Genomic DNA, 144,179 nt, shown 5'->3' on the forward strand with positions numbered 1-144,179 from the left:
AGCCTTTAAAATAGTGTAATATTATCCTAAGCATTTTTTCGTAAAATAAAAAATAATTAGGTTATATTAACCAGCTCATAATTGTTATAGACTACCCTGTATTTACTTATAGATAACGTTAATGTTATAGTTAGATTATATGTAAATGTGAAATGTACAACAGATTTTCATTTCCGTTAAAGTATATAAATATAAAATAATTGCAAATATATATATATAAAAGGTATCAACGTTACTTAGGTTTATTTGCGAGGAAGAAAAAACGAATGGAAAAGTAAAAGGATAGGTCACATACCAAAGACGACCGTACATGCTATGCCTTTATAGTTAAGTACCTACGTTAACTCTTGCGACCCCGTTGTGGTTATTTCCAAGTAAATAATTAAGTGAGTGTCAATATGTTCGTGATTCACATTTTCAAAAAGTAGCAATTTAAGATTCTTATGTCATAAGTTTACTAAGTGGAGAAGTGAATAAAATTATAAAGGTCGAATAACACGTACTCGTTTTTTTTTACTAAATGATTAGGATTTAATATCACTATTACCACTATTACCACTATTACAACTATTATCAATTATCATTATTACTATTTACACATTATTTTACAATAATTAAACAATTATTTATTCAATTTTAATTATTTATACTTAAACAACCTAAATGTTTACCGTTATAATTTCGTATTAATATTCTATTTCAAACTGCTGCTTTATTTTCCTTTCACAGCACTTATCACAGCAGGATTTGTAGGGCAATTGTTACGACTCTCCAATAAGGTAAAAGACCTAACCATGAAACATATGTCCCCTCAGATGAGACATTCCAATAGATAGAAAATATTTTGACTACGCATTTATTTAAATTAAATATAAGTATCACTTTTTTTTAATTGTAACACCTAACAAATAAATACAACAATTTTACTACTTTAATAATCACTGTGACTTTTAAGAAAAAATTAATTATTATTCGTTCACTTGAAATGCATAGAAATTCCTTTCATTACGTTGAATACACAAATTGCTTGCAAATTTTGCAATTTTGTTTATTATTATCTACACAACGAATTTTTCTGATAACTTTTTATATTTATATGATAGTTTATTAGTTGATAAATAAAATTATATTATCTATTTATGAAATTAATAGTTAAATTATCGAATTTGGAATTTTCCTTCTTATTTAAAATCCACAATCACTTGGTTGCCAACCCAATATTAATAGCGTCTTAATAGTACGTACAGTAAATTTTGAATTGACCGTGCTTATGAGACAAAAAAGATCTATTCCGTAATTAACGGTCTACTTTTATTATTATTGTACGGCTTTATGAGACACGCGAATTATTAATTAGTTTAAACAATAAAATATAATGTAAAATACTTTAGAAAGTATGTAATCGTTTGAAAACAACTTTTTATATTCTTTTTTGAACTTCAAAAGTTAATATTTGCAATTTATTTAATTTTAATGTAGGTATACGTATGGTTATATTAATCTTACCTATATTATGGTCATAGCCATTGTCGCCTCTAGTCATTTAGGGAATATTTAAGAGTGTCAATAGACGCCCCACATCTCTCTTTGAACCGTTGCTAAGCACGCCATGCTATGCCCGCTAACAAAACCGCATTTGCTATTCTCTTCCGCTGGAGAGTACACGCCCCCAGGAGAACAGATATTATACGACAAGAAAAAAATATACAGGGTGATTTATTAACTCTTGCCACCAAGATAGCTCTGAAAGTATGATAATAGCAGAAAAGTTTATAGAACAAAAGTTGCATGAAAAATTCGGGAATATAATATGACGTCAGTTTTTTTTTTGCTAGGTTTAGTCGCTTCAGAGATTTAAGAGTCAAGTTTGGTTTTTTAAATGGAATGATATGTTCCGGCACTTATTTTCTGATAGCGGCTGTCATGGTGAATCCAACAATGTGCAACATTAAGGTATTTGAAGATCAACAAAGGTCAAGTTTGGCGAACCAGCCAGCCCAGCCACGATACAGCTCCTCCGCGTCGTGCTTGCGACAGGGTTACGTCATCCTTCAGGTATCCGACAAAGGACGGAACAGTCAGACGGAATAGTCAGGTTTAATGAGTACGTCATATTTAATAAATATTTTCTGTATTTAATGTTACACATCGTTGGATTCGCCACGACAACCGTTATCAGAAAATAAGTACCAAAACATAGCATTCCATTTAAAAAAACAAATTTGACTCTTAAATCTTAGAAGCGACTAAACCTAGCAAAAAAACTGACGTCATATTATACTTCTGACTTTTTCTTGCAACTTTTGTTGTATAAACTTTCCTGCTACTTTCACCTTTTCGGAGCTATCTTGGTGACAAGAGTTAGTAAATCACCCTGTATATAAGCGAGGTATAAGTGTATCCCTTATACTTCCACGTACGAGAGAGAGAGAGAGAGAGAGGTGCATCACCGCGAAAGCAGCAAACCGATGAGAAAGAGAATAAGCGAAGTGTTTAAACTCTCTTGACACTCTACAGACGAGCCAGAGGCGAGATTCATTATTGTATCTATATAGAAGCGAAGCGAGCGAGAGGTGAAGAACCACGTGTCCGAATCTTTGGTTGGACGCTGTTCAGTATTATATCCAATTTATCAATGAGGATTTATATGCCGCGAAGCTTTTCCCTGACGAGCTAATAAAAATATTATATATTTTCTATTGGCTCAATAACGTGTTTTATTTCATATTTTAAATCAACCTTTCTTTTTCCTGATCATTAGCTTATCACAATCACTAGAGACCTCCATTGTTGGGAAAATCTGCGCACAATACAATCAGTGATAGAGGAATATAATTTACTTTATTAGCGTTCGGAAAAAAATTATAATTATTAAATCTGCCGAAAACTAATGCATACCTCACATGTTTAAAAAATTCATTAAAGTGAGATGTTATTAATAACATTTGTTATTCAAGAAAATAATCTTTGTTTGTTCATTATTTTAGGTTCTATTTATTTAAAATTCAAAATAAATTAATGCGAAAGTAAAGAAAGTAGTTTTATTGATATTTTAAATGAAATCTATTCAAAAAAAATATCTGTCATTTCGCTCGACCACCTTTTGTCATCTTTTAACTAAAGTGATAACTCTTGTTACTGTAGTCCATGATTTCATAACTTTTTTGTGATTGATCGACCCAACGTGTATCTTTGACATCAAAATTTCCAGATTGAAAACACTTGAACCAACTTCATCTCACGCATATCCTAAAAAAACTTCAAAATGTCCCGACTTTCTTACTCATTGTAATTTATTTTTAAGATGCAATAACTTTTGATTGAAAAAATAAATACACAACTTTTGTTTTAATTACTCTTCGATATGGCAATTGTTAAACTACATAAATATTGCCAGATTCGATTAAATATTATCAGAGGTATGCGATTTTAAAACTACCTACCGGGAAAATAAGAAAAAAAATTTTGTTAAATTTAATATTTATAATATATGTAAAAATAATTTTGAAAAAAAAAACCAATTTGTATAATTAAAAACATAAATCGAACAAATGTATTTATATAAACCGACCCGAACTTTAAGGACAACCCAATAAAATATACAAATTGCAATACATTAATGAAAGACTATCACATAATGAGACGTTAACAGTAAATATAAAGTGTAATTTTACCGCTTGCAGTACCAGGTAACGTAACACGAGATAAAGCGGAGAACTTTGAAAACAAAAGTACAAAGAGATAGAAGAGAGAAAAGAGTAGTAGGTTTATATTTGCTTTAATGGAACATTCTAAAACTACAAAAGAGTTTATCATAACTTTTTTATCAAAACACAGTAGATCTTCGCTTATTTTACATTATTTAATTATTTAAATATATCGCAAAATTGAGCTACTTTGAACAATTTTTCGAAGACTGCTAAGGCTTAACAATTTTACAAGTATTAAAAATATAAAAAAACAAAAACTTTGTGTGTCCTTCAAATGCCCGATAGAAGCGAAACTTGTATTTATCGTGTTAAAAATAATCAATTGATCCATATATAAATATGTACCTATTGCGAGAAAATGAAACTAAGAAATAAAACGAGAGAAAAAAGATAGAGAAATTTAATAATTTAAAAATTTTATTGTCAATTTCTCGAAAAAGTATTTATAAAATTATTATTGATTCTATTTTCACCTCTTCTATTTAAAAAAAAAAATTATACGAGTAGCTTATAGTAACTAAAATACAGTATATTATATTTTTTATAATTATAGTATATTTTATATAGTTATTATATTTTTGCATTTAATTATAATAATTATTATTTCAATATAAGTTATTCTATTAATTTATCAACTATAGGAAAATAAAAATTATTAAAATATGAAATATTTTACATTATTCAATAAAAAAATGTCTTGAATAACCTCCGAATTCCATCTTATTAATGTTAACTTTTGGATATCAGGTTTTAAAGCTCTTACCGACGTCAAAAACGGCGCATAAGAGATCTTTACATTAACTTTGTTATCTTTCTGGCCAGTTTTTTCGGATATCAGATGAAAAATATGTTATCTCTTAGAGCTCTAAGATAACTTTGTACTCAGCAGGTTATACTGTATACTTTTTAAAATCTAATTATCAGAGGTTTTTAACTTAATGGATAATTAGTTCCAAGATAAATACATCCGATATGTTTTTATACAAATTTTTTGTACACGATTTAATTTAACACGCATATTAACAGTTTACTTTGAAAGTGGTGTAAGTCCATTTAAAAAAAAAAAAAGATCACGTAATTTATATTTAATTTAGCATAAACTTTTGTTTATAACTAGTTGGTGCTTAATTCCTTTAAAAATGCCAATGCTTTGTCCAAGTTAAAATTGGCCTGTAAAAGAATTACGTAGAAAGAAATTTATATATGTAAATTACATATTGAGATAAATTAGTAGAAACACTGCCAGACTTGACATAATTAACTTATATTTCTTAATTGACAGAAATGTAAACCTTTAATTTTCTTAATAAACAGAAAATGGACTTGCATCATTCAAAATAAACGGTCTATATAAATTATCCGACAGGAATGTTAATAATAGTAACATAAGATTTCTATGCTCTACATAATCAAATATCAATACTAACGCTATAAAAATTATGTAAAATAAAAAATCTCCATAATAAGTTAATCGTAATTAAATGTTAACATTTTCTATTTGATTAAATAAAAGAATTATTCGCAGAAAATTAATTTAGACAAAAGTTGTCTCGTTATATTTGCAAACTAGAAAATAATTAAGAGGTAGTTTTATCGGGTTAGGATAGAAAACGGAGTATCGATTCGTGTCTGTTAATACTAGGATACGCTTAGAGAATTAAAATTTTAACGGTTAATCATGTTATCAACTTAAGTGCAAGTTTAATCGCGTAAAGAAAAAATTAGCTCGGCAAATGTATCTAAAATAATTTTTTACTTTTGTTTTTTTTACAAAGTTTGCATTAGGCTGTTATCTGAGAAGAAGTTAAACTTCTCGTAGAAATTAAAATTTCATTTTTAATAATATTAAAAGAAATAAATCATCTGTTTTTTACTTTTTTGTATTTGTAAGATTTATTATAACATATCTTATATATATAAATATATAAGATATAATATATAGTGTTACGACCCTGTTTTGAGCCGTCCCTGGAAAAAGGACGTGAAGGCCGTTTCCAGGCAACGAATTGTTGATCGGGAGATCTTGACAGGAGCTCGGAAAGCACGGACGTGTTTGTATTACGGGAAACTGTAGAAAGGGCCTTAACGGTTGTAAGAGTCCGCGCTGTTGAATAAAGTTTTTTGTTATTTTACGTAATCTGTGTTTTGGGCGGGAGCGTTACAATATATTGCAATATGTAGAAAATATGCTGTTTCAATTATGTGTTTTTATGTTGCATAAGCTTTTTTTTTATTAGTGGTATAAGTTTAATTGAATAGTATATTAGTTTGAATCAGGAATGCACAACTTCTTTCATATTGTTAATAACAAAGTAGACACACTAAATATTACGAATTCATCATAAAAAAGTTTCACTTTAAAATCTTAATGCAACAAATTTTTAATTTTTAATTTTTTCCCCCGAAGTAATATAAGTTATAGAACCTTATTTTCATTAGTCGTTTTTTATTATCGAATAATAAAATTAAATATGCTTGTATTTTATAAATATTATTCAATTCATAAAAACATTTAGCAATATTTTTAATTCAATTCAAACTAAAACTCTAAAGTATCTCAAAATCGAATAATGGTTTTATACCATTAAAAAAAAAAACAATTCATACCCAAAACTTTTTATGTTTATTTATCTTACATTTTTAAAGATATTTTTTATTTGCAGATGTGTACCGATTGAGAATCCTCTTTGTTAAACAGGTTATGATAGTTCTGACGATATTATATACTATATAGAGAGGAGAGGAAAAGTTGCTACATAGACGACAAAATTGAAAATGAGAGGAAGCTTTTGCTCGTTCTCGATCAAAGTGATGAAGACCCGAGCTCGTGTTCGATCAAGTTTATGAACATTTAATCGAGAAAGGTGAACCGAATTTCAAGTTGAAAAAGTTATAGAGAGAGATAAAAAGAAAGAGTTTTAATCGAATTTAGAATTAATTTCAAGATCGTCCATTGGTAAGAATTTCATTCATGTTAATTTAATAATTTTACTTTTCTAAAAAAAAAAAGGAATCTTTTTTTATACGTAAATAATTTTAAAATCATTAAATTAAAAGAATTTTTCTAGAATTTGAATAACTCCGTATAGTACGGCATTTTTATAGAATCGTTTCGTTTTAGTAGAGTTTGAGAATTGGAGAGAACTCTCATAAAACAGGGTATCCTAGAACATGGTTTCACTTTAACGTGGTTTGAGAATAGACGAATCCCCAAACAATACCGTACGTCATGTGAGTACAGAGAAACAGGGTCGTCAAAATAACACAAATTTATTTAAATAAAAACATAACAAAAGTATGTATGTAGGTTTAATGAATATATATAGTAGGACCTTGATTAACCAGCGTGATCAAAGGACAAACGACACGGATAAATAATAAAAGTTCAATGAATAATCAAAATTAGGGTTGAATTATTTTAAATAGGATTCTTGTATGCAAAAAAGACTTTTTTACTATGACTTTTTTATAGTATATATGTACTCAATTATGAAAGTGGTCTAAGTTAAAATTAAAAAGAAAAAAAAAGGGGGGGGGTTTATCAGTTATTTCACACCACATTATTTTAAATCAAATTAATTCAATGTAATTTTCACTATATTGTCAAAAATGAACCATTAGATAATAGTTGTTATATTTACATTATATGGAATTCATTTAGTGTCCAAATGTAATCTTTTAAATATCTCGAAGAAAGAGATTTATGACATAAACTAGTTTAATAATTATGGTCAAAATATGTATATGTGTATATATTTTATTTACCCAACAAACTAGCTATAGAAACGTATGCTACTCGCATCAGAAAAAGATTAAAAAGGAAATGTCCAATGTACATAAAAATTGAAAAACAGTAAATGAATAAAATAAAAAAAATAAATTTATATTTTATATATATATGGATATGTTTCATATGTATATATTATTATTATATTAATAATATTATAAAAATATTATAATATTCTATTAATAATATTATAGTAATAAAATTATTTATATTTATATGTATATAATATTATGTAGGATGAAAGAGACCGTTTCTCGGAAATGCATTTGTTTGTTTAGGTACGGGATACCGCTTGAAAGAAAGAGTCGGTCGTCTGAAGTTTTGTCGCACCGAACCTTTCGAATATTCCCTATCGAAAGTATAGAAATAGTCTGGATGTTTAATATTCGGAAATAGTCGGGAAGTTTCAAGAAAGATAGAAGAAAAATATAAAAGAGAAGTAATTTGTAGTTTTTCAGTTCACAATCAGATTGAATCAACGTTAGCTAATAGTGTGTAACATTATACTCCGTGTAATCTAAATAAAACCACCTTTCATTTATTATTCACTACCACTTTTACTATACGTATAGATTTATAAATAATATCTATATTATGCATATGAATTTATTACAAAATAATATTTATATTTTCTTATTTTTATTAGAATATTGTTATCTGTTTGCATTTTTATTGTTTTATTAATTTACCACTTAAAAATGCATTTTTACGCAAACATTTTATTTATACTAATCTTATTTATAATTTAATATAATTGTTTTTTATACTTAATCTTGTTTTGTTACAACTTCCAACAAATAATTACGGAATTCTCTTATAATGAGTGTAATTTAAAGATAGAAGTACAGTTGTTGAGTTTGTTGAAATAAATAAAACACATGTATTTATTATCAGAGATATCCTAAATTTAGGGAAATCAGTTTTTTTTATAAAGTTGTATTTATGCAAATATACCCAATAGAGAAATTAACGGGGATAAGACAAGAGATAACCATGATCTTGATTAAAAAGACGTCGGATAAACGCAAACTTGTTAATCAAGTTCTATTATATATGTATGTATAAGCATAAACATTTTTCTTCTTAGATTTGTGCTATAGTAGTGAAAAATACTTAATCGTTCATCAACTTACTAATTAGCTTACAAAAATTGCTTTAATAAAGATGTTCCTTTTAATTATAAGAATAAAATAAAATTGTTATTTAATTTTAGAAAACCAACTAACTGCCTTTTTGTATTACTTATTCGTATTATTATATAACATAGTATTTTTAGTAACTTTGTAACGGTTTTATCCGAGGTTTTCTTGTAATATATGTTAAAATTTCTTCATGTTATCATGGCGTGTTGTTATCTTACATAGCCAACTAATTATATTAATGCTCGTACTTGACATACATCCATTTATTTTTTATGCGATGAAAAGGACTTTGTTTCGGAATTATCAAGAAATTTTCAAGAGAATGGTTACGTAAAATACGCCTGGATCTCGTGCTTTTGCAGTTATCCTTACACACCCCAAGGAGATATCACGGACTTGCAATTCTATTCTCAAAAGTATGATACATATAATGTCCTCGATAGAGATATTCCATTCCTTATTGAGAATATTTTCCGATAATGTTTGAAATACTCAAAATCAAATAAATATTATAAAGAAAGAAAAACCAAATGAATAAATCCTTTTCGCTAATAAAAACAATTTTTATAAAGTTAATAAATAACGAAGACAATTGAATCAATAGGGACACTAGCGAAAATGACGTATATTTCTGTTTAAAATCTATAATTCGAGTTTTACCGATAACTAAAATTATTTAGAAAATATCCTACACATTTACTCAAACAATTGGGAATATTTTATTAAAAATTGTTATGAAATTTATACCGCTTATTACACAACAACGTTCTATTCGAACGGAAAACGAAATTTACTTTATAAAAATGATATATTATCGTGAAATTGCAAAAAAGCTGTTTATTAGAAATACAGAAAGATAACGTGGGAGAGAAAATTACATGGATGGTCAGTTAATGCAATACGAGCTTGAAAATCAAAAGCTACGTACTACCAAGGTTTTTTATACTTAGCTTTTGTTGAGGATGCCATATACACCCAACTTGCTTTTAATTTTTGTGAAAGTCATTGTTAGTTGTGAAATTAAACATATATGACAATGAACGTTTCCTGCGTTAAAAAATGGAGAAAATCGTTAATACAAGATAGATTCGAGTATATAGCGGCATAGTTTTATTTGATCATTTTTTATTTCTATATACGAGCTCTGCTCGGAAAGAAAATAAGAATTATATAATATCACACTTCTTCGTATTTATAGGGATAAATAACCGATCAAGGTCAAGTTGGAATCTCGTTGTCAGATATGTAAAAAAAAAAAAAAATTTAATTAATATTGAGCTTCGCCTGCCTTCGGCAGGCTCGCTCAGTATTACAATTATAACTCAAGCTTCGTTCTCAGGATCACTCTGTAGATGTTCAGAGCAACAATGAACATTATCAACAATATGATTAAAATTGAAATAGACTTTATCTAGATGTAATAAAAAAATATAGAATTATTAGTATTTATTTATTTATTATTTTATAAAATTGTTAACATAACTATTTAATTATTAAGACAAAATTGAATTTGCAAAAACATTTTTATCGGCGATGATTGGTCGATTATAAAATCTTTCAAAAGTCTTTGAATTTTCCGACCAACCAGCTAAATTTTTAATAATTTTTAAATCTACCCCTTTTTTAAGGGCAGAAGAGGTAGACGCATGTCTTAAACTATGGGAAGAAAAATTATTACCAATACAACCTTGTAAGAAAGCTCGAATCCACCTACTCACAGTGTCTTTTGAAGCATTCTTATAAGGTTTAACAGTTGTTAGAAATAAATTATCTGGATTTTTAACCAGTAAAGAAGTTTTTTCTAAATAAAAATCTAAAGTTGATACAACACATAAATTTAAATTATTATGGTATTTTGGTAATAATAATAAAGGTTGTAAAGCACCTTGCTTAGAAGTTTTAATTTTATCCGGGATTTCAATTTCAAAATTATCATTATTTTTAATAATATTAGACCTTTTGATAAAAGCAATTGTTTGTACTCGGTGTGCAGTGACTAAAGCTAGTAAAACAGCTAATTTAGTTGTAAGTTGAGGTAGATCAAGCTCATTTAAAGGGCTTAAAGCTTCCAATTCTTTTAATATTGGATCTAAACTATAGATTCGGTCATAACGAGGTTTAGCAGGCTTAAAATTATATGTACCTTTCAAAAGACGGGAAACCAAAGGGTTTTTCCCTATATTAATATCGCAGACAAGTGACAGGGCAGAGCGAGCAGTGTTGAGAGTACTGTAATTAGCACCCTCATTAAATTTATGTGTTAAGAAACAAATAACATCATTTTCTTGAGGATGAAAAGCATTAATATCTTTTGAGGAACAATAAGAAACCCAATCCTTAATTGGTTTGGAATATTGTCGTAGAGTAGAGCTTGCAATTGAATTAATAAGTAATTCAATAGCGTCATCATTCACACCTCGTTGCTTGAAAGCTTGCCGGATAATCGCGCAGCCATTAGAGACATTTTTTGAGCCAGAGGATGTTGAATCTTCCTACAAGGAGATCGAAGAAGATTAACATCTGGATGGAAAATAATTGGCTCTGAGTCTAATAATGATAGCCATAAAGGATACCATGGCTGACCACACCAATTGGGAACAACCAAAATTCCACAAGCCTGGTCCGTTTGAATTTTCTTTAAAGTTTTTAAAATTAAAGAAAAAGGAGGGAAAGCATAAAAGTAGTACTCGTTCCAGTCAACAGTAAAAGCGTCAATACAGAAAGCTAATGAATCTCGGTGCCAGGAGCAGTATTTCTCACATTTATTATTGGAATTGGAAGCAAAGAGATCAATTTCTGGTTGGTTGAATTTGTAAACAATGTTTTGAAAGGCAAAGGGAGATAATTCCCATTCTGTATCTATATTACGATACGTGAAGCCTCGTCTGCCTCATTATCCTTGGAAGGAATATATGAAGCAAAAAGCCAGAGATTTCTTTGCTCACACCATTCCCAAATTTCGTAAGTAAGATCATTTAAGTATTCGTATTTTGTTCCACCCATTTTATTTATATATGCTATTGCAGTAGAATTATCAACGCGTAATAAAATTTCACAATCAAATAAATTAGATGCAAAAGTTTTTAAACCATTAAAAACAGCTAAAAGCTCTAAATAATTGATGTAAAAGATTTTTCATCATTATTCCAGTGTCCAAATACTACTTGACCATCGCAAGTAGCTCCCCATCCAGTGGATGACGCATCAGAAAATATAGTTGTTGAAAATTTAGAACTTCTGATCGGATTATTTGAAATAAAAATATTATTTAACCACCAATTAAATTCAGGGGTTAAAGAAGAAGAGATTTTCATGACACAATCATAATTGTCGTTAGCTTTCAATAATTCGAGGTAACGTTGACGTTCGAATTTTTTAGAGTGAAGCCAACCGTAATTAATTGCTGGACAAGCTGCAGTTATATTACCCACTAATTGTGAAAATTCCCTGATTGAACAATAAGTAATATTTTTAAATTTTAAAAATAAATCGTGAAGATTATTTCTTTTTTCCTTAGTTAATTCAATAGTCATTTGCTGTGAATTGAAAATGAAGCCAAGGAATTTACAAGATGTTGAGGGATCAAGATTACTCTTTTTTAAATTTAATATAAAACCTAAAGATTCTAAAAATTCTCGTGAAACCTTTATGTTTTGCGAACAGAGATATCTTGAAGTCCCAACAAGCCACCAGTCGTCTAAATAAACAACAGATAACCAACCTAAAAGACGTAAGTGACTAATTACAGGCTTCATAATTTTCGTAAATACCCATGGAGCAGTACTTAAGCCAAAGGGTAAACAAATAAATTCATAGAGATGACCTTGCCAATAAATCTTAAAAATTTCCAAAAATCTTTATGGATTGGAATCATTAGATAAGCATCTTGTAAATCAAAACTAGCCATAAAACATCCTTTTGAAATAAGTTTAAGTACAGTACGAAAATCTTCCATTTTAAAATGGATTGTCTCTATAAATTTATTTAAATTTTTTAAATTAAGAATAAATCTCATTTTACCATTTTTTTGGGGAACGAGGAAGATACTAGACAAAAATTGTCCATCTTCCTCAACACACTCTTGTACAGCTCCTATGGATAAGAGATCATCAATAGCTTTCTGCATTTTAATATTGTCATCGTCAGAAAAATTATCATTCATAGGTATAAAAGACTGTGTCGGAATAGAAGTAAAAGGGATTTTATAACCTGATATTGACTCCAAAATAAATGGATCAGTGGTTATATTAGACCAGGCGTGTAAAAAATTTTTTAAACGACCGGCGATGACACTCACTTCTACTTCGTGGTCGATGGCGGATTCGGTTGAGCTGAATGAGACTGAGTCTGAGACCGAGCTCGTGAGCGGGTCGAAACTTGGTTCGTCTTGTTGGAAGCTGGTGCCGCAAGTTGGAAACGGTGGAAGCCCGCCTGACTGTGGTTCCCGCGTGTCGCAGACGGGCCTTTCCAATTTAAAAGATTTTTTGACGCAGGAAAACTTTTCTTTGGAGTTTTAATTGATAAACCAGTTTTTTCAACAGCAACAGAATTCTTGATGCGTTTACCAAGATCCTTACCAAAAAGGAAATCATCGGTGATTGAATCTTCGAGTACAGGTTCCGCTTTCCATCAACGCAAGGATAAATCTGCGAGCGTCTTGACTTGCCAATTTGATAAAAGGATTCACACAACAAACTGCTGGAATCACAAAGAATCTGTAGCAAATCATTTTTATCAATGGGATCTATGTCATCATTGATTATCCTGGAAATAGCTTGTCCCAAGCCAACGAGACTACGACCGCATATGATAAATATTTATCTCGAGTTTTAGCCGTCTTGTGTAAGAGTGGGGTTAATTCAGGGTTAAGGATGGGAGGTGACAAGGAAAAATTTCCTTTGTTAGGATATTTTTCAATCAAGGAAGTTTTGACATCCTTTTCTAAGCCTGATGAAACAATATTATTCCAGCAAGCAGCCAGTTCGGAATGGATTTTGTAAGTCTTATCTTTCGAAAGACGTTTCTCCTTACCGAGCATCTTGAGTATGGAATTACTGAGGATGGGATCTTCAGAACCCTGCGTCTCAACAGACTCGTCTGACGCCTTAGAAACGGTTGGTGGGACGTTTTTAGTATCAGGATCAGAGAGATCAGACTGCTCTTGGTCGTCATCAATAGAGTCTGTAAGAGCAAAAAGAGCTAGGTTAAGAAAAGCGACCAGTAAATGATAAATTTACTGATGCAAAAGTGAAAGGAAGGATTACAAAATCCAACATCATTTAAATTTTAATTCTTAACCCAGTCAAAAAAGGTACAACAAAATCAATGAAGATTTGTTGCCCAAAAAATGTGTTAAAAAAAATAAATAATTACCCTCAGAAGAAGAGTCATTGCCAGAAAGGTCATTTGACTTTTTTGAATCTATTTCAATATAAATTAATGCTTGATATTTTTTAACTTCTTCTGAAGTTCAATAATAAAAGTGAATAAATCTTTGAAATTTGAAGATTTTTACCATTTCTACAAAATAACGAGGAAATATACTTGTTGAAAAATCCAAAATATTTGCAAACTTCTGTATATATTGTGTATTAACCTCTTCAAAGATAAATTTTCAACTTTAACTATTAACAAAAATTGTTTATTTTTCTTCATTTTATTTATTAAATAATAATTATAGAATTACAGTGAAACCTCTTTTTGTGCGGTGGATAGGGACCGCATAAAAGAAATCGTACAAAAAAATATTCGGTAATTTTATAAATACTTACATATTATAAACAACTTTGTACGATATATGTATATACATATAAAATATAAAAATGTAAAGTTCAAATTTTTTAATTTTCAAAATAACTCAAAATGAAAAAGAAGCAAATGCTTTAGCAAATAAAATAAATATAAATTAAATGTTCACGTACAGTGAATATTCCAAAGCAAGGTATATTTACGGAAATAATATTTAAAATACTATTTTAAATAGTAAATTCTAAATTCTCTTTAATTGAAATAAAATAATTGAAGTAACAAATGAAATTTCAGTAAATGAAATTTTATTTTAATAATCTAAAACATGAAATCAAATTTCTTTTCTTGGAGTTTTAAGTAAGTATTATATTTTTAACATAATAATTAATAAAGTAAACTATTACAAAATAAACATGCAAAAATTATTTCAAAAATGATTTTTTCTATTACAAATTCGTTCGATGATCAATAACTCGAGTTAATATAAACGTCTATCAGTGGACTTTGAATTGAATACGATCAATTTCGATTAAGTAGGTCTTTATTACTCTCCCTTTTTAACCGGTTTAAGGGATCAGTTCTCTCTAGAAACATTTATTATATCCCTTCATTTCTCCGCATTGTTACACAATTAAATTAGATAAATAAATAAACGTTGGCAACAAAATTAATAATTCAATAAAAAAAAAAAGTCATTTGATTAAAACTTAAATAATATAACAGCAATTAATAACCTGTATTACATACTTTTCTAAAAGTTCGCCACAGCAAATTGATTAAAAACAAAAATAAAAATCTTACTTCCATCTAATTGCAGTGGTTTTTTCCCTTGAGAAATGACCCCCCGCCCCCATCGAAGATGTATCTATTTCTTTCTTCTTCATGATCGACATCTATATAATGTGTCGTTTGCCGTCTACTTTTGCGGACCCTGTCTTGACTATTAAGTTCGACGATGTTCGAGAAATAATATTATCAAGGAGAAAACACAGAAAGGCGAACGCAACTTTATTGGATCTTAACGAAGAAAAAAAGGTAAAAGAAGAAAAGGGAACACCGCCTATAAAAGCAACCTTATATAAAACTTTCTTGATGAAAGAAAAAAAGTTAAAAAAAAAAAAATAACCTTAAAAGCACTTGCTATTTACGCCACTGCGTTTCTACGTACAGTTGCCCCCCCCCCACATCTAATTCGATTGTGGCTAGTATTTCCGTTAGCCATATGAATTAACTTTCTTTATCTTCCTACCCCCCTCCTACTTAATCTAACTCATCAACACTTTAGGAATTACAAGGGAAGCAAGATATAACTACCTTATATGAAAATGTAGATATTGAATTGAAACAAACATTCGTGTCGTCTTTTCGAAGAACAAAAATATTTTTCTTTTTAAACCGAAAATAAAAATTAAAAGAAAAGAAACAATCGTTTATCAAGAATGAGGAAGTAGTAATCTTCTACTTGAAAATAAATAATACAGATTTTAATATATATTTAACATATATTTTGGTTTTTCTATTATAACATTAAACAGACGTCCTATTTATTAATTAGGACAATGAACGAAATAATAAAAATTATTATAAATTTATATTATAAAATAAAACATAAAATCTCTCTCAAGTTTTTCCACCTAGTACGACTTATACATTTATCTTGTTTTTTCGATTTGACAAAATAAAAAAAAAAAACCGTTTTCTTGTTATTTCAAATGCAGAAAAAAGGATGATCACATTGCAGTTGTTTTATATTAATAACAGGACTTCTACTAATTAATTGTTGAAATGTAATATACGTTTTTCCAGTTGTCTTCACTTGAACAAAAATATTAAAGGAAAACGAAAAAATAAACGCTTTTATGTTTTTTAAATTAGATAAAATTGGACGAGTATACGATACAACTCAATAATTAAATAATCTAACGTATGGGAATTAATTTAATAGTGCAACGGCAGTATCATATAATAATATTACTGTAAAAAAGTGTGTAATGAATGACGCACGCGTATTCCTGCAAATTCTTCTTTACAAACAATGTAGAAAGTGCAATGTACTCTTTATCTTTCCACAACTAAATACTGGAACTATCGACAATGAATATATTTTTATTTCTACTAAATCAGCTGAAATGTATGAATATTGATAAAATTTCTTGTACTAAAATAAATATTTATTCAAAATTTGTAAAAAAAAAAATACTAGATATAAAACGTATTTACATTATAAAAATAAATTAGTAATAGATATCCGTTTCACTGGAAGCAATATTTTTGATTGGTGTACACCCATCGCTTTATTTACGCGGATTAACCCTTTCGCATTGATTTCTCTACGCTTATCAAAATCACATTAATAGTATTTTCTTACATGAAATAAGACATTGTAAGCAATACTAGTATAAATTTTTAAAACATTACCCTCTTACTTTTGAACCCGTTACCACTGTAACGAGTTCCAAAAATCGATTTTTTTTTTACATTTTTCGCAAGAAAAACATTTTAAAAATATTATCTAAAATTTTCAGACCCAAATTTTAAATATTTTTAAAGTTATAGCCAAAAGAAAAGAACGCGCCGTAGTGTGTATGAAAGTGTTCGAAAAACTTTGAACGCGTTCTTCTTGAAACCACGTTTTCGGAATTTCTGTGAAGCACTGATTTTTAAAACTATTCAACTGATTTGACTAAAAATTCAACCCGTTATTTTCGACACAAATAGCTAAATGCGTAAGATGTTAAACATTAAATTTATTAATAATAAATTAACTTTTTTAAACAATTTATCAAAAGAAAAATTCGATCTTGAAAACCTTTTTTTTACAAGTCCGTTTTTTTTTTTATATGCATATTATAGGTTAATTCATTAGAATGAAGCCTAAAAACAATAATTTGTTTTATTATTTTAATTCACATGACTACGGAAGGCTATGTGCTTCTCCGAAAAAACTTACCTTTTTTTCGAGGACTCAACTTAGATAAAATTATTAACAAATTAATATAAAATTAATTAAAAAAAGTTTTTTTGTACACTTCAAGATACCAATAAAAACGAGAATTTCAAAACAATGGGATTTCATTTTTATATTTACAAAATTCATGGAAAGTTCAGTTTTAATCAAATTTAAATTTACTGTTGAATTTCAAAACAATTCTTCATTTTTGGTTGTTTATATTTAGGAATTTTTTTAATTATTTGAATTATTTATTTTAAAGTTTAAAATATATCATAATTTATTAATTTAAAACTTTTATTAACTCCGCCTGCATGATCGAGATCAGCGATCATGTTGCCGGTCCTAAGCCCGGGAAAAGGAGGAAGGTTGTTGGATCAGGCTAGCTCCCTACCCAACGTAAAAAATAAAAGTTTGCTCACAGAAACGAAATATTGCCTCGGAATAGGACGGATTCACAGATGACGAACCAAGCAAGAAAAAGGACAAAGAATTGGAAGAAATAATGCGTCTGGCTACCTGGAACATCAAGTCATTTAATAATAAAGATCAAGAAACCCTGAAAGAACTGAAAGATAATAACATCGATATATGCGCCTTACAAGAAACCAAAAAGAAAGGCAAAGGACAAATGCAATACGACGACTACTTAGTGATCTATAGTGGTGTAGAAAAACAAATCAGGGCAAAGAAGGGGTAGCCATCGCAGTATCCAAGAAATATAAAAACAACATACAAGAGTGTGATTACATATCTTCACGAATATTAGTGGTAAAAATAAAACAGATGACCAAAAATTAAATATAGTGTCAATTTATGCACCCGAAGATAACAAACCAAAAGAAGAAAGAGAAGCCTTCTACGAACAGCTACAAAATACAGTCGGATCATTACCAAATAACCAACAAATAATAATCCTTGGAGATTTTAACGCCCGCATTGGAAATGAAATAATACCTGGAATTAAACAAAGGTTCAACGAAAATGTGTTAAATGATAATGGAGAACTAATGACACAGCTATGCACATTTAACGAGCTAAGGATTAATAATACATTCTATAACCACAAAGATCAATACAAACTCACATACAGTAACACCAGAGGCTTCAGGTCCACAATTGATTACATTGTTACCAATAGATACGTCCAACCACACCAAATACTAGATATCAGGACGTTAAATTCCGCGAATGTAGGAAGCGATAATAGCCTGTTACTAGCAAAAATAAGAATGAAGTTTAAACCCCAAAGCAACCTTGCTCAAGAACCAAAAATAAACATCGAGTCACTATGGAACTTATCAACTAAACAACTATACGAGAACAGGTTGAAAGAAAAAATCGAAAAAAACCCAATAAAAGAAGAAGATAATATAAACACAGCCTGGAAGAAACTAAGAACCAACATTTTAGAAGCTGCATATGAAGCCCTGGGAACACGAACTGTAAAAAACCGGGCTAGAATGATCAAAACTCCTTGGTTCCGCCCAGAGATTAAGGAAATATGCAAAAAAAAGAAAATAGCATACCTTAACTATAGGACATTACGAACACCTGAATCATACGAAATGTATAGACGAATCCGGAATCAAACAGCGACATTAGTAAGGCAAACAAATTATTGGGAGATTTTTTCGAAAAGAATGGAGAGTGACTTCTATGGACTCCAAAAACAAATCTGGCGATTTATTAGAAATCAAAGAAAGGAGGTCAACGAAATGATCGAAACAAATCAGATCACAAAGAAAATTGGATTAACTATCTAAAAGAGCTCTATAAATCAGAAGAACCTCAAGCGGAACTAAATACGCCAGAAATAATAACTAAAAGCGACATACAAATTGAGTCCAGTGATGTAGAAACAGCTATTCGAAAACTAAAGAATAGGAAGAGCTCAGGGCAAGATGGCATCCCAAACGAGTTACTAAAATATGGTGGCCAACGTCTCACAAACAATTAACATTCCTAATCCAAAAAATACTATGCCAACACAAAATACCTGACGAATGGCGAACTAGCACAACTATAGTTATGCTTAAAAAAGGAGACAAAAAACTACCTACAAATTACAGGGGAATAAATCTTTTAAACACTTCATTAAAACTAACAACAAAGGTTATAACGAATAAAATTAACAGCTTAATGAATCTAGAAGACGAACAACAGGGATTCAGATCAGGCAGATCAGGCACAGACGTGGTTTTCATCATAAGACAGATAACAGAAAAATCAATTGATTACAACAGATCAGCATATGTGTGTTTCATTGATCTGGAAAAGGCATTCGACCAATGCAGTTAAAGGGTGTTATACACCTCCTCTATAACCGCCAAATTCCGAATAATCTTATCAAGACCATAGAGGACATCTATAGAAACAAAAAGATCCAAGCAAAGATAAATGGCGCCTTGACTGAACCGATTGATGCAGGTCGTGTATCCGACAAAGGGATTCCCTAAGCCCCCTTCTTTTTAACATATTATGGACGAAATAATAAGAAATGTAAGACTACTAAAAGGATACAAAATGGGCAACGAAGAAATAACCATCCTATGCTACGCTGATGACGCTGTATTAGTGGCCGAAAATGAGAATGATCTACAACGTCTACTACACCGATTTAACTGCATAGCCAAATCATTCAACATGAAAATATCGGCCCAGAAAACTAAATGCATGACAACATCAAAGACACCGTTAAGGTGCAAACTGGAAATTGAAGGGAAGGTTATTCAGCAGGAAATGAGATTTAAGTACCTAGGAATAGAAATCTCAGGGTATGGTGATGTTGAAGCAGAGGTAAGAGAACAGACAATGAAGGCATCCAGAATAGCGGGTTGTTTGAATGACACAATATGGCGAAACAAATACATGGACATAGAGACCAAAGCAAGAATCTACAAGGCAATGGTAAGACCTATTATGTCACATACCGCAGAAACTCGACTAGACACGGCGAAAACGAAACAGTTACTAGAGACAACCGAAATGAGAGTTCTTCGCAGAATAGTTGGAAAAACACTACTGGACCGAGAGAGAAGTGAAGATATAAGAACATGCAAAGTAGAGAACATTAACGAATGGATACTAAAAAAAGAAAAAGAATGGAACGAACACATTAACAGAATGGACAACGGAAGAATTGTCAGAATTGCACGGGATAAGTCACCGGTTGGCCGCAGAAGCACGGGGCGCTTAAGAAAACGATGGTGCGACAATTTAACAGTGCAATAGGCAGAAAAACGTCGTTACGAAACAGGCAATTTGCCTAAACTAAAGAATGAAGAAGAAGAAGAAGAATAACACATCCAGATGACAGTCTTGTAAAAATGCTTTTAAAGTTGGTCTAAATTCTGTAACTGTGCTATCTGGGTAACGCTATATGGACCGTCGCCGAGGTTAATTAATTTCCGCCTAATGTATAGTAGGTATGAGAGATTGACTGAACGAAATTTGGATTTTGGTAAATTACGTGCAGTATGCTGGCCACTGGATCTTGGATTATTGCGTTTCTATGTAACAATAATTTTCCAATTATTTTCTATTGAATTATTATCAGACAAGACAGACGTGTAATAAAACACGTAATAGAAATACATAACATATCATACGATTAAAACACGTGCGATCAAAAGAAAATTTGTCTAGCACATTAATTTAACATTTTAATAAGATAATAAAAACTGTTTATTTTATCTTGAACAATAAAAACTAATCGAAACGCTTATATAATAATACAAAATAAAATCATTTCAATCTGACCTTTAACCGAAACACTTCTTGCTTCTCATTTTATGTATCTTGTTTGACTAGTAATTATTTATTCGCATAATACAAAGACAAACAGAGGGAAAGGAAAAAACTAAGATTTCTTTAAGAAAAAACTATGTTTATAACATCAATTAACTTCTCTAATTAACTTAATTTTCTAATGTAAAAAACTACGTAGATGATACATTCCGAGTATGCAAACTAGTATCGATACGCACGGAATAAATGAATTGATAAAATACAGCTTTTTGTCTAATTTTTTCCATACGTGTTTAACCTGACATCCTTGACGCGTGGACAAAGTATGATCTCGATCTTGCTTAAATAGGTTCCCCGTGTGATGATTCTTTTTAGTTTCTGTTAAATCACGAAAGATACAAGAAGTCGCTGCGGAAGTTAAGCTTAATATCATTTCTTGGCTTACAAGAGAGGGCCCAGTTGTATTTTAAAACTATTTTTGCTCGTTTTATAATTTTGTATTTGTTTAACTAAACATGTGGTATATAAATAAAGTTAGTGTTTCAACAGCAATAATAATAATGTTATTCTATGGTCTTAAATATATAATAAATAGATTTCGTGAGTATAACATGGTAAAAAAATTTTCGGGACCTAAAGCTTACCCTTTCATTGGAAACCTGAATATATTTCTTGGTGATTTAAAAGGTACATTTTTATTCTATTTTTATAATGTTTATATTTATGTGATCTCTATTGAATGAATTTGTCTTACAATTAGAAATAACTCATAAAGGAATAAAATTATCTGAAAACTATTCTTCGCCGTGGCTATTGTGGTTAGGCCCTCAATCAGTCCTAATCTTCGATGATCCTGAAAGTATTGAGGTAAGATTTATCAAATTTACTGCACTTCGTTGTAAACGGTTTGCCCGAATTAGATTTTCTCTTATTTCGGCTGTTTTACATCAATTTTTTGCTTTTTTTTAGTTTCTATCAAAAAGTTCTAACGGTTATGAAAAAAGTTCTGCATATGTCTTTATAAAATATTCTTTGGGTAATGGATTGTTTACTGCACCAGGTAAACTATAAGTTCACACGTGCTATATATATATAAGGATCTCTCTTTGTCTCTTTTTTAATTAATAAATATATAGAAAAAAGACCATATAAAAAATTAAAGTAAGAAATATTTTCTTATTCAAAGCATCCTTATGGAAGATTCATCGAAATATCTTACATCCAGTATTCAAAGAAAAAATGGTTTTAACTTATATGGACTCAATAGTAAAAAATTCAAACAGACTAAATAACATTTTAGAAACTACTAACGGAAAAAACATAGATTTCATGCATTACGTACATCTTTGTACGTTAGACATCATATATGGTGAGATTTGGATATTCTGAAAAGTTCAAATATATGTATGGAAATATTAAAATTTTATAAAAATTATTTTTCTTTTACTGACAGATAGCCTATTGGAAAGTGATTTAAATTTGCAGAGCAATCCGGATTGTAAACTTGATAAATATATGTCGAAGTAATAATTAGTAAAATATTTTTTTATTTCTATTGTAATCTATTATTATTGCATATTTGTCTTCTTGTTGTGAATTTTATTTTTATTTAGAACGATGGACATAACTATACAAAGAGCACTGAAATTCTGGTTACATCCAAATATTATATTTAACAATTCATCTAAGGGAAAACGTCTACAAGAATATTTTCCCACATTAATAAAATAACGAGCGAGGTATAAATAAAACGATTATTCACACTTTTAATTATCTCAATTTTCCTCAATATATATTTTTCTAAAAAAATTAATATTTCATTCATGTATAAAACTTTCATTCCTCAAGATTATAAAGAAAAAGAAGGAGTCAATGCACAAGGATAACTTTACCCAGGAAGGAAAAGGTCCATGTTCAAGTAAAAATAACCATTTGAAAAATTATTCTTTTAATAATGTATTTATAGAAGAATGCTTTTTATAATAATTATAAATAATATATAATTATACTCTTCTCTAATTAAAGGAAAAGATACCAGTTCATTTCTAGACGTCATATTTAAATCGCTTTACGAGTCCGGAGAATATTCGGAGGCAGATATTCGTGATGAAATAAATACAATGGTTTTTGCAGTAAGATGAATTTATTTCAGATTAGATGAGATTTCTTTTAATCCATTAAAACTAGAAATCAATTTGTATTATTTTTTAGGGAAGCGATACTGCCGCTAATACACTTTCATTTTTATTTTTAATGCTGGCCACGTTTCCAGACATTCAAGTACGCACAGATTGTACTTAAGCAGTATCTTATTTGTCATTATCTTTCAAAAATCAATTATATTTTCATACAAAACTTGTATCATGTATACGGCTTTTTCAATTCCAGAATCAAGTATACGAAGAGTTGTACGATTTGTACGGCTCAAGCGATCCAAATGAGGTTCCTATTACAATGGAAGATACTAAGAAAATGAAATATCTTGATCGAGTCATCAAGGAAACATTACGTCTGTTTCCTGCAGCTCCATTTATTGCACGGAAACTATATAGGGACACAAGAGGTATATTTACATATAATAAAATATTTTTTAGTATATATTTTTGTCCATTGACATTAGTGTCTTATATAGTAATAATATGTATTTATTTATTTTATCAAGTGAATGACAATGTGATAATACCAAAAAATTGTCACGTAGTTATTTCAATATTTTCACTGCACCGAAAATATAAATATTGGACTGATCCGTTAAGATTTAACCCGGATCGGTTCTTGCCGGGAAATTATAACGAGAAATGTTTTCGTCCGTTCAGCTTTGGGAGAAGAGGATGTATAGGTAAAGGCATATTTTTACCCATACTTGAATTAGTACTCTAAATAATTGATCAATAAAGTATTTGTTATTTTAATATTTCTTTTTTAGGTCAAAAATTTGGCATGACGCAAATGCGGGTAATAGCTGCCACTTTATTGAGAAAATTTCTTGTTCGAATAGACAACCCAGTTTCCGTTGAAAATATTGACCTAAAATTCAGAATAACTTTGCAACCAGCTGAAACTATATTCTTGAGATTTAACAAGCGATAATATTTATAATTTTTGTTGATATTATTTTCCTAATAAAATAATTAACTGTAATAATTAACTGTACAAATAAAAAATAATTTTTAGAAACTATACTTTTCCAGTTTTCATTTAGGATATCGGTATTCGTATTTTAACAACAGAGGATTCAATATCACAAATAGACTGAAAAATAAACACATTAAACTATTAATTAAGTATTTTACAAAATAACTCGAAAGACACTCAAGTTGCTTTTATCCATAAGTTCGGTATATTGAGGATATTTGATTTTATTCATAGAAGTCGAATTATCATATAGTAATTCTTAAATTTAATATAAATTTATTAGTTTTTAGTGAGAAGAGTGAATCTTTTCTCTACATCTTCGCGTTCGATTCTCACTGTCAATAAATACACTGCTCGAAGAATTAATTGTGTCTGTATTGCATTAATTGCAAAAAAAAATTATCGAGTAAGGAAAAATTAGAAACTCTTCCTAAACGCGATGGTACTTTAGACGAATTATCTAAAAAATAATAATTCAATTTACTCAAAAATAACTTTCTTTAATGTAATAAATTTCTGTATGAAATATAATTTAACATATTCTTATCGAAATTTCACATTGTATGATCTGAAGACACGCAATCTTCGTCATTCATCAGATTCGACTTTACATCGTTAATATTGTCAATTTTTGGAAAATTTTCTGATACTCCAGAAATGTCAACTGCACTATCTTCTAAGCCTTCTAATTCTTATATGCTAAATGTATCAGCACTATCAACTACTAATTCGTATGCCAAATAAGCTATTTATTGAAATCGCTGTTTATATAGCCAATCGAATAAGTCTAATTTAAATTGTTAATTATGATTTAGTTCTGCAATTTAAATGCGTTTACTATTCATTATGCTACGTTGTCAATGCATTATTGTATAAAAGAAATCTTTCCTAGGGCTTTCGATGACCTGTGATTTAAAATTGTTTTTATATAAGAAAAATATTTCCGTATGAACGATACGTTAAACGATTCTAGATAGTTAATTCTTTTAAATTCAAGAAAATGTAATACTTGCTGTAATAGAACATTTTTTCAAGATCCTATAAATATGTTGAATAGTAATATACTTCCATATAATATAGTTTTGTTTGAAATACTTTTCGAACATTCTTAATGCAGCATCAAAGTATTTAAATATTAGGGAAAATTAACAATTTATAGCATTAAAAAACATTCAACTACAAGTAATATTTTATTTTACATTTTATTTAATATTCTTTTTAAAGCATTATACGAATCATTAATCTCATAACATAGCAATACTTGAGATAATGTTTCTAATTGTTAGTATTGCACGCATAAGAAACTTTCACAGGAATTAATTTAGGTGGTAAGAAGAATGTAGAATTAATAATATCCAGGAAACGTATATATATACAAAATTTTTTTAGAGGAAGAATAACAATTAGTTAATGGAAAACTCAAAAAATGAACAAGAAAAAACTATTTCAAGACAAGTAATCTTTGTAACTCAAGAGATTTTGATTAAAAGTGTTCTTGATTTAACCGCACAGTTTATTTTTTTTTAAATCTACAAAACTATAATAAAACCAATCTGGACATATGGATTACCGCTATGGGGTATAGCAGCGAAAAGTCACATTGCCAATCTCGAAACTCAACAATCCATAGCCGCGCACAATCGTGAATTCTCCATGGTACGTCCGTAACGAAAAGATAGGAAAGGACCAAAATATTAACACGATAGAAGAAGAAATAACCAAGGCAACCTGCAGATATAAAAGAAGAATTGATACGCACATAAACTCGCTAGCCAAAGATAACTACAACCAATATATCTCTAGAAGGCTCAAAAGAATACACCCAGGAGCATGAGTAAAAAATGAAACCTCATCGAAATAAATGACAATAGCGATGCTATCTCATTAGAGAAACTGTCCACGTGCTGTCTTTTTCACTTATATAACAATTTACCAAATTTCTACGGACAATATGTAAAGATGTATGGAGTTAATGAATAAAAAAAAAAGCTGGTTTGTGGACTTATGTACGCACGTAAGAAGATATGTTTCTTTGGCGTAAAAAAACATTTTTTTCGCAGCCTATACGCCTTACAACATTCCGCGTTTGTTTGTGATGGATACTTTCTTCTAGATACATTTTCGTAACGATAGTAATAGGCATTACACTTCTCTGCATTAGTTTCAAAAATCTCGAAAACTGAAACAGAAATTTGAATGTATATTGACACTGGTCAAAAAGCTACAAGGGATTATTATTTAATAAGAATTATTGTAGAACCAATTTATAAATAGCCAAGATGCCCACATTCTTTCTTTTATTCTTTTGATAGAATATAAATGCATATGATTTCTTCCCAGTGTGAATAAAAAGAAGATGTTCTCTTCCAAAATCTTTAATAATTTCAATGCCGTTGGCTTCTTCTTATTGTTATTGAAAATAATGCTCTCTCTCTCTTTCAGTAAAATGATTGATAAATTATGCGGAGAGAATAAGTTTTGTAATTCTTTGAATAAATATTTTTCAAGAGAATTATAATATTTGTATCTTTTAGAAGCAAGATTATTATTTTTACCTTTTGACAGATTCATGTATTGCCTATTCCTTGTAACTGTGGTTGAATTTTATTCACATGATAATTCACATGAAATCTCTACGAAGGAGACATTAGTTAAAAGAAATTTTTATATTGGTAATCCATTGGAAAATAAAATTTATATGCACAGGTTTATGCTGAGATGGAGTCTTCTTATTGGGTGTGTTACAGTCTTTGATTGGAACAAAATATGTAGAGCTGCATATTTAGCTAAAACAATTTAAGAAAGTAGTTTATGTATGAAATATAAACATAAAAATAGAAACAGATACCCATAAATTGAATTAAAAATTAATATAATACATATTTTTACTCGGTAAAGTATTTTACCTGAACTTTAAGCTATTCTACTTACTATTGTTTGTTATAATATCAGGATGAAGAGAACAATTTTAATTGATCGGTATTCTTACATTTAAATCAGAAATTATCATCATATGGTTAAGGCATAAAAATTTTGAGAAAAGAACTTTTACAATTTTGTTTATTCTTATAACCGTTGATATATTCTTTTTAAATCTTACTACTTTATAATAAGTGGCGCCGCGCCTAAGGTAAAAGTAGAGTAGCGTTTTCGTTTCTCACGTCCATTAGTTAGTGTTCGATCTTTTTTAGGGGAAGTTTTAATATTTGTTTAACTTTTTCCTATCTATAAGTTATAAAATTTTTTTTCATATTTCTTAATTTCTAATATAATAACAAAAAGAGAATTAAAATTATTACAAAAAATTAGATATAATAAAATTCCTTATCATTTTGCGCAAATAAAATAAAGGAAGGTGTATTTTTAACAGGTATATAAAAATATATAAAATTTTAATGTCCCTAATAACTCATGTCTTTTGCTTTTTTTAGGGTGCTAGTAGTTATTATCAATGTAGCTATAATAAAACTTTTGGTAACAAAGGAAGCAAACTTGATCTGTTAGAAGGCATGATATTAATATTATATATACATGAACTTGTTAATAATTAGAGTATATATATTTGTTGTTTGTTACTGTTGAAATTTTATATATTTTTATATACTTGTTAAAAAATTTATTGTTTCTAATTTTTTTGTAATAATTTTAATTCTCTTTCTGTATATATAATTAAAATTAAGAAATAAGAAAAAAAAATTTTTAAACTTATAGATAGAAAAAACTTATACAAAAAAGAACTTACCCCAAAAAAGATCGAATAATAACTACTAATAACCCGAGAAGCGAGAACACTATTACTTACGCTAATGCGCCACTTATTAGAGTGGTTAGATTTAAAATAATATAACACGGATATAAGAAAAAGAAAAACTTTACAAGCTCTTTTCTCAAAATTGGCTGGTCGATAGATAAAAATATTTACCACGATAACACCTTAAAAGTATACTACTAATATACCAAAGTTCGTTAGAATCCGTAATCAAATGTACTTTTACAAATCTAAAATACGTTAATACGTTATAATACGTTTTTATTATAGTATTAGAAGCCTATATTTTATACGGCAGACATGCTCTACGGTAATAACATTCCGGCAAACAACGAAACCTTGCCTACAGCCCGTGCATACGTATGTATATGAGTACTATACTATGTAGATACTAAAGAGATCTTTTTTATTTCTCTATTCTCAATGATACAGTATTATTGTATTCCCTCGAACAAATCGTCTTTTTTTTGCAGTTCATTTCGGTAACGGTTTTTCGTCGAATATTTTTAGAGTATTTTGGAACGTTGGTATAGAGTACGTAATATCGTATATATAGTGAGCGTAATTAAATTTATAATTTTGGGAGCTTTTATTTAATTTTCTTTTTTTTCCTTTTTTTTATCTAATAATAATAAATTTTTTTTTTAAATTCGATTGGTTCAATTTACAAATTTGAATTTAATTTTAAACACGTCAAGTTCCATGTCACCGGTCACCGGTGACTGACACAATTATTTTATTTAATACTAACATAAGTAACGCGCGCGTGGCCAGACGGGTATTTCCTTAAGAATTCGCGTAGCGCTCGACGTGTTGAAGAAATCAATTGAGTGGAAGATGAAAATCCATCGTATGATGGAAATGATTCCGAAGATGACATCGATGGATAGAACAACATCAAATTTGTTATAGATATGAAAACATATTATTTTTTAATTGCGTAAAAAACTATTACTTTCTTTTATCAAATTCCTATTTCGTTTTAAACGGATAAAAAATACAAATACAAATTTGAATTATATTATTTTTATCGTCATTATACTTTAGTCTTATTATTGTTTGTAGATAAGGTTTCGTTGACTGCAGCAATGTTATTTTAATTAACACTAGATTGCCTAAGCAAGTCATTTTGACTGCTTTTGAATTTCAATTAAAAAAATAATTATTTAAATAATGACACAGCTTCTTATAATTTTGTGACTTTTTCTACAACATATAAATGGGTTAATTAATCATTGTTGTTTCCCCCCCCTCCTTCACTTCCGGTATATATATATGTAGGATTCGTGAAAAAATTGGGCCGTTGGACAGATTGGACCGGGACTCGAACCCGGATCTTCCGCTTTCCGGGCGACTGCTCTTTAACCAATTGAGCTATCCCGGGGCCCACCGTCCAATCTCCTCACGAACGCCTACTTAAGTGTTTGGCTTGGAGGTGCTCGCATCCCATATATGTGTGTTATATCTATATTGCCGAAAAGCAGTCATTTTGACTGCATGGAAAAGACCAGTTCGTAACTGGTTCATAACTAACAAGGGGACCTTACACTTAGTCCAAAACGGATTTTAACGAGCTTTGGTATATTAGTAGTATACTTTGAGGTTGTTATCGTGGTAAAGTATTTTGTCCTAACGCTCAACCATGTTTGAGAAAAAAGCTTTTGAAGTTTTGGTTTTTGTTGTATACATGTTTATATTATCTTAGATTCGACTGTTTTTCAAATGGCGCGCTAGCGTATTTAGGAGCGTTCTCGCTTCTCGTGTCGCTAGTTAGCGTTCGATCCTTCATGGGGGAAGTTTTTTTAATAATTTTTTTCTATCTGTTGTCAAATTATTTTTTCATATTTTTAATTTTTAAATATATACAGGAATGAAAAATTATTTATTATAAAATAATTAGAAATAATAAATTTTTTACATCTTGCAAAAATTATAAAGGAAAATTTATCCTTGAATTACAGTTAATATTTTATTTTTTAACAGGTATATAAAAATAGATAAATCTTCAATATACTAACAAATAACAATCGTATAAATTCTAATCATTAACAATTTCATGTATAATTTTTTTATATCTATGTGTTTTAACATTTATTGTACATTTATTATTATTTATTAAACGCAGGTTCCAGAGTGATAGTTCTCGTAAAACCATTCAAAACAATAAATTTTTCACATCTCGCGCAATTAATAAAACATGACTTGTTACATGAACAACGATTTTTTTAAAAGATTTGATGAAAAACAAACCTGATTAACGTTTAAAAATATTTCTCTTTTATTTGGTTTTAATAATTTCAAAGCGTACCATACATATCGAATCATTTTATGAAAAATTTTTGATGACAATTGATGATGGACTATTGATTGTATCTTGATATAATCTTCACAAGAGATAAATCTTCATTTATCTATTTTCATATACCTGTTAAAAAATAAAATGTTAATTGTAATTTAAGAATTAAATTTTCCTTTATTATTATCGCAAGATGTGAAAAAATTTATTATTTCTAATTTTTTTGTAATAAATAATTTTTTCTTTCCTGTATATATTTAAAAATTAAAAAATATGAAAAAATAATTTGGAAACAGATAGAAAAAAATTATTAAAAGAAAATTCCTCCATGAGGGATCGAACACTAACTACCTGCACGAAAAGCAAGAACGCTACTAGATACGCTAACGCGCTACTTGAAAGATGGTCGAATTTAAAATAATATAAACATGTATACAACAAAAACCAAAACTTCAAAAGCTTTTTTCTCAAAAATGGTTGAGCGTTCGGACAAAGTACTTTACCACGATAACAACCTCAAAGTATACTACTAATATACCAAAGCTCGTTAAAATCCGTGTCGGACTAAGTGTAAGGTCCCCTTGTAAGTATACCAATCAGTTATAAATCGTTCTCTTTATCCTGGTATTATAACAGACAATAGTAAGTAGAATAGCAATATTCTATTCAGTTAAAATACTTTACCGAGTAACATATATGTATTATATTGTTTTTTAATTTAATTTATATGCTCTTCTTCTCTTTTTATATTTTTTATATTTCATACATTAACTACTTTCTTAATTAGATTTAGCTAAGTATGCGGCTTTACATTTTTTATTCCAATCAAAGACCATAACACACCCAAAAAAAAAGACTCCATTTCAGCATCGGATCTATACATATAATTTTCATTTTTCAATGGGTTAACGATATAAAGATTTCTTTTAACTAATGTTTCCTTCATAGAGAGTCTATGTGAATTATTATGCGAATAAAATGCAGCCGCAGTTACAAGGAATAATCAATACCAGAATCTGTTAAAAGGTAAACATTATATAATTCTCTTAAAAAATAATTATTTATGGCATTATTAAACTTATTCTTTCTTCATAGGTTTTCAATTATTTTACTGGAAGAAAAAGTATATAACTTTCAACAACGATGAGAAGAAGCTGACAACACTGCATTCATGATAGATTTTGGAAGATACCGCCTTCTTTTTACGTATACTGAGAGAAAATCATATCTATTAATATTCTATCAAAGGAAGTGAAGAAAGAATGCATCTTAGTTATTATAAATTTGAAAAACTAATAGCAATTACTGTGGAAGTCCAAGAACAAAAGTAAGAAAATAAAAGAGAACATGCTTGTAGCGTACGTGATCTTAAGCGCGTCGATCATGAAATTCGTTGCTACCTGCGATGGTGCGAAGTGGGGATTTCAAACGAAAAAGTAGTTTAAGGTGAGATACGCAAGAAAGAAAAGACAACGAATAGGTATTTCTAGAATAAGACGAAGATGCTTCTAAATCTACAGAGCATTTCTAGTATAAGTAAAGATGTTTTTCTGATAGATAAAGCTACAAGAAATGTTGTCCACTGTTGTTATGGTATGAAGGAATGAGAGAGTATGTGTACATGCATGTGTACGTTTGTTTAGCGTAGATGAAAAAATAAGTGATGTAAGACAAAAGCGAATATAAATATATAGGAGAAAGCGTGTATGTGTGTGTATGCGTAAGCAGCTAAATACAGAAAAGGCAATGTAGTCCAGTCAACGCGGGCCATATCCTTTAAATCTCAGGAAAGAAGGTGGAAACTTGATATAAGGGTAAATAGACGACGCTGAATCGAATGGTACTAATTTTTTTAAAGTGGAAAGTGCCGTTTTTGAGAAAAAGGGTAAAAAAGGGTAAAATATAGCCTTATCTTAGAATCTAGGCATTTAATCGAAAAAAGTTTCAAACAAAAGTTGTAGAGAATTTAAATATACATAAAAAATGTTCTATGAGTTATCTTCGTATTTTCAAAAATAAGCGAATAAAATTGGATTGAAGATGGGAAAAAAATTGTAAGAGTGGGAGAAAGCAAGCTTATCCCTCCGTCGCGTTTTACACGCGAGCGAGCTAGTATGCGTGCGAGCGTCCGTGTGCACTAATACACAAACGAAGGATCTTCGGCAATCTTCGGGACTCTCGGTCTTGAATGCAAGTGAGAGTGAGAGAAGAAACCGATATTTCCCTTTTCTATTTGTTTAGGCGATAACGAGTATTATTGTCCTTGGCCATCGATTGTTGAGCGTTCTGATATTTCTCTTTTTATATTTTTTTTCGGTAGCAAGAATTTTACGTCTTGGCCATCGAGCGTCAAGCGTTTTGTATACGAGTGCGAGTGAGAAAGAAAACCGATATTTCTCTCTTTCTATTTTTTCTTTCGGTAGCGAGAATTTTTCGTTTTGGCCATCGTGCGTCGAGCGTTCTATATATCTATATATATCGGCGTATAAGCGCGGCACTTTTAAATCGTATCTTGATGCTTATGGCACGCCGTTAAAAATAATTCCCCCACGAAGGATCGAACGTTAAATACCCAGCGCGAGAAGCGAAGACGTTACTACTTACGCTAACGCACCAATTGATAATAGCTCAATTTATTTCGTACAATTCTTAAGACTTCGAAGATGAATCAGAATGCATTACTGTTTTCTTATAACATAATAAAAATGAATTAAAATTATGTATAGACAAAAAATAAATTCCACGTTTTTAAATATCCTTTCATATATATCTTGAATTAATTTTATGTGTGGTTATAAAATTCTTCTTTTTCAAATATGTATTTAATTTGATAAACTAATAAATTTTTACGAGACAAAAAGTCAGTAATTTAAAATTTTATAAAATACATAATTTAATAGGAAAAATATTTAAATTTTAAATTTCGTCTTAAAGAGAATACGTATTCAATTTGATATACAAATAAATTTTTGTGAGGCAAGAATTTATATCAATTATTTATTCTAATTAATTTTATGGCGAGACACAAAATTAATTCATTATTTTTACTCTCAACTAAATAATAATAGTTTCTGTTAAAATGAATTATTTTTTTTTTACTCAAGGTTCATTATTTTTGACAATAAATAAAGAAACGGCGTGCCATAAGCATCAAGATACGATTTAAAAGTGCCGCGCTTATACGCCGATATATAGATATATAGAACGCTCGACGCACGATGGCCAAAACGAAAAATTCTCGCTACCGAAAGAAAAAATAGAAAGAGAGAAATATCGGTTTTCTTTCTCACTCGCACTCGTATACAAAACGCTTGACGCTCGATGGCCAAGACGTAAAATTCTTGCTACCGAAAGAAAAAATATAAAAAGAGAAATATCAGAACGCTCAACAATCGATGGCCAAGGACAATAATACTCGTTATCGCCTAAACAAATAGAAAAGGGAAATATCGGTTTCTTCTCTCACTCTCACTTGCATTCAAGACCGAGAGTCCCGAAGATTGCCGAAGATCCTTCGTTTGTGTATTAGTGCACACGGACGCTCGCACGCATACTAGCTCGCTCGCGTGTAAAACGCGACGGAGGGATAAGCTTGCTTTCTCCCACTCTTACAATTTTTTTCCCATCTTCAATCCAATTTTATTCGCTTATTTTTGAAAATACGAAGATATCTCATAGAACATTTTTTATGTATATTTTAATTCTCTACAACTTTTGTTTGAAACTTTTTTCGATTAAATGCCTAGATTCTAAGATAAGGCTATATTTTACCCTTTTTTACCCTTTTTCTCAAAAACGGCACTTTCCACTTTAAAAAAATTAGCACCATTCGATTCAGCGTCGTCTATTTACCCTTATATCAAGTTTCCACCTCCTTTCCTGAGATTTGAAGGAGATGGCCCGCGTTGACTGGACTAATGGATTTCAGTTAGTCGAGTAAAAGAGGCGTCAGAGTAAAGAGTAGTGTCAGAGTAAAGATAAGTGTCAGAGTAAAAAGAGTACAAAAAAGAGTTTAAGTTAAGATCATTTGGTAATTAATAAAATTTGATTTTTTGGTTAAAGAAATTAAAATCAATTGACACCAGGCCTTTATTTCCCACATAAATTGGGATAAAGAAAGGAAAAAGAAATAGTTAACGTGCAATCTCTTCACGAATACCTATTTAAGTATTTGGCATGGAAGCGCTCGCATCCCACAATACAATATATTAAAAAAATCTATACTTGTGCATAATATATCTCCAAGCGTCATACCAGGTATTGAGAGACATTATTGTTTATTAACTTGCAAGAAAATATTGTAAACTTGTATCAACTAATGTCTTCTTTGTAGAGATTCCATTTAAATTTTTATGCGAATAAAATTCAGCTGCAGTTATAAAGAATAAGCAAGACATGAATCTTTTAAAAGGTAAAATAAAAATTTTGCTTCTGAAAAAGAAACAAATATTATAATTTTCTTGAAAAATATTTATTTATAGCAATAATAAACTTATTCTTTCTTCATAGGTTTTCAATTATTTTACTGGAAGAGAGAGCATATAACTTTCCACAACGATAAGAAGAAGCTGACAACACTGCAATCATGAAAGATTTTGGAAGACAGTCTTCTTTTTACCACACTGCAAATAAACCATGTGCATTTATTTTCTATCAAAAAAATTGAAGAAGGAATGCATCCTAGTTATTACAAATTTAAAAAATAAATAGGAATTGTATTATATTGGAAGATTCTTTAATTTGCAGAGGTTTCATGTGAATTATTATGCGTATAGAATGCATCTACGGTGACAAAAAATAATTTAAACAAGAATCTATTAATAGGTAAAAATAGAAATATTGTTTAAAAAAAAAAAGAGAAACAAATATTATATTAATGTTAAAAATAATTTATATAAAACATTGTAAAATATATTTTTATTGCATTAACTTTCATTCTTTTTACAGGAAGAGATTGCGCAATCTTTATTTTATTACCGACGAGTGAGGTGAGTATACCCACATCTTGGCGAATGCAGCTCATACCAATGGAGAACGTTGTTAGGCGTATAGGCTGTGAAAAAAAATGATTGCACAAGCATGTCAATTGTCTGTGAATTAAATTTTATGTACTCCATCAACTTCGAATTTACTAATGACTTCTGCACCATCGCCTCAGCCTGTGATTACTGGTACAAAAATTTGTATGAATTTAGCAGATAGCAATTATCATCAATTTGATACTTTCCATTATCAAAGTCTGCATGCTCACTCCAGTGATCTTATTGATTCAATTATACAAAAATCTCAAATTTTAATGTTGAGTGAAACTTGGTTATATGATAATGAGTCTATTAGTATACCAAATTTAAAATGTATAATTCAATACAAATGATCAAATGTTAAAGCTGGAGAATTTGCTATCTGTCAAAATGCGAATGAAACAACTAAAATTGTGACCATGACTATCGACATGACTGTGAGGCAGTCCGACTTTGTTAGTTCAGCTATTCATCAGTGGGTGAATTTTGTATAGCAGAGTGTAAAATAGAAGATGGTTACAGAATTGAATTTTATTTCTCTTTCATTCCTTCTCTGTAGTGATCACAAATTTAGGTTGAAAATGGAAAAATTAGATAACAAGTTGTGCAATTTTTTATGCCCAACCATACGATGATAATTTTTTATTTAAATCTAAGAATACTGATGAATTACAAACGTTCTCTTTATCTTAATATTATAACAGACAATAGTAAGTAGAATAGCAATATTCTATTCAGTTAAAATACTTTACCGAGTAACATATATGTATTATATTGTTTTTTAATACAATTTATGGTGCTCTTATACTTATTTCTATATTTTTTATATTTCATATATAAACTATATTCCCAAATAGTTTTATCTAAGTGTGTGGCTCTACATTTTTTGTTCCAATCAAAGACTGTAACACATCCAAGAAAAAGATTCCATTCCAACATCGGATCTATGCATATAAATTTCATTTTCCAATGGTTAACGATATAAAGAAATCTTTTAACTAATGTCTCCTTCATAGAGATCGTATGCTAATTATTATGCAAATAAAATCCAACCACAGTTTCAAGGAATAAGCAAGACATGAATCTGTTAAAAGGTAAAAATAATAACCTTGCTTCTACAAAAAATGAATATTATAATTCTCTTAAAAATTCTCTTCAAAAATATATATTCAAAGCATTAGAAAACTTATTATTCTCTCTGCATAGATAATCAACCATTTTACTGGAAGGGAGAACGCATTATTTTCAACAATGATAAGAAGAAGCCGACGATACAAAAATCATGAAAGATTTGGGAAGACACCGTCTTCTTTTTATTCACTCTGGGAAGAAACCATGTGCATTAATATTCCATCAAAAGAATTGAAAAATGAATGCATTTTAGTTATTTATAAATTATTTTCTACAATAATTCTTATTAAACTATAATCTCTTGCATCTTTTTGACCAGTATCAGTATACATTTAAATTCTTGTTTCAGTTTTGGAGATTTCTAAAACTAATGCAGAGAAGTGTAATGCCTATTACTATCGTTATAAAAATGTATCTAAAAAAGCGTACTCATCACAAACAAACATGGAACGTTGTAAGGCGTATAGGTTGCGAAAGAAAATGTTTTGTTACGTAAAAGAAGTATAATTTCTTACATGCATACATAAGTACACACACCTAGATTTTTAAAAGAATTATAATATTCATTTTTTGTAAAAGCAAGATTATTATTTTTACCTTTTAACAGATTCATGTCTCGCTTATTCCTTGTAACTGTGGTTGTATTCTATTTGCATAATAATTAACATGCGATCTCTACGAAGGAGACATTAGTTAAAAGATTTCTTTATATCGTTAACCATTGGAAAATGAAATTTATATGCATAGATCCGATGTTGGAATGAAATCTTTTTCTTGGATGTGTTACAGTCCTTGATTGGAACAAAAATGTAGAGACGCACACTTAGATAAAACTGTTTGGGAATATAGTTTATGTATAAAATATAAAAATATAGAAAGAGAAGCAGAGCACTATAAATTGAATTAAAAGTAATATAATACATATATTTTAGTCGGTAAAGTATTTTAACTACTATTTTATTTTATATTTTTACTATTCTACTTACTATTGGCTGTTATAATATCAGGATAAAGAGAACAATTATAATTCATCAGTATTCTTAGATTTACCTTTTCTAGATTTAGAGAAGTTACATGTCAGGGAAAAGTTACTATTTGCCATGGTGGCAAGTTTGGTTTAGGCATATCCTGGTCAAGGATAAGAGAAAGGGTAATTAAATATTTCAAATGTTCTGGCTGATCTATACAGAAATAAAGCTCATCCTATGTATTAAATAATATCACAAATATTATTATTCTTCTACTTATTATTCTTTAATGATTTGCATTGAATATTTTGGAAGGCAAATCTATAAATATAATATATATATGTGAAGGATAGGAAATAAAGAAAAGAAACTTTCTCTTTCCGGCATTCGTTTGTTTGGGCGATACCACGTGAGAAATGCGTTTCATGTTTCGTCGCATTAGCCCAGTCAACGCGGGCCAAAACCTGACCTTGTAGCTGGCATCTTCAAAATTTGACCTAAGGGTAAGTTGACGACGCTGAATCGAATGGTGCTAATTATAATAAGATCAGCAACCGTAATCTTGGGGAAAAAGGTAAAAAAGGGTAAAATATAGCCTATCTTAGAATCTAGGCATTTAATCGAAAAAAGTTTCAAACAAAAGTTGTAGAGAATTGAAAAATACTAAAAAAATGTACTGATGTTATCTTCGTATTTTCAAAAATAGCGCATAAAATTGGATTGAAGATGGGAAAAAAATTGTAAGAGTGGGAGAAAGCAAGCTTATCCCTCCGTCGCGTTTTACACGCGAGCGAGCTAGTATGCGTGCGAGCGTCCGTGTGCACTAATACACAAACGAAGGACTTCGGCAATCTTCGGACTCTCGGTCTTGAATGCAAGTGAGAGTGAGAGAAGAAACCAATACTTCTCTCTTTTTATTTATCATGCGATAACGAGTTTATTGTCCTTGGGAGCGTTCTAATATTTCTCTTTTTATATTTTTTCTTTCGGTAGCAAGAATTTTACGCTTGGGCATCGAGCGTCGTGCGTTTTGTATACGAGTGCGAGTGAGAAAGAAAACCGATATTTCTCTCTTTCTATTTTTTCTTTCGGTAGCGAGAATTTTTCGTTTTGGCCATCGTGCGTCGAGCGTTCTATATATCTATATATATCGGCGTATAAGCGCGGCACTTTTAAATCGAATCTTGATGCTTATGGCACGCCATTTCTTTATTTATTGTCAAAAATAATGAACCTTGAGTAAAAAAAAAATAATTCATTTTAACAGAAACTATTATTTAGTTGAGAGTAAAAATAATGAATTAATTTTGTGTCTCGCCATAAAATTAATTAGAATAATTAATTGATATAAATTCGTTGCCTCACAAAAATTTATTTGTATATTTTTGTAAAATCTAATGAAAATAGTAGTGTAAATAGTAAAAAATGTTTGTATTTCTGAAATTGTAAAGAAATTAAATAGGTTTATTTTTCGCGGTGTCCTAGGTGATTTCTTATTAAAATGAAAATTATGTTTTACTGAAGGATGATTCGAACATTTAACGAAAATAAGAAGAGACAGTGTTTTTATAAAACACAAAATCTAATTTTTTATTTAAATTGCTTTGAAAGGGTATTCGATTTCTTCATAGTCTTCCTGCTCATTTTCATCATATTGATCGAAATCTGAATCCTCGAGGTCCAGTCCTTCGACAATATCGAGGAATTCATTTCTTGCCATATCTTCGACATCCTTGTCTCTTTCTTCTACTCGAATCTCAGCTGAATTCTCGACTGTGCTAGTGGAAAAGTTGGAGCAGGATTGTCCTCCACAATATTTACAAAATTGGGTGCAAAGTAGCCCACTTTTTCGGCAGCTGCACCGCAAAGATTTGCAGTCTCCCGTGCACGCACATTGTACCTAGACATATACATGTAGTAAACATTTAAGGAAAATGATTAAGAATTTGCATGCGCATAGAATGTATATGATTTTTTGTATAGTTCATTTCAAATTCGCGAAACATTAATCGAACGGTAAAGACTTTAAAAATTCGTGAATTTTTGGAATAATCATTGAGTCGTGCAAATTTTTGCAAAATTCCAAATATTTTACTAATTGTTGTTTTCTTCTTCGATTCAAGTTTAACAAAAGTAACGTTGGCCTTCAATTTACAAGATAAACGCTATATGGTTCACATTTTACAAAATTATGGGATTATTAATTTTCTAGAATTAACTCATTCGACTTGTTTCACCATTAAATTATTTAATCTATTCAAATTTTTTTTTGAGAACCTACCATTTCAACAAATTTTCAGGCGCTGAACCCTTGGTATTCATGACTGGAATCATGATTGTAGCAGTTCGCTTCCAGCCCCAATCCCGTGCGTCTAGTTTATTTCCCAACCAAGATTGGATTTGGTAAAACGTTCGTTTCACGTGTTCCCGCAGAACGGGTTGCGTTGGAGGTAATGCCGCCAATCTAATATCCACGTTGGTGTGCACGGCCAGCGATGACAAAGTCCATATTTCTGATATAAGTTTGGCCTTGTATAACATACGGCTTAAATAATTTATATAATTCTGATTTCGATGTCTTCCTCATGAGACCAAACTCGTCGAATAACGATAACGGATACGGTGAAAGCTCAAACTCAAAAGCTTTCCGTGTTTGTATCTCGTCACCATTAAAAAGAATAGATATCCGCTTAAATAGTATACAAGAGTCCACCATATACGTATCGTTGTTTACGTGAGTCTTAACTTGAGCAGCCGTCAGATTTCTCACTTTGCTCGTTACCGCAGACAATGATACTTTTGAAACACTCTTTCCCACTATGGATTCCATACTTTTGTTCCCTTTCTCGAATGCTAGATGACAATCTGTAGTAACCATGCCGACAATCCCTGTCGACAAGGAATATAACAGAGTTCGAGGTTGAAAAGGACGGTGTTCCTCGAACCAAAATATAAATTTTTTAGTGTCATCATCATCTCGTTTCATTCGATGGTTGGCGAGATCTTTGTGTTGTTCGCTTGTAGATGATACGACGCCGCAATAATCTTCTAAGCACTCAATAATTGAGAACGACGATGGCATCACAGATAAAAATCTCGCGATAACACTAGGTGTAACACCTCTCCCATGTTTCAGTTCTGTACCGAAGAACCTGTTTAATGTTTGCTCAATCGCCATGTCCGTCCACACACCGCACCAAGCTTTGTCAGACCTTCGCACCGTAAAATATCCTTCCGTTGTGAACCTTCGGTATTCATCGTCGGTCATTGTCAGCTCTAAGTTGACCATATCTTGAAGATATATTTGAACGCTTTTAGCGTATTTGAAATGGCCTGCAGCATGGAAAATTGGCAACATTTTACGAATACTTTGAAGGTGTAATTGCCAGTTGCCTGAGCGTTCGGCCTCCATAAACTGCAACGCAATTACGACACACTCAAAGTATTGCACCCACAGTTGTGCTGTTGGTCCTCGATTTTTTAAAATTCCTAATTGTGCAGTCAAGTCCGCTGTCATCGAAATAATGGAAGGTTTCGATTGACAATCGCCGATAGTCGGAGGTTCTGTACCCCAACTTTGTAGAAAAGCTTTAATATTTTCGTCGTATTGTTGACATATTTCACCTTCGATTTCACGGCAGATCATTACTCCCAGAGCGGTAAATGTCAAGATATGAGCACGCATCGCACGAGCATAAGCATGCCCCGTCAACATCTTTTTCACTGATGCTGGAGCGTATGTTACTGCCCAGATGTCTTCAAGACCGCTGCCATTCATAATGTGACCGATCGAGCCCAAGTAGGACATGAGCAAATGGAAACCACCCAAGCGAACCACAACGTCTTTCAGCGTATCCTGTGATGCACCAACAATCGCACGAGCTTTATAGTACAATGGTTGGTCGAATGTTACGAAACACGTTTTTTGATTAATTTGACGAGCCTCAACTAGAGCGGTGCGTAAAGCTGTGTTGATAGTGCTCATATTGGAAGGAGGCTGATTGATGAAAGGCAGACAAACAACCTTGGAAACATTATAAGTGTTATCCGCCGTTAAAACCTCCATAAAACCTCTCCAACTCGGTACATTTTCTATGTTGCAGTGTTTTGCCCATAGATATGTCGAGTATGCGGCTGGCAATACGGGCGAATCTGTGGAAAAGAGTTTCTTTGTGTCAGCGTACTGGATATTTTCCAATCCGTTTGAATTTCCTGTCCATGGTATGGTTCTCACTACGGTCTGTGAAGCTATCGTTGCTGCTGATATTTTTGTGGCTCTTGTCAATTTTTTCGTCCGACCTTCATAGCTTATTTTCTCCTCCGGCGTGTAGATAGCTATTCCACCTAAGCAGTGGTACGTATTGTAACCATCCAACGTTCCAACGTTGTGATCGGTATTATCAAAGACATGCTGCACACAAACTTCGTCTTCACGTTCGAATTTCGGTGGATCCATGATGATCGATGCCTCGTATTGTTGCAGTTGATAATATGACACGCAGTAGCCTAATTTATTAAGGATATCAATAATCAACTTTGATCCGCATTTGCGATGGATGTAAATTCCGAGTGCCAGCTGCAGATGCGATATGAAACCGGAACGTCGGATGAGAGCTACAATAGAATGGGCTACTGCACTTCGTTGCACGAAAGATCGGTCTTCATCGTCGTCGAGATTTTCCATCGAATTCGGTGCAATAAGTTGATCAATAAGTACACGAAGAAGTGGAGGAATGTCTCGTTGAACTGAATTAAGAAATTTTCCAGCTGGCTGATAAGAATCGTTGTCATAATTGTGATTTTCGATATTTTTTCGGACGATCCGCGCTGCAACGTTTATAATTGTTTCTTGCTGCTTGATATTGAGGGAATCCGGATCACGATACCAGTCTCCACATAACTTGGTAGCACTGAAGCATTTATAGAAGATCAATGTTTCACGGCTTTGCTGATGATGGATATAGATATCTTCTCCGAAACATTTCTTCAATTTTTATACAAAACTTTTTTTGTAAAACATCTGCTGCCCTTGAGATACAGTAATTCAGTCGCTGTGAATTTTCCTATTTTCGAATCTTTTATGTGCTGCACAATGAGTTGAAAATTAGAGTCTATTTCTTCTGCTCTTGAAATATGATCCGACGTGTTGGTTGGGATTACCAAAAACAGCTTGTAACATTTTCTGTGATATCGTGCGCCCACAGCAACTATAGAATCGACATCTTTCAATCGTTTTTGCAAAGCGATGCTCCTGTCATCGTCTCGCTGTTCGGCTATATTGAGTAACCTTTCCTTCATATAGTCGTTCTGTATCACGGAGACTGGCTTGTGCAATTTATCCAAGGACTGTGCGCATATTAAGCACAAGTCACGGAAATTGAATTCATTTTCTGTGGGAGCCGATTCAGAAAGCCTCGCTGACGACGTACTAGGTGTTTCAGCAGAAGATTTCGATGAAGCTTTCAATTTTGCTGCTCTTGCGGCCGCACTTTTGATTGTTGCTATTAAGTACCGTTTGCGGCACGATACATGCAAGAGAACCGGAGTGTGACTGCTCCAAACTTCCCATTTTCCATCGCCAAGTTCTTTGCTTTTTGCAATTAATGTCCTCAGACCCTTTTCTCCAACGGTCACAACTTTCGACGTAGCACACTCCAGTGCTTCATCGCATATGTTGCATACCTTGTTCGCATCCATGAATAGTTCACTAGTCAACAATTTATTTTATTATTTAAGTCTTGACGACTATGATACAATTATTTTAATACTTGATTTGGGCTGTATAAATGTGTTCGATTAAAGGTCGGGGTGAATGACAGTTTTGTGCGAAGTATTACTAAATATGGATCATATATTTTACAAAACACAAGAAAATAGAACAAAATACAAAGTAAAAACTACCTTGATATATATAGTCGCACTTAAGACTTACACTTACTGACTTCTAAATAATAAGTCCTGTACAACTTCTAAATAATAATCCCTGCACAACTTCTAAATAATAATCCGTGTACAACTTGTAATAATAATTCTTGAATAATAATCATGAATCCGGTCCGGTGCCCGTTTCTTATACCCCGCATATCGGGGGGGAGGAAGGACTCTCCTTTTCCTACAGGGCGTTTCTCATCAAATCACCGATTCCCTATTGGTCATCTCTATTTTCCCCTTTTAACGCCTGTAACGTCTTAGCGAGAGAGTATCTTTCAAAGCTATCGGGATTTTTCCCGTTTAAAATTAAATTTGTTTAGCTAAGGGGGGAACGACCATGAGACCCCTTCTTTTGAGGAGACCGAATATCTTAGAATTTTATTTTATTATATTATTTTATGATATTTATTATCGGTTTTTCCTTTAGATTATATTACTTATTTATTTAGATTCTTTCCTTTAGAATTCTTATACAAATAGTTTCTATCTCGGCTGTAGGCTGCTCGGTTCGTCGTAATGTGACAAAATGTTCGAAAGAGAATATTTTAATGTTTAATGTTTACTGTTCGAATGCTAAAAGACCACAAACTGTGCTTAGTGTAGGACTATATGAGAAAGTTGTTGTTATGAATTTAAAGAACGCGACGTCTCGAACAATGTCGTGTGAGTATAAACAAACGTAGATAAGGAGAGGGAAAAGCGGTTAATTTTTCAAAGAAGAAACAAAGAGACGTTAGGGCATTACAGGTAAATAGAGACACAAAGGAAGTTCGAAAAGTGTGATTCGAAAAGTTCGTTGAAAATAAAGAATGTACTGCTACACATAGAGTATTTGTATTCCCTGCCCTGTATCCTTTTTATAACAGTATTATTATTACCAGTACTATTATAATTGTATATGAAAAAAATATCTGAATATTAAACTTACCTCAATATATATTTTTCAAAAAAACACGTTCGAAGTGTGTAGAAACAGCATACAAAACTTACACAGCACTAGACTTTTGCAAACCAAGAAAGGGAACAAAAGTATGGAATCCATAGTGGGAAAGAGTGTTTCAAAAGTATCATTGTCTGCGGTAACGAGCAAAGTGAGAAATCTGACGGCTGCTCAAGTTAAGACTCACGTAAACAACGATACGTATATGGTGGACTCTTGTATACTATTTAAGCGGATATCTATTCTTTTTAATGGTGACGAGATACAAACACGGAAAGCTTTTGAGTTTGAGCTTTCACCGTATCCGTTATCGTTATTCGACGAGTTTGGTCTCATGAGGAAGACATCGAAATCAGAATTATATAAATTATTTAAGCCGTATGTTATACAAGGCCAAACTTATATCAGAAATATGGACTTTGTCATCGATGGCGGATTCCTCCTACACAACATGTTGTGGCCGCATGGAGCATTGTTTAAAGTTATTTGCGAATCGTACCACTCCCACATAATTAATAATTACGGAAAAAATCCTTCAATCGTTTTTGATGGATACACCGACGAGTATACTGGAATAAAATCATATGAGAGATATCGCCGACGTCAGCGAAATGTAGCACCGGATATAGAGTTCAACGAGACCACACTCATATCTTTGAGCCAAAAAAGATTTCTGTCAAATGTGAAAAACAAAATGAAATTGGTGCAAATGGTATCAGAATATTTACGTAATCACGGTATAAACGTGAAAGTGGCACAAGAAGATGCGGACGCGCTTATAACAAGGACAGCGATAGAGCTAAGGCAAAATACTGGCCGCGAAGTGGCTGTTGTCGGTAATGACACCGACCTGCTAGTTTTATTGATCGGATTATCCGATACCAGTCCTCTGTATTTTTACAAGAAATCGCCAGGTGGTAAAAAAGATACTTTGTATTATACGGAAAACCACGCACATTTGAAGCCTTATATTTTATTTGCCCACGCATTCGCTGGATGTGACACGATGAGTGCCATGTACGGCAAAGGAAAAAAGAGCATCGTCTCCATTCTGCAAAAGAATAAGCATCTGCAGACCGCTGTAAAAATATTCTATAATGCTGAGAGTACAATAGAGAGTCTGTGTGAATGTGCAGAACAAATAATTGCACATTTATACAACTTCGAAAATCCGAATCAGTCGCTCAGTGATGCTCGATACAAAAAATTTGCATCGCTGGCCGTGCACACCAACGTGGATATTAGATTGGCGGCATTACCTCCAACGCAACCCGTTCTGCGAGAACACGTGAAACGAACGTTTTACCAAATCCAATCTTGGTTAGGAAATAAACTAGACGCACGGGATTGGGGCTGGAAGCGAACTGCTACAATCATGATTCCAGTCATGAATACCAAGGGTTCAGCGCCTGAAAATTTGTTGAAAATGGTAGGTTCTCAAAAAAAAATTTGAATAGATTAAATAATTTAATGGTGAAACAAGTCGAATGAGTTAATTCTAGAAAATTAATAATCCCATAATTTTGTAAAATGTGAACCATATAGCGTTTATCTTGTAAATTGAAGGCCAACGTTACTTTTGTTAAACTTGAATCGAAGAAGAAAACAACAATTAGTAAAATATTTGGAATTTTGCAAAAATTTGCACGACTCAATGATTATTCCAAAAATTCACGAATTTTTAAAGTCTTTACCGTTCGATTAATGTTTCGCGAATTTGAAATGAACTATACAAAAAATCATATACATTCTATGCGCATGCAAATTCTTAATCATTTTCCTTAAATGTTTACTACATGTATATGTCTAGGTACAATGTGCGTGCACGGGAGACTGCAAATCTTTGCGGTGCAGCTGCCGAAAAAGTGGGCTACTTTGCACCCAATTTTGTAAATATTGTGGAGGACAATCCTGCTCCAACTTTTCCACTAGCACAGTCGAGAATTCAGCTGAGATTCGAGTAGAAGAAAGAGACAAGGATGTCGAAGATATGGCAAGAAATGAATTCCTCGATATTGTCGAAGGACTGGACCTCGAGGATTCAGATTTCGATCAATATGATGAAAATGAGCAGGAAGACTATGAAGAAATCGAATACCCTTTCAAAGCAATTTAAATAAAAAATTAGATTTTGTGTTTTATAAAAACACTGTCTCTTCTTATTTTCGTTAAATGTTCGAATCATCCTTCAGTAAAACATAATTTTCATTTGAATAAGAAATCACCTAGGACACCGCGAAAAATAAACCTATTTAATTTCTTTACAATTTCAGAAATACAAACATTTTTACTATTTACACTACTATTTTCATTAGATTTTACAAAAATATACAAATAAATTTTTGTGAGGCAACGAATTTATATCAATTAATTATTCTAATTAATTTTATGGCGAGACACAAAATTAATTCATTATTTTTACTCTCAACTAAATAATAATAGTTTCTGTTAAAATGAATTATTTTTTTTTTACTCAAGGTTCATTATTTTTGACAATAAATAAAGAAATGGCGTGCCATAAGCATCAAGATTCGATTTAAAAGTGCCGCGCTTATACGCCGATATATATAGATATATAGAACGCTCGACGCACGATGGCCAAAACGAAAAATTCTCGCTACCGAAAGAAAAAATAGAAAGAGAGAAATATCGGTTTTCTTTCTCACTCGCACTCGTATACAAAACGCACGACGCTCGATGCCCAAGACGTAAAATTCTTGCTACCGAAAGAAAAAATATAAAAAGAGAAATATTAGAACGCTCCCAAGGACAATGAACTCGTTATCGCATGATAAATAAAAAGAGAGAAGTATTGGTTTCTTCTCTCACTCTCACTTGCATTCAAGACCGAGAGTCCCGAAGATTGCCGAAGGTCCTTCGTTTGTGTATTAGTGCACACGGACGCTCGCACGCATACTAGCTCGCTCGCGTGTAAAACGCGACGGAGGGATAAGCTTGCTTTCTCCCACTCTTACAATTTTTTTCCCATCTTCAATCCAATTTTATGCGCTTATTTTTGAAAATACGAAGATAACTCATAGAACATTTTTTTAGTATTTTTCAATTCTCTACAACTTTTGTTTGAAACTTTTTCCGATTAAATGCCTAGATTCTAAGATATGGCTATATTTTACCCTTTTTTACCCTTTTTCCCCAAGATTACGGTTGCTGATCTTATTATAATTAGCACCATTCGATTCAGCGTCGTCAACTTACCCTTAGGTCAAATTTTGAAGATGCCAGCTACAAGGTCAGGTTTTGGCCCGCGTTGACTGGGCTACATGGAAACCACTCGATGTTTCTCGTGGATAAATAGATGAATATTCGAGAGGGACCGAGGGGTTTCTAGAGCGATAAGAGGAATATAAAAGAGGAGCGTTTCGGTTCGAACCGAGTTCAGTGTAAGTTCAGCTACGGTATAATCAAGTTTTAGTGTTATATTAATAAATTGTTACTTCTGATCGCACTCCTCACTATTTTTTATAATTTAAACATCCTACATATGTAAGCTTTGTATACATGTGCCGGTGTATTGAGTGATTAGCTGTTTGGATGTGGCGCTATACATCGGATAAACAAAAACATTAGAGAGATAGGAAAGGAGAGACAGTTGGTTTTTAAATCTAGCAGGAGTGACAGTTGGTGTTTAAATCTTGCAGGAGTGAATGTCTTTAAATCTGACAAGAGCGTTTTAGAAGTTTAGTAGAAAAATCTTGTAAATTAAATTTAATTAAAAACGTATTAAGATTAGCATCAATTAATAGAGAAACGGGAGCATGAACTTTTAATTGTTGATTCTCTTAGTTTAGGTCACTTGATCACGTGTAAATATTGTAAAATTATTAATCTAATTTATTATGTTTCAATAAATTACTCTTATTTTTAGACGAATCTAATTGTGGTTCTTACTCTCAACAAATTAAGGATTACAAACATATTATATATATATGTATAAACAAATTTTGTGTGTGTGTTGTATTTAACTATGCCAACAATAAAAACAAAATTTCTGGTAGAAAATAGTTAATTCTGTCTCAAGATGTATATGCTTAAGGTAGCAATAGCAAATCTAAAACTACTTTCATATTTTTGATTAATAAATGCAACTGAAACTTGAAATATTTTTTTATTATTTTAATATGTTAAAAAATATTCTAAACATTTTTTGTAGATTCTTTTTTATTTCCCTACATTATGAAATTATTATAAAAATACCATGTGTTACACACTAAAATGAAATACTTCAATATTAGTAGTTATGTTTTGCTTTACTTATAGTCCAAGAGCCCGTGAGTGCCAGACCTTCGGATTTTCATAAAAGCTGAAAATTTTTCTATGTGTGTCCTAATACAGGTAAAAATGATCCCCACCCATGAAGCTGAGGCAGCGGTGGCTTTGGCAGGTAACAGGTAACAAAGGTGTATAAAATTCCATCTCAAATTTATCATAAAATAAAACTGAATTTTTTTATATTTGATTCATAATAATATCAAAACTCGCGTTGCTCATTGCCAGACAGTTAGTATGGTTGCAACCCTCTGCCGGACACCCTTAAACTATTATAATTTATAATTATACTTACGTTATATTATAAAATCTCAATTTTATATATAATTTTTTGGGGGCCTATTAATCTATGTTTACATAATAGCCGGACAGTTTCGACGGTTCTATCATCTTGCTAGACGCATTCAAAGTGAGCAGTAGTTCGGGGAGCAAGGAACGTATACAGTAACTAGTGCGAGTGAGACAAGCGCTTGGTCTATTGCGGCCCTTCACTGCGCATCAGCTGTTGTTTATTGTAACTATCTGGTGAACGGCTATGCTCATAATAAATGTATTATTTTTCTGTGCAATTTATAAAATAAATGTGATCAGTTGTAATAAAGTGCTATCATGAGTGACGAAAAAATAGTTTGCTTTGTTTGCAGGAAAAGTGATGAACATATAATATTATTTTCTGAAGAAACTTTAAAAAAATGCCAGACTATTCTTAAATTACGAAAAATACATAAGCTAAAATACAAAGACATTATTTTACCTAGTGAATACACCGAAAGTGGTTATCACAGAGTATGTTACAAGGTATTTACAGGTCTTATGAAAAAATATTTCACCTCTCAACCATTAAGTGCTGAAAAACAAAAAGGAAAAAAACAAAGGAGTTGTGTAATTACAAGCAACTCATCTTCAACCTTGTCGTCGATACGAGATTTGAGTTCCGAACTACCTGATCCACAATCTTCGTCAACAGAATCTTCATCTCAACTAATTTTACTATCCCAGTCCACAGAAACACAACCTTCGACATCTGAAAATGAATCTGATTTACAGCTTGTACCCTCAGAATCTCCCACGACATCTCAGCCAGCTCCAATTTGTGAATCAATAGGTCTACAATCTGCAACTCTTCAAGATATTTCTGACGTTTTTGAACCAGAAGTTAGTGATAATAATTTTGTAACTCAAGATGTTAATATTTCGACTAATAATATTGCTGGTAAAAATGATAACGAAGTTGTTTGTATATTTTGTAATAAAAAGAAGAAAAAAGTGCGATCGAGAATGCTTCTGCTTCATGCAGCTGATGTTCAGCAATTTAAAGATAGTGTCAAACCTAATATTGAAAGTCATGAAGAGTTTACAGATTTTTCTAATAAATTGGATAATTTTTCTGGCTCAAAAATCTATTATCATACTGAATGCCGAGTTGATTTTAATAATAAGTTATCTTCACTAAAAGCAACGCCTAGCAAAACGGAGTGGCATTATCACCGGGAGTATCATCAAACAGTTTTTAATGAAATTAGTACAATCATTAAAGAAGACGTGATTAAAAAAGGGCGGTGTTTTTTATTATTGTATTTACATGAATCATATATCGATTTATTAGAAAAAATTTTTCAAGAAAATTCTATTCAAATGACAGCTACTTTCACAGCACACCATCTTGAAGAAAAAATGTTAAAAGTATTCTCTAAGGATATAAAATTCTTTACTGTTCGTAATAAAAAATACTAGCTCCAAAATATCTAGAAGCCATCGATGATTCAGTACTAGATAATTTACAACAAGAAAACATTTTACAAAAATCTGCATTGATTCTGAGAAAAATAATACTCCAAATAGAAAAAAAAAAATCAACAAAAAATATAACATCACAGCATTTAACACTAATCATACCAAGACTTAATGTATACCTATCTCTACCATAGCGGGTCAAATGACCCGACTTTATGTTTCATGCTTGAATGTATGAAATATGGATGTTAGGAAGGAAATAAAAACATAAATTAAATTTATTATAATTAATTAAAGTAGTATGTTGAGCATTTCTATTACAAAAGCAAAAAATAAAAATTTTTAATTCATAGTTCATCGCATTTTTTACATATAAGTCTGGCCATTGTACATTTTCCGCAAACATATTTTTTACATTTAGAGCAAATTTTGTTGGTTTTATTTTCTTTACAGTATCCTATTTGACATCTCATACGTTTATAAGCATCTGTAGTAGACTTAGGCAACGATCCTTTCGTATTTGTTCCTTGTTTTGGTTGTTCACGGGCTTCTCGAAAATCGGCGCCAAGTTCTTCTGCTAGCTTGAGTAAAAAATCTTGTCTCGAGATATTTTCTCCTTGTCGTATGCTTTACAGGATAACCAAAAAAACTTTATTAAAAACTCAAAAGTATAAATAAAATAAAAATATTTATTAATAGCTGTGAGAATTTCTCTCATCACTTCAGTCAAGTCGTTGATAAAAAAAAACGCTATTCGGATGGCTTCGTTATACTTCGGTTATTTCCGTAGTTTTTAGTCGCCATCTTTGAAATTAGATATATATGTGTATAAATACTTCGTGTTTTTTATGCTGCTGTTGTTGTTATTGTTTTAATATTTTAAAAATATAAAAATGTGATAATTAATTATAATTGTAATTAATTTTAAGTGACACAATCTTCTTTAAGCATTAAATAAGTAAGTAAATTTAAAAATTTATTTTTTTCACATGAATTAATTGATTACTTTGACATGTAAACATATGTAACCTACAAACGTGTGTTGATGATTTTTTTATAAATAATAAGGATGTTTAAATATTTTAATGTACAAAAAATATCAAAAAATGTAATTATAGCACTTTAGAAATATAATTTATTGTTTTTTTCGCTTTTCATAAAAATCAAATCAAAATTTTTTTTATCTTTTATTCTTACATTTATTAATATAATTTATGTATTAAATTAAAAAAATTTATTTTTTTCTTTTGACAGGTGCAAAGCTAAGAAACATGGGCCGATTCTCTTTTGATTCTGACGACGAACTGTCTGAAGAGGAAAATCTTTCTGATCTCGATATTATGTCTGATGGTGAGTCAGAACACAGTGAACATAATTCTGAAACAGAACAATCAGCAGCAGACTCCGATGATGACAGTGATACAGATACAGATACGAATAACAATAAGTCAGTAAAAAATAAAGCTGTCAATACCAAATATGTTCTCGGCAAGGATAAAAGTACTCGGTGGTTCAGTGATCCTCCTAATCCGAAGGTTCGGACTCAAAAACATAATATTGTCACTGGTTTGCCTGGACCTACAAAACTGACAAAAAATTCAAAAACACCAAAAGATTGTTGGAATTTATTTTTACCGGCTGAAACTATTGAACAAATTGTTGCTCATACCAACATTTTTTTGGAAAAACTACGCTCGTCGAAGAAAAATAAAACTGATATTCAACCAACGTCTTGTGTAGAAATTAATGCTATGATTGGATTGTTATATATGCTTGGTGTTCACAAAGATTCTCGTGTTAATTTGAAAGAGCTTTGGGCCACTTATGGGACGGCTCCTGATTGTTATCGTGCTGTAATGTCTATGTCTCGATTCTGCACTTTGTTATCAGTATTAAAATTTGATGATATCAATGACCGCGAGGAACGCAAAAAAGTGGACAATTTAGCACCAATTCGAGAATTTTCAGATAGTTTCATTGAGCGTTGCCAGCAGAATTATACTCCAGGTGAATACTTGACCATTGATGAGATGCTTCAAGCTTTCCGTGGTAGATGTAAATTTCGTCAATATATTGCGAATAAGCCTGCACGATATGGAATAAAAATTTATTCCATGGCTGACTCTAAACGATTCTACACGTACAACATGGAAATTTACTGTGGTAAACAGCTACCAGGTCCACATGTAAAATCTAACTCTGCGATTGATGTTGTCAAAAGACTAACTGCTCCGATACTTAATACAGGAAGAAATATCACATGTGATAACTATTTTACCTCCGTACCTCTCGCTAATTATTTGTTGAAAAACAAAACAACTATTGTTGGAACGATTCGACGCAACAAGCGTGAACTCCCACGAGAATTGTTAGAAATTAAGAATCGGAGTATATGTAGCAGTAAATTTGTATTTACTGACAATAGCATGGTAGTTTCGTACATACCAAAAAAATCAAAAAATGTTTTGATGTATTCCACATGCATAATTCAGCGAGCATTGACAATAGTACTGGAGAAAAAATGAAGCCAGAGATTATCACCTTTTATAATAAGACAAAAGCTGGCGTAGATGTTGTTGATCAGCTTCAAGGAGATTACAACGTTGCTCGTGACACGCGTCGATGACCAATGGTTGTATTTTACGCAATCTTGAACATTGCTGGGATAAACTCAAGAATTATTTACGAAGAAAATGTGGGGAAGAAAATTGTTCGAAGAGAATTTTTACGTCAACTGTTTTTTCAACTAGTGCAACCACAGTTAGTCCTTCGTAGTAAGTTGCCTAATTTGAAGTTAGAATTACGATCTGCTATTTTAAAAATTGGTAATATTAAACCAGAAAAACAAACGCATGTGTCTAGTCGTCGTTTGTGCTGTTATTGTCCACGCAGAGCTAATAGTTACACAACTAAAAGCTGCTCATCTTGCAATACACCACCACTGTGCAATCAACATACAGTGAGATATTGTACTGATTGTGATTTGAATCTGATTTCCAAGGATGACTTGTAATTTAGTTTTTAGGTAAAAATGCAATATTATATAAATCTGGTCACTTTTACCAAAAAATGATGCGTCATTACCAAAGAATATTGCTAAGTACTTAAAATGTAACAATGTTTAAAACATTGACCCTATTTTCTTACTTAAAATGTTGAAATTAAACTTTAATTAAAAGACAAAGTCTGATATTATTACGGTTATTAGTAGACAAATATAATTTAATTATAATTTATGAAGAAAAAATTTTATGTCAACTTAATTTCTATTTATGAAACGCAGTTTTCTTTAGAAAATTATTTGTTTGTTTATGTCATTAGAATTTTTTTTTAAAGTTGACTTAAACTTTGTTATTTAAGCTAAAGAACTATACGTAATTATGAAAATATATTACTTAGTGCTTAATTAAAATGTTACAATTCTCAAAACATTGTGATTTACTTATGACTAAAGTTTGTTTACTGATTGTTGATAACATTTAGCGTAATTTTAAACTAAGAAACGTTAATTATTATTTATTAAAAAAAAAATTTATGTCCAATGTTTTCAAAAAAATCATTACTAATCTGTTGAGAATATGTTTCTTTCAATTTGTGTTAATACAATAAATTAATTGCATAATAAAAAAATTTTGTGATTATTATTTATTTACCCAAAATGATCATTTTTATTTAGAAAAATAAAATACTCTAGTAAAATATAATAGAATTATATCACTTCGAATTAGTTCATCAAGTTTAAAATTTCGCTTTTTGCGCCTGCGCAAATTTGAAATTTCGGTCTTGGCGCTTGCGCAATAGCGTGAGATTTTCTCTCATCACAACAGTAATGACTGTCATACGAAAGACAACCGGTACGAAGGGTTAATCTATGTTTACATAATAGCCGGACAGTTTCGACGGTTCTATCATCTTGCTAGACGCATTCAAAGTGAGCAGTAGTTCGGGGAGCAAGGAACGTATACAGTAACTAGTGCGAGTGAGACAGAGCGCTTGGTCTATTGCGGCCCTTCACTGCGCATCAGCTGTTGTTTATTGTAACTATCTAGTGAACGGCTATGCTCATAATAAATGTATTATTTTTCTGTGCAATTTATAAAATAAATGTGATCAGTTGTAATAAAGTGCTATCATGAGTGACGAAAAAATAGTTTGCTTTGTTTGCAGGAAAAGTGATGAACATATAATATTATTTTCTGAAGAAACTTTAAAAAAATGCCAGACTATTCTTAAATTACGAAAAATACATAAGCTAAAATACAAAGACATTATTTTACCTAGTGAATACACCGAAAGTGGTTATCACAGAGTATGTTACAAGGTATTTACAGGTCTTATGAAAAAATATTTCACCTCTCAACCATTAAGTGCTGAAAAACAAAAAGGAAAAAAACAAAGGAGTTGTGTAATTACAAGCAACTCATCTTCAACCTTGTCGTCGATACGAGATTTGAGTTCCGAACTACCTGATCCACAATCTTCGTCAACAGAATCTTCATCTCAACTAATTTTACTATCCCAGTCCACAGAAACACAACCTTCGACATCTGAAAATGAATCTGATTTACAGTTTGTACCCTCAGAATCTCCCACGACATCTCAGCCAGCTCCAATTTGTGAATCAATAGGTCTACAATCTGCAACTCTTCAAGATATTTCTGACGTTTTTGAACCAGAAGTTAGTGATAATAATTTTGTAACTCAAGATGTTAATATTTCGACTAATAATATTGCTGGTAAAAATGATAACGAAGTTGTTTGTATATTTTGTAATAAAAAGAAGAAAAAAGTGCGATCGAGAATGCTTCTGCTTCATGCAGCTGATGTTCAGCAATTTAAAGATAGTGTCAAACCTAATATTGAAAGTCATGAAGAGTTTACAGATTTTTCTAATAAATTGGATAATTTTTCTGGCTCAAAAATCTATTATCATACTGAATGCCGAGTTGATTTTAATAATAAGTTATCTTCACTAAAAGCAACGCCTAGCAAAACGGAGTGGCATTATCACCGGGAGTATCATCAAACAGTTTTTAATGAAATTAGTACAATCATTAAAGAAGACGTGATTAAAAAAGGGCGGTGTTTTTTATTATTGTATTTACATGAATCATATATCGATTTATTAGAAAAAATTTTTCAAGAAAATTCTATTCAAATGACAGCTACTTTCACAGCACACCATCTTGAAGAAAAAATGTTAAAAGTATTCTCTAAGGATATAAAATTCTTTACTGTTCGTAATAAAAAAATACTAGCTCCAAAATATCTAGAAGCCATCGATGATTCAGTACTAGATAATTTACAACAAGAAAACATTTTACAAAAATCTGCATTGATTCTGAGAAAAATAATACTCCAAATAGAAAAAAAAAAATTATCAACAAAAAATATAACATCACAGCATTTAACACTAATCATACCAAGACTTAATGTATACCTATCTCTACCATAGCGGGTCAAATGACCCGACTTTATGTTTCATGCTTGAATGTATGAAATATGGATGTTAGGAAGGAAATAAAAACATAAATTAAATTTATTATAATTAATTAAAGTAGTATGTTGAGCATTTCTATTACAAAAGCAAAAAATAAAAATTTTTAATTCATAGTTCATCGCATTTTTTACATATAAGTCTGGCCATTGTACATTTTCCGCAAACATATTTTTTACATTTAGAGCAAATTTTGTTGGTTTTATTTTCTTTACAGTATCCTATTTGACATCTCATACGTTTATAAGCATCTGTAGTAGACTTAGGCAACGATCCTTTCGTATTTGTTCCTTGTTTTGGTTGTTCACGGGCTTCTCGAAAATCGGCGCCAAGTTCTTCTGCTAGCTTGAGTAAAAAATCTTGTCTCGAGATATTTTCTCCTTGTCGTATGCTTTACAGGATAACCAAAAAAACTTTATTAAAAACTCAAAAGTATAAATAAAATAAAAATATTTATTAATAGCTGTGAGAATTTCTCTCATCACTTCAGTCAAGTCGTTGATAAAAAAAAACGCTATTCGGATGGCTTCGTTATACTTCGGTTATTTCCGTAGTTTTTAGTCGCCATCTTTGAAATTAGATATATATGTGTATAAATACTTCGTGTTTTTTATGCTGCTGTTGTTGTTATTGTTTTAATATTTTAAAAATATAAAAATGTGATAATTAATTATAATTGTAATTAATTTAAGTGACACAATCTTCTTTAAGCATTAAATAAGTAAGTAAATTTAAAAATTTATTTTTTTCACATGAATTAATTGATTACTTTGACATGTAAACATATGTAACCTACAAACGTGTGTTGATGATTTTTTTATAAATAATAAGGATGTTTAAATATTTTAATGTACAAAAAATATCAAAAAATGTAATTATAGCACTTTAGAAATATAATTTATTGTTTTTTTCGCTTTTCATAAAAATCAAATCAAAATTTTTTTTATCTTTTATTCTTACATTTATTAATATAATTTATGTATTAAATTAAAAAAATTTATTTTTTTCTTTTGACAGGTGCAAAGCTAAGAAACATGGGCCGATTCTCTTTTGATTCTGACGACGAACTGTCTGAAGAGGAAAATCTTTCTGATCTCGATATTATGTCTGATGGTGAGTCAGAACACAGTGAACATAATTCTGAAACAGAACAATCAGCAGCAGACTCCGATGATGACAGTGATACAGATACAGATACGAATAACAATAAGTCAGTAAAAAATAAAGCTGTCAATACCAAATATGTTCTCGGCAAGGATAAAAGTACTCGGTGGTTCAGTGATCCTCCTAATCCGAAGGTTCGGACTCAAAAACATAATATTGTCACTGGTTTGCCTGGACCTACAAAACTGACAAAAAATTCAAAAACACCAAAAGATTGTTGGAATTTATTTTTACCGGCTGAAACTATTGAACAAATTGTTGCTCATACCAACATTTTTTTGGAAAAACTACGCTCGTCGAAGAAAAATAAAACTGATATTCAACCAACGTCTTGTGTAGAAATTAATGCTATGATTGGATTGTTATATATGCTTGGTGTTCACAAAGATTCTCGTGTTAATTTGAAAGAGCTTTGGGCCACTATGGGACGGCTCCTGATTGTTATCGTGCTGTAATGTCTATGTCTCGATTCTGCACTTTGTTATCAGTATTAAAATTTGATGATATCAATGACCGCGAGGAACGCAAAAAAGTGGACAATTTAGCACCAATTCGAGAATTTTCAGATAGTTTCATTGAGCGTTGCCAGCAGAATTATACTCCAGGTGAATACTTGACCATTGATGAGATGCTTCAAGCTTTCCGTGGTAGATGTAAATTTCGTCAATATATTGCGAATAAGCCTGCACGATATGGAATAAAAATTTATTCCATGGCTGACTCTAAACGATTCTACACGTACAACATGGAAATTTACTGTGGTAAACAGCTACCAGGTCCACATGTAAAATCTAACTCTGCGATTGATGTTGTCAAAAGACTAACTGCTCCGATACTTAATACAGGAAGAAATATCACATGTGATAACTATTTTACCTCCGTACCTCTCGCTAATTATTTGTTGAAAAACAAAACAACTATTGTTGGAACGATTCGACGCAACAAGCGTGAACTCCCACGAGAATTGTTAGAAATTAAGAATCGGAGTATATGTAGCAGTAAATTTGTATTTACTGACAATAGCATGGTAGTTTCGTACATACCAAAAAAATCAAAAAATGTTTTGATGTATTCCACATGCATAATTCAGCGAGCATTGACAATAGTACTGGAGAAAAAATGAAGCCAGAGATTATCACCTTTTATAATAAGACAAAAGCTGGCGTAGATGTTGTTGATCAGCTTCAAGGAGATTACAACGTTGCTCGTGACACGCGTCGATGACCAATGGTTGTATTTTACGCAATCTTGAACATTGCTGGGATAAACTCAAGAATTATTTACGAAGAAAATGTGGGGAAGAAAATTGTTCGAAGAGAATTTTTACGTCAACTGTTTTTTCAACTAGTGCAACCACAGTTAGTCCTTCGTAGTAAGTTGCCTAATTTGAAGTTAGAATTACGATCTGCTATTTTAAAAATTGGTAATATTAAACCAGAAAAACAAACGCATGTGTCTAGTCGTCGTTTGTGCTGTTATTGTCCACGCAGAGCTAATAGTTACACAACTAAAAGCTGCTCATCTTGCAATACACCACCACTGTGCAATCAACATACAGTGAGATATTGTACTGATTGTGATTTGAATCTGATTTCCAAGGATGACTTGTAATTTAGTTTTTAGGTAAAAATGCAATATTATATAAATCTGGTCACTTTTACCAAAAAATGATGCGTCATTACCAAAGAATATTGCTAAGTACTTAAAATGTAACAATGTTTAAAACATTGACCCTATTTTCTTACTTAAAATGTTGAAATTAAACTTTAATTAAAAGACAAAGTCTGATATTATTACGGTTATTAGTAGACAAATATAATTTAATTATAATTTATGAAGAAAAAATTTTATGTCAACTTAATTTCTATTTATGAAACGCAGTTTTCTTTAGAAAATTATTTGTTTGTTTATGTCATTAGAATTTTTTTTTAAAGTTGACTTAAACTTTGTTATTTAAGCTAAAGAACTATACGTAATTATGAAAATATATTACTTAGTGCTTAATTAAAATGTTACAATTCTCAAAACATTGTGATTTACTTATGACTAAAGTTTGTTTACTGATTGTTGATAACATTTAGCGTAATTTTAAACTAAGAAACGTTAATTATTATTTATTAAAAAAAAATTTATGTCCAATGTTTTCAAAAAAATCATTACTAATCTGTTGAGAATATGTTTCTTTCAATTTGTGTTAATACAATAAATTAATTGCATAATAAAAAAATTTTGTGATTATTATTTATTTACCCAAAATGATCATTTTTATTTAGAAAAATAAAATACTCTAGTAAAATATAATAGAATTATATCACTTCGAATTAGTTCATCAAGTTTAAAATTTCGCTTTTTGCGCCTGCGCAAATTTGAAATTTCGGTCTTGGCGCTTGCGCAATAGCGTGAGATTTTCTCTCATCACAACAGTAATGACTGTCATACGAAAGACAACTGGTACGAAGGGTTAATCTATGTTTACATAATAGCCGGACAGTTTCGACGGTTCTATCATCTTGCTAGACGCATTCAAAGTGAGCAGTAGTTCGGGGAGCAAGGAACGTATACAGTAACTAGTGCGAGTGAGACAGAGCGCTTGGTCTATTGCGGCCCTTCACTGCGCATCAGCTGTTGTTTATTGTAACTATCTGGTGAACGGCTATGCTCATAATAAATGTGTTATTTTTCTGTGCAATTTATAAAATAAATGTGATCAGTTGTAATAAAGTGCTATCATGAGTGACGAAAAAATAGTTTGCTTTGTTTGCAGGAAAAGTGATGAACATATAATATTATTTTCTGAAGAAACTTTAAAAAAATGCCAGACTATTCTTAAATTACGAAAAATACATAAGCTAAAATACAAAGACATTATTTTACCTAGTGAATACACCGAAAGTGGTTATCACAGAGTATGTTACAAGGTATTTACAGGTCTTATGAAAAAATATTTCACCTCTCAACCATTAAGTGCTGAAAAACAAAAAGGAAAAAAACAAAGGAGTTGTGTAATTACAAGCAACTCATCTTCAACCTTGTCGTCGATACGAGATTTGAGTTCCGAACTACCTGATCCACAATCTTCGTCAACAGAATCTTCATCTCAACTAATTTTACTATCCCAGTCCACAGAAACACAACCTTCGACATCTGAAAATGAATCTGATTTACAGCTTGTACCCTCAGAATCTCCCACGACATCTCAGCCAGCTCCAATTTGTGAATCAATAGGTCTACAATCTGCAACTCTTCAAGATATTTCTGACGTTTTTGAACCAGAAGTTAGTGATAATAATTTTGTAACTCAAGATGTTAATATTTCGACTAATAATATTGCTGGTAAAAATGATAACGAAGTTGTTTGTATATTTTGTAATAAAAAGAAGAAAAAAGTGCGATCGAGAATGCTTCTGCTTCATGCAGCTGATTTCAGCAATTTAAAGATAGTGTCAAACCTAATATTGAAAGTCATGAAGAGTTTACAGATTTTTCTAATAAATTGGATAATTTTTCTGGCTCAAAAATCTATTATCATACTGAATGCCGAGTTGATTTTAATAATAAGTTATCTTCACTAAAAGCAACGCCTAGCAAAACGGAGTGGCATTATCACCGGGAGTATCATCAAACAGTTTTTAATGAAATTAGTACAATCATTAAAGAAGACGTGATTAAAAAAGGGCGGTGTTTTTATTAGTGTATTTACATGAATCATATATCGATTTATTAGAAAAAATTTTTCAAGAAAATTCTATTCAAATGACAGCTACTTTACAGTACACCATCTTGAAGAAAAAATTTTAAAAGTAGTCTCTAAGATATAAAATTCTTTACTGTTCGTAATAAAAAAATACTAGCTCCAAAATATCTAGAAGCCATCGATGATTCAGTATGAATAATTTACAACAAGAAAACATTTTACAAAAATCTGCATTGATTCTGGGAAAAATAATACTCCAAATAGAAAAAAAAAATTATCAACAAAAAATATAACATCACAGCATTTAATATCCGGAGAAGTTTCAATACCAGAAGAATTATCAAACTTTTATTCTACCCTTCTTGGTGGATGTAACCAAAAACGAAAGACTGGCCAAAAATGTTCTCGTCTAGTTCGTTCTTATTGTCAAGATGTTATTTTCGGAGTTCATGATGGTCGAGTTAAAACGTCGAAGCATATCATGTTAGGTTTGACTCTAAAAAGCTTAACAAGCAGCAGAAAAATAATTGACATTATAAACAGATATGGACACTGTATTAGTTATCAAGGCGTTGAAGAATTAGAAACTGAAACTACATTTACATCAATGAAAAAGTCTAGCTTATGTCCAGAAACAATAAAAAAAAAACCAGAGCTTTTTACTGGTGTGGCATACGATAATTTTGATCGTTTTGTTGAAACTTTTAGTGGTAAGGATACTTTACACGACACAGTCGGAATAATATACCAAAATATCGATGCAGATACAGCTGACGAGCCTGAAATGTCCGAAGTTTCAAGTGAAAATACTTCGCCGAATAAAAAAAGAAGAAGAAGAACATTTGATGAAATAAATATAGATGAAATGCCATACCCTAAGAAACCCAAAATGACAAGTGAGTTACAATTATCAGTCGATGATATAGAATGTATAGACTCTCAAATAAACACGGAAATTGACAACATATGGATGATTAGTCACGCTTTAGAATTACCTGACGTACCTATGTGGGTTGGTTTCAATAGTCGGATTGATGATCAGGATAGTCCACAACAACATATATCTTACTTGACGCCGATAAATGCATCTCCAACCAGTACATCAATCGTATTAGAAACTATGAAACAAAGCCAAAAAATAGCTGAAGATTTACAGCAACCCTACATACAGGTAACCTACGATCTAGCTATAGCTAAAGTAGCGTTACAAATACAAGCTACAGAAAAACCAATATTTGATAATTTATTCATTCATTTAGGACCATTTCATATAATGATGGCTTACTTCAAAGCTATCGGTAAAGTAATTAGTGATTGTGGGTTGACTACTGTAATGGTTGAGAGTAATTTGCTGGCAAACGGTTCAGTTAATGGGTTTTTAGATGGAAAACACTTTAATCGCTGCAAAAGATTGCATCCTTTAGTAGCATTAGGACTAGAAATACTACATTTTAAATCATTTTTACAAAATGATAACATTACCTTAACTGAGGATATTATAGATGAAGTTAAAAGACCCCAAAATTGTAAAATTTCTTTGTTTGAAATTGAAAATGATGGCCTTAAAGAGCTGATAAATAACTACGGTATCTACAAACAACAAACCCTTAACGGGGAGCATGGTAAAACGTCACAATTTTATCTAATTTATATAAATCTTATACATCATTACTTGGACTTATCTCGAAGTATTCGTGCTGGAAATTTTCAACTCTTTAAATCAGTGTTACCTAAAATTACAAGCATTTTTTTTATATTGAATCAACAAAACTATGCTAGGTGGAGCGTCAAATATTATGATAATCTACTGCAAGTTGACAAAACTCATCCTGATTTGTATGAAGGATTCCTAAAAGGCTGTTTTGGAATTAAAAGAACTACCAAGCCATTTTCAAGACAACCTATTGACCTGGTTCTAGAGCAAACTATAAATGCAGAAGCTGCAAGAAGGCTGACAGGTGTTATACACTTCACTAACTCAATTTCGGCGCGACAACGGTGGGCTCGAAACCATGATGTGAGATCTACAATTATAAGTCAAGTTTATCTTGAACTTGGACTACAAAAACATCAAGATATTTCAGCAGATTTGAATCCCCATAATATCAGGAAAAACGCCAAACAATTACAACAATTTGTCGCAACTTTCGATCAATTTATCAATCCTTTCAGTTTAGAAGTTCCCAAAGACCAATTAGTAAATATTTCATCAGGAAAGTCCGCATCACTGCCAGTAGAAGAATTTCTATTAAATTTAGAAGCTAACAGCGATAGCCTCCGAAAAACATTCATTTCTGAATGCCAATCTGATATTACGCGATTTGAAAAAGCTATTAAAAAAACATCTATTAATAATTTTTCTAAAGATTATGAAAAAAAAAAAATTAAAGTCGGTGGAAAAATTCAAGAAGTTAAAATTCAAAGGGATTTATTTGGACGTATGCTGGGAATCTCAATGGATTACAGCATTGACATTTCAAAAATCTTATCCTACCCGATTACTTCAGTACCGTTGTCAATGTGTCATTTGGATGGGACCATTTGCAAGACCGATAAATCTGCTTTGATGAAATGTTTAGAGAAAGAGGCCGAGCATGAAGAGCCATCTCAAATTGATATTCTAATAATTGACGGTTTTTTTTTGTTACATACTATGAAAAATGTTCCTAGAAAATTTGGAGGCATTTCTAAAAAAATGTTGCAGATGGTAACTCAATTAAAAGCGTCAAGAATTGATGTCATTTTCGACCAGTATTTTACCCCATCGATAAAAGGATACGAACGTTCTCTGCGATTTGAATCTGCACAATTGGAGTATACTATTGCTGGGCCTGAACAAGTCCGTCCTAGTGACTTTGTCAAAGAATTAAAAAATTCTAATTTTAAAGAAGCTCTAGTTGATTTTTTTATTTTACACTGGGCTTCTGACGAAATGGCGCCGTTTATTGGCAATAAAATGATACATATAAATTTCAGAAAATGTCATTCGTTTACTGTTAATGAGGCCAACAAAGTGATGTCAAGTATAAATGAGGAATTGTCTTGCCCAGAGCATGAAGAAGCAGACACCAAAATAGTGTACCACGCGTGTAAAATTAACCATGAAGCAAACATTGTGATTCGAACTGTTGACACCGATGTTGTTGCTATAATGCTAAGTCATATGCATCGTCTTAATGATGGATCACATGTTTGGATGCTTACAGGAGCTGGAAATAATTTAAGATATGTAGACCTTACTCAAATACACGCCAAATTAGGAGAATCTATTTGCAGAAGCTTACCTGGACTACACGCTTTCACAGGATGTGATTACAATCCTGCATTTTACAGAAAAGCAAAATTGAAACCGTTTAAATTGTTAAAAAAATATGTAGAATTTCAACAAGCATTCATGAAGTTTGGTGACAGCAAAATCATCGAAAATAACAATGAACAAGTATTAATCTTCGATATAATTCAAAGTTTTATATGCTATCTATACAATATGAATGATATCAATGATGTTGATGCTGCTAGGCTACAAATGTTTATTAATTCGTATACAGTATCTGATGTGAACGAAGCTTTTAATCGAAAAAAGTTGCAAAATTTCGATGCTAGCTGTTTACCACCTTGCAAAAGTGAGCTATGGCAGCAATTTTTGCGAGCGAATTACATATGTAGCATATGGAACAACGCTCACTTACAAAAGCCAACAGCATATAAACCAGTAAATAATGGTTGGATACTGGAAAATGACCACTACTATTTTAAATGGTTTGAGGGAGATCAATTACCGAATTATGTCAGCGAATCTCTAAAAACAGTTCCAGGTATTTGATAATTATGTTAAATTATTATACATTAATTTTGGACTATTTGTAATTAAATTAACTTGGTTTTTTTACTATTGCAGAAAACAATGAAGAAGGCGATATTGAAGACGATCAATCCACAGAATGGAATAATAGTGACGAGGAGTATGGATGTATTGACGACGACGATGAAAATGATGAAAATGTTTAAAGATTTTATTAAAATAAATGTATTTTTCTGTAACTTTTTTATTTTAAAAAAATTTGCCTTTTGATATAATAAACAATAAAATTTGATTTACTTTAATTCATTGGCTTTACAATTTTGATAGAATTGAAAATATAAACTTCGTAAAAATGAAAAATAATATAAATAAAATTATTAGAGTCTCGATATGATTGAAGTTGTATTAGAACAATTTTACTGAGTACTGTTTTAAATATTTGTTATTCAAACTGTAAAAATTTATTTAATGAAATTTCTTGACTAAGAAAAAAATAAGCTGCACAATTTGAACTTGATAACAGTGGATGCGCAGTGAAGGGCCGCAATAGACCAAGCGCTCTGTCTCACTCGCACTAGTTACTGTATACGTTCCTTGCTCCCCGAACTACTGCTCACTTTGAATGCGTCTAGCAAGATGATACAACCGTCGAAACTGTCCGGCTATTATGTAAACATAGATTAATAGGCCCCCAAAAAATTATATATAAAATTGAGATTTTATAATATAACGTAAGTATAATTATAAATTATAATAGTTTAAGGGTGTCCGGCAGAGGGTTGCAACCATACTAACTGTCTGGCAATGAGCAACGCGAGTTTTGATATTATTATGAATCAAATATAAAAAAATTCAGTTTTATTTTATGATAAATTTGAGATGGAATTTTATACACCTTTGTTACCTGTTACCTGCCAAAGCCACCGCTGCCTCAGCTTCATGGGTGGGGATCATTTTTACCTGTATTAGGGACACACATAGAAAAATTTTCAGCTTTTATGAAATCCGAAGGTCTGGCACTCACGGGCTCTTGCTCTAAAACGTTCGTTTCACGTGTTCTCGCAGAACGGGTTGCGTTGGAGGTAATGCCGCCAATCTAATATCCACGTTGGTGTGCACGGCCAGCGATGACAAAGTCCATATTTCTGATATAAGTTTGGCCTTGTATAACATACGGCTTAAATAATTTATATAATTCTGATTTCGATGTCTTCCTCATGAGACCAAACTCGTCGAATAACGATAACGGATACGGTGAAAGCTCAAACTCAAAAGCTTTCCGTGTTTGTATCTCGTCACCATTAAAAAGAATAGATATCCGCTTAAATAGTATACAAGAGTCCACCATATACGTATCGTTGTTTACGTGAGTCTTAACTTGAGCAGCCGTCAGATTTCTCACTTTGCTCGTTACCGCAGACAATGATACTTTTGAAACACTCTTTCCCACTATGGATTCCATACTTTTGTTCCCTTTCTCGAATGCTAGATGACAATCTGTAGTAACCATGCCGACAATCCCTGTCGACAAGGAATATAACAGAGTTCGAGGTTGAAAAGGACGGTGTTCCTCGAACCAAAATATAAATTTTTTAGTGTCATCATCATCTCGTTTCATTCGATGGTTGGCGAGATCTTTGTGTTGTTCGCTTGTAGATGATACGACGCCGCAATAATCTTCTAAGCACTCAATAATTGAGAACGACGATGGCATCACAGATAAAAATCTCGCGATAACACTAGGTGTAACACCTCTCCCATGTTTCAGTTCTGTACCGAAGAACCTGTTTAATGTTTGCTCAATCGCCATGTCCGTCCACACACCGCACCAAGCTTTGTCAGACCTTCGCACCGTAAAATATCCTTCCGTTGTGAACCTTCGGTATTCATCGTCGGTCATTGTCAGCTCTAAGTTGACCATATCTTGAAGATATATTTGAACGCTTTTAGCGTATTTGAAATGGCCTGCAGCATGGAAAATTGGCAACATTTTACGAATACTTTGAAGGTGTAATTGCCAGTTGCCTGAGCGTTCGGCCTCCATAAACTGCAACGCAATTACGACACACTCAAAGTATTGCACCCACAGTTGTGCTGTTGGTCCTCGATTTTTTAAATTCCTAATTGTGCAGTCAAGTCCGCTGTCATCGAAATAATGGAAGGTTTCGATTGACAATCGCCGATAGTCGGAGGTTCTGTACCCCAACTTTGTAGAAAAGCTTTAATATTTTCGTCGTATTGTTGACATATTTCACCTTCGATTTCACGGCAGATCATTACTCCCAGAGCGGTAAATGTCAAGATATGAGCACGCATCGCACGAGCATAAGCATGCCCCGTCAACATCTTTTTCACTGATGCTGGAGCGTATGTTACTGCCCAGATGTCTTCAAGACCGCTGCCATTCATAATGTGACCGATCGAGCCCAAGTAGGACATGAGCAAATGGAAACCACCCAAGCGAACCACAACGTCTTTCAGCGTATCCTGTGATGCACCAACAATCGCACGAGCTTTATAGTACAATGGTTGGTCGAATGTTACGAAACACGTTTTTTGATTAATTTGACGAGCCTCAACTAGAGCGGTGCGTAAAGCTGTGTTGATAGTGCTCATATTGGAAGGAGGCTGATTGATGAAAGGCAGACAAACAACCTTGGAAACATTATAAGTGTTATCCGCCGTTAAAACCTCCATAAAACCTCTCTAACTCGGTACATTTTCTATGTTGCAGTGTTTTGCCCATAGATATGTCGAGTATGCGGCTGGCAATACGGGCGAATCTGTGGAAAAGAGTTTCTTTGTGTCAGCGTACTGGATATTTTCCAATCCGTTTGAATTTCCTGTCCATGGTATGGTTCTCACTACGGTCTGTGAAGCTATCGTTGCTGCTGATATTTTTGTGGCTCTTGTCAATTTTTTCGTCCGACCTTCATAGCTTATTTTCTCCTCCGGCGTGTAGATAGCTATTCCACCTAAGCAGTGGTACGTATTGTAACCATCCAACGTTCCAACGTTGTGATCGGTATTATCAAAGACATGCTGCACACAAACTTCGTCTTCACGTTCGAATTTCGGTGGATCCATGATGATCGATGCCTCGTATTGTTGCAGTTGATAATATGACACGCAGTAGCCTAATTTATTAAGGATATCAATAATCAACTTTGATCCGCATTTGCGATGGATGTAAATTCCGAGTGCCAGCTGCAGATGCGATATGAAACCGGAACGTCGGATGAGAGCTACAATAGAATGGGCTACTGCACTTCGTTGCACGAAAGATCGGTCTTCATCGTCGTCGAGATTTTCCATCGAATTCGGTGCAATAAGTTGATCAATAAGTACACGAAGAAGTGGAGGAATGTCTCGTTGAACTGAATTAAGAAATTTTCCAGCTGGCTGATAAGAATCGTTGTCATAATTGTGATTTTCGATATTTTTTCGGACGATCCGCGCTGCAACGTTTATAATTGTTTCTTGCTGCTTGATATTGAGGGAATCCGGATCACGATACCAGTCTCCACATAACTTGGTAGCACTGAAGCATTTATAGAAGATCAATGTTTCACGGCTTTGCTGATGATGGATATAGATATCTTCTCCGAAACATTTCTTCAATTTTTTATACAAAACTTTTTTTGTAAAACATCTGCTGCCCTTGAGATACAGTAATTCAGTCGCTGTGAATTTTCCTATTTTCGAATCTTTTATGTGCTGCACAATGAGTTGAAAATTAGAGTCTATTTCTTCTGCTCTTGAAATATGATCCGACGTGTTGGTTGGGATTACCAAAAACAGCTTGTAACATTTTCTGTGATATCGTGCGCCCACAGCAACTATAGAATCGACATCTTTCAATCGTTTTTGCAAAGCGATGCTCCTGTCATCGTCTCGCTGTTCGGCTATATTGAGTAACCTTTCCTTCATATAGTCGTTCTGTATCACGGAGACTGGCTTGTGCAATTTATCCAAGGACTGTGCGCATATTAAGCACAAGTCACGGAAATTGAATTCATTTTCTGTGGGAGCCGATTCAGAAAGCCTCGCTGACGACGTACTAGGTGTTTCAGCAGAAGATTTCGATGAAGCTTTCAATTTTGATTGTTGCTATTAAGTACCGTTTGCGGCACGATACATGCAAGAGAACCGGAGTGTGACTGCTCCAAACTTCCCATTTTCCATCGCCAAGTTCTTTGCTTTTTGCAATTAATGTCCTCAGACCCTTTTCTCCAACGGTCACAACTTTCGACGTAGCACACTCCAGTGCTTCATCGCATATGTTGCATACCTTGTTCGCATCCATGAATAGTTCACTAGTCAACAATTTATTTTATTATTTAAGTCTTGACGACTATGATACAAGCTTTGAGTTTGAGCTTTCACCGTATCCGTTATCGTTATTCGACGAGTTTGGTCTCATGAGGAAGACATCGAAATCAGAATTATATAAATTATTTAAGCCGTATGTTATACAAGGCCAAACTTATATCAGAAATATGGACTTTGTCATCGATGGCGGATTCCTCCTACACAACATGTGGCCGCATGGAGCATTGTTTAAAGTTATTTGCGAATCGTACCCCTCCCACATAATTAATAATTACGGAAAAAATCCTTCAATCGTTTTTGATGGATACACCGACGAGTATACTGGAATAAAATCATATGAGAGATATCGCCGACGTCAGCGAAATGTAGCACCGGATATAGAGTTCAACGAGACCACACTCATATCTTTGAGCCAAAAAAGATTTCTGTCAAATGTGAAAAACAAAATGAAATTGGTGCAAATGGTATCAGAATATTTACGTAATCACGGTATAAACGTGAAAGTGGCACAAGAAGATGCGGACGCGCTTATAACAAGGACAGCGATAGAGCTAAGGCAAAATACTGGCCGCGAAGTGGCTGTTGTCGGTAATGACACCGACCTGCTAGTTTTATTGATCGGATTATCCGATACCAGTCCTCTGTATTTTTACAAGAAATCGCCAGGTGGTAAAAAAGATACTTTGTATTATACGGAAAACCACGCACATTTGAAGCCTTATATTTTATTTGCCCACGCATTCGCTGGATGTGACACGACGAGTGCCATGTACGGCAAAGGAAAAGAGAGCATCGTCTCCATTCTGCAAAAGAATAAGCATCTGCAGACCGCTGTAAAAATATTCTATAATGCTGAGAGTACAATAGAGAGTCTGTGTGAATGTGCAGAACAAATAATTGCACATTTATACAACTTCGAAAATCCGAATCAGTCGCTCAGTGATGCTCGATACAAAAAATTTGCATCGCTGGCCGTGCACACCAACGTGGATATTAGATTGGCGGCATTACCTCCAACGCAACCCGTTCTGCGAGAACACGTGAAACGAGCGTTTTACCAAATCCAATCTTGGTTGGGAAATAAACTAGACGCACGGGATTGGGGCTGGAAGCGAACTGCTACAATCATGATTCCAGTCATGAATACCAAGGGTTCAGCGCCTGAAAATTTGTTGAAAATGGTAGGTTCTCAAAAAAAAATTTGAATAGATTAAATAATTTAATGGTGAAACAAGTCGAATGAGTTAATTCTAGAAAATTAATAATCCCATAATTTTGTAAAATGTGAACCATATAGCGTTTATCTTGTAAATTGAAGGCCAACGTTACTTTTGTTAAACTTGAATCGAAGAAGAAAACAACAATTAGTAAAATATTTGGAATTTTGCAAAAATTTGCACGACTCAATGATTATTCCAAAAATTCACGAATTTTTAAAGTCTTTACCGTTCGATTAATGTTTCGCGAATTTGAAATGAACTATACAAAAAATCATATACATTCTATGCGCATGCAAATTCTTAATCATTTTCCTTAAATGTTTACTACATGTATATGTCTAGGTACAATGTGCGTGCACGGGAGACTGCAAATCTTTGCGGTGCAGCTGCCGAAAAAGTGGGCTACTTTGCACCCAATTTTGTAAATATTGTGGAGGACAATCCTGCTCCAACTTTTCCACTAGCACAGTCGAGAATTCAGCTGAGATTCGAGTAGAAGAAAGAGACAAGGATGTCGAAGATATGGCAAGAAATGAATTCCTCGATATTGTCGAAGGACTGGACCTCGAGGATTCAGATTTCGATCAATATGATGAAAATGAGCAGGAAGACTATGAAGAAATCGAATACCCTTTCAAAGCAATTTAAATAAAAAATTAGATTTTGTGTTTTATAAAAACACTGTCTCTTCTTATTTTCGTTAAATGTTCGAATCATCCTTCAGTAAAACATAATTTTCATTTTAATAAGAAATCACCTAGGACACCGCGAAAAATAAACCTATTTAATTTCTTTACAATTTCAGAAATACAAACATTTTTTACTATTTACACTACTATTTTCATTAGATTTTACAAAAATATACAAATAAATTTTTGTGAGGCAACGAATTTATATCAATTAATTATTCTAATTAATTTTATGGCGAGACACAAAATTAATTCATTATTTTTACTCTCAACTAAATAATAATAGTTTCTGTTAAAATGAATTATTTTTTTTTTACTCAAGGTTCATTATTTTTGACAATAAATAAAGAAATGGCGTGCCATAAGCATCAAGATTCGATTTAAAAGTGCCGCGCTTATACGCCGATATATAGATATATAGAACGCTCGACGCACGATGGCCAAAACGAAAAATTCTCGCTACCGAAAGAAAAAATAGAAAGAGAGAAATTTCGGTTTTCTTTCTCACTCGCACTCGTATACAAAACGCACGACGCTCGATGCCCAAGACGTAAAATTCTTGCTACCGAAAGAAAAAATATAAAAAGAGAAATATTAGAACGCTCCCAAGGACAATAAACTCGTTATCGCATGATAAATAAAAAGAGAGAAGTATTGGTTTCTTCTCTCACTCTCACTTGCATTCAAGACCGAGAGTCCCGAAGATTGCCGAAGGTCCTTCGTTTGTGTATTAGTGCACACGGACGCTCGCACGCATACTAGCTCGCTCGCGTGTAAAACGCGACGGAGGGATAAGCTTGCTTTCTCCCACTCTTACAATTTTTTTCCCATCTTCAATCCAATTTTATGCGCTTATTTTTGAAAATACGAAGATAACTCATAGAACATTTTTTAGTATTTTTCAATTCTCTACAACTTTTGTTTAAAACTTTTTTCGATTAAATGCCTAGATTCTAAGATATGGCTATATTTTACCCTTTTTTACCCTTTTTCCCCAAGATTACGGTTGCTGATCTTATTATAATTAGCACCATTCGATTCAGCGTCGTCAACTTACCCTTAGGTCAAATTTTGAAGATGCCAGCTACAAGGTCAGGTTTTGGCCCGCGTTGACTGGGCTACATGGAAACCACTCGATGTTTCTCGTGGATAAATAGATGAATATTCGAGAGGGACCGAGGGGTTTCTAGAGCGATAAGAGGAATATAAAAGAGGAGCGTTTCGGTTCGAACCGAGTTCAGTGTAAGTTCAGCTACGGTATAATCAAGTTTTAGTGTTATATTTGTTGATGCGACCGATGCCTTAATCGGTACTCCAGTGGATAGTAGTGAATCGAAAAATGCCCTTACGAGTGATATCGAGATTCCTTATTAATGGGAAGGAGGATAGGAAAATAAAGAACACAATAACAACTTTATTTGAGCCCAATCAGTACTAAAAAGTACGCTTTATTTGGCTCGTCAGGGAAAAGCCTTTCGGCATAAAAACCCTGGTTGAAAACGATGAAGAAGAATCCACAAATCCGGATAATTCTGGCCAAGTGCAGGACGCCTTTGTCCCTTGTCGTTGGCCGAACTTAGATGATATGGTATTACGCAATACAAAGAATTCTCCTTGAAGTAGTTCTCGCAAGTCTCAGCTAGATGAATCTCGAGCGATGAATCCAGAGTGACAACCGGCGCAAAAACGCGCTGGCTTTTATACCAAAAGGCGATGCAATGCTGCACCAATCACCGAAAAGTCCGAGCGTAACGCGGCTGTCGATACATATGATTGGCGTGATAAATGTAGTGGGAGAACGCGAGCTAGAATAAAGAAAGAGCCCTTGCAGGCATCTTAGCGCTACCGTGGTTACCACTAAAAACAACGATATTGCTTTGTCGCACGCGTCTAACGCTTTGGCAGGGCCGTACGCGCCTAGGTGCTTCGCCCTACTCACTCGTTGCGTGGGATACGCAACATACTCCCCCCCTTGAACGGGCACCGTTCAAAATTTAAAAACCAAAATGCGCACACTTAAATACAAATTATAAACTATATATACATACTGTTAACCGCATATTACAATACATATTCAGTAATTAACGCGACTGAATTACAAAAAGAAAAAAAAATTTTTTTTTTTTTTTTTTTTATAAATCGCTTGGTAAAGGAGAAAGACGTTTGATACCGCGCTTTACAAGACCGTTGGCAGTTTTTACGCTCGCCACGCGTGCTATACCGTCGGCTCCTTTATGTACTTCCGCGATACGTCCTAATGACCATTTGAGTGGAGGGGAATTATCTTCTCGCAAGATGACTAGTGTACCCGGACTTATTTTGTCTGCTGTGCCTCTGTGCCATTTTTTACGGACCGTCTGCTCGTTCAAATATTCCTTATTCCATCGGTTCCAAAAATGATGTCTCATCTGCTGTACGTGCTGCCATTGGGACAGGCGCCCGGATGGTATATCCCTGTATTCGTCCTCTGGCAAACTCGTAAACGAATTTCCAATTAGAAAATGCCCAGGTGTAAGAGCGCGCAAATCATTCGGGTCATTAGACAGAGGCGTGATAGGACGCGAGTTAAGAATCGCCTCTATCTCGCGGACGTATTTAATAATGCCTCGTAAGATAGCAATGTCTCGCCTATAATTCGAACTAGATGATATTTAAATGATTTTACGGCCGCCTCCCATAGACCTCCAAAATGGGGGGAACGGGGTGGGATGAAATGCCACTTGATTCCTTCATTTACCAAACTTCGCGAGACGCGCGCTTCTAGTTCGTTCGCCGCACCTACGAAATTAGTCGCGTTGTCGGAATATATGTCCGAACATTTTCCACGGCGTGCCATAAATCTACGCAAAGCTGCTAAAAATGCTTCAGTCGTTAGATCTTTCACGAGTTCTAAATGAACGGCCTTGGTGCTAAAACAGACGAATACCGCCACATATATTTTCGCGCGACCACGGTTCCGGTGTTGCCTTTCCTTGATGAATAACGGACCGCAGAAATCTACGCCGGTGTGGATAAACGGACGATTCGGTAGAAGACGACTGGCAGTAGATCACTCATAGGATATTGCGGCGTAGCGGGTTTTAAACGTCGACTAGTAATGCATTTATATATTACGCGCTTAACGCTACTTCGCCCATTTATTGGCCAAAACGATTCGCGAAGTGCGTTTCAAAGTGGCTTGCGTACCACCGTGCCCTATTTGATGGTGCTTTTCGCGTATTATCGCGTTTGTAATTGTATGGTCTTTCGGCAATAATGCGGGATGCCTTTGCTCGTATGGCAAGTTGCTCCTTGCCAATCTACCTCCAACTCTTAATATTCCTAAATTGAAATGCATGCCTGCCCCTGCGGTTATACTTATTAACTCGTCGCGGACTTGCTTCGCTTCCCTAACCGTACGTGCTCCGGTTAACAAGTCGTCTACATAGAAATCTTCTTTAAGCGCGATGGCAGCTCTCGGGAATCTGTTAAATTCGTCGCTCGCGAGTTGATGTAACGTACGAGTTGCTAAAAACGACGCGGAGGCAGTTCCATAGGTTACTGTATTTAATCTATATGTTTTCACGGGATCACTTTCCTGTCGACGCCACAGTATAGTTTGATATTTGCGATCGCGCGGATCAATTATTATCTGCCGATACATCTTCGCGATGTCCGCGGTACTAGCAATAGCATGTGATCTAAATCTTACTAAAAGTGCAAATAGATCCTCCTGTATGGTTGGGCCAACCATTAATACGTTATTCAAAGATTTCCCGTTGCTGGTTTTTGCCGACGCGTCGAACACTACTCGCAATTTGGTCGTAATACTAGTATGCTTTAATACAGCATGATGCGGTAAATAGAATCTATCTTCGTGGGGTCCCCCTTCTATCCTTGTCATATGTCCTAGTTCTTCATATTCGGATAAGAATTTAATATATTCATCTCTAATTTTCGGTTTGCGCGATAATGATCGCTCTAATGCGTGAAATCTTCGTAACGCGCTCGTATACGAATCTCCTAACTGATTTTCTTCCTTAAAGGGCAATCTCACTATATATCTGCCAGTATCATCCCGTCGCGTGTTGCTTCTGTAATGTGCTTCGCACAAATTTTCCTCGTGCGACCTAATACTACTCTCAGCTACTTCCTCAATTTTCCAGAATTTTTCCAATTGTGAGTTCAAATCTACCGTGGCCGTGTGGCAATTAACGCTCTGCGGAGTGCGCGTATTTCCTGTGCTCATAACGAACCATCCTAGTACAGTTCCTTGTGCCATTAAATTTTCATTCAACCTAATGCTCTGACCTGCGCGCCATAGTGAAGCAAAAATCTCGACACCGAGAATCGCGTCGATATTCGCGGGCTCATAAAACTTGGGATCTGCCAATTGGATCCCTGCCGGTATAGTCAATTCTTCTTGCGGAATTCGTTGCGAAGGCAACCTATTCGTTACAGTGGGTAATAATAAGAATTGTAATTCTAACGCGTAATTTTCTGTTCGCGATTTCAACGTTGCTAATATTGCCTGTTTGACTCTAGTTTCCGTTTGGTTTACGCCAGAAATGGGTACATTCACGTCCCGTTTGGCTATTCGCAGAAGATTCGCGAACCGGATCGTTAAGAAATGTGCTTCGGAACCCGAATCCAGGAGCACACGACACTCGTGCGGCCTGCCGTCGCGATCCAGCAAATGCACCACTGCAGTTAGTAACAGCGCGGGTGCCTGCGAGTGATGGAGCTCTACATGTGCATTCTGCACCGCCGACGCCGTTCGAACGCAACAATTCGTGATGCCCGCCGCTGCACCTTCTGCAACGGCCTCTCTCACATGTAACAACTCATGATGCCTGCCGTTGCACTTACTGCAGCAGTCATTCTTAATACATGTGTCTACGCGGTGACCAGCTTGTAAACAATTACAACACAAATTGGCGTTAACCACGATTCTTCTGCGCTCCTCGGGCTCGGCTCTCAGTAGCTGCTCACACTCCGATGTGTTATGCCTCTCGCGACATATGCCACACGAGACAGTCGCGCTTGTGGAATACGCTTGAACTTGTCCTCGGTCGGAAATTCGCGGCCAATTTCGCGGAGAATTAAACCGCGGCTCGTTACGCATCAAATTCCTTGAGCGAAAATTTCTCTCGGGTCCTAACGGTGCGTTCCTTCTGCTATTGTTAATTCTTTTAGAATGTTCTGCCGGCTGGGAGTTTACTAGCGCATTTCCCCGATCGCGCAAAAATATCACAAATTCGTCTACCGTCGGTAAAGCATCTCGGGAATACCGTTGTTCCCATTGAAGCCGTGTTGCTGGATCCACTCGCGAAAGATGTGCGGCAATAGCAAATTGATCGACAAACACTTTTTTAGTCGCTACTAAAGCCCTATAATTTGCGCTTAGCGCATCGGACGCGGCAATTAAAGACGAGGGAAATTCACTGTCAATAGGGGGACCCTCTAAAATAGCTCGTACGTGCTTATTTATTAATATTAACGGATTGTCATAGCACTCGACTAAGGTCTTCCACGCAATCGGATAATTATCCGCGGTAATTTCCAAAACTCTTATTTTCTCCGCGGCCGGTCCCGATAAACATGATTTCAAATATGCAAATTTTTGTATATCGCGAATCGCGGGATTATCTCCTATCACCGATTGAAACGAGTCCGCGAAACTAGGCCATTCCTCATGCTTCCCGTCAAAACGAGGTAATTGTACCGCCGGTACTCTGTAAATGCTATCTACGGACGGATTGCTAACCGTAGTGCTAACTGGAGACAATAGATTCGTAGTAGGCGCATTTGTGTCTAAAGTGGCTACCGATTCAGCTCTATTAATGATCAATTCCGCCTCCGCCCTGGCGTCGATGACTGACTCGACATGATTGTGAATTTCGTCAACCAGCGTTCCCATCGTTTCACCGGAAGTCTTTTCTATCAACTCCTCTAATATTGCCACATTCTTATCAACTTTGGAAATTCTAAGCTTTAATTTCATTATATCGCGCGGGTTGGTATGATCTATCTCGCTCACCGCCTTTTGAAATTGCGCGAATTCTTTCTTTACATACTCGAATCTACGTATAACGCGCTCAACATCACCACGTGCACTACTCGAACGAGGCATTTTCACGACAAAAGGCAAAATTAAGAAGAGAAAAGAGGGGGAAAAATACAACTTCGAAGAATGATCAAGCAACAGAAATTACAAAACTCACGTGAATCCTCTGAATAAGGCGTCCCGTGCAGCGTACTCACGCACCGGAACAATAGAAGCTTCCGGCTTGTAGCGATGATGCAATACCTCCTTTGTTGCTCGATCGGAAGTCTTCCGTTGCCTCTTTCTCCTCCGTTGAAGAAGACTGTATGCACAATAGACGCCGGACGAAGAGTGGGGAGGAAGCTCCCTCGATCCGGCTCGAAGGACCAAAATGTTGATGCGACCGATGCCTTAATCGGTACTCCAGTGGATAGTAGTGAATCGAAAAATGCCCTTACGAGTGATATCGAGATTCCTTATTAATGGGAAGGAGGATAGGAAAATAAAGAACACAATACAACTTTATTTGAGCCCAATCAGTACTAAAAAGTACGCTTTATTTGGCTCGTCAGGGAAAAGCCTTTCGGCATAAAAACCCTGGTTGAAAACGATGAAGAAGAATCCACAAATCCGGATAATTCTGGCCAAGTGCAGGACGCCTTTGTCCCTTGTCGTTGGCCGAACTTAGATGATATGGTATTACGCAATACAAAGAATTCTCCTTGAAGTAGTTCTCGCAAGTCTCAGCTAGATGAATCTCGAGCGATGAATCCAGAGTGACAACCGGCGCAAAAACGCGCTGGCTTTTATACCAAAAGGCGATGCAATGCTGCACCAATCACCGAAAAGTCCGAGCGTAACGCGGCTGTCGATACATATGATTGGCGTGATAAATGTAGTGGGAGAACGCGAGCTAGAATAAAGAAAGAGCCCTTGCAGGCATCTTAGCGCTACCGTGGTTACCACTAAAAACAACGATATTGCTTTGTCGCACGCGTCTAACGCTTTGGCAGGGCCGTACGCGCCTAGGTGCTTCGCCCTACTCACTCGTTGCGTGGGATACGCAACAATATTAATAAATTGTTACTTCTGATCGCACTCCTCACTATTTTTTATAATTTAAACATCCTACATATGTAAGCTTTGTATACATGTGCCGGTGTATTGAGTGATTAGCTGTTTGGATGTGGCGCTATACATCGGATAAACAAAAACATTAGAGAGATAGGAAAGGAGAGACAGTTGGTTTTTAAATCTAGCAGGAGTGACAGTTGGTGTTTAAATCTTGCAGGAGTGACAGTCTTTAAATCTGACAAGAGCGTTTTAGAAGTTTAGTAGAAAAATCTTGTAAATTAAATTTAATTAAAAACGTATTAAGATTAGCATCAATTAATAGAGAAACGGGAGCATGAACTTTTAATTGTTGATTCTCTTAGTTTAGGTCACTTGATCACGTGTAAATATTGTAAAATTATTAATCTAATTTATTATGTTTCAATAAATTACTCTTATTTTTAGACGAATCTAATTGTGGTTCTTACTCTCAACAAATTAAGGATTACAAACATATTATATATATATATATATATATATATATATGTATAAACAAATTTTGTGTGTGTGTTGTATTTAACTATGCCAACAATAAAAACAAAATTTCTGGTAGAAAATAGTTAATTCTGTCTCAAAATGTATATGCTTAATTTATTAAACAATACATTAGCAATTAGATTAACAATAGCAAATCTAAAACTACTTTCATATTTTTGATTAATAAATGCAACTGAAACTTGAAATATTTTTTTATTATTTTAATATGTTAAAAAATATTCTAAACATTTTTTGTAGATTCTTTTTTATTTCCCTACATTATGAAATTATTATAAAAATACCATGTGTTACACACTAAAATGAAATACTTCAATATTAGTAGTTATGTTTTGCTTTACTTATAGTCCAAGAGCCCGTGAGTGCCAGACCTTCGGATTTTCATAAAAGCTGAAAATTTTTCTATGTGTGTCCCTAATACAGGTAAAAATGATCCCCACCCATGAAGCTGAGGCAGCGGTGGCTTTGGCAGGTAACAGGTAACAAAGGTGTATAAAATTCCATCTCAAATTTATCATAAAATAAAACTGAATTTTTTTATATTTGATTCATAATAATATCAAAACTCGCGTTGCTCATTGCCAGACAGTTAGTATGGTTGCAACCCTCTGCCGGACACCCTTAAACTATTATAATTTATAATTATACTTACGTTATATTATAAAATCTCAATTTTATATATAATTTTTTGGGGGCCTATTAATCTATGTTTACATAATAGCCGGACAGTTTCGACGGTTGTATCATCTTGCTAGACGCATTCAAAGTGAGCAGTAGTTCGGGGAGCAAGGAACGTATACAGTAACTAGTGCGAGTGAGACAGAGCGCTTGGTCTATTGCGGCCCTTCACTGCGCATCAGCTGTTGTTTATTGTAACTATCTGGTGAACGGCTATGCTCATAATAAATGTATTATTTTTCTGTGCAATTTATAAAATAAATGTGATCAGTTGTAATAAAGTGCTATCATGAGTGACGAAAAAATAGTTTGCTTTGTTTGCAGGAAAAGTGATGAACATATAATATTATTTTCTGAAGAAACTTTAAAAAAATGCCAGACTATTCTTAAATTACGAAAAATACATAAGCTAAAATACAAAGACATTATTTTACCTAGTGAATACACCGAAAGTGGTTATCACAGAGTATGTTACAAGGTATTTACAGGTCTTATGAAAAAATATTTCACCTCTCAACCATTAAGTGCTGAAAAACAAAAAGGAAAAAAACAAAGGAGTTGTGTAATTACAAGCAACTCATCTTCAACCTTGTCGTCGATACGAGATTTGAGTTCCGAACTACCTGATCCACAATCTTCGTCAACAGAATCTTCATCTCAACTAATTTTACTATCCCAGTCCACAGAAACACAACCTTCGACATCTGAAAATGAATCTGATTTACAGCTTGTACCCTCAGAATCTCCCACGACATCTCAGCCAGCTCCAATTTGTGAATCAATAGGTCTACAATCTGCAACTCTTCAAGATATTTCTGACGTTTTTGAACCAGAAGTTAGTGATAATAATTTTGTAACTCAAGATGTTAATATTTCGACTAATAATATTGCTGGTAAAAATGATAACGAAGTTGTTTGTATATTTTGTAATAAAAAGAAGAAAAAAGTGCGATCGAGAATGCTTCTGCTTCATGCAGCTGATGTTCAGCAATTTAAAGATAGTGTCAAACCTAATATTGAAAGTCATGAAGAGTTTACAGATTTTTCTAATAAATTGGATAATTTTTCTGGCTCAAAAATCTATTATCATACTGAATGCCGAGTTGATTTTAATAATAAGTTATCTTCACTAAAAGCAACGCCTAGCAAAACGGAGTGGCATTATCACCGGGAGTATCATCAAACAGTTTTTAATGAAATTAGTACAATCATTAAAGAAGACGTGATTAAAAAAGGGCGGTGTTTTTTATTAGTGTATTTACATGAATCATATATCGATTTATTAGAAAAAATTTTTCAAGAAAATTCTATTCAAATGACAGCTACTTTCACAGCACACCATCTTGAAGAAAAAATGTTAAAAGTATTCTCTAAGGATATAAAATTCTTTACTGTTCGTAATAAAAAAATACTAGCTCCAAAATATCTAGAAGCCATCGATGATTCAGTACTAGATAATTTACAACAAGAAAACATTTTACAAAAATCTGCATTGATTCTGAGAAAAATAATACTCCAAATAGAAAAAAAAAAATTATCAACAAAAAATATAACATCACAGCATTTAATATCCGGAGAAGTTTCAATACCAGAAGAATTATCAAACTTTTATTCTACCCTTCTTGGTGGATGTAACCAAAAACGAAAGACTGGCCAAAAATGTTCTCGTCTAGTTCGTTCTTATTGTCAAGATGTTATTTTCGGAGTTCATGATGGTCGAGTTAAAACGTCGAAGCATATCATGTTAGGTTTGACTCTAAAAAGCTTAACAAGCAGCAGAAAAATAATTGACATTATAAACAGATATGGACACTGTATTAGTTATCAAGGCGTTGAAGAATTAGAAACTGAAACTACATTTACATCAATGAAAAAGTCTAGCTTATGTCCAGAAACAATAAAAAAAAAACCAGAGCTTTTTACTGGTGTGGCATACGATAATTTTGATCGTTTTGTTGAAACTTTTAGTGGTAAGGATACTTTACACGACACAGTCGGAATAATATACCAAAATATCGATGCAGATACAGCTGACGAGCCTGAAATGTCCGAAGTTTCAAGTGAAAATACTTCGCCGAATAAAAAAAGAAGAAGAAGAACATTTGATGAAATAAATATAGATGAAATGCCATACCCTAAGAAACCCAAAATGACAAGTGAGTTACAATTATCAGTCGATGATATAGAATGTATAGACTCTCAAATAAACACGGAAATTGACAACATATGGATGATTAGTCACGCTTTAGAATTACCTGACGTACCTATGTGGGTTGGTTTCAACAGTCGGATTGATGATCAGGATAGTCCACAACAACATATATCTTACTTGCCGCCGATAAATGCATCTCCAACCAGTACATCAATCGTATTAGAAACTATGAAACAAAGCCAAAAAATAGCTGAAGATTTACAGCAACCCTACATACAGGTAACCTACGATCTAGCTATAGCTAAAGTAGCGTTACAAATACAAGCTACAGAAAAACCAACATTTGATAATTTATTCATTCATTTAGGACCATTTCATATAATGATGGCTTACTTCAAAGCTATCGGTAAAGTAATTAGTGATTGTGGGTTGACTACTGTAATGGTTGAGAGTAATTTGCTGGCAAACGGTTCAGTTAATGGGTTTTTAGATGGAAAACACTTTAATCGCTGCAAAAGATTGCATCCTTTAGTAGCATTAGGACTAGAAATACTACATTTTAAATCATTTTTACAAAATGATAACATTACCTTAACTGAGGATATTATAGATGAAGTTAAAAGACCCCAAAATTGTAAAATTTCTTTGTTTGAAATTGAATTGAATTGAAAACAACAAAATTTGCTCTAAATGTAAAAAATATGTTTGCGGAAAATGTACAATGGCCAGACTTATATGTAAAAAATGCGATGAACTATGAATTAAAAATTTTTATTTTTTGCTTTTGTAATAGAAATGCTCAACATACTATTTTGTTTAATTATAATAAATTTAATTTATGTTTTTATTTCCTTCCTAACATCCATATTTCATACATTCAAGTATGAAACATAAAGTCGGGTCATTTGACCCGCTATGGTAGAGATAGGTATACATTAAGTCTTGATATGATTAGTGTTAATTATAGAAGATACTTTACCGAGAACAATAGCATTCCAGGGGCAATTTTCGATGCAAACTATGTTTTGCAGAATGCTGATGAAATCATGCCGTCAGAATATAGATTTACGCACAAACGTATCGCATATTTGCTCGTCAGGGTAATATATTGCTGCAGTTATATGAAACTAATAAAAAAAGGGACATTAGAATGATATCAACTATTCATAATGTAGATATTTGTGATACCGGAAAAAAGGATAAAAACGGTGATGCAATCTTGAAGCCAAAATGCATTATCGAATACAACCGGTACATGAAAAGGGTCGGCCGCGCGGACCAATACTTGAGTTATTATCCAATTTTTAGAAAAACAAAAAAGTGGACCAAGAAAGTTTCGTTGTATTTCATAAATTGTGCAATATTTAACTCGTTTTGTATATATTTACATTTGAACAGGGAGTACATTCGGAAATTAAATTACTACGATTTTTTAATTTAATTAGGAACTGCGTTGATTAAAACTACTAATGATATTGATCCTACTACATCTCGCATCGTTCGTTCCAATCCAGTGGAAAGATAGCCTGGAGGAATAAAACATCAATTAGTTAAAATATCGGAAATAAAAAAGAGTGTACGAAGGGATTATCATGTTTGCTATGCAAATAAAATTAGAAAACCTACTTATTTTATGTGTAAGACATGTAAAATACCATTACATATAGGTGATTGCTTTAATAATTATCATACAAAGGAAATATATTAAATTTGTTTATAATTTATATTGAAAAATATTAAATTTTTGTTGTTTTTTGTTTTCTGTTAATTTTTTCGTGAATTTAATAAAGTTCTTTAAAATTAATTCTTCAAAAATACTTCCGGCCCCTGGCGACGTTTGACTGCGTAGACGTGCGGTCGTTAAAGTGTTAATTATATATTATACATTATATATTATAATTGAAATTAAAATTTGTTCTTTTACTAGTTGTATCATTCTTTTACTTTTACCTAAAATAAAGTGGTAACCGTAAAGTCGCGCATCGACAGAAACCGAGCGTGTCGTGGTTATCGGTTTCGCAGCCTAGAGCGCTGGCACTATTCGAGAGACAGAGGAGAAGCGCAAAATCGTCCGTGGCACTCAAACGGTTAAATCGGAAAAACGAAGGGAGGGGCGTTGCAATTATTGCAAGAAATTAGGACATTGGAAGTACGAATGTCGAACTCTAAAATATAATAACGAACAACGAAGGAAACACAGTCTGGGAAACAACGAGAGGGGGTCCTCCGGCGGCGGACGGACGCCATTCACCCTCTCTCAAACCGCGTCCGGAAACTCCGCAACCGAAACCGGGACCGTCGCAATCAGACAAATAAAATAGGAACCAGTTAATAGGGCTCCAATTGTCACTGGTACCTCTCAACAGATAACTGGCACAGTGACATTGATGATCGACACTGGCGCGGAAATAAATTTGATAAAGGCTAATGTATTACGTGGAACAACAAAGACGAATGCTACGGAGACTGTAGTTAACAGGCATCTCCCAAGACAGACATGGCACGCTTGGTACTACCAAGGTTCGCATATTTGAGGAGGACGTTAAATTCCACTTGGTAGAAGAAAATTTCCCTATACAATCGAATGGTATTTTGGGAACCGAGTTCCTACAATCGAAGTCTGCTACCATTGATTACACTAGTGGATGTCTCAAATTTTGCAAAAAAATAATTCCGTTTGTCGCGGACGAGAGTATTTGCGTTCCATCGAGAACGTCACAAATTTGCTACTGTTACGTCGCGAACACTGAAGTAATAGAGGGATATATCCCTCTCTTACAGCTTCCACCTAGGGTTTATGCAGGTGAAGCTTCAGTTAAAAATGAAAACGGGTCAGCGTCGGGAAACCTCAAGACGATTCCCTCGGCATTAGACAACGCGTCACTTCGTGGCTGCAAAAGCCAGCAATATATAGATCAAGACAGTGTGAAGAACTATGCTGGGTGGACATTTACTCCCCTGATGGAGGTCGGGTCAGCGCCGGAACACTTTCTTTAATCAGCGTATTAATGAAGATTTTTGTACTTGCATTGTTCTTGTGCAAGGCAATTTTTGGAAGCAGTTATAGAATCAGTGATCGGATGCATAATAAATTAAAATCATACACGAATTAGAGTAAGTGTTGATCGCCGTATAATCAAATTTCGAATTTACGATAAGAAACTTATAAATAAGTTTCATATTTTTGTTTATACCGCATTATTAGATTCATGCGAGATGCATCACCATTTATACTTTTGATATATCGATACTTCGATATTAACAATAAATTAACACGAAGACAAACCCTTTCGCAACGGACAGACTCTAGCAGTTAAGTGGTGGCACAAAGCCCAGTTCTGTAATTAGAACACCTAAATTAATAAAAGGAGTCGTCCGAGGTTTTCCATATATATTTATATATTTCTTTTTCTTTTTCTTTTTTTGAAATTCTTACTTATTAAAAAATTACATTTAAAATTTCTTACAAACGAAAAGTTAAAATCAAACAACCTATAGAGTCCCTAGTCCGCTTAGATGAATTTTTATAGAAATGTATTTATGTATTTTTAATCATGTTTTTCAGATCATGATTTTCAGCTTCTAATGAGCTGATCTCCCGTTTTTCCCTCCTATACTTTCTGCCTTCCTATCTAGGAGGTGTGCCCAGGTCCTACTCGTATGGGTAAGAAATGGTTAGCACAGGTTCAGCTTTAAATTTCTCCCTTATTAGCGGCTGTAATTGTACCAGTGGTTGCACGATGTACTTTGCTATGTACAGGTATGTATTAGGTAGTGTGTACCGTACATCGTTTTTCGCGATAGTTTTTAATTAATGCAACGATCAATATTGGAAGTACTACTTGTAGAGTCATTTATGAGATGAAAAATACGAATATTTGCATTTTCACATTTATATTAAATTTTTATACTTTTGCTTTTTGTAATAAAATCGTTTTTAATAGTAGAGTTACCACATTTACTTGTGGAAACTATGATATACTCGTATATAACTAGTATGCATATATACTAGTTTATACTTGTATTTTTGCATTAGTCATTTATGCAATAATCACTAGCTTTGACAGACGATAACAGCAATTGGTACGTACTCCCATAAATTTAGAACACGCGTTTGAACTAGGGTGTCCGAAGTGCCCCGAGGCATGGCTCTCTAGTTTAAGCTTTTGCACCCTAGTGGTATGTGTGAGAACCGTGGAGTGTGTGGGTGGGTATGCATGTGTATTTTTTTGAGCGAATGTGAAACTTTAATTATAAGTAGGTAGGACCCCGGAATGGCACGTGGATAACTTGCACTTTTCAGTGCGAGTCCCCACCTCCGGGTTTTATACGGAATTGTCACAAAATTATATCTTTTTATTCTATCATGTTTGACTTGTAAATCTTTTTTGTGACAATTCTGTAATATATATTATGTATCATGATTCAAAGGGATTTGCAACCATTTAAGAAATTCATTTCTATTTCGATCCTATCTCGAACGAGATAAAGTCGAAATCAAATCCGCAAAACTTTCGATGAATTGATACTTAGTTTTAAGTATTATAATTAGCACTTCGCACTATCGCGATTTAGTCTTTGAAATGTTTCATATAATTCAATATAAAGAATAAATTAAATAAAAATATTGCAAAGAAATTATTTTTTAGTATTTAGTATTATTTTTATTTCAATTCGATTATATTACTCGATAGTAATAGTGCGAAGTGTTATTAGGTCATCGATTAGCATAATTAACTGCTCGGACATTCGATTAAATGTGCTCGTGTAATATGTGCACAGTCGATGAACTTTTAAGTTCGTTGATTGTCCACGAGCTAGGATAGCTAACGGGAAACGCGAATGCATTTTGTAATAATTAATAAATAGAGTCACCCCCCTAACGAACATCGGAATAATTTGCAAAAGATGTATGATGAAAAAAAAATAAATGGAATTATTTCATATATATATATATATATATATGTATTGTGTGAAATGTATTTCATTTATATTAGTGTTATAAGCAGTTGAGAGTAATTGGGTGAAAATGTCTTTAAGTCGTTTCTAAATTGTAGGACCATAATCTGGCATATTATAACGGTATGGTATTAAAGTAGAAAGTGTTAAAGCATCCCTGCTAGAGTGCGCATCGCTTTAAGGATATCTTTTTTTTGCCACGCACATTATCCAAGATTCTTGCAGTAAAATTAAAGTTATCAAAGCCAGTGTCAATGAACCCTTGCTGAAGGGAGTGTTTCCCATTAATTCTTGTCAGACAAAAACCGTGAACCATCTCACCTGCATCAAGAATTGGGCACAACAGAGAGCCCGGAGGGCTCCCGCCAAACATGGCGACCCAACCTCATTCCCACAAGAGGAAAGCGACTCAAGACCCCATTGGTGCTGATCGAACCTCCAAAGCAGCTAGAAACATCATCAACCGAAAAGGCAAGCTTGAGACTTTTGAATTAGAGAGACTTTTCCGACTCTCACAAAAACCTGCGACTCCTAATGTTACACCTAATTTAACAAGATCCAGGTCATCGTCACGCGATTCACGTGCAAACAAATCCGACATGGCCGTTGACGACACCAACATTACCGACGAATGGGAACTTCCTAAAAAACCTATTAAAAGACGAACACCCGATAATACAGGGAGCACTTCAACCCAAAATACATTTGATCCCTTGATCAACTCGCCAACAGATGGCGCTCCGCCTGCTCAGGCTAATTCAAAACAAAAAGTGACAACAAATACTCCCGTAGGTTCTACTCCTGCAGCCAATAACAACTCAAAGAGATACAAACCTCCACCAATCATTCTCAATGACATCAAAATTAATGACCTGATAAATAAACTAAAGGATAGTAGCATTGATAAAAATGCTTTTACTATTTTTCCCAAAAATAATAGACTAACAGTTGTAGCTGACAATCACGACACGTATGATAAAATCAAATCCTGTCTCACAGGACAAATGCAATATTATACATACACGAAGAGAGATGAGAAGCCAATCACGATCCTGCTTAAAAACGTCACTGGCGACTTTACAGAAAATTTAATCACAGAAGAAATCAACGAACTTGCAATCCCACAGGTAAAATTATTAAAAGTAAAATTATTACCAACAAGACAGGGTGACTTCAAACATTATATTGTGCAAATCTCGCCAGACAGTGTCCTAAAAAATTTAGTCAAAGTTAAAAAACTCTGTAGCCAAAAAATTAAATGGGAAAGACTTAAAAAACCGAAAATCCTCCAATGCACCCGTTGCCAAAGAATCGGCCATTCAGCAACAACTTGTGGTATGGAGTACCGTGTGTAAAATGTGGCGAAAACCATGAAAAAGATGCGTGTTTAATTAAGAAAGAAGATGATAAATCCAAACTCAATGCGTAAATTGTGGTAACTACGGCCACCCCGCAAATTACCAAGGATGTAATTACCTAAAATTTGCTAACGTAGCTAAAAGGGACCTGGCAGCTCAATCGTCTCGTTCCCAACAGACCCCAGGTCTACGAAGATCAGCCCCATTGATAGACTACTCCAACCAGGACTATCTTTTAGACAGGCTTTCATGGGAGGTGAGGCCGCTCAACAACCTCCCTCTCTCAACCAACCGAACGCAAACTTCCTGGAACCACCTGCTTGGGCTGTTGAACTACAACGCTGCGTCAGTGGCCTAGCTCAAGACATACGCACGATGAACACGAGGACGAATAACCTCGAATATGAATCCAAGAGAATTGACTACTTATTTGAATTTTTAAATATCAACAATGGAGCATACTAATACATCGTCCACACAACAACAGACTACGAGTCAAAATTCGGTAAATAACTCAAATAGTATACTAAAAATAATGTCAATAAACGTGAACTCAATTCAAAAAAACAAACGTAGATTTGAATTGAACAGCAGACCATCTCAACACGATCCTGATGTACTATTTATCTGCGAAACCAAACTCAAAGAGTCACACAAAGTATCCTTTAAAAACTACTCGTTAATAAGAACTGACCGTCCACGGGGCAAAGAGGGTGGTGGCACGGCAATTGCTATTAAAAACCACATTAAATATGATGTCATTCATTCTCCATCCTCTGGTAATAATCAAACTATTGAATATACAATTATTAACCTTCCAAGTGCAGATATCCCGGAACTGAAGACTTATTTTATTAGCATTTACGCGACTCCTGACAATAAAAAAGCCTTCAGGGACGAGCTTGACGCGCTGTGCGTAAAACTGGACCTCTCAAACCCAAATGCGACATTCTTGATGGCAGGTGACCTGAATGCTCGTCACAAACTTTGGGGAGACTCAAAAATAAACGGTAGGGGTAAATACCTGGCCAAATGGGAATTGGAGGTGGCTCCGAACTTGGGAGCCAAAATCTTTCCACCCTGTGACGCATCTTATAACCCAAGTAAGTCTTACTTGGACTATTGTATAACTAACTTAAACCTTATCAATCTAAATGAAGGTAAAATTCCTATTGCTGACTACGACAGTGACCACAATGCTCTCATCTTCTAGGTTCAATTATCAACCCAGCTCCAACAAAAAACTGACTCAATAAAATACAATATCAAAGCAACCAAATGGGAAAAATTCTGCAAACACCTAGACAAAGAATTTCTCCTATCACCTCCCGATGACAGGAACCTCTCTATCACGGAGATCGACGATCTCATTGAAAAGATTTCCGGAGCAATCACAAATTCAATTGAGTCCACAGTTCCTCAGTTTAAAAAGCAAGAGAGTGTTTTGAAATATGTCAACTCAAGAATTAAAAAACTTCAAAAGAACAAGTCGCACCTTATCACCAAACTTTATAAACTCTACAAAATTCGACCTCCTGACTATCAACAACAAATCTTCAACACTAAACACACCATAAAATTAATAAAAGTAGAACTAGAGAAAGAATTCTCTGCTTCTATCAGCAGTTACTGGAATGGCTTATTAAAACAAGTCAACCACAGGGATCCTGCAACGTTCTTCCCGAAGATTAACAGGATACTCAGGCCTAGACAAAATATCTCGATTGCTAACCAAACGGTTAGTATAGATACCGACCTCATCACTCCTGGCAATGTGGACCGTTCGAAAGCTGTGACCGATCTGACAAGTGGTTCAATCACCATCACTGATCCAATCGATAAGCTAAACCTAATAGGACAACACTATCAAAAAATCAATTCACCAAGACATCTGAATACGGGTACTCCTCTAAAAGCAATCATTGATATTGCATACAAAAAAATAAAAGATGAACTTGATGGGATAAGATCCACAGCCCAGACATTTACGACCTTCAGCGCCACAAACAAAGCCTCCCATCCTAATGTTGATGTGAATAATCAAATCATATTCCCAAGCACGTTGGGAGTCAAAAAGATCTTATCAAAACTACCTAATAAAACATCTAGTGGTCCAGACAACATTCCAGCAATGGTCCTAAAGCACCTACCTGATTCAATGATCTCTGCGCTAACGGTAGTATTCAACAACGCCATGAACGCAGCCTACTTTCCCAATGCTTGGAAATCTGCAAAAGTTTTGCCGATCCTGAAAAAAGGTAAAGACCCTACCAAACCAGCTAGTTACAGACCTATCAGTCTCACTAGCAACCTGAGTAAGGTCTACGAAGTGATAATCAACAACTCCATCACCAGAACCTGTGAAGAGAAAAAAATCATCCCTGATCAACAGTACGGCTTCAAGCGACGTCACTCGACCATTCACCCTACACACACTGTTGTTACTGATTGGCTACAAGCCATTCATCATAAAGAACTCGTGGCGGCCGTGCTTATCGACTTAGAAAAAGCCTTCGACTCTGTTTGGCTACCAGGGCTTATCTTTACACTTTCCAGAGCTGGCTTTGAGAGTTGGCTAATATACCTGATCTTTGACATGACACATGGGAAAACTTTCCGGACCTGGGATGGCTGCAACATCTCCACGGTTGTCTTCGCAGTGCTTGAAGGTCTACAACAAGGTACAGTGAATTCCCCCATACTGTTCAACATCTACACCAGCATACTCTTACGCATGTTCGGACTTAACACCATAACCGATAAGCATGGAAAGGCTTTTGCAGACGATTTTGTAGCTTATATAATTGGCACCAACCCACGACTACTACAAGATGAACTCAATGAGCTACTAAATAATATAAATAAGTTCTATCAGTAGTGGAACTTAAGAATAAACCCAGACAAATGTGAGTCTATCCTCATTAGACCACCGCTGACAAAAATGAACCAGAGAAGAACTGACCAAATAGCTGCCTTCCATCTGTCTACTGAGCACCCAGACACAAAACAAATGATTATGGTACCGCACAAAAATGAAGTGAAATACTTAGGCTTCTACCTGGACCACCTGTTAAAATTAAATATACACGTTGACAGACAACTGACAAAAGCCAAGATGGCCTTCCAGGCCAACAAAGACTTTTTTACAACAAGAAACTTAACATCCGTGCAAAAGTGATCTGCTACCAGCTCTTGATAAGGCCTATACTCACCTATGGCTCTCCAATCTGGTGGAATATAAATACTGCGACAATGGAAAAGCTAAGGGTCTTTGAACGTAGTTGTTTACGAGTCTGCTGTGGCACTTACAGAGACATAAATACAAACTTTCGCAAGTTTGTAAGTAACAAAGTCCTCTATGAACGAGCCAACATTCCGCGTATAGATAATTTTATTATCAAGCTGAATCGTGATTACTTTAGTAATCTCCCGTCAATCCAGAATGAAGAACTAAGCAGAGTATGCAACATGGACCAGTCCAAAGGCGAAAAATACAACGTGTCAGGCTTCATCTTCCCTCACATGTTCATTCACTTTGACCGGAACGATCTGATACAAGATCACAACAACATCCCCATAATTTATCATTATGTGCATCCAAAAAATGATAAAAGAATCATGTACACAGCTGACAGTTTTAATAAACAGCGAATAATTTCAAGTATTCTACAGACATACCCCTGAGAGACCAACTGGACTTCCATAGACTCAACGACGCATACTGGTGGCTCACGGAGGAGACGCCACACCGGAAGCATTTGAGAAAGAGGAAAGGCCTAGGGTGTCCCGCCCTTGTGTAGTTTACAGCTGACTGCACACCTTGCATATAGTGTACATAGTGTAAATATAATTTAGTTGTAAGCATATAAGAGACCAAAATCTTGATGAAGTTTTACTATAATTTTACATCATATATTAATTAATTAAACAATACAGACACTCATAGTGAACTATTACAATACATTTAATTAAAACACGTATAATTTACTTTAAGAGTTTGTTGGTTGTGAGCAGCCCTACAAGGGCCAAGCAACATTATGTAATATTAGACTAAGACTGGCATTTTATTAAGTTGTTTGCTGCCATGTAATTCTCAGACTTTGTAAGTGAAAATGCAAATAAAAACTTATTTAAAAAAAAAAAAAAAAAAAAGTATTAAAGTAGAATCGATACTTTACATAGTTAATAATATTCCTTTCGGCGATGAGATATCTCTCGACTAGAAGGTAATAATCATTTTCTATGTAAAAAGCTCAGGATGTTTTACTAATCACATTTTTCTTTTTCAGGGTTGTGTTAGGGTCGGTTATGTTTTTTTTTATAATATAGAATCAGGGACGATTCTAATTCTATATCATTAATCGTTGTAATATGCCAAATTATGGGAATACTTTTTGGAACGATTAACGTTTTTGGTCAAAGATTCTTTTCGTGCTCGCACGTAGGGAATGTCCGACAGTAGGCTTGAAGAAAGAAGAGGCTAAAAGCCGAAGAGGTCCCCGCTTAATTAATAATTATGGCTCAAAAGGGCAACTACAGATTTAACGAATTATTTTCTATGATTCGATAGCATGATCGAATCTTGAGAGAATAGTTCGTTGGTCATTTGATATTTTTTATTGTTTGTATTTTCTTTGCTCGTCAATAATTTATAGTGGTTATTAAGAATGGAAGTAACTAATATAGTTTTCTTTTTGTTACAGGTGACAATCGTTCGATTTGCCATACCACCCACCAAAAATCAAACATAATTTTTCCTAAAAATAAATCGAGTATTAACAAAATTTAATTTTAAATGACACTTCATTTAAAAGACAGAAAATACTTTAAAATCATGATAGAGTATAATACCATTCCCGAATTCCCGTTCCAATATCATATCATTTTCTGATTTCCTATTGCACACAGTTTCCCCACTTTTCATTCTTCATTTCATTCTTCATTTCATTTGTAGAAACTAATTATCTTATAATGTTTTTTATAATGTCTCTTTTATATTTTTAGGTATTAAGATTTAATTAATTATTATATTATATATTAAATTAATTTTAAGGATCATGAACTCACTGAGACAAATTTTATATAATGGCTGAAAGTAGTAGTTGGAAAGGCTATAACATCAGAAAGTGATTCCAGTGGCTTGAAAACGTCCCTCGTACCTACCAGAGTAAGGGTAAGACATTTCAACAACCTAAGTAATGTTCGATTTTTGATGTACGAAGGGGAAGAGGTTGTCAACTTCAAGTACAGAGATATGAGAGGCACATTTCAACATAACGCTGATGCCATTGTAAGTGTGGTGACAAATTACACTAGTTATGAAGACCTCAAGTCTGCTTTGGCGGAAATAGTCCTATACTGTCGCTGGGGGATGAGAGGAAGCTATAGCAGGACATACCCAGCAATGAAATATGAAGTCAGCAATCTAGTTTTGAAAGAGCCTCATCTCTTTATCAATTGTAGTTCCATGGAACTAAATACGTTATTGGAGAAAAAAGTGCCCGTTGGGAAGTGTGGAGCATTGGAGTTAGTGTTGAGTTCAGAATATAGATTAAATGTCATGCCAGACGTTTTCATAAATGAAAATGGAGATATTAGTTCAGGAACCACAAATCAAACAATCCATCTTCCTAAACATAGAGAAATGCCTGCTCCCATTCCTCCCGAAATAATATGCAACGACCCAAACATGATAGACCACCTGGACTTTAAAAGGCTGCTCAAACATAAAGTTTTTCACTACAAGAACAGAGGAAAGGAATTAAAGAAAAGAATACAAAAGGGGGATTTCCAGTGGGAGAATGCTATTTTTACTAGATTCATTCGTTCAGAGCAACATATTCTATCAAAAACATGTCGCGACATCCTGATGGGTATGTTACAAGACTCATGGAATGCTGATATTGCTTCGGTGTACTATTGTTTCTGCTTCCCCTCTCCACTTGATTCCCGGAGCATAAGATACAAATATGTCATAGGAAACCATATACTTGACCTTACAGCAAAGAGTGGCATATTCCGCTACGTAGAAAGAGAGAAGTCTTACACTCTATTCGGCGTGCCTCTCACGCATACCCCAGAGATAGACTATGCCGCACCATTGAGAACTCTCTTGGAAGGTTATAGATTAAGTACTCTCTTGGAGCCAAACTTGGCGCTGAAAACTGTAAACGACCTTGAGGAGGAGAGGGATCAAATAAATGTTGGTTCCAAATTTATCACCTATATCTCAAGAAAGGCATACATGGCGACGAGAGACCCATCAATGCAGTATTCAAAAGAGCAAACTATACTACGGCAGGTGAACGCAAAACAGTTATATATTAAATTAATTTTCATTTTATTGTGTTTCAGGATATGATTAATTTCAATGCATTTGTAAGTATTGGATTTTGATCTAAAAAAGGAACATGCTTTTGATGCATTCATTACATCTTTGCAAATCCAAACTAATCTTTCTTTTTTCTTTTTCAGGTTCGTTTCCAGTATTTTTTTCAATGGGCAGCGTCTAGATTCTTCCTTTGCAAAGAAAGATCTACTTCAGGGATGCGACCCTGCCCACGCGAGCCTTGATTCTATCTTACTCCCTAGGATAGAATCATGTCCTTACCTAAAATTCCACCCACACCAAACGATCCTTTTTTAAATATTTTATTAGCAGGATGAATTATGTGAAAGGGGGACCAGAAGTCGACTGAATTATGGTAAACGGTAGTATTTTAATATGTTTATTACTTTAATATTGCATCTCTCGTGAGAAAAATCATTGTTAATGCACTTTCATGTTTTTACAGATACCATGGATCAGTGCAAATTATACTTTAGATGGATGGAAATTATTAAATATAAAATATTCGTAACTTATATAATCCCCGTATGTGCATATATTGAAAATTATACTATGGGGTGTTACTTTTCAATAAAATCACCGATGTTACTTCAATTCTATTTAGATGCACTCATCATTATTAAAATTGTAAGGATTTTACGAATAAAACTCTTAGGGTGGGGCCTAAGAATAAGGTTCTTTAAAAACCATTCTCTATTAGATAATTTTCTTTCATTTCAATTTTATTCGGATGTAAAAAGTTTCACTTTAAAAGGTCGACTTTTCTTCTTCTTCCCTTCCCCTTTATTTTTTTTGTTGCAGGTTACATAGGAGGAGGATCAGAAGAGGACCAGAAGAGAACCAGAAGAGGACCAGAAGAGGACCAGAAGAGGACTTAATTATAAGAAAGTATAGTATAAGATAAAATTAAATGTATAATTTTAATCTATTTATTCTTCTCCCCTTAGTATCGCACGCGTGTGATATTTATTTTAAATGTGTTTCATTTGTTCACAGGTTTCATATTATTTCAATTCCTTTCATGTTTCACTCCGTCTTTATCATTTTGTTATTTGGTATTCCACTTTTCTCTTAATTCTCGATAATAATTCTAAGGATTTTCTGAATAAAATTCTTATGGTGGGGCTTAAGAGTGGTACTCAGTAAAAATCGTTCACGGAGCTTTTATTTTCTATGGTTTCAATTTAATTCGGATGGGGACATCTTCAGGATGCACATCCCGGGTCTTCAGAAGCGGGACATTAACATATCATCTTAACATAATTTATATGTTATACATTCCATTGCAAGTAAAATCTAGCCAAAGACCGCTTTCCATAAACATTATAATTGTAATTAGTTTCTTTTAAATCTCTAATTAAAACCATATTCCTTTACTCCCCTTTCCTTGGTTCCATTTATCCATTTAATATACAGAAACTAATTACTTTATAATGTTTTTTAATAACTTTTATACATTTACAGATACCAGGGAGTGGTCCAAAATTGTAGAAATTAAATTTGCGATATATAAAAGAGATTGCATTAGAATAATTCATTTCATTTTTGCAGTTCTAGAATAATATTTCTTTTCACACGTTTCTTTTTTAAATCACAGTTGCCATGGATAGATACTAGGCTCTTTCTTTCTGAAAACTCATAAATAAGATAACTTTATGCATCGTTGATAATGTTGTTTATGAATTCCATCTATCAGTAAACCCTTTACAATGCAACTCCTTTATGCAAGCTTGTAGTTTTATGCAATCTATATGCAGGGGTTGAGTAAGGAATATAACTATTTTATCGATAGAGTTTGAAGGCAAATATGACATCTACCTTATCGACTAATTTCAAGAAATTGTGTAAATAGTTAATGAAAGTCCCACGAATCCATGGTGGCGCTTTTCTACAATTACCTAATGTCGTTTGATCTTTATTCATAGTTTATATTTATTTCAATTAATCATGTGTATTTTATAGATTTTATAAACGTAAATTTTTTTAATATATATCTTTTTATATTATAACTTTTTAATATATACATTTTTTATATATTAAATATAATATTAATAATAGTATATAACTTTGTAATATATAAATTTGTAATATATAAATTTTTATAATATAACGTTAATTTTATTTATTTATTTATTCTTATTTATTATATATTTCATATTATATATAATTGGTAATATATTGTTTTAAATGTTACATATCTATTAACATATTTTTGAAAATTAAATAATTTCCATCCGATATTTTATTAAATGAAAATTATACACCCCACCTCCTCGAAGTCATCACTGCGCAAGAACATAACAACAAATGTACATTAGTTTAAACAATTATACAAAAAACAAAAGAATATTAAAATGAGAGCGTTATAATATTAAATTTTATTGATTAATTTTATTGATTTTCTTTTATACACATGCGCAATTTTCGGTAAGTCACATAAACAACTTTCACCAAAAAAACTTTAACAGAGGATAATGACACAGATCAACGGTGAATTTCGAGAAGGAGGGATCACAGAAGATATACTCCGAGCTTTTTAACAACAATAGACATTTTTATCGATTAATCAACAATTATTTTAATATTTTAATACACTCTCATTATATTTCAGATTATTTAGACACATATATGTACTAGTATAGGTATTACATACTTATTAACATATTTTTGAATATTAAATAATTTTGATCTGATATTCTTTTCGATGAAAATTTCTCCCTCCAAAGTCACCACTGCGCGGAAACGTTTAAAAAAATGTACATTAGTTTAAACAATTACATAAAAAATAAAAGAATATTAAAATTAGAACTTTATAATAATAAATTTTATTGATTTAATAGATTATTTTCTTTTATACGCATGCTCAACGTTCGGAAGGTCCTGTAAACAACTTTCACCAAAAGAACTTTGACAGAGGACAAAGGCCTATTTCAACGGTAGATTTCGGAGAGAACAGTGCATAGATCATATACTCCGAGCTTTTTAACAACAATAGACATTTTTATCGATTAATGAACAATTATTTTAATACTTTTATACACTTTCTTTATATTTCAGATTATTTTGACACATATATGTACTAGTATAGGCATTACATACTTATTAACATATTTTTGAATATTAATCAATATTAATTTATTATTCTTTTCGATGAAAATTTCCCCCACCAAAGTCACCACTGCACAGGAACATTAAAAAAAATGTAAATTTGTTTAGACAATTACATAAAAATAAAAAATGCTAAAATCAATGCGTTTTAATCTTAATTTCTCTTTATTAAAAATAAAATTTCCGTTACACACATGCGCAGCGTTAGGAAAGTCATATAAATAAAATTTAATAAAACAAATTTTATAGAGGATAATGACTCAGTCTAACGACAAATTTCGAAGAGGAAGGATAATAAATCGTATACAGTCAACCCTCCTATAACGCGGCACTCTGAGAACGCGATTTCCATATAACGCGGAGCTGAAAATGCGACAGTCCTCCTATAACGCGCTACTCTTACAGCGCGGTTTCCGTCAACAGCATCCCATAAGTTCTTTCCGCGTAGCCTAAGAATGTTTAGCCTATGTTTAGTTCGTTATGATGGATTTAATTGATGCACCCACCTCAAATCCATTGGTAAACGAAAATAAGGGAAACGAATGGGTGCCAAATGTCGATTTACAAGGTGTGAAAAAAGGGCTAAATTTGGCTAAAGAATTAGAACTCCATTCCATTCAAACTGATCATTCAACGGTGCGTAGCGCAAAGTTTAAAAGAGAGTTAAGAAATTGCTTAGCTCCCTATAGAGAGGTTTTAGTGGAGTTAGAAAAAAAAGCTACAATCGAAAACCAATGTGAAAATGAGCCAAGTGAGGCAGACATTTTGCCTATTAAAAGAAGACGAGTTAGGCGACTCATATTATCTGACAGCGAGGATGAGTGTTGAAAGATTAAATTTTACAAAAGTCTTTCTTGTTTTTGTTGGAAAACAGTTTTTCAGTTTAGTTTTGGTATCATTTCTTTATATAAACTCTTCAATTCAATAAAAATAATTTATAATTTATCTTGTCCTTATTGGTCTCCATATAACGCGGTACGAATAATGTGATTTGTATTAATTCTGCGTTTCTTATAGCGCGGTTTCCATACAACGCGGTAGACGGTTTCCATAGAACGCGCTACGAATTAGCCTGGTTTGTACGGTTAAATCCGAGTTTCTTATAGCGCGGTTTCCATATACCGCGGTACGCACTCACCGCGTTATAGGAGGGTTGACTGTACTCCAAGTTTTTAAGCAACAATAGACGCTTGCATCAATTAATTACAAATTATTATAATGCACTAATGCACTCTCTTTATGTTACAGTAGAATTTTACGCTCGAAGTAATCACTGCGCAGAAGCGTTAAAATAATTACTTCAAATAGATAAAAATACGAAAGTCATAACGTTTTCATCTTAAATTTTATTAAATAGGCTTATTATTCTTTTTATACACGTGCTCAACGTTCGGAAGATCCAGTAAACAACTTTCACCAAAAGAACTTTTTAACAGAGGACAATAACTCAGATCAACGTTGGATTTCGAGGAGGAGGGATCGCAGAACATATACTCTGAGCTTTTATAATAACAATAGACATTTTTATCGATTAATTAACAATTATTTTAATATTTTAATATATTCTCTTTATATTTCAGATTATTTAAACACATATATGTACTAGTATAGGTATTACATACTTATTAACATATTTTTGAATATTAATCAGTATTAATTTATTATTCTTTTCGATGAAAATTTCCCCCACTAAAGTCACCACTGCACAGGATCGTTTAAAAAAATGTACATTAGTTTAAACAATTACATAAAAATTAAAAGAATATTAAAACTAGAACGTTATAATTTTAATTTCTATTCATTACAATTAATTTTCTCGTTACATACATAAGAAACTTTCGGAAAGCCATGTAAACAACATTCAATAAAAAAAATTTTTTATTGTATCAGTATTGTATTTTTTAATGTATTAGTCTAACAGAAGATTTTGAAGAGGAAGGTACAGAAGAAGGTGCATCCCCCTTTTTAGATTACAATAGACATTTTTATCTTTTAATTAACAATTATTTAAGGTGTATAGAACAAAGTATCGTTCTCTGCTATTACATGTAATTGCTTAAACATATACATGCATTACTTTAAATGTTACATACTCTTCTATATTTTGAATAGAAAATAAATTTAATATGAATTTATTTTTCTGATTTTAGATTAATGTTTCTTCGGCTTGGTTGCATTCTTGGGTTGAAACATAATTATAAAATTCTCCGATTACTTAGATTGTTTTACAATCATTGTTACCGGCTAAATAAAATTTAATATTAAGTGGTTATTAAAATTTTATTATTTTTTTAGAAGTAATTCAATGGGTAGCGGGTAGATTTTTTTTCGCAAAGGGCGCCATTTGCTAAGAAGGAATCTACTTCAGGGATGCGACCCTGCCCACGCGAGCCTTGATTCTATCTTACTTCCAAAGATAGAATCATGTCCTTACCTAAAATTCCACCCACACCAAACGATCCTATTTTTAATATTTTGTTGGTAGAATGAATTATGGAGACAATGCAACACTCCGTCCAAGAGAAAGGAGAAACGAATTAAAAGAGGACTGGAGTTATATATGGTAAATGGTAGTATGACATAATTATTTTTACAGATACCATTGAAGAATACAAAATCACGGAAAGTTCTATCTTGAAAGTCTTATTTTTTCTCTATTTTTCTTTAGCAATAAAAACCATGGAGACGATGCAAGAGCAAGAGGAAGAGGAAGTGGACTAAAAAAAGACTAAGTGATGGTAAACGGTAATAGAAGATAATTATTTCAGAAAGAACTTGAAGTATTTTAATCCGTTTATTGGTTTCCTCGTAGCATTGCACATGTATTATAGTTATTTTTAATCAATTTTCTTTTTTTTACAGATAACATGGATCAACCTACAATTATATACATTTATTTTTATTGTACTATATTTTAAGTAGACTGCAAAATTATTAAATTGAAAATATTCATAATTTGTAATCTCCGTATGTGTATATATTGCAATTATACTACAGTGTGTTACTTTTCAGTAAAATCATCGATGTTGCTTAAATTCTATTCACATGCATTCCTCGTTTTATGTTGGTGTGAGAAAAATTATAACTCAAGCTTCGTTCTCAGGATCACTCTGTAGTACCGTTCATGTACGCTATTCATACCACATATTTTAGAATAAACAAAAGCAAAGCGTCATCTTAGCAACGCCTTGTTTATCAGTCATTACGTTTTTTGTGCGCTTGAAGTAAACTACTGTATTTATCAATCTTGTAAAATTTATCAATTAATCAATTTAAAAATGAATAATAAACGTAAAAATGAAAACGTTTTATCTCTTGATGAACTTCAAAAGAAGTTAAAAAAATATCAAGCATTAATTGATATTGAAATAGCTTCAAAAAAGTCAAATGACCTTTCTGGCAATGACTCTTCTTCTGAGGGTAATTATTTATTTTTTTAACACATTTTTTGGGCAACAAATCTTCATTGATTTTGTTGTACCTTTTTTGACTGGGTTAAGAATTAAAATTAAGTGATGTTGGATTTTGTAATCCTTCCTTTCACTTTTGCATCAGTAAATTTATCATTTACTGGTCGCTTTTCTTAACCTAGCTCTTTTTGCTCTTACAGACTCTATTGATGACGACCAAGAGCAGTCTGATCTCTCTGATCCTGATACTAAAAACGTCCCACCAACCGTTTCTAAGGCGTCAGACGAGTCTGTTGAGACGCAGGGTTCTGAAGATCCCATCCTCAGTAATTCCATACTCAAGATGCTCGGTAAGGAGAAACGTCTTTCGAAAGATAAGACTTACAAAATCCATTCCGAACTGGCTGCTTGCTGGAATAATATTGTTTCATCAGGCTTAGAAAAGGATGTCAAAACTTCCTTGATTGAAAAATATCCTAACAAAGGAAATTGTTCCTTGTCACCTCCCATCCTTAACCCTGAATTAACCCCACTCTTACACAAGACGGCTAAAACTCGAGATAAATATTTATCATCGAATCAAGATCTATGCGGTCGTAGTCTCGTTGGCTTGGGACAAGCTATTTCCATGATATTCAATGATGACATAGATCCCATTGATAAAAATGATTTGCTACAGATTCTTTGTGATTCCAGCAGTTTGTTGTGTGAATCCTTTTATCAAATTGGCAAGTCAAGACGCTCGCAGATTTATCCTTGCGTTGATGAAAAGCGGAAACCTGTACTCGAAGATTCAATCAACGATGATTTCCTTTTTGGTAAGGATCTTGGTAAACGCATCAAGAATTCTGTTGCTGTTGAAAAAACTGGTTTATCAATTAAAACTCCAAAGAAAAGTTTTCCTGCGTCAAAAAATCTTTTAAATTGGAAAGGCCCGTCTGCGACACGCGGGAACCACAGTCAGGCGGGCTTCCACCGTTTCCAACCTGCGGCACCAGCTTCCAACAAGACGAACCAAGTTTCGACCCGCTCACGAGCTCGGTCTCAGACTTAGTCTCATTCAGCTCAATCGAATCCGCCATCGACCACGAAGTAGAAGTGAGTGTCATCGCCGGTCGTTTAAAAAATTTTTTACACGCCTGGTCTAATATAACCTCTGATCCATTTATTTTGGAGTCAATATCAGGTTATAAAATCCCTTTTACTTCTATTCCGACACAGTCTTTTGTACTGCTCCATGGGTATTTACGAAAATTATGAAGCCTGTAATTAGTCACTTACGTCTTTTAGGTTGGTTATCTGTTGTTTATTTAGACGACTGGTGGCTTGTTGGGACTTCAAGATATCTCTGTTCGCAAAACATAAAGGTTTCGCGAGAATTTTTAGAATCTTTGGGTTTTATATTAAATTTAAAAAAGAGTAATCTTGATCCCTCAACATCTTGTAAATTCCTTGGCTTCATTTTCAATTCACAGCAAATGACTATTGAATTAACTAAGGAAAAAAGAAATAATCTTCACGATTTATTTTTAAAATTTAAAAATCTTACTTATTGTTCAATCAGGGAATTTTCACAATTAGTGGGTAATATAACTGCAGCTTGTCCAGCAATTAATTACGGTTGGCTTCACTCTAAAAAAATCGAACGTCAACGTTACCTCGAATTATTGAAAGCTAACGACAATTATGATTGTGTTATGAAAATCTCTTCTTCTTTAACCCCTGAATTTAATTGGTGGTTAAATAATATTTTTAATAATCTGATCAGAAGTTCTAAATTTTCAACAACTATATTTTCTGATGCGTCATCCACTGGATGGGGAGCTACTTGCGATGGTCAAGTAGTATTTGGACACTGGAATAATGATGAAAAATCTTTTCACATCAATTATTTAGAGCTTTTAGCTGTTTTTAATGGTTTAAAAACTTTTGCATCTGATTTATTTGATTGTGAAATTTTATTACGCGTTGATAATTCTACTGCAATAGCATATATAAATAAAATGGGTGGAACAAAATACGAATACTTAAATGATCTTACTTACGAAATTTGGGAATGGTGTGAGCAAAGAAATCTCTGGCTTTTTGCTTCATATATTCCTTCCAAGGATAATGAGGCAGACGAGGCTTCACGTATCGTTAATATAGATACAGAATGGGAATTATCTCCCTTTGCGTTTCAAAACATTGTTTACAAATTCAACCAACCAGAAATTGATCTCTTTGCTTCCAATTCCAATAATAAATGTGAGAAATACTGCTCCTGGCACCGAGATTCATTAGCTTTCTGTATTGACGCTTTTACTGTTGACTGGAACGAGTACTACTTTTATGCTTTCCCTCCTTTTTCTTTAATTTTAAAAACTTTAAAGAAAATTCAAACGGACCAGGCTTGTGGAATTTTGGTTGTTCCCAATTGGTGTGGTCAGCCATGGTATCCTTTATGGCTATCATTATTAGACTCAGAGCCAATTATTTTCCATCCAGATGTTAATCTTCTTCGATCTCCTTGTAGGAAGATTCAACATCCTCTGGCTCAAAAAATGTCTCTAATGGCTGCGCGATTATCCGGCAAGCTTTCAAGCAACGAGGTGTGAATGATGACGCTATTGAATTACTTATTAATTCAATTGCAAGCTCTACTGTACGACAATATTCCAAACCAATTAAGGATTGGGTTTCTTATTGTTCCTCAAAAGATATTAATGTTTTTCATCCTCAAGAAAATGATGTTATTTGTTTCTTAACACATAAATTTAATGAGGGTGCTAATTACAGTACTCTCAACACTGCTCGCTCTGCCCTGTCACTTGTCTGCGATATTAATATAGGGAAAAACCCTTTGGTTTCCCGTCTTTTGAAAGGTGCATATAATTTTAAGCCTGCTAAACCTCGTTATGACCGAATCTATAGTTTCGATCCAATATTAAAAAAATTGGAAGCTTTAAGCCCTTTAAATGAGCTTGATCTACCTCAACTTACAACTAAATTAGCTGTTTTACTAGCTTTAGTCACTGCACACCGAGTACAAACAATTGCTTTTATCAAAAGGTCTAATATTATTAAAAATAATGATAATTTTGAAATTGAAATCCCGGATAAAATTAAAACTTCTAAACAAGGTGCTTTACAACCTTTATTATTATTACCAAAATACCATAATAATTTAAATTTATGTGTTGTATCAACTTTAGATTTTTATTTAGAAAAAACTTCTTTACTGGTTAAAAATCCAGATAATTTATTTCTAACAACTGTTAAACCTTATAAGAATGCTTCTCAAAAGACACTGTGAGTAGGTGGATTCGAGCTTTCTTACAAGGTTGTATTGGTAATAATTTTTCTTCCCATAGTTTAAGACATGCGTCTACCTCTTCTGCCCTTAAAAAAGGGGCAGATTTAAAAATTATTAAAAATTTAGCTGGTTGGTCGGAAAATTCAAAGACTTTTGAAAGATTTTATAATCGACCAATCATCGCCGATAAAAATGTTTTTGCAAATTCAATTTTGTCTTAATAATTAAATAGTTATGTTAACAATTTTATAAAATAATAAATAAATAAATACTAATAATTCTATATTTTTTATTACATCTAGATAAAGTCTATTTCAATTTTAATCATATTGTTGATAATGTTCATTGTTGCTCTGAACATCTACAGAATGATCCTGAGAACGAAGCTTGAGTTATAATTGTAACATTGAGCGAGCACTTGTTGATGCACTTGCATGTTTTTACAGGTAGCATGGATCATTCATGGCATCTTTGTAAAACTAAAATAATCTTTTCTTTTTCTTTTTCAGGTTCGTTTCCAGGCCTACTTTTCTTTTTATTTTCTATCTCTTTGTTTTTTTTGCAGGTTAATTAGGAGGAGGACCCACCCACACGAGGACCACACGAGGACTTAGTTATAATAAAGTATAGTGTAAGTTAATTATTTGTATAATTAAATGTATAAATAAATGTATAATTTTAATCTATTTATTCTTCTCCTATCTATATTTTTTGGGGCGAATGTGAAACTTTAATTATAAGTAGGTAGGACCCGGGAATGGCACGTGGAATACTTGCACTTTTCAGTGCAAGTTTCCACCTCCGGGTTTTATACAGAATTGTTACTAAATTATATTATTTCATTTTATCAAGCTTGTTTTATAAATTAATTTTGTAACTCTTCTGTAATCTTTATTATGTATCATGATTCAAAAGGATTTGCAATGATTTGAAAGATTCATTTCTATTTCGATTTTATCTCGAATAAAATGGAGTCGAACAAATTCTCAATTGCTTAGATGAATTTGATACTTAATTTTAAGTATTATACACTTCGCACTATCGCGATTTAGTCTTTGAAATATTTGATATAATTCATATAAAGAAAAAATTAAATAAAAATATTGCAAGAAAATGCATTATACTTATTGCATTATTTATTTCAATTCCAGTTTTCTACTTGACATTAAAAATTAAGACGTGTTATTAGGTAATCGATTATAATTATCTGCTTGAACATTCGATTAATTAGGCTCGTGTATAAGTACACGGTTAATGAACTTAAAAATCATTCATGGTTCACAAGCTTTAATAATGAACAGAAAATGTAAATTAATTTTTATTAATTGAGAAATAAAATCATAAAAACATACGAGTTAGTTTATTTAAAGTAGTATGAAAGATCTTATTTTGCTTGCACGTAGGAAATGTCTAGATGCAGTTTTTAAGGCTTATAGCCGAAGAGGCCCCTACCTAACTGTAGCTGAAGAGCGGCAACTAGAGGCTATTAAGTTATTTTCACAGGTTCAACGGCAGGTTCGAGCTTTTCGGGAATAGCTCTCTAGTCATATTTTATATTTTATTGTATTACTTTATTGCTCGTCATTAATTTATTGTTGTAATTGGAGATGATAGATCATTCTATCTCCTTGGGACACTAAATTAGTGTCTAAATCGTCAAAAAGATGCATAAGTTTTTAGATAGAGTCAAAAACATTAAAATTACCTTATTAACACATTACGTACAGGAGACGAGATATCTAATTTTCAAGAAAAAAAATCACGAGAAAACCGAAATGCATTGTAGATTACAATTTATACACGAACGGCGTTATTCTTACTAATCAATATCTGTCATGTTATTCAATATTGAGAAGAACAATTAAATGGCCGAAAGGGATGGTACTATCTCTAATTTATGCGGCCTGTCAAATGCATTTAAAATTAATAATTTTTGTAATTACAAGAAAATTAAATATAAAGATTTTTTACTTGCTATGATGCAATTATGGATATCGGAAGAAAAAAACCCAATAACTACTATTATGGATATTGAACGAAGTATTATAAATACAAGAGATCATGTACGAATCGACCCGCCATATAGACTCTCGGGTAATATGAAACAACAAACCCTTAAACCAATAATAGGCAAAGCCATAAAGAAATTCCTAACAAAAAAATGTAAAGTCTGTCTGTCCAATGGAAAAAGGGGCGATACAAGAAACTGTTACAAATTGTGTCAAATAAAATATTGCAAAAGCAATGCTATTGACCTAATCCTCAGAAAGTGATGTCTGAGAGACGTCATTCATTTCATGTGCCATTGCAGGACTTTGATGTCTCCGGGACGTTAAGAACAGTCTTTGGCTAACACCGGACAGTATATTATTAGATTTTAGCTGTTTCGTTCGTGCATCGATGGTGTTTTGTTTATACTGTTCAGGATACATTCCCCCTCTCAACAGTACCTATAACAAAAACCGCATCGGTAAACAAGTAAAAAACATCAAGAATCGCAAGGAAAACGGTAATCAGTATAGCAGTGAGCTCGCACGCCGAACGCCATAGCACATATCTGGAATTTTATAAAAATCAGAAATAGTTATCTCAACATGTTTGAATTGAATGCATTATATGAAAGTGACCACGTAAGTCTATTAGGCTGCTCTACTGGTAATAATAAAGTAGAAAATGGTCATCAAAGTGTTCACACTGTTGGGTATTCTCAAGTGATGCTTCAGATTCAAGTGAAGCTAGCTTTATTTAACGAAGAGTGCGTAAACGTGCAAAACCTATTTCGAGCAGTGAAGATTCTGACGCAGAGGATGAATGGGGAATTGGAAAGAGGAAAATATTGTCAATATAAAACAATTTACAGCAACTTTCGATATCAATTATTCAGTTCTACAAAGATTGGGTATAAATGAACACCTCTGTGTGTTTCAAAGAAGTATTATGTGATGATTTTTTTGAAATAATAGTTAGAGAAACGAATAGATATGCAACACAAACGAGAATGGAAGAGGATTCGAAAATGAATTCTGGGTATTGCTATCGATTTAAAATATACACAGAACAAGACGTACTTCAAGGAAGTTAGAGGGAATGGTGCTATCATCGCGATCAATTTGGCGCACGTGGCATAATGTCACAAATGCAGAATTTTGGGCTTTTGTCGCTGTCATAGTAAATATGGGGACAATAACAGCGACAAACATGAAAGAATATTGGTCAACAGACACTACAAGCTACATTCCATTTTTTCCAATTACATTTTCAAGAGAACGGTTTACGCAAATTTTTTGGATGCTACATGCAGAAATAGTTTCCGCGCAAAGCAGCAACACGAGGACACGATTACAACTGATAAATGGTCACCTTGATTACATCAATTCAAGACTTTTGGACTATTTTATACCAGGCAAAGAAATTTGTGTCGATGAATCTGTCGTAAAATTCAAAGGGCGGGTTTCATTCATTACATATAACCCGAATAAACCGATCAAATGGAGCATCCGCATTATACACTGGCAGATTCTGTTACGGGATATATTTGCGGAATTCTTGCGTATTATGGCAGCCTAACAACACAAACATTGATCAGACCGGACCTTCCAGTATCAACAAGAATTCTGTTACATTTATATACAATGCTTGTGAATAAAGTTTCTGGTACGCAGGGACATCACATGTTCACGGATCGGTATTATACGAGCTACATTTTAATTTAACATATCATATAGTTAGTCTTTAGAAATATAAAGTTTTTGTGTACAGCTTCCTTCTTTTTTTTGGAAGACCTATGTATATTAAAAACTTATGTTTAACATCAGGTTATGTTTAACATACAGATTCCTTCTTTTTTTTTAAAAACCCTATATATTTTAAATACTTAAGTTTTAAGTCAGGTTTTAGAGCATTAAAAAAGCTTTAAAATGACTATTTTAAAACATTTTAAAACTAGTTAGTTTTTTAGAAATATAAAGTTTATGTGTACAGATCCCTTCTTTTTTCTTCAAAAACATATAGGTTTTAAATACTTAAGTCTTGCATTACGTTGTGGAGCATTTAAGGAGCTTTAAAATAACTGGTTTTAGACTTTTTAGAATTTGTTAGTTTTCGAGTTATTAAAGTTTGTGTGTGCAAATGTCCTCTTTTTTTTAGACACCCTATGTATTTTAAATATTTGATTTATATGAATTGCTGAAACTGAAGTGTCATTTGACCGGGACAATCTTGCCCAATAGAAAGGAGTTGCCAGACGCAATTAAGAAAAAACAAATTCCAAAAGGCAAATCGATGGTAGCCTACCGCAGAAAGAATAATGTGATTCTAGCTTGGAAAGATAAACGGATTGTTACGCTATTAACCAATTTTTACAATGCGGCAATGAGTGACGTGCAACGAACACTCAGGCATGGGGTTCAAACAGTCGTTAGAAAGCCCGATGTCGTAATCAATTATATAAAATTCATGGGCGGCGTTGACCTGTCAGATCATTATGCCTCGACATACTGTTTTATGCGTAAAACACTGAAATGGTGGCGCAAGCTATTTTTTTGGGGACTAGAAGTTTGCATAATTATTTCTTATATTTTATACAAATTGGTTAAAAAGCAGAGAAACGAGCAGCCACTTAATCACTTGCAATTCCGAAAAATATTAGTGAAGCAGATGAAAGGAGATTTTTAGCACACGCGAAGACCAACAACATCGACCTCCAGTTCGAATGAGATTCGGCTCAATGGAAAGCTCAACGTAATGCTGAGTGGCACAGAAAGAGATCGTAAAGTTTGTTCCATCCGAAACATACCAGGTGGAAGACGCGAAACAACATTATACTGCGATACATGTCCAGACAAACCAAGAATGCATCTTGGACAATGTTTTGTAAATTATCCCTCTATGGGCCCGTGTAACTTTCAGGTCACATTTCAATTTATTGATATTTTACCAAATAATTATGCTTTTTGTTGTAAGATGTCGCATAAATCTTAATTCTTTAACGTTGTCATGACAACCAGTATCAATATTTATGACCGTTGCTAGCTTCTTCAGTCTGAAATAACAAAGTAAATGCTGTGCAAACTGTCCGGAGTACGTATAAGCGAAACATTTTGATTGAATTGATATTATTTGAAATTCTAATAGTGATTACGAAAGAAAAAAAAGTGCACATAATAGCTCTGGGTACGTATATCAGTAACAACCTATTTGTTTGCATTTCAATTTTCAGTTTGTCATTTTTTTTATAATAAAGTTTTGTAACTTTGAAGTAACAGTGGGCCATCATGGCAGATTTCGGTACATTTATAATAAGGTTATGCTTTCTTCCGTTTTCAGATATATACATTATATACCCAAAACATGAATAGAAAGTCACATGAAAGAAACAGAGGAATTAGAATTAGACGAATTAGCGGTAATAGTCCGATGACTCGTTATTAGATTCCGAGTCCGATGAGGATATAATAGTATTTCCCCGACGACGCATAAATATTATCGATAGTGATGAAGAATTTAGTGATCAATCTTCGTCAGATACGGAAGATGCAGGACCACAAAAAATTGTTTGGCAGCCACTATCCCACACGAATAATAATAGTTTTTATCGCCCTTGGAAAGGAGATTGCCCTAACGTCCCTGAAGCACCCCATTCTCCTATGACTTATTTTCGACAACTATTTGACATGGACATTATAAGCAATATAGTTAATTATACCAACATATATGCATTACAATGTGATCCAGCAAAACCCATTGCTGTTTCAGTCAATGAAATTGAACAATTCTTCGGCTGCTGCTTTTTTATGTCAATTTATGGATTACCGAGAACGGAAATGTATTGGAATTCAAAGACAAGGGTGTCTGCTGTTGCCGATACCATGAGTCGTACGCGATGGAGAGACATAAAATCAAAAATACATTTTAGTAAGAATTTACAGGCCAATACAACAAACAATGCAGAAGTGACCGATAAATTACAAAAAATAAGACCCATTCTGGATAAATTAGTGAAAAATTTTAATCGCATTCCAATGTCGGAACACGTGTGTGTTGACGAGCAAATTATACCGTTCAAAGGAAGACATAGCCTAAAAAACTATATGCCCAAAAAACCTAAAAAATGGGGCTACAAGGCTTTTTTACTATGCGACTCAACAGGACTCATATATAATTTTGAAATTTACACCGGCAAGGTGATACATGATCCCGAATTACCTAACTTCGGAAGTAGTGGTAATGTGGTATTACGTTTGGCAAAAATTATTCCCAAGCAGTCGTTTTACAAAATTTGTTTCGACAATTGGTTTTCGACGTTGTCTTTAATAACTGAGTTAGAAAAATTAGGAATACAAAGTATTGCAACAGTGCGGTCAAACCGACTAAAAAACTGTGAATTTCCGTCCGATAAACTCATGAAAACTAAGGGCCGAGGAAGTTATGAGATACTTTCTACGTCTATTGACAGGGTCACCATAAATGCGGTAAAGTGGTACGATAATAAGGCTGTTCATTTGATGAGCACGTTTTGTGAAGTTGAACCAATAGACATAGTGAAAAGGTGGGACAAAAAAATAAACAGAATGATCGACGTACAACGACCAAATATAGTAAAAATATACAATCAACACATGGGTGGTGTAGATTTAGTTGATTCATTGATAGCATTGTATCGAATAAAAATTCGATCAAAGAAATGGTACCACCGCATTATGTTTCATTTGTTAGATTTAGCGGTGGTCAATGCTTGGCTCTTATATAAGCGAGATTGCATATCGCATTCTGTAAGCCCCAGCCGTCAGTATAGTTTATTGACATTCAAAACCGAAATTGCATCTTGTTTATGTCAGGAATGCAAAGGAACCCAAAAGAAAAGAGGGCGTCCTGCTTCAAGCGAAGTATATAAACAATTGCAAAATAAAAGAAAAAGGAGATCAAATTCAATACTACCTGTAGAAGACGTGCGAAAGGATGAAGTAGCACATTGGCCAATTTATTATATATATTTTATGGCAAAACTATTAAATTATTATATTTTATGGGTAAAACTTTTAAATTATTATATTTTATGGTATTACTTAATTAATTATCAACCTTATTGAATGTTATAAAGCAATCTAATTTTCAAAATAAAACGCCCTGTTTCTGAGAATGAGTGTTCTCAACTGAGCTAAATTAAATAGTATTCTACGGGGACGCGTCGACGCGCATTTATTTGTATGTCAAGGGGTTAATTTTAATTAATTATTTATTTCACTCGTTTAAATCATTATACATTAACATTATATACCAACCTGTTTAAATGTTATATAGAAACGCAAATTTAAAAAGAAAATGTTCTTTTCTTGAAGCATCGACATAATTGTTCAGTTGGGCCAGATTAAATAGTATTTTTCGGATGCTTTTAATTTCGTTTTATTTATGTTAGGGGGTTAATTTAAATTTCAAGACCTCAATTTTTTCTTTAGAAAAGAGGTTTCTCTTTTTGTAACCGGAATATGACAAGAGTGATTTCGTATCGGTATCGATGGGTCTTAGGGATATAAATGACCTGAGTGTTTATTTTAGAGATAGCAAGGCTTGCGTTAATATTATATTTACAGAAAAACATTGATTGAAGAGAATCCGAAAGAATGTTTTAGGAGCTGGCTAAATCGGCAGATCGAAAAGGGACGCTAGAGATCAAACGTTTCCTCGATTCCCAGAACATTTTTTTTTTTTTCTGGAGAAAACTACGTTTCCTTTACCATGAAAAACCTGAGCGATTCCGGATATATATATACATGGACATTTTTATTTCGAAACAGACAAATGCACAACCATACAGATAGTACTATAAATTACGTGGAAAGCACAATATCGGGATTTATATTTAGCAGTTTCATTTTGTTTCAAAAATATTATTATAGGCGGGTTAATAAACTAATTATTATTTAGGATCAAAGAATTGAAAAAAATTATTCCTTGTTGTGTCTTAATAAATGAAAGTTGTTTAGTTCTAACAATCTACTGTTATTTAAATAATTCAACGAAATATACTTTGTCAATATAATTGCTACATTTTTAAACTGTCACTATTGATTTTTTTTACTTTTTTAACAATAGCTTCACGATACTGAAACTTTTACGAAAATAACTATCAAATTTTAGAAATGTAATAATTATTTAATTACATACTATATTAGATACAATTATTTTATAGTATATCGAAAATTTCAGTATTACTTATTTGCCAACTAAATATTTTTTTATTGTTAGTGATAAAATATCACGAAAATTATTTCATATATTTTCTACCACAAAAATAAAATAACATTCATTTGTACGATAGTCCTATTATAAGAAATTGAAAAGTACGTTCTGAATGATTTGATTAATAAATTATTTGCGAAATACAGTTATATTATGTAATTTCGTTTAATGAAATTTTTAAAATAATCTAGTGTAGAAAAAACATGATTTTAAAACGTTGATTTAAGGCATATGCTTATTATACTCTGTCCTATTTACCCACGCGGTACACGCCTGTAGAATTGTACATAAGTCCTACCTATAAACTCTTATACTAGTAAATCTTCACCAATAAATCGAATTAATTAAATAAAAACTATTAAGTTAAAAAAATAAATAGATATCAGAAAATTTATATTCGTTTTCATAAGCAAACAACGTATTCGTTCTTGAGACAAATTATAAATATTATGTATCCAAAAATTATCTACTCTGAAAATTTAATCGAAACACTTTTCTTTCGTTAAGTTTTATTTTATACTACAATCATGTCAAAACGAGGGTAAGAGGTAAGCTTTCAAACAGTTAAGGAAGTGAATATAAGACGTTGCTATTCTTGAGAAATCGATACAATCAGTGGGACAATCTTCCGACCCAGTGGGGATAAATTTTAAATGATAGAAATCAAAAATGAATGCTGTCGAGTATTTTTCCCTAGCAAATGTCATGTCTGTTGTTTTTATTATTTGTTTCGCAACGGTTTAAATGTTATAAATATTTTAAATTATGAATTTTTTTTTTCAATAAGCACCGTTAAACCAACTCGTGTTGCCGTGAAAGCGTGTGCGCCGCCGCTGCCGATTACCGTGTACAGTTTTGTCGCGGCGGCCCGTTCAGCGGAACTACCACGGCGGAGAAGTCGCCCATATTGAAAGGGTTAATTGTATTTTAATCAAAGAATTTTACTAATCTTTTACATTACATTCATTATCATCAAGATTTTCTTCAAGAAATATATTATCTATATAATGTTAACATTGTATATATAAAATATATATTATAAATTCTTTTATAGATATTTTTAATAACAGATAAAAACCGAATTCCTTTTAACAAAGTTAATAATACTTAAAACAAGCATTTTGTTCTTCACACGGAGGTAAATGTCACGTGTCAATCCAGTAAAAAAAACATCACTATTGCTTAAATTTACATATTCCAATAGAAATAAATGAAAAACGTTTTCCTCTCCGATATTGAATGCTTTATGTCAGTACATCGAACTAAACAGTTTAAAATTTTTAATTTTAAATTTTCTTCTTAAGCTTTTAACCCTTTCCGAGCCGCCATGTCAAACGTGTGCACTTGTGGTTTTCGGATTTTTCGGATTTTTTCGCAGAGCGAGTGCAGTCGCTCGTAGGAAAGAAATGCTTAAAAAATGAGCGCTAATAAAAAATTCATCAATAAAATATTTATTTAATAATATGAAAAACCATTGGGTGACTATAGTCACCGCTCGTACATGGCGGTAGTCAAACGTTTGGTGACTATAGTCACCGCTCGTAGCGAAAGAGTTAATCACGTTTTTGAGATTTGAGATCACTGCGGGTTCTCAAAATTCTACTTCTTTAACTCCCAAGACATTTATATAAACAGTTAACACCTTTGAAGATATAAACAATTCAGATGAACCTGCTCCGTTCATAAAAATACATTCAGGTAGATTCATTGGATTTTATATCATTCGGATCTCGCTTTACAACATAATTTAATAGAAAATTTTCAATGTCTTATGTCATTCATATATGTAGAAGCTATTATTATTAAGCAAGCATAAAACAAATTCTATGAAATTGATTTAAGCTTCTTACACGATAAGCTAGATCGAAGCAAGGTTTTAGGTATTACATTTAAAATAAAACAAGATATTGTATATCCGTTCTTATTGTTAGATAAATCTAATCATAAATTAGCTAATAAAACTGTTATTAATTAAAAAATCGTTTAATTTAAATAATAAACTAATTTCTAATCAAATAAACTCGATATAAAATTAACGCTCCTTAAAGTCAATCTGTGGTAAAAACTTCATTAAAAATTTATCGCTTTATATTACACAATAATTGTTCCTAACATGAAATAGCTATAACTACTAGATCTACAATCACGTCATCTGTATAAATTCATTCCATAAATGATCAATAAGATCAGCCCTTAAAAAAGGGCTCCCTCTGTCCGAAAATATGGTATACATTTACAACTTATTCTTGTTCGAATTTGTGCTATATATTAATTTAATTTTTAATTTCAGTCGCTGATGGTATATACATTAACAAAATTCAAAATACAAACTAATTATAATTAGAGTGGAACTTTTGTCTTAATGATATGAAGAATCAATCCTATAGGAATGTCCTCTGTCATTTAAAACAATTAATTCATTAGATGATTGTAATATTACATAAACGTTATCAAATTTCTATTTTTTTAAATTCATTATATGCATTTAATCGTATTGAGCAAAGCATTTGGTTTCAAAGACTGCATATAGAATTGAAGAATCCTAGATCTAGAATGGTTGAAGCATTTAATCTATTAGGATAGGTTAAACCGTTGAAGACATGCGCGCTTAAAATCTTTTTTTCATTTAAAATTACAGATATAAAAATGAGTAGATTTTCTTTTTTCTTATTCTTTTTTTTTCATTTTTTCTTTTTTACTTTTTTTCTTTTTTTACTTTTTCCTTTTTTTCTTTTTTTCTTTTTTTTTTTTTACTTTTTTTTATTCGCTTTTTTATTTTTTTTAAATCTTTTTTCTCTTATTTTATGTTTATTTTTTCTTAATTATATTTATTCTTTACAAGTATCCGTAGACATTAGGTAAATTTCTTTTTTTGATTAATTTAAAATAACATGTAGGTGGTTATGTACTACTTTTTAGGGTTATCGTTTTCTTTTACAATTTTTATGTATTTAAGTTTACCGGATGTATCCTTTTTAGTTTTTTCTAATGTGAGTAGTTAACGTTTCTGCGGCTAGTTGGTGGCAGTGTACTGCGGGGTTCTTCTTTTTTTATATTTTGTTGTCAAATTTTCTATTTCTTCCATCATTGTCCATGTACAAGGTCCCTGCGTATATTTCATTCCGTATGAATTACATGATGCGTCGACTATCAATCTTAGTATTTTCGCATTTATTTTAACTTTATTATATAATTAATTATTGCCGTTTTCTATAGTGATATCCCAAAGGTCCATTATTGGTTTTATAATGATTTTATAAACTGTTAATTCACTTTCTAGGCTGAGCTTGGATTTTTGCCTAGTTTGTCGAATAATAACTATGTTATTTAGTTTAATATCCAAATAGTCTTTTTTTTTTACAGTATGAAAGCGAAATGGATGTACTTGCTTGTGTTTGCTTTTATCCTTTTTTCTTCTAACTATTTTTCTATTTTTCTTACGTTTTCTTGTAAAAAGGTCATCGCTACTGCTGGGTCAGAATGACAGTTAGTTTAACAGTTTCATCAGCAAACGTTAGTATTTTACTTTCATCACTACTTGGAATATCAGCTCTATAGAGTGTGTAAGGGTCAAGTGTATGGGTCAGTGTATCACTATGGGTCAAAGGACACTTCTTTGCGGTATGCCAGCTTTGATTTCTCTAATTTCAAAGTACAATCATTGATTTTTATAACAAAAGTCCTGTCCCTTACTCCTGCCCGAACTCCTGCTGAGATGGATTTGTCACTTATCGACTGTAAGTAATCCTGCCATTTCTGTAAGGTAATTTTTTGTCCTGAAGTTGCATATATGGCCGAAATTTGAAATTTATTGGTATTAGACTGTACTGTAACTGTAGTTGCTTGAATGTATTCGTGGCAAATTTGACTATGTAGATAGTCTTTATGTCATTTTTTAATATAAATGCAGTACCTTCGTGTTTAATATAAGTGCAGTACCTTCTTGATTGATGTCTTGTGTCGTATATATTGTAATATTAGATTTTTACATAGCTTTTATAGATGAAGTGTGTGTGGGTTTCCAAATGAGGAGTATATCAATATCGTTATTGTATAAGAATGTTTCTGTCTCTATGACCCTTTGTTGCAATCTTTTAGCGTTCCAAAATGCTATTTTCAGGATAGCTCTATTTTTATTTCTTGGTTAGCACGTTTGTGAGCTATTGTAGCTTAGTTATTGTTTGTTATTTTAGTATTGCGTTTTATTTTACTATAATTTTTGTTAGTATTCTGTATTTTTAATTGATTGTATGAAGAGTTTCTTCATTTCTGTAGCGTCATTTGATTCCCTTTCGTTTATTAATTCTATTGGAAGTCGTCTTTGCATAACTTCTACAGTCAGTAAAATTTATATTTTCCCCACATTATGTTTGAAACAGAGTACCTACGTATCATCTCTTAAGTTACCTCTTTTTTGTAATATATTTTGCTGCGGATATACTCTGCTTGGAAGAGTTGGGAAGAGTTATTTTGGAACTACTTTCTTATCTCACAGCCTTTGTAACTAATCGGCAGTTGTTCCTTTGCAATTGTAGGCATTTTATTGACTCTATCTTTTTTAAAATGGAGCAGTTAGTTGACAGGTGATTTTGTGCACATCTTACGCACATAGGTGTTCTTATTGCAATAATTTTTTGTATGTCGTATTGCTGAAATCTTATGCACTGCTGCATATCTTCCTTATGTCGTTGTAGTTCTACGCTTATTACAGTGTTTAGCATTTTGTGTATACTAAAAATATCCTTGTTATTGCTTCCGAACTAGAGTTTCCCCATGAACAACGACAATACTAGTTTCATATCAAATTTCGTCATACAATTTACTGCTCTTATCTCATGTCCCAGCTTAAAATCCTTCTTGATGGTAGTATTGGCTTAAGTTCGAATGTAAGCCTCTGATGACTGTTTTGTAGCTTTCTTCCGTCTTCAGTTGGTATGTGTGATGACTGCGTTTTTTGACTTTAGAACTTTTTTAACTTTACGAAATATTTCAGGAGTGTTTAGTTTGTATTTTACTTGATGCAGTTTTATTTGTTTTTAAATAAAGTTTTTTGTCTCTGTGCTGTATAATTAAGCAACTCAATAAAAGGTTTTACTATTTGAGCTACAACGTAAATTGATTGTGATTTAATAAAATGAGCTGTTGTTGTAAAGTTCTTTAATTATGTTTATCTCTACCTCTTCTTCCAATGAGCTAAACGAATTTGACAGTGATATTTCTTGTAGCCAGGGTTGCGTCTCGGAATCGTTTGAATGCGAGATTACTTCAAGAATTTTACTTGCTTTAACTTCTTTCCAGTTATTATTTCGATTGTCAGTATTTGTTTGGCTACTATTTTCTTCGTATTTTTGTAATCCACAAAATCGAACTTGTGTTCGAATTTTGGGAATCTACAGATTCGTGTATGTTTAACTTATCATAATATTTTTTTAGGATATTTTAATCGACTCTCGGTAGATTTCATGGCATTATTAGAAGATCGAGCCATCACAACACTCGCTAGCCGTAAGTCATCTGTTTACTTTAAACGCTTTAAAAAGTTTAAACAATGCTCGAAAAAAAGTCGAAACAGGTCTTCCTGCTGTAACGGCCTTGCTGATCGACCAGAGATATTTATGTAAATTTCTGATCGCAGATAGCTCGAAAACAGACTAATCGATAATCGACGATTCAAAGGGACATTTGTAATTTTAGCCAAATTTTCTAAATAATCCTTACGTTTGCTCCGGTATATCTTTTTCTCTTTTGACACATCTTCAAAGACTTCACCTTTACTATATTGTTCCAATAAAGTGTTAAATTCTAGCCGAAATTAAACAATTTGTTTTAAAATCAGCTTAAATCTTTTTAATAGCAGTGTGTTTTAACTTCTAGCTTTTCTTCAATTATAACAACTTTTGCAATAAACTTGTAAATTCCGTATTAGTTCAGTGCCTCGATTTAGTATTCCTTTTTTACAATCTAATACTACTTTTAACAAAATCTCTCACATTTTCTAAAAATAGCGGATATTACATTATTTAAAATAAATAAAATATTTTTCTTATAAAAAACAAATCTCTGCATATTATCATCCGTTGCTTTATAATAATTACTAAATACAAAGTAAAGCTACTTGATTACTTCATTATTTACTTATCTTGTAATCCTAAATGTTTTTAAGAATATATACCGTTTTTTCGAACAGAAAGAATACTTTTTGCAGTTAAACGTAGATAATAGTTAAATTTTTATTAAATTGGAAATTTATATCAATGGACATTAAACCTTGCAAGACTTTATATATAGCCACTTCTACCAGGATTGTATTAAGATGATTGATTTTTAGAAAAAAGTTATATTATCGACAATTATCGTAAATAATAGATTGGAAGATAATGTAATACGCATTAGATTATTAATATTATTTAATACATTACATAAATAAAACGTAGGTAATAAAATGTAATACAATCTTGTAGTAATAAATTAACGCGTTCACGGTTGGCTTAACTACCAGTTGCAAATATAAGAAGTAAAAAATTGATGACAAAGATCTATTGTTTTCTGTTATTTCAATTAAATTATTTTCCTCGTCATCATCGTTGTCAGAAAATTCTAGCTCATCGGATGTGTCAAATGTCATTATTTTATCTATATTATCTTCAGTTTCCAAAATTTATTGTTTTTGAAATCCGAATACTACCCCTATATACTATATTTATTTTTTATTGATGTCATATTTTTAGAATATTATGACATTTTTCGAATAAATGAGCCGTTTATTTTTATAATGACCTAAGACTATTTTTTTTCCGCGAAACCTTTTTAATGACATTTGACTTTCAGTTGTAGATGTTATTACGATCAACAAAAAAATATAATAAAATGAATTTAGGCTTCTTTCGAAATAAACGGCTCAAATATTCAAAAATTTACATCGAAATATGGTTGGCTTACTTTTCTTTTTTTCAAATGAGTACTTACAACTTAATATGCAACGGGGAAACACTTTTGAACTTTTGTACTATGATTATTCTCTTTCCTATAATTATAAATTTGTTCTGTAACACCTACATTACTTTACAGTCAGTTTACACTTTTGTAATAATGGACACTTTCAGACAATGTAATAAAAAGATTCATTCCGCTTTCAGTTTGTCCTTCAGAGAGCACATTTAGATAATCTTATTTTTTGTATTGAGAGTATAAATTCAAAAGAATAAATGTCTTCATAATTTTTCTGATTGGTCAGATTGATCGGTCGTAGTAAATAGGAGAGGCTACAACTACTTTCCCTCAAAAAAAAAAAAAAAAAAGAGAAAAAGTAAGTAATGAAACATTTAATGTATGCATATTTTTAAATATTCCGTAAAAATAAATAGCCATGTGATGAGATTGTATGTGAGAAATTATACCCAAAAGTTTAAAAATTGTTATTTCGACCAGCAGTAATAGGTTTAGCGCTTATGTGGACCTTCCACGATATCTCAACGAGTAAACAATGTAAGCTATGAACAACACTGCAGATTATTTCTTTTTTACTTTTATTTGTTACATGACGAAATATCTCAAATTTAAAAAAAAAATCTGTGATAAATAACGAAGCAATATAGTGCTCAATAGTTTGTAAATGTAAATACTTTTGACGAATAAGTAAAATTAAATTTTTCATTAAAAATGATTCTAAAAATATTTTTTAAATATTTCAAAGTAATTTTTCGGATACTCAATCTTTGGTAAACATTCATAAGGAAATACACTATATCAGAAATTTCTAAAGTTATATTTTAAACGTGTAAAATATTGTAGATCCCTGAAAAACCGATCATTTTCTGATTTTACATTATAATTCAAAAATTACAATAAAAAAAATAGAAAATGGCTTACTTTAATCAAAAATTTTATTTTGGTAAACAATTAAAAACTAGATTGCCTAAGGATATCATTTTGACTGCTTTTTAATTTCAATTAGAAAAATAGTTATGTATATCGTGACACAATTTCTTAAAATTTTGTGATTTTTTGTACATCATATAAATGCGTTTATTAATAATTGTAGTTACCTCCCCCTCCACCTCCTTCATTTCCTGTATATATATATTTTATACCTATATTGCCCAAAAGCAGTCATTCTGACTGCATGGGAAATTTTAAATAACCAAATGACGCTCGTATTAAAAATGCGATGAAACGTGACCGATTTATATCTATTCTCAAATATTTACACTTCTCCGACAATACCACGGCTAGAGCAGAAGATCGATTACATAAAATAAGAAATGTATTTGAAGCAATTGTGCACACATTTAAAAGCACTATTAAACCTTGAAAATACATTGTTATTGACGAAAGTATGATTCCGTCGAGGGGACGTCTTATTTTTCGCCAATACATTCCAGGCAAGCGTCATAAGTATGGCACAAAGGCATACAAACTGTGCCTTCCTGAAGGTTATACCTATAATATTGAGATTTATGCAGGGAAAAATGCAGAATCAATCGCCAAGACCCATTTCTCATGACGTAGTCATAAAATTGATAAGAGATTTATTATTTGAGGGCCACATACTATTTACAGATAGTTTTTATACTAGTATTCCTTTGGCCGAGGAATTATTGCAAAAAAAAACATTTATTTGTGGAACAATAAAAAAAACAAAAAACATCTACCACCACAATCAAAGCAAAAGCAAGTTCGGGGTAGCAATAGAAGTTTTAAAAATCGCAAAGGAGTAAAATTTATAAAATGGACCGACAAAAGGCCCGTATGTATGATAACTTCTCAGAACTATAAATGTGCAATTATTCAGGGACCAAATAATAAATCCAAACCAGATACTGTTTTTTTTTATAATAATGCGAAAAAGGGTGTCGATTTATCTGATCAAATGTAATCTTACTACAGTTGTCTTCGAAGAACGGTAAAATAGTACAGAAAAGTTATGATAGAAATAATATGCGGAACATGCCTGGTAAATGCATGGTATATCCACAAAAAATGGGGAACTAAAAAAATTCCAATTTTAAAATTTCGAGAACAAATTATCGATCATCTTTTCAACAAAGATCATCACAGAGAAATTGAAGAAGCTGAAATAGAAAAGAGAAACCCGTCAAAGAAAACGTACACATTTTCTACAATCATACAAGGGGGCTGCCAGGAACACAAGAAAACGATGTAAAGAATGTTACAAACAATTATCAAAAATACAAAATAGATTATATGCCACGAAAAAAAGTAAAAAAGTAACGACATATTGTACGCGTTGTAAGGGCCAGCCCACATTATGCTTAGAATGTTTTGAAAAGTTGTATATATATTATATAAATAAATAATTGCTATCAATTTATAATATTGAATGTTAATGTTTATAATACTTAATTTTTATATAATGTTGAGAAAAAATAAAATCAATTTATTTTTTTAACGACTAATTTTCTGAAAAAAAGTGATCCACAAGTGAGTCACGCCGCTCCACGGAATAGTCAAGTGTAACCCACCAGTGGGTCACGCTGCCCCACGGAATAGTCAAGTGGTATAGGATTATTAGGTATAGGATACTCTAATCTTAGTTTACAGAAGATAGATGAAAGATTTGTAACGTTATAGAATCTGAGGGATAAGGTCCTCTTAAGAGAAAGGATCGGGCATATGTTTCTAAACAAATAACACGTGGTGGTTTAGACTGGGAGATTCTGAGAACCTTTGGACGTGCTCCTACTCTAAGGCGTCACTCATGCTTGGAAGAAAGACGGTTGTTGACCAATGATGGATCGGAAAAGAACTAGGACCGCCCTGCGTCTCCTTCCCCCCTTCATCGGAGGTATGACCGATGCATAGGATATAAGAACAGGAAAAAAGGAAAAGAGTAAGTTCTTATTGGTTCTTATGGTGGCCTTATTACGTCTTATTAGGCCTTATGATAGTATTATTACGTCTTATGTCTTAAGTCCTTTTATGTCTTCTCATGCCTTATGTTTACGTTTTTCTAAGTTCAATCCAGTAACTCCGATAATCAAAACAAGTGTGAGATATATATCATATTAACATTATAAATAAAAAAAGAGTTCATTTACTATAATATCGATTGATTGAACATTTGAAACCTTTATCTATCTTAATAGTACTGCATTCAGTGAAATATCCGCAAGTTTAAACAATATTTTATTGCAATTATTCAATCTAAAATGCACACACAAAATAACGTATAAGAAGTAACCGACCATTACTTATAATGAGCTAAATATAACCACTTGCTACTTTACCCGATTGTTATACGTATTTCAACGTTTTCACAGAATATGATTCTGAAGCATTGATTTGTATATTAATGCAAAACTGATTTCTTCTCTTCCTGTATGTTTTGATATTCCCAACAACATAAACTTCCCTTAAATTTTGATAATAATATTAGAAAGTTGTGAACCATTATAAATTTTACTCTTCTATTATTTAACGACCCTTGACTAATAGAATTTTTCATTATTTTCATTCCACAATTATCTAAAATAAACTAACCGAAAATCCAAATGCTAGTAACGGAAGTTCGGGAAAACTTTTGAAAACCTTAATAAACGTATCTGATTTAATCCTTTTATTATCTAAATATTTACTCCTATAAGTAATATAATACCATAATATTCCACAATAGATATAATCAATTAGAAAATAATTTAATACGAATAATTAAATGTTTATAATAACATAGATATGTACGTTGTTAATTAATTATGTTTTAACTCATAAATAAGACTAATAAATTGATATAGATAAAAGTTAAAGGACAATTCATTTTATCGTTGAATTATTATAGACAATTTCGTTAAACGATATTTGGAAACGACGACTGTATGATAAAAGGTTCATATATTAAGATTTTAAGTCAATATCACTTTCACGATATATGTATTCTTTTTATTGTCTTTAATAAAAAAGAGAAATATATTCACAGGTTACATGTACAGCATTTCGTCATATTATTTTGCGGAAACACGTTTCTACGTAATCGGAGGTGAATAGAGAGTAGTTGATACTTCTTTCCATCCGGGGAATAAACACGGTAAGATTTATACGGTGGATTTATGAAGTTTAGAGTGTGAAAGGTCACGAATACTTCCGAACAAGAAAGAAAGTTGAACAATTTTAAACGTTTATACCTCACAAGAGACATTTGCTAAAACCTTAACGTTCTCGTGAATATATAATATTCACTTATTTATTAAACATTTTTATCCTATTGTTAGCTCGAGAAAAGACCTTAAGAGTTAATTTAGAAGAAAAATTATCCGAGAACAAGATCTGTTCTCCTTTTTCGTTTTTTTTATCAATAGATATATATAGATTTCTCATCAAGCAACGAAAGTAATGAAATCATTCGAATGATCTCAGACGAATAGAATAATGAAAATTAGAATTTGCAAAATAAATATGCAATGAGCATTATAAACAATTGATTAACATACAGAGTGAACATATCCAGAAAATTGAATATTTTCGTTTTATACCGAATCCTGTTCAATGTAATTTTGTTTAATCCTTTCTGTTACCAACAATAGATAAAATCATTTATCATCGTACACACTCCTTGTATTTCACCAATTCAGTTACTCGTTAATATTAGATATTGATTTGTTACATCTTGTATAAGTTGCTTCCTTTCCCTATTGTTACATTCGATTGTATAATATGTTAGGTCAGTTTCAGTCAGATCAAGCTGCGAGGCCTTTATAAAGTAAGTAATCTAAAGAAATTTGAGTACGATGATTAATGATGAAGCAGGATAAATAGTTAAAATAATAGAAAAGAAATTAATTAGAGTAAGAGATTGTTCTGAATGTTAGTACCTAAAAAACAACGTATTAGAATAATAAGGTTTGTCATTTACACGTTTCAACGATGTGATGTTACCTTAATTAGAGTTCGTACTAATGGTAGATAAATAATATGCGACAAATGTCGACAGATGTATGAGAACTTTTTATGAGCTAATTTACTTACTAATTCACCTTTACTTTTATTTAATAATTTTTTTGAAGATCTTAAGATTGGGAAATTCGAACTTAATAATCAGTATTGCTGAAACTAGATACTAACTGTAGATTTTTTAACTAAAACTAAAGTACACGATTCGACAAAAGAATTACAAGTATAAATATTAACTTACTAATTTAGTGTATGATTCAACCAAGAGAATATATATCTGTCCATTTCTATTTGGAATCATTCCTTCTGAACTATTCCAATTCTTACTTTCTAGTGCATGTACTCCTTCGCGTAGCAAATACATTTTCAAATGCCACAGGATTTTTTTCACCGACATGAGTAAAGCTGATTGATTTGAGGATTTTTTGAGAATTTGTATTTTCGGATGTCAGATCTGAATGACGTAAAGCTTTTAAGCTTTTTAACGGAGTTTGTTAATAGAAGAAGTGAAAGTCTTTCAGATACGTAAGAAATCAATTCTTAAGTAATAAATATTAAAAATATGTTAAACTTGTGTGTTGGCTTGAATGTATTGTGTAAAATATTTCAAAGATAGCATGAGTGTGAGAGAGTGTATAGGTATGAGCGGAAATATATGTGAAACATAAACATACACATATAGATATCCAGATAAATATACGGGGAGTATAACAGCATAAACGCGAAATACAAGAAATGTTCAAAATGACTTCCTTATACCTATGCACAAACTTGCAGTCGTTTTACAAGCGATTGCGTTACTCTCTCTCCATATTTTCGAACAATTGCTCGGATATACCGGAAGTTTTTGTTAAATCCTTTCACGAAGTATTTCCGCATTGTCTATAGGTTTTTTTTTTCATAGAGAATGCTTTTTAAATAGCCTCTCGAGTGAAAATCCAGCAGATTCAAATCGGATGAACGAACAGGTCGGGTAGCAAGACCATCATAATCTATTATTCTTTTTTGGAGATAGTTTGTTTAAAAATTGTATAGGTAGTCGGTAAAAATGCAGCAGTGCTTCATCGTGCATTAACTGTACACGTTGTTCGACATCCAGTTTAACGTCCTATTTTCGCTTTTTGTAATAATCATTGAGATAGAAACACCACGTATAATTTGATGTAACTTCGAAACAAATTCAAATAAGACATATTTACAGGAATTTGTATTTTTGTTTTAATGCGCCGAAGTCATTCGTATAATATTTTCTACTTATTTTGTTACGTATTCTGTATTGATGGAGAAATACATAGTCAAACACGGACGGAGTGAGTGTGAGAGAAAAAGGAATAACATTACGATCTCAAAAAGATTCAATATTATAAAATTGAAATTATTAGATAGAAACCGAATTGTATTATTGGTTTTCTTTACAATTAAATAAATATATAATTGCAATCCTTTGACATCACTCTTTAACAGTTTGTATCATCTGCAATTAGTGGGAACATTCATCAGCTTTCATATTAGATTTTCTGTTAATTCCTTTTGATTTTTTGAATTAGATCTTGTTTCTTAGTATAATAGAAATTTGTTAAATGTTAAATTATTCCAATTCATAGACAACAACAATCAAATCCAATGTACTTGATAAATACTTCTTATATGAAAAACTAAGTATATCTAAAGAAGAATTGTAGGTAACGAAGGATAATAAAAATAATTCAATCAGTCAGAAAATTATATTCTGCATTTGTCAGTTAGTAATCAAGCAATTGATAAGTCAATGTTCTAGAAAGTATGAAACGGGTAAACAATTAAATCTTTTCTAAGAGTAATGAAGTATATTTCAGCTTAAAAAAAACTTTTTGTATACTATCATAATTATTCCCGAACATAATCATCTGCCTATCATGAAGATAAAATCTACTCTCTAATCAACACGCCGTAGAAAAGGCTAGTGACTTAAAATCTGTATTTTCGTTATCCTTTTTTCTGCTTCGTTAAATTCTAACCTATTTTCCAATGTTATCATTTTCTATTATATTTCATCTATCCGTGACATTTATTCCACTATTCAGTATCAAGTTAACACTTCCAACATAAGGTCGATAAACATAAAGGTCATTTTCTGATAATTCTTTCAAAACCAACAGAATCTTATATTACGCCACAAGACGTAACATACTCAAAACTTTAGTTATGTTACGTCTGCATATAAAACTTCATATCTTTGGTTCCTAATATATATTTTCTTTGCGAGAATTTGAAAATATTCCACTTAACGACATATTCATGATTCAATCAATGCTTTACGGTATTTATTAAGCATCTATCCGTGACATTTATTCCACTATTCAGTATCAAGTTAACACTTCCAACATAAGGTCGATAAACATAAAGGTCATTTTCTGATAATGCTTTCACAACCTAACAGAATCTATATTACGCCACAAGACGTAACATACTCAAAACTTTAGTTATGTTACGTCTTGCATATAAAACTTCATATCTTTGGTTCCTAATATTATATTTTTCTTTGCGAGAATTTGAAAATATTCCACTTAACGACATATTCATGATTCAATCAATGCTTTACGGTATTTATTAAGCAACAAATATTTTATCATATTAGGTGTACAAATAAGTTTCCGCCGTTTTTAATTAAAAAATTAAGTATTTATTCTAGAAGAATGGTAATTTTAAGGTTATTTAAAATACTGTCCATCACTTGCAATGACTTTTTCCCATCTCTCAGGCAACATTCGGATCCACCGTCGGAAGAACTCCTTGTCTTTTGAAGCTATCCACGAATCAACCCAATTTTTGGTATCTTCATATGATTTGAACCGCTGCTCCGACAGAGCATGTGCCATGGACCGAAATAGGTGGTAATCGGACGGTGCAATGTCTGGTGAATACGGCGGGTGGGGTAACAATTCACAATCAAGTTTTTCCAAATACTATTTCACGGGAGCCGCTACATGTGGACGAGCATTGTCATGCAGGAGAATAATTTTTTCGTGTCTAGAATAGTATTGAGGGCGTCTTTCCTTCAGAGCTCGGCTCAATCTCATTAATTGTGTTCGATAGAGGGCTCCGGTGATTGTTTCGCTCGGATTAAGCAACTCATAATACACTACACCCAGCTGATCTAACCAAATACACAGCATGAGTTTTTTTCCGTGAATATTCGGTTTTGCTGTTGATGTTGACGCATAGCTTGGTATCCCCATGATTTTCTTCTTTTTGGATTATCAAAATGTATCCATTTCTCGTCACCAGTGATGATACGATGTAAAAAACCCTTTTTTTTATGTCTAGCAAGCAGTATTTCACTTAAGCATAATCGGCGTTCAATATCTCTCGGCTTTAATTCGTACAGAACCCAATTTCCTTGTTCATAATCATTCCTAATGATTTTAAACGATGTGAGACTGCTTGCTGAGTGACTTCTAATGTTACAGCAAGTTCTTTTTGTGTTGAGATGAATCTTCCTCCAATATTCCTCTAATTCTGCATCCGCGTAAATTTTTGGCCTTCCACTGCGATCTTTGTCTTCTACGTGCTTCTACGAGCATCGATGCGCCTCAGCAGCAGATTTTTTTATATTAAAGAAGTAAACTAATATTCCCGCAAGGACGCTTATTCGGCTCAAATTTGGACAATTTCAACAAAAAAAAATTATATTTTACCAATATGAAATCAATAATAATAATAGGTTATGTTGTTTTTAAACGTCCAAACTAATTTTTAAGCAGGATATCATCTGCGAAAGTTAACGGAAACTCCGCGCCGCGCTATCTACATTAAAACGGCGGAAACTTATTTGTACACCTAATACCATACATGTCTCAAAGTTTTACTACTGTGAAAGTATCGAAAGGAATGGATCAGCTGACGAAGAATATTTTTTTTTTATATTATATTTTGGAAAATGTCCCAACATAGATATGATCGATTAACGAGAGACAAAGAATTTCAAAAATATTTGAGAATAATGCACATATTTCAAATATCATAGATAAAAAACTTGGCTCATCTATTACCAATGAAGAAATCAATTCATCTCTTTTCTTACAACTCCATTGCAGAAAGTCGAATATCTTTACGCAGTTAGTTATATTTGCGAACTTATTAGAAGCAGTTGATTACTGTTAAATATTATTAGCTTCTTGTTAAAAGCAATCGATTTTAATCGAACGATTGTAACGTAACATCCCCATTATTTAAATCATGCTTTGATGATAAAGTTAAATTAGTGTCCAAAGTCAAATTAACTACGTGACTTATTCGAATATTGAAACGAGTATCTATGTTACACATATATAAATCGTCGAAAAATGTATTAAATAAATTTACAGATTATTTTTGATAAATCCTTATTTAAACCATTGTACATTTTATAGATGAAAACACGTTTTTAAAAATACACTGTTTCATCAAAATTAAAGTAGAAAACAAATTGTAAGATTATTCAAAGAATTTGTCGCCGTAGTGATCGTATCAGAATATCAACTTTAAATTTTAGAACTAAAGAGGATCCGTTAGAGTGACCCCTGTCAGATTCATTTCAAACTTTGCACACTTATAGTAGGTCCATGAAAATATTAATCGTTGTACTTTTAAAAAAAAAACTAGATATTGAATCGTTTTCGGAAAAATGGGGGTAGAAATATCGCAAAAATGATCTCATGTGTCTGATACGTTAGATCGATTCCTCGACAGGGAAAATATTTTTTTTCTGGTCTTTTTTTTTTTTGTTTTCATTATTGTAAGTATATTATACAACAACAAGAAAAATTATAAGGTTATAAAAATCTTGGAATCAAACACACAGTAGCCAAATGCATTGTATAGATCGATAAAAAATCATTAAAAAAAATCTATCGCAGCGAAAGAATTCTTTAAATTATGAAAAGACGATCAAGAGAGAAATGTTAATTTCTTAATAGAATAAAATAATTATGTTGGCAAAATGAAGAAATTTCACACGCTTTTTAATACAAATGCACCTTTTTTTTATTATATTATCTAAAAAATTAATGTAACGTCCTCTCTCTAGAAAAACAAAAAAAAAAAAATTAATGAGAACATACTTATAATAACAAAAACAAAAAATTAAAAAGGCCAAAAAAATATTTTCCCTGTCGAGGAATCGATACAACGCATCAGAGACACGAGATCATTTTGCGAAATTTCTATTCATTTTTTCGAAAACGCTTAAATATTTTTTTTGTAAATACAATAAATATTCTCATAGACTACAACAAATGTGCAAGGTTTGAAAAAAAATCGGAGGGGTTACTTTTATGGTCCTCTCTTAAGAGTATAGCAAAGAAATAGAGAGAACCTTTTTCCTCTTTAAACTAAATCTTACAGAAGTACCTTATTTTATTAAGCCTTGGCCATGTTTACTTCGAAGAAAACTAATCCTCCGCTATATTAAGTTCACAAGAACTATCGAAGCGAAGGAATTCCAAAAAATATCGAAAAACAGGCTATAATTTAACAGAATCTAGGAATAAATCAGGGTAGCAAATAACCGCGAGAAGAACAGAACTCGTAACAGAAACCGATCGCCACGCTGATATATATTCTAACAAATAACGGAATACATCGTTAATAGTAAACGAACTCCTGTCTTTTACTCTGTCCTTACAACATGGAAGCTTGGAAAAGTAAAATTTTATTATCAAGCAATTTCAGAAGACGCGTGCATGTGTCCGTGCACAGTGCGGAAATTGAAGATCCTTACATGACTAGACGAATATATACGTACAAAATTCCTAAGACAAACAATTCACAAAAGCTACAACACTTGTAGTTATAAAAGCGCATTCCACCAAATATCTCAAACCTTATATCAGTCTGAAATTTCTCGTAATGCAATAAGGCTCCTAACCAATCAGAGTTATGAGTGTTAATCACCGTACCCAATAATATTACAAGTCATCTTCAGTAAATTTTAACGTCATGTAGTTAAAAAGGATCGGTAAGAATCAAAGTCAGTTAGTCAGTAAGTCAGTAAAATGTAACCAACCTATAAAAACAAATACCCTATAAATCCAGTTTTTGATTAGTTATTAAATCCATATTCTGTATTTAGTGAAACCGATAGTAATTATTAAGTCTGTATTTTGAACGATGAAATAACTACAATAAATCAATTTCATTAAGGAAATTAATTTATATCAGTAACTCTGTAAATTAATTTGAACCTTTTTGGAATCTTCAATTAATGACTTTTACTTATCATTGAAATGAAGTTTATACTTTTATTTTTATTGTACAGCTTTATGAGACACGCGTTTTATTAATTAGTTTAAACAATAAAATATAATATAAATTACTTTTGAAAGTATGTAATCGTTTGAAAACAACTTTTTATAATCGTTTTTGCACTTAAAACGTTAATATTTGCAGTTTGTTTAATTTTAATGTAGATATATACGTATGGTTATATTAATCTTACCTAAAATATTGCCATAGCCATTGTCGCATCTAGTCATTTAGGGAATATCGAAAAGTGTCAATATTCGCCCCCCTCCCTCTATAAACCGTTGCTAAGCACGCCCTGCTAGGCCCGCTAACAAAACCGCATTTGCTATTCTCTTCTGCTGGAGAGTAACACGCCCCCCTCCCCAACCACGAGGACATATATGCGACAAGAAAACAATATACAGGGTGATTTTTAAACTCTTGCCACCAAGATAGCTCTGAAAGTATGATAGTAGCAGAAAAGTTTATAAAACAAAAGTTGCATGAAAACTTCGGGAATATAATATGACGTCATTTTTTTTTGCTAGGTTTAGTCGCTTCCGAAATTTAAGAGTCAAGTTTGATTTTTTAAAAAGAATGCTATGTTTCGGCACTTATTTTCTGATAGCGGCTGTCATGGCGAATCCAACAATGTGAAACACATTAAAGTATTTGAAGATCAACAAAAGTTAAGTCTAACAAACCAGCCAGCCCATCACCGGTACAGCTCCTCCGCGTCGTGCTTGCGTCAGGGTTACGTCATCCTTCAGGTATCCGACAAAGGACGGAACAGTCAGACATAGGAGGTTTAATGAGTACGTCATATTTAATAAATATTTACTGTATTTAATGTTACACATCTTTGGATTCGCGACGACAACTGTAATCAGAAAATAAGTACCAAAACATAGCATTCCATTTAAAAAAAAAACAACCTCCAACAAATAATTACGGAATTATCTTATAATTAGTGTAATCTAAAGATAGAAGTACAGATAAGTTTGTTGAAATAAATAAAAAATATGTATTTATTATCAGAGATATGTTAAATTTAAATAAAAAAGTTTTTTAATAAAGTTGTATTTGTGCAAATATACCCAATCAAGAAATTTACGAGGATAAGATAACAGATAACCATGATCTTGGTTTAAAAAAAACGTCGGATAAACGCAAACTTGTTAATCAAGTTCTATTGTATGTAGTATAAAGAAACATTTTTCTACTTAGATTGTGCTATAGTAGTGAAAAATACTTAATCGTTCATCAACTGACTAATTAGCTTACAAAATTGCTTTAATGAAGACGTTTATTTTTGTTATCCTTACATAGCAACTAATTATATTAATGCTCGTACTTGCCATACATCCATTCTTTTTTAGCGATGAAAAGGACTTTGTTCGGAATTCTCAAGAAATTTTCAAGAGCATGGTTACGTAAAATACGCCTGGATCTCGTGCTTTTGCAGTTATCCTTACACACCCCAAGGAGATATCACGGACTTGCAATTCTATTCTCAAAAGTATGATACATATAATGTCCTCGAGAGAGAGATTCCATTCCTTATTGAGAATATTTTCCGATAATGTTTGAAATACTCAAAATCAAAAAATATTAAGAAAAAAAACCAAATGAATAAATCCTTTCGCTAATAAAAACAATTTTGATAAAGTTATTAAATAACGAAGACAATTGAATCAATAGGAACACTAGCGAAAATGACGTTATTTCTGTTTAAAATTTATAATTCGAGTTTTACCGATAATTAAAATTATTTAGAAAATATCCTACACATTACTCAAACAATTGGAAATATTTTATTACTAATGTTATGAAATTTATACCGCGTATTAAAACAACACGTTCTATTCGAACGGAAAACGAAATTTACTTTATAAAAATGATATATTATCGTGAAATGGCAAAAAAGCTATTTATTAGAAATACAGAAAGATAACGTGGGAGAGAAAGTTACGTGGATGGTCAGTTAATGCAATACGAGCTTGAAAATAAAAAGTTACGTACTACCAAGGTTTTTTATACTTAGCTTTTGTTAAGGATGCCATATACACCCAACTTGCTTTTAATTTTTGTGAAAGTCATTGTTAGTAGTGAAATTAAACATATATGACAATGAACGTTTCCTGCGTTAAAAAATGGAGAAAATCGTTAATACAAGATAGATTCGAGTACATAGCGGCACAGTTTTATTTGATCATTTTTTTATTCTATATACGAACTCTGCTCGGAAAGAAAATAAGAATTATATAATATCACACTTCTTGTATTAATAGGGATAAATAACCGACAAGGTCACGAAAGTTGGAATCTCGTTGTGTAGATATGTAAAAAAAAAAAAAAAAAAAAAATTTAGTTGTTACTGTTACATTACGCTGAACCGTGAAACCCACCGCATAAGAAAACTATTTTGGTAATTCTATGGAGATAAAAATTCTAAAGGTGTTGGATAATCTAAAATAAATATAATATTTTTCGATTTCAGGTTAGAGGCGATAGAATGATTCTAAGATATTCGGTCTCCTCAAAAGGAAGGGTCGGTGCTTGTCCCCCTTTTTGTTTACCTTGCAAGTTTGGAAGGAAAATTCCGGAACCGTGGAAGATACTCTCTCGCTAAGACGTTACAGGCGGTAAAAGAAAGACCTATCGATGACCAAATTAGCCCAGTCAACGCGGCCCCCACGGAACTTTCTTACTAACAGCTTAAATTGATCTAAGGGTAAGTTGACGACGCTGAATCGAATGGTGCTAATTATAATAAGTCAGCAACCGTGATCTTGGGGAAAAAGGGTAAAAAAGGGTAAAATATAGCCTATCTTAGAATCTAGGCATTTAATCGAAAAAAGTTTCAAACAAAAGTTGTAGAGAATTGAAAATACTAAAAAAAATGTTCTATGAGTTATCTTCGTATTTTCAAAAATAAGCGCATAAAATTGGATTGAAGATGGGACAAAATTGTAAGAGTGGGAGAAAGCAAGCTTATCCCTCCGTCGCGTTTTACACGCGAGCGAGCTAGTATGCGTGCGAGCGTCCGTGTGCACTAATACACAAACGAAGGATCTTCGGCAATCTTCGGGACTCTCGGTCTTGAATGCAAGTGGAGAGTGAGAGAAGAAACCAATATCTCTTTTTATTTATCATGGCGATAACGAGTATTATTGTCCTTGGGAGCGTTCTAATATTTCTCTTTTATATTTTTTCTTTCGGTAGCAGAAATTTTACGTCTTGGCCATCGAGCGTCGTGCGTTTTGTATACGAGTGCGAGTGAGAAAGAAAACCGATATTTCTCTCTTTCTATTTTTTCTTTCGGTAGCGAGAATTTTTCGTTTTGGCCATCGTGCGTCGAGCGTTCTTATATCTAATAATCGGCGTATAAGCGCGGCACTTTTAAATCGATCTTGATGCTTATGGCACGCCGTTTCTTTATTATTGTCAAAAATAATGAAGCCTTGAGTAAAAAAAAAAAATTCATTTTAACAGAAACTATTATTATTTAGTTGAGAGTAAAAATAATGAATTAATTTTGTGTCTCGCCATAAATTAATTAGAATAATAATTGATATAAATTCTTTGCCTCACAAAAAATATTTGTATATCAAATTGAATACGTATCTCTTTAAGACGAAATTTAAAATTTAAATATTTTTCCTATTACAATATGTATTTTATAAAATTTTAAATTACTGACTTTTTGTCTCGTAAAAATTTATTAGTTTATCAAATTAAATACATATTTGAAAAAGAAGAATTTATAACCACACATAAAATTAATTCAAGATATATATGAAAGGATATTCTAAAAACGTGGAATTTATTTTTGTCTATACAATATTTTAATTCATTTTTATTATGTTATAAGAAAATAGTAATGCATTCTGATTCATCTTCGAAGTCTTAAGAATGTACGAAATAAATTGAGCTATTTCAATGGGGCGTTAGCGTAAGTAGTAACGTCTTCGCTTCTCGCGCTGGGTATTTAACGTTCAATTCTTCGTGAGGAATTATTTTTTTATAAGTTTTTCTATCCTTAACAAGGAGACGTCTTGCTACCGAAAGAAAATATATAAAAAGAGAAATATTAGAACGCTCCCAAGGACAATAAGACTCGTTATCGCATGATAAATAAAAAGAGAGAAGTATTGGTTCTTCTCTCACGTCTCACTTGCATTCAAGACCGAGAAGTCCCGAAGATTGCCGAAGATCCTTCGTTTGTGGATGTAGTGCACACGGACGCTCGCACGCATACTAGCTCGCTCGCGTGTAAACGCGACGGAGGGATAAGCTTGCTTTCTCCCACGCTTACAATTTGTTCCCATCTTCAATCCAATTTTATGCGCTTATTTTTGAAAATACGAAGATAACTCATAGAACATTTTTTAGTATTTTTCAATTCTCTACACTTTTTGTTTGAAACTTTTTTCGATTAAATGCCTAGATTCTAAGAGATGGCTATAGATTTTTACCCTTTTTACCCTTTTTCCCCCCAAGATCACGGTTGCTGATCTTATTATAATTAGCACCATTTGATTCAGCGTCGTCAACTTACCTTAGATCAAATTTTGAAGCGTTAGTAAGAAAGTTCCCGGGGTAGGCCCGCGTTGACTGGCGGCTAAATAGGGAATCTGTGATTTAATAAGAAACGCCCTGGTAGGATAAAGAGAGTCCTTTCCCTCCCACTATATCGGGAGATAAAAAGACGAACAACACCAGAGAGAAAGGTTATAATGTCATATAATATTAAAAAGATTCGGATTCCCATTTCAAAAGTAAAAGATATGACTGTTCTTCTTAATATAATGGCAGGGAGTTTTGTTGTAGTTAGTATGGTTTTATGGAATTGTTTTTTTATTTTTGTTCGTTTCTTGTGTTGTGGTTAAAATATATGATCCATATTTTGTACTACTTCGTCTCAACTATTATTCATTTCGACCTTTAATCGAACAGTACCTTCACCAAAGAATTAATGTAAATGTTTTTCAAAAAGATAATTGTTTTCCTGTGCCTTGAAAGATTTCATTTTTAGTTGAATTTTCCAACTTACTAAATGATGTAAAAGGCCAACATCATTCATCTCATAATTGTAGAGAATTACTGGCCAAAAAATCCATCGCAGTTATATCACATTTACACTGCAATCCACATTTGGCACTTTATGACCGTTTTGTTTTCGTTTTACCTGGAATGCTCACCTATTCGCATTTGCAAGCGACGTATGGATTATGATTTTAATTCTATCGATAAACGAATTTTTCGTAAGATCAAATTTTTGGCAAGATTAAATTTTTAAACGTTTTTAGTTAAACTTTTGAACTTAAAGAATGTAAATAAAAGATATTAATAAATGATTAATCGTAAGCTTTGAATTAAAATTATCTAAATTATTATTTTTTTATTGACTTTACGAAGTTAATACAATTATAAATATATTGTTTCATTATTGTAGAATTTTATTTCGCTTTAGTTATTATTATCCTATTCAGGGATGCTGACATATATGTGTACGTTTATATTACTTTTTAAAATGCCGTTCAAGTGACATATTTTTTCTTTATTTTTTTTTTAATAAATTGAATTTCTGCCGACTAAAAATGTATAATGCGTAATTATATATTTATACATAACTCCAAAAGAATGAATTATAAATGAATATAGAAGTAAAAAATTGTCGATGTTCATTCAGAACAGTGGTGGTCAACTATCACTGACCTTATTTAGGAAATAGTTGTGTAGCTATAAAGAAAAAGAACTAATAAACAATATATTGTTTTCCAATAATTTGAAAAATGATCGACTTAGAAAATTAATTTTTGTGACGACAATATAAAGCATATTATACTTATATGACATAAAAGATTTCATATAAATAAATTTTATAATCGTAAATAAAATAGTTTCTTAGGAAATAGTTTGTTCTTCTGTTTTTTCTTTGATAGAAACATGCCACTAAACATTCTAATACGCGAAAATCTAACATTTCTGGTATTTACAACGCAAAATATAAATTACATTTCGGAATATAATTGACTTTTACCTTATATGTATAACGAAAAAAAAAAAAATTAAAAAATCCAGTTCAAATTAACTTTAAATTCGTGGGAGTTTAATGAGAAGAAATGTAACGAGTATCTAATATGCAAAAGGAAAAAAGAAAAAAGAAAGAGAAAGAAAAAAATTATGTACAAGCGAGAAAGATAAAAATAAAGAAAAAGCAGAAACGATATGAATACAGATATAAGAAAAAAAAAGGACGAAAAATAAGAAAGAAAAATCGAAAGAGAGTAAGTACGCTCCTGTTTTTCCGTAATAATTCCTGTACACGTGGGAGCTAGAATTTCTTTTAACAGTAGTCTCAGAAAATACAGAGGATGCTTTTTCTTCTATAGTTCTTTTTTCACACTCTTTCGTTTACCCGTCGTCTCGCTTTTCTTATTTGAAGAAAAGGACTTGCAACCGTTGCAATAGACCTTGTTGTGTACTGAAGTGAAATTTAAAGGAAAGAACAAAGCGAATCTCAAACAGAATCAGGATCGTGATTTCACTAACTTTAACTCGTTTCATTCACTTTCTTTTCCCTATTATTATTTCTACTAATTCGGTCTTTAATTAAAAACAGTTAAGAACGTAATAACTTAATCGATGGAATCTCACCTTTCCAGGAATACAATCCGTCCGGTATAATCAATTAACTTCTAAAACCCGTATATTTTTTTTCGTAATTATAAAGAAACGAACGCAACCTGAATTCAAAACAAATGTGAGTTTTTAAATAGAGATTGCCATTAATTAAATATTTTCAAGAATATTAAATTCACGTCTATATCTTTAGTTAAAATTGATTATTGCCACAGAAAATCTTATTGATTACCTATTAAAGATTATAGAACAAAACTTGTGAATTTAAAATGATAAGAAATTTAAATAATTTAAAAAAAATAATACTTGTTATGAAAAAGATTATAAAAAAATCATAGTTGCAATATATGGTTTTTACAAAATGATTTTTCCCTCGAATTAATATCCACAAGAAGGTTACTAAATTAAAAAACATTAAACTCAACCAGAAAAAACTTTCATTAACATGCGATACTGTTGTATTAGTTTATTTGAAGTACAATGAACCGTCAAATTCGAAGTTTTCAATAATATTCTATATAGTTATTTTCAAAAGATTTCTTTATTGGATCTTAACGAAAAAGAAAGAAAAAGAAAAGAAAAGAGCTCTGCCTATAAATGCAACCTTATATAAAAATTTTCCCAACGAAAGAAAAAGGTATACAAAAAGAAAAAAAAATAACCTTTAAAAAACTTGCTATGTACGCCACTGCTTTTCTACGAACAGTTGTCCCCCACTTAACTCGATTTTGGCTAGTAACTCCGTTAGCAATATGAACTTTCATTTACCTCCCCCCTTCTTCTTTTAACTCATCAAAAAACTTAGGAATTACAAGAAACAAAGAAACAATCAGGTTTATCGAGGATAGGAAGTAACCTTTATTTGAAAATAATATTAGATTTTAATATATTTACATATAGTTTTAGTTTTCTATTATACTATTAAACAGACGTCCTATTGATTAATTTAGGACAGAACTAAAATAATAAAATTCTAATGAATTTATATTATAAAATCAAGTTTTTCGACCAGTATGACTCATACATTTATCGTGTTTTTCGATTTGACAAAATACAAAAAAAAGACAAAGAAAATGTAAATAAAGAGATATATAAAATAAACAAATTGTTACATTTATTACACAATGTATATTTTCGAAATTTCATGAAAATAGAGGGACAGGATTGATAACTCATGAGATCTAACGATGAAATTAGTAAAACTTGACAATTTATTATTTCCGATAACTTTAGGTAGTAGGCCAATGTAACGGGTTTAAAAAATTGATTTCTTTTTTACATTTTTTGCAAAGAAAAACATCTTAAAAATATTTTCTAAGGTTTCTGATCAAAATTTCGAATATTTTAAAAATTAATAGCCAAAAGAAACAAGCGCGCCGTAGTTGTATGGAAGTTTGAAAAACTTTGAACGCGTGTTCTCGAATCACGTTTATAAAAATTTCGAGGAGAGCATTGATTTAAAAACTATTCACCGATTAGGCTAAAAATTTAACCTGAAATTTTAAAACAAACATAGCTAAATACGTAACCTTTGAAACATTAAATTTTCTAATAATAAATCAATTTTTTTGAATAATTATCAAAAGAAAAATTCGATCTGAAAACCTTTTTTTTACAAGTCCGCTATTTTTTTTTTAATAGGCATATTATAGGTTAATTCATTAGAACGAAGCCTAAAAACAATAATTTGTTTTATTATTTTAATTCACATGACTACGGAAGGCTATGTGTTTTCTCCCGAAGCAACTCACCTTTTTTTCGAGGACTCAACTTAGACAAAATTATTAAAAATTAATATAGAATAATTAAAAAAAAGTTTTTTTGTACACTTCATGATACCAATAAAAACGAGAATTTCAAAACGATGGATTTATTTTCATATTTAAAAAATTCATGGAAAGTTCAGTTTCAATCAAATTTAAATTACTGTGAATTTCAAAACAATTGTTATTTTGGTTGTTTATATTTAAGAATTATTTTAATTATTTGAATTATTTATTTTTAAGTTTAAAATATATCGATTTATTTAATTTTAAATTTTTATTTTATTATTATCAGTTATTATTATTAAATAATTAAATTTAATTTTTAATTTAAATTAATTTTTTATTCAAGTTAAATATTATTTGTTTATTTTAATAATAATTTAATTTTATTAATTTATTTCATTTAAAAATTGAATTTTTAAATTTATTTTAGCTTAGAATTTAATTTAACCATAAAAATTGAATTTTGAAATTTTAGTGTTTTTTAAAAGTTAAGATATTAAATGTTAAAAATTTATTTTAATTTTTGATAATTTTACGGGAAATTAGATTAATTTATAAATATAATTAATAATTATACCACTACTTATAATAATCTATTATTCCAAAACTACACAAACCAATCCGATTATAATATTAATTTTATATTAATCTAGTAAGTTATATAAATTTCCCCCCAAAAATTATTTATATTAAAAAAAAAAAAACCACAGATATTTAATACAGAATAAATTACTATTTAAATTATATAAATCGTTACCAATATTATAATATATGTATAAATTAAATAGTTACTTATATGTTCAATAAAATTTATATAATTACCTATTATTATATGAATATATATACTATGTATATAAACCATATAATATATTTATTTAGGTAAAAAATATTCTAAATGATAACCTATAATATATTATTTAAATTTAAATTAATTTATGTATAAATGTATATAATTAATGTGGAATTGGGGGAAAAAATCTTACGTAAAAGAGCGAATAAATATAAAGGCAAGAAACGTTACGAATGCATGTTCCGAGAACATCATTATTAAATATATATGTTAATATTTCGAGAATAGTAGTGTTGTTATCTGGTGGTAGAGCTATAAGATGTTGTCCTTGTTGTTACGGTATGAGAAAAAAGAGGGTATGAGTACATGCGTGTGTGTAGCGTTGAATGAGAGGCTACGAGAAGCGGCGCGATATAAAAAGCAGGATAAAGAGGGGAGAGCGCGATAAGTAACAGATATAAGAGATAAAGAGAAGTCGAAGAGAATTTAGTCGGTTACGAAAAAATATCCTACATTTGTATGTACGTATATAGGTATTATTATTAATGAATTTTTTAAAGAAATTATTTTTACTAAATAAAAAGGATTATATCTAAATTCATTATAAAAATTTTTCACTTAATTAGAAGGATTATATTCAATTTTCTTTATAAAAATTATTTTCACTTAATTTTATAAAATAAATTTAATTGTAGTTATATTATTTTTAAATAAAAATATCTATATTTAATTTAAATATTTAAAATTTTTTAATATTTAAAATTACTAAAGAAATTAAAGTTTTTTTAGTTTATATTTATAATTAAAAAATTTAATGCTAGCTATAGCGATTAAACTAATAGTTAAAATATTAATTATTAAAAATATTCATATTATAAATTATTATAATTTGTTAAATTAATATTTAATTAAATGGGTAAATATTAATATATTTATTTTAATAATTTTAATATTTTTGTTAAGTTAATTTATACCAAAACTAGAATAGATACTCTATTATAGTAATTAATTAAAATTTAATACTTAAATATTTAAATATAAATATTGAAATCATTCAATTTATAAGATTTGGCGGTTATTTTATAAATTATAGGAATCTGTAGTTGATGATCCACGATAAGAAAACTATTACACAATAAAAAAATTATTTATTATGTATTGCTGTTTTAAAAATTTTATACGTATAATTTTTTTTTTTTAATTTTAGTAAATTTAAGTCAAAATATAGTTTATATCAGAAATTCATGGATTACATTTTTTAGTAATACTGGAAAATTTAATTTAAATTGAATAGATATTGGATTTTATAGCAAACTTAATTAATTAATTGATTTGAATATAATATATAAAATGTGTACAAATTGCCTGACACTTTCAATAAATGAAATAAGTCGTAACAGAGTTTAATACTAGAAAGTTGGTTATAGATAAAATTTTGGTTAATAAAATAATTATACAATAATGATATTATACAAAAAGTTAATATAAGAATTTAAATTTATTGAATTGAATTTTAAATTAAATTAAATTTTTTTTTTAAAAATTTATTTTTTTTACTAATTTATTAATATATATTATATAATAATTAATATTATTAAAAATTTTTTAGTTCGATAATTAATTAAATAAATAATTTTTTTTAATTATAATACAGTAATGAAATTAATTTTATTTAAAATTCAAAAAGTAATTTTAACTTTGTGTACCTTTTATCAGGGGGGGTTGATTAAAAATTGTTTTAAATTTAAATTTCTCTTGAATTTAAATGATTTAATTAAAAATTCAAGTAATTGTTAAATTATTATTATTAATTTTAATTGGAAGTAAAACTATAAACGATTTTAAATATGTCTAGTTTTCTTTCGAATTAAATGAAATCAGCTTTAAAATTTAAATCTTTATTAATTAATTTTTTAAATAAATTATTTTAAGTAATATTGGGGATAAATTTAATATATGGTTATAAGTTTAATTTATTATTTTGGTATTTAATAGTAATTAAAAAATTATATTTCTTTTAAAAAGTGTTTTAATTTATAATAGATGAAAAATATTTTGAATTTAAAACATTTATTTTTATTTTAATTTTTTTTAAATTTAATAATTAATTATTTTAGTAGTATAACGATATATAGTAAATACTATATCGTTTGATTAATTTTATAATGTTATAAAATTAATCTAAGGATTAGGCAAATTTTTTAATTTATATTAAATATATTTACCTGTTTATATCAAAAACATGTCTTGTTGAATTTGAATATAAGTTAGAATATTCGCCCATCGAATAAAATTTAAAGGGCTGCAGTATATGACTGTACAAAGGTAGCAAAATAATCGTTTTTTATTGGAAACTTGAATGAAAGACTAATAAAATATAGACTGTCTCAAATTAATTGAATTGAATTTTAAATAAATTTATTAATTATTATTAAGTTATTTTTTACATTAATTGGAATTTTGATTGGAGTAGCTTTTTAGAATTTTGGATATATTATACGTTGAATTTCTCAATCTTTGTTTATTAAGTTTCAATATTTTAATTTTTTTATTATATTTAATTATGTTGAAAGTTTTCACATAAAATTTCCACATCAGATTTTACAAAATTTCAAAAATTTTAATGTTTTGATTAGAAAATTTATAATAATAATTTTTTATTTATTAGAATAGTAGTTAAATTAAATCTATATTATTTAATAATACAGATTTAATTAATAGAATATATATTTAAATTTATATATCAAAAATTCTTTATTTAATAAATTAAATTATAGGTAGAATTTATTTTCATAATTTTCAATTCAATACATTTAGAATTATAATTTATTTAGATTGAATTAGTTTAATATTCTAAATTTAGTTATATTAATTATAGATTTGTTTTAACATATAGATTAATATATATAGAAGGGGATATAAATATAAAACGATTTTTATTTTTAGTTTTAATATTGTTTTAAGATAATTTTTTTAATTATTTGCTAAATTTTATTAGGTTATTAAGGATGATTTAGGTTTAACATCTTATTGTTTAATTATTATTCTCAAAATTGAAATATTTTAACTCTGAAATAGTTACAGTTTTAATAAATTACGTTAGAGAGTTGGTATCATCATTATTAGGTTATATGTTATATTAGGATCTTGAAATGGTTATTTTATTATTTAAATTTTTTAATTTATCAATATTATTATTCTTATTAAGATCAATTACAAAAGTGCTCAATTACCTTTTTCAATTTGGTTACTTTTGGCAATAGACAATACCTTTATTTATTAATAGTTATAATTTTAATTTAATTTTAATAACATAATTGAATTATTATTATTTATTTCTAGAATAATTATTTGCTATCAGGAATTATAGAAAATTTTGAACGTGATTTAAAAAATTGTTGCTTTATCAACTTTAAGTCAATTAGGTTTAATAATAAGAATTTTAAGATTAAGTAAAATCGATTTAAGTTATTTTTATTTATTATCATGCCTTATTTAAATCTTTATTATTTTTATGTAGAGGAATTTTAATTCATCAAATAATAAATAATCAAGATATTCGTTTCTATGGGTAATGTTAATAATTATCCTTTTTTTAGTTTATTTTTTTTATATCAACATTATCTTTGTGTGGATTTTTTTTTCAGTATATTATTCAAAGGATTTAATTATAGAAATAATTTAACAAGTAAAATAAATTATTTTAGTATTAATTAATTTTAGCTCTTTTATTTACCGTATCTTATAGAGTTCGATTGTTATTAGTTGCTTACCCTAACAAAAGTAATAAATTTAATATTTTATTTATATGAAAATACTAATTAATAAAAAGTTCAATAATTTTATTAAATGTAAGGTCTTATTAATTAGATATTTTTATTCATTTTAGTTTCTTTGAAATTATTATTTTATGATTGATTCAAAAAATATTAGTTATTTACATTTGTTTAATTCAAAATATAAAAATTTATTAATGAGAATATGAGGTTTAAGATTTTTTTAATGAACAAATTTTTTATCCTTTAAAGTACTCATTAATTATATATAAATAAAGATATTTAATAAGGGGTTTAATAGAATATAGGATTACATATGGAGTAAAGAAATTTATATTTATTAAGATTTTTTAAAATTTTGGTTAAAAATTGTTTTTTATTTTTTAATTTATGTATGATGTTTATATATTAATATTATTATTAATTTCATTTTTTTATTGAAATAGCTTAAGAGTTTAATATTGAAAGATATTAACGGTAATAATTATTTAATTTTAAATAAATTTATAAATGTAAAAATTAAATTTTTTTTTAGTGAAAATAAATTGTTTCTTTTAAACTATAACTAGTAAAAAATTTTTATTTATTAATTTAAAGTTAGAAGCTTTTTTAATTATTTTAATTGGAAAGTTTATTCATTAAATTATTAACATAATTACCTCTATTTTGGTTTCAATTAAATATGTATATATATATATATATATATAAAATAAAAATTAATTGATTTAAAATTTAATCAGAAATAATTAATTAGAAATAATTCTTTCATAATAAAGATAATTTTAAAAATTAAAAATAATTTTTTATTGAAATATAAATGGAATAAATTAACTAATATCATTGAATTAATATATAAATTTATTTAATTCAATTAATTGATTGTTCATTTCATTCATAAATTAATCCGATTATTAGGCATAAATAAATAATTAATATTGATAAAGTTTAAAAATAAAAAGTATTTCTTTTTAAAATAGTTTGAGTAAATGGAGGTAAAAGAATAATTTCAATATCAAAAATCAAAAAATTTAATGCAACTAAAAAAAAATTAACAGAAAAGGTAATCGAGAAGAAGTTAAAGGGTTAAAACCACATTCATATGTTGATACTTTTTCTCGGTCTTTATTAACTTTTATAGAAAAAAATATTAAATAATATTAAAATTAAAGTTA

At 31.9% G+C, this 144,179-nt stretch overlaps 9 protein-coding genes and 3 long non-coding RNA genes across 13 annotated transcripts; 9 read left to right on the forward strand and 3 right to left on the reverse strand.

Moving 5' to 3' along the window:
- Positions 1 to 9,961: 9,961 nt before the first annotated feature.
- Positions 9,962 to 12,765, reverse strand: LOC122522709. Its single transcript, XM_043643992.1, has 8 exons — positions 12,577 to 12,765; positions 12,177 to 12,475; positions 11,809 to 12,086; positions 11,508 to 11,749; positions 11,054 to 11,256; positions 10,622 to 11,009; positions 10,358 to 10,528; positions 9,962 to 9,985 (listed from the first exon to the last, which is right to left on the reverse strand). Exons 1-8 carry the CDS (start codon positions 12,763 to 12,765, stop codon positions 9,962 to 9,964), a joined length of 1,794 nt encoding a protein of 597 aa, XP_043499927.1.
- An 8,933-nt stretch (positions 12,766 to 21,698) lies between these two features.
- On the forward strand, positions 21,699 to 22,614 carry LOC122522710 (cytochrome P450 4C1-like). The gene is made up of 5 exons (XM_043643993.1): positions 21,699 to 21,774; positions 21,863 to 21,954; positions 22,057 to 22,147; positions 22,274 to 22,456; positions 22,541 to 22,614. Exons 1-5 carry the CDS (start codon positions 21,699 to 21,701, stop codon positions 22,612 to 22,614), a joined length of 516 nt encoding a protein of 171 aa, XP_043499928.1.
- A 190-nt stretch (positions 22,615 to 22,804) lies between these two features.
- Positions 22,805 to 24,177, forward strand: LOC122522711 (cytochrome P450 4V2-like). The gene is made up of 6 exons (XM_043643994.1): positions 22,805 to 22,826; positions 22,936 to 23,005; positions 23,113 to 23,219; positions 23,299 to 23,367; positions 23,476 to 23,728; positions 24,014 to 24,177. Exons 2-6 carry the CDS (start codon positions 22,960 to 22,962, stop codon positions 24,175 to 24,177), a joined length of 639 nt encoding a protein of 212 aa, XP_043499929.1. The 5' UTR covers positions 22,805 to 22,826; positions 22,936 to 22,959.
- A 1,556-nt stretch (positions 24,178 to 25,733) lies between these two features.
- Positions 25,734 to 26,917, reverse strand: LOC122522723. Its single transcript, XM_043644006.1, has 3 exons — positions 26,778 to 26,917; positions 26,237 to 26,401; positions 25,734 to 25,950 (listed from the first exon to the last, which is right to left on the reverse strand). Exons 1-3 carry the CDS (start codon positions 26,791 to 26,793, stop codon positions 25,760 to 25,762), a joined length of 372 nt encoding a protein of 123 aa, XP_043499941.1. The 5' UTR covers positions 26,794 to 26,917; the 3' UTR covers positions 25,734 to 25,759.
- Positions 26,918 to 31,181: 4,264 nt separating this feature from the next.
- On the forward strand, positions 31,182 to 34,501 carry LOC122522705. 2 transcript variants are annotated; one of them, XR_006305133.1, is made up of 3 exons: positions 31,182 to 31,313; positions 31,383 to 31,733; positions 34,350 to 34,501. It is a non-coding gene; the product is annotated as an uncharacterized LOC122522705 (long non-coding RNA). The 2 variants fall into 2 exon arrangements; XR_006305132.1 differs by lacking the exon at positions 34,350 to 34,501 and adding an exon at positions 31,845 to 31,952.
- Positions 34,502 to 34,523: 22 nt separating this feature from the next.
- LOC122522706 lies at positions 34,524 to 35,669 on the forward strand. The gene is made up of 4 exons (XR_006305134.1): positions 34,524 to 34,544; positions 34,621 to 34,698; positions 34,797 to 35,111; positions 35,235 to 35,669. It is a non-coding gene; the product is annotated as an uncharacterized LOC122522706 (long non-coding RNA).
- A 588-nt stretch (positions 35,670 to 36,257) lies between these two features.
- Positions 36,258 to 36,588, forward strand: LOC122522707. Its single transcript, XR_006305135.1, has 2 exons — positions 36,258 to 36,402; positions 36,515 to 36,588. It is a non-coding gene; the product is annotated as an uncharacterized LOC122522707 (long non-coding RNA).
- A 9,036-nt stretch (positions 36,589 to 45,624) lies between these two features.
- On the forward strand, positions 45,625 to 46,425 carry LOC122522708. Its single transcript, XM_043643991.1, has 2 exons — positions 45,625 to 45,707; positions 46,089 to 46,425. The coding sequence occupies exons 1-2, from the start codon at positions 45,654 to 45,656 to the stop codon at positions 46,392 to 46,394; spliced, it is 360 nt and encodes a 119-aa protein (XP_043499926.1). The 5' UTR covers positions 45,625 to 45,653; the 3' UTR covers positions 46,395 to 46,425.
- Positions 46,426 to 56,484: 10,059 nt separating this feature from the next.
- Positions 56,485 to 57,415, forward strand: LOC122522712. Its single transcript, XM_043643995.1, has 2 exons — positions 56,485 to 56,517; positions 56,814 to 57,415. The coding sequence occupies exon 2, from the start codon at positions 56,831 to 56,833 to the stop codon at positions 57,413 to 57,415; it is 585 nt and encodes a 194-aa protein (XP_043499930.1). The 5' UTR covers positions 56,485 to 56,517; positions 56,814 to 56,830.
- A 2,218-nt stretch (positions 57,416 to 59,633) lies between these two features.
- Positions 59,634 to 61,550, forward strand: LOC122522722. Its single transcript, XM_043644005.1, has 2 exons — positions 59,634 to 60,235; positions 61,363 to 61,550. The coding sequence occupies exons 1-2, from the start codon at positions 59,690 to 59,692 to the stop codon at positions 61,366 to 61,368; spliced, it is 552 nt and encodes a 183-aa protein (XP_043499940.1). The 5' UTR covers positions 59,634 to 59,689; the 3' UTR covers positions 61,369 to 61,550.
- Positions 61,551 to 69,845: 8,295 nt separating this feature from the next.
- LOC122522724 lies at positions 69,846 to 70,687 on the forward strand. Its single transcript, XM_043644007.1, has 2 exons — positions 69,846 to 69,969; positions 70,351 to 70,687. The coding sequence occupies exons 1-2, from the start codon at positions 69,916 to 69,918 to the stop codon at positions 70,654 to 70,656; spliced, it is 360 nt and encodes a 119-aa protein (XP_043499942.1). The 5' UTR covers positions 69,846 to 69,915; the 3' UTR covers positions 70,657 to 70,687.
- A 3,134-nt stretch (positions 70,688 to 73,821) lies between these two features.
- Positions 73,822 to 76,680, reverse strand: LOC122522713. The gene has a single exon (XM_043643996.1). The coding sequence runs from the start codon at positions 76,678 to 76,680 to the stop codon at positions 73,822 to 73,824; it is 2,859 nt and encodes a 952-aa protein (XP_043499931.1).
- Between the last annotated feature and the right edge of the window lie 67,499 nt (positions 76,681 to 144,179).

The sequence above is a fragment of the Polistes fuscatus genome, unplaced genomic scaffold (genome assembly GCF_010416935.1).
Source record: "Polistes fuscatus isolate 324 unplaced genomic scaffold, CU_Pfus_HIC Scaffold51, whole genome shotgun sequence".
In the NCBI taxonomy this organism is placed as follows: Eukaryota; Metazoa; Arthropoda; class Insecta; order Hymenoptera; family Vespidae; genus Polistes; species Polistes fuscatus.

Excerpts from the sequence above, each read along its gene's own strand:
- LOC122522709 (XM_043643992.1), bottom strand. The coding sequence starts at position 12,765 with ATGCAGAAAGCTATTGATGATCTCTTATCCATAGGAGCTGTACAAGAG. Across the intron at positions 12,087-12,176 it reads GGCTTCATTTTCAATTCACA|GGAATTTTCACAATTAGTGG; the intron begins GCAAATGACTAT and ends TTGTTCAATCAG. Across the intron at positions 11,010-11,053 it reads AAGCTTTCAAGCAACGAGGT|CTCTACTCTACGACAATATT; the intron begins GTGAATGATGAC and ends TTCAATTGCAAG.
- LOC122522710 (XM_043643993.1), top strand. The coding sequence starts at position 21,699 with ATGGTAAAAAAATTTTCGGGACCTAAAGCTTACCCTTTCATTGGAAAC. Across the intron at positions 21,775-21,862 it reads ATTTCTTGGTGATTTAAAAG|GAATAAAATTATCTGAAAAC; the intron begins GTACATTTTTAT and ends TAACTCATAAAG. Across the intron at positions 21,955-22,056 it reads ATGATCCTGAAAGTATTGAG|TTTCTATCAAAAAGTTCTAA; the intron begins GTAAGATTTATC and ends GCTTTTTTTTAG.
- LOC122522711 (XM_043643994.1), top strand. The coding sequence starts at position 22,960 with ATGCACAAGGATAACTTTACCCAGGAAGGAAAAGGTCCATGTTCAA. Across the intron at positions 23,006-23,112 it reads AGGAAAAGGTCCATGTTCAA|GAAAAGATACCAGTTCATTT; the intron begins GTAAAAATAACC and ends CTCTAATTAAAG. Across the intron at positions 23,729-24,013 it reads GTCTTATATAGTAATAATAT|GTCAAAAATTTGGCATGACG; the intron begins GTATTTATTTAT and ends TTTCTTTTTTAG.
- LOC122522723 (XM_043644006.1), bottom strand. Across the intron at positions 25,951-26,236 it reads AAAGAAACATATCTTCTTAC|GTTGCCTTGGTTATTTCTTC; the intron begins GTGCGTACATAA and ends TTATATCTGCAG.
- LOC122522708 (XM_043643991.1), top strand. The coding sequence starts at position 45,654 with ATGATTCCAGTCATGAATACCAAGGGTTCAGCGCCTGAAAATTTGTTG. Across the intron at positions 45,708-46,088 it reads CTGAAAATTTGTTGAAAATG|GTACAATGTGCGTGCACGGG; the intron begins GTAGGTTCTCAA and ends GTATATGTCTAG.
- LOC122522712 (XM_043643995.1), top strand. The coding sequence starts at position 56,831 with ATGGGCCGATTCTCTTTTGATTCTGACGACGAACTGTCTGAAGAGGAA.
- LOC122522722 (XM_043644005.1), top strand. The coding sequence starts at position 59,690 with ATGAGTGACGAAAAAATAGTTTGCTTTGTTTGCAGGAAAAGTGATGAA.
- LOC122522724 (XM_043644007.1), top strand. The coding sequence starts at position 69,916 with ATGATTCCAGTCATGAATACCAAGGGTTCAGCGCCTGAAAATTTGTTG. Across the intron at positions 69,970-70,350 it reads CTGAAAATTTGTTGAAAATG|GTACAATGTGCGTGCACGGG; the intron begins GTAGGTTCTCAA and ends GTATATGTCTAG.
- LOC122522713 (XM_043643996.1), bottom strand. The coding sequence starts at position 76,680 with ATGAAATTAAAGCTTAGAATTTCCAAAGTTGATAAGAATGTGGCAATA.